The sequence below is a fragment of the Microtus pennsylvanicus genome, chromosome 5, assembly GCF_037038515.1.
Source record: "Microtus pennsylvanicus isolate mMicPen1 chromosome 5, mMicPen1.hap1, whole genome shotgun sequence".
NCBI lineage: Eukaryota > Metazoa > Chordata > Mammalia > Rodentia > Cricetidae > Microtus > Microtus pennsylvanicus.
The window spans coordinates 92,307,731-92,437,026 of record NC_134583.1 but is presented as its reverse complement, the minus strand read 5'-3'; the positions used below and the strand labels follow the sequence as shown (position 1 = coordinate 92,437,026).

At 53.3% G+C, this 129,296-nt stretch overlaps 5 protein-coding genes across 10 annotated transcripts; 3 read left to right on the top strand and 2 right to left on the bottom strand.

The window, feature by feature from the left end:
• Positions 1-6,702: 6,702 nt before the first annotated feature.
• Dagla (diacylglycerol lipase alpha) lies at positions 6,703-64,905 on the top strand. Its single transcript, XM_075973474.1, has 20 exons — positions 6,703-6,859; positions 40,346-40,483; positions 41,057-41,268; positions 42,480-42,581; positions 42,963-43,101; positions 46,164-46,251; positions 48,041-48,175; positions 48,677-48,754; positions 50,420-50,544; positions 53,528-53,681; positions 54,123-54,206; positions 54,299-54,376; positions 54,762-54,842; positions 55,534-55,676; positions 56,019-56,087; positions 56,397-56,469; positions 57,515-57,714; positions 58,611-58,740; positions 59,228-59,415; positions 61,589-64,905. Exons 2-20 carry the CDS (start codon positions 40,389-40,391, stop codon positions 62,544-62,546), a joined length of 3,132 nt encoding a protein of 1,043 aa, XP_075829589.1. The 5' UTR covers positions 6,703-6,859; positions 40,346-40,388; the 3' UTR covers positions 62,547-64,905.
• A 3,568-nt stretch (positions 64,906-68,473) lies between these two features.
• Positions 68,474-100,460, top strand: Myrf (myelin regulatory factor). Of its 4 annotated transcripts, none has more exons than XM_075973471.1 (27): positions 68,474-68,642; positions 80,449-80,536; positions 80,642-80,905; positions 84,338-84,399; positions 85,195-85,474; positions 86,081-86,331; positions 86,413-86,536; positions 88,165-88,360; positions 89,564-89,640; positions 89,783-89,893; positions 90,273-90,363; positions 90,718-90,918; positions 91,081-91,192; positions 91,642-91,751; positions 92,373-92,533; positions 92,615-92,687; positions 92,941-93,029; positions 93,314-93,382; positions 93,747-93,827; positions 94,015-94,100; positions 94,190-94,363; positions 94,558-94,809; positions 96,234-96,321; positions 96,529-96,603; positions 96,936-97,041; positions 98,061-98,135; positions 98,272-100,460. In XM_075973471.1, exons 1-27 carry the CDS (start codon positions 68,597-68,599, stop codon positions 98,350-98,352), a joined length of 3,423 nt encoding a protein of 1,140 aa, XP_075829586.1. In that variant the 5' UTR covers positions 68,474-68,596; the 3' UTR covers positions 98,353-100,460. The 4 variants fall into 4 exon arrangements, with proteins under 4 accessions (XP_075829586.1, XP_075829585.1, XP_075829587.1 ...); XM_075973470.1 differs by having other exon boundaries at positions 94,012-94,100; XM_075973472.1 differs by lacking the exon at positions 93,747-93,827 and having other exon boundaries at positions 94,012-94,100.
• A 578-nt stretch (positions 100,461-101,038) lies between these two features.
• Tmem258 (transmembrane protein 258) lies at positions 101,039-105,303 on the bottom strand. Its single transcript, XM_075973469.1, is given in 5 exon segments — positions 101,039-101,144; positions 101,548-101,684; positions 102,493-102,602; positions 105,167-105,193; positions 105,195-105,303. Coding segments are annotated over 4 exon segments (345 nt in total). The 5' UTR covers positions 105,276-105,303; the 3' UTR covers positions 101,039-101,144; positions 101,548-101,557.
• A 78-nt stretch (positions 105,304-105,381) lies between these two features.
• On the top strand, positions 105,382-110,924 carry Fen1 (flap structure-specific endonuclease 1). Of its 3 annotated transcripts, none has more exons than XM_075973466.1 (2): positions 105,382-105,619; positions 108,967-110,924. In XM_075973466.1, exon 2 carries the CDS (start codon positions 108,986-108,988, stop codon positions 110,126-110,128), a length of 1,143 nt encoding a protein of 380 aa, XP_075829581.1. In that variant the 5' UTR covers positions 105,382-105,619; positions 108,967-108,985; the 3' UTR covers positions 110,129-110,924. The 3 variants fall into 3 exon arrangements, with proteins under 3 accessions (XP_075829581.1, XP_075829583.1, XP_075829582.1); XM_075973468.1 differs by having other exon boundaries at positions 105,519-105,730; XM_075973467.1 differs by having other exon boundaries at positions 105,519-105,738.
• Positions 110,925-113,322: 2,398 nt separating this feature from the next.
• Positions 113,323-125,679, bottom strand: Fads1 (fatty acid desaturase 1). The gene is made up of 12 exons (XM_075973463.1): positions 125,230-125,679; positions 123,418-123,528; positions 122,750-122,947; positions 122,048-122,149; positions 121,654-121,782; positions 118,910-118,970; positions 117,235-117,311; positions 116,365-116,462; positions 116,090-116,186; positions 115,793-115,872; positions 115,586-115,711; positions 113,323-115,354 (listed from the first exon to the last, which is right to left on the bottom strand). The coding sequence occupies exons 1-12, from the start codon at positions 125,437-125,439 to the stop codon at positions 115,303-115,305; spliced, it is 1,341 nt and encodes a 446-aa protein (XP_075829578.1). The 5' UTR covers positions 125,440-125,679; the 3' UTR covers positions 113,323-115,302.
• Between the last annotated feature and the right edge of the window lie 3,617 nt (positions 125,680-129,296).

Here is a 129,296-nt window from a genome sequence, read left to right as displayed (position 1 = left end):
CAGATTCAGATTGCAGAGGACACAAGGAGCTGGAAATGTTCTGAGTCTTCATAGATAGTGGGTAAGTAGTTGTGGTAGCAGGTGAGCTGAGGTAGTAGGTAAGTAGTTGTGGTAATTGGAGCACGAGACAGAAATCTCAAGGTCCAAATCAGGAGCAGAAGGAGAGAGAGCACGAGCAAGGAACTCAGGACCGCAAGGGGTGCACCCACATACTGAGACAATGGGGATGTTCTATTGGGAACTCACCAAGGCCAGCTGGCCTGGGTCTGAAAAAGCATGGGATAAAACCGGACTCACTGAACATAGCAGACAATGAGGACTACTGAGAACTCAAGAACAAGGGCAATGGGTTTTTGATCCTACTGTATGTACTGGCTTTGGGGGAGCCTAGGCAGTTTGGATGCTCACCTTACTAGACCTGGATGGAGGTGGGTGGTCCTTGGACTTCCCACAGGGCAGGGAACCCTGATTGCTCTTCGGGCTGACGAGGGAGGGGGACTTGATTGGGGGAAGGGGAGGGAAATGGGAGGCGGTGGCGGGGAGGAGGCAGAAATCTTTAATAAACAAATAAATAAATAAAAATAAAATACAATTGAAAAAAAATAATTGGTACAAAATCACCAAAAAAAAAGTAGTTGTGGTAGCAGGTGAGCTGAGGTAGTAGGTAAGTAGTTGTGGTAGTAGGTAAGTAGTTGTGGTAGCAGGAGAGCTGGGGTCGTAGGTAAGTAGTTGTGGTAGTAGGTAAGTAGTTGTGGTAGCAGGAGAGCTGGGGTCATAGGTAAGTTGTTGTGGTAGTAGGTAAGTAGTTGTGGTAGCAGGAGAGCTGAGGTAGTAGGTAAGTAGTTGTGGTAGTAGATAAGTAGTTGTGGTAGCAGGAGAGCTGGGGTCGTAGGTAAGTAGTTGTGGTAGTAGGTAAGTAGTTGTGGTAGCAGGAGAGCTGAGGTAGTAGGTAAGTAGTTGTGGTAGTAGGTAAGTAGTTGTGGTAGCAGGAGAGCTGGGGTCGTAGGTAAGTAGTTGTGGTAGTAGGTAAGTAGTTGTGGTAGTAGGTAAGTAGTTGTGGTAGCAGGAGAGCTGGGGTCGTAGGTAAGTACATACACAGACATTTGTCAAGGTACAGATTTTACTGGGTTTGAGTCATATCCAAGAAAAAAAATGGAGTTTATATTTTAAGAGCAATGGGAAGCCACAGCTGGGGTTTAAGCAGTGACTTGACATAATTTGTTGTTCATTTATAAAAGGTCACTCAGCTAGGTGAAAAATGGATGAGAGGTGAGGGAACCACCGCAGTTTCTCTAAGACAGTCAAAGGCACCGTGTTAGGCGATACTGCTAAAAATGGGCAGAAATGGATTTTTCAAGGATATTTAGAAGGGGACCAGAGAGATGGCTTGGTGGGCAAGGGTGTTTGCTGCCAAACCTGATGACTTGAGTTCGATTTTTGCAGCTCATGTAGTGGAGTGTTAGAACCAATGAGCACAAGGTGTCTTCTGATCGGCACATATTCACTGCAGGGTGTGAGCACGACCGTGTGCACACGCGCTCACGCACACGCACGCACACACACATATGAAAAAGGAAACACATTTGGAAGGAAACATTGAGAAGGTACTTCAGATGTAAATAGATGGACAGATGATAAAGGTGGGAATTAATAAATGGAAGGAAGACGAGATGGAAGGATAGATTCTGAGTGGATAGATACATAGAGGGCGAGTGGATGGGTAAATGGGTAGGTCTGTGGAAGGAAGAAATGACAGACAGATGAGTGTGTGTATGGGTTTGTGGATGGGTGAATGGGTGGGTGGGTGGGTGGGTGGGGTGAAGTGACACATTGGGTGGATGGCAGATGAATAGATGTGTTGGTGGCGGGATGATGAGTGGGTGAACAGGTAGATGGAAGAACTCCCTTAAGCAGACAGGCTTTCTACTCTGGCTTTTGGTGTCCAGAGGGTAGAGATGAATCATCCTATCTGTGAGCACACTGACTTTCCCCTGAGACATCTGTGTTTACACTCTCGTCATTCCCCAGTGCCCCAAAGAGAAAAACTAGTTACTACAATGCCCACCAAGGAGCAGACACTTACAAATAGGCTGTCTTAATGAGATGAGAGGCTCTCCCCGTCCTCTGGGCATTTGGGGGAAGGTTCTGGTGATGCCCATGTGAACAGGGTGAAGCTAGAGTGGAGAAACTTCCTAGGCCTTCCCTCGGGAGGCATGAGGTTGCGTGGTCCCTTCTATCATTCCCAACAGCAAACCACCACCAGGAGGGCCTCTTCCATCGCCCCCCTTGCTGAGACACTCTCATAAGCCATTGAACTGTTACTAGTAAACTAAGTTAGTTTAGGTCAAAGATTTGGGCTTGTGGCTCCTTCTTGGTGGGAGAGAAGAGCTCACCCCTTACATAAGCCCACAGTACATTTCGATGATGGCTGACCTTCTAGCCCTTTCAGATGCCAGCTAAGTCATGTGGCCCGGGCACCACCATTTCCAGTCAGTTAGTCCCTGTGATTTATCCCTGTTACTTCATAACAGTAGGGCAAGGGAAGACAGAGAGGGCAAAGGTTGGGTAGTGCAGGGACAGTGGCTGTTTGCAGAGGCAGGAAGGTCTGAAATCCTAACTGGAAATGACTAAGATGATCCAGAGGCGGTGCTGGCTCCAGGTGCCCCTACCACATGCATTTCCCAGACTTTGTGACTGGCTAATCTTTCTCCCTGTGGGAGTCTGACAGCTCAGCCTCCAGAGCTTTCTCTCCTCTCCCCAGGCTGGCTGAGTTTGTGCTATTTGGATAAACAACATTCCTCTCTTGGGATGCCAGCAACAGACTTATTTACCTGGTGGCAACCAACCAATTCTTTCCCACCTACCCCCATCTGAGATGCCAGGATGCAGGGCAGGAGCTGGCACCTTGTAATACTCACGGATGGAAGACCTGGTCCCTGAGGGTGGTCAGAGTTCTCACACCAGCTACAGGGATCCAGGGCTGGGTACCACAAAGTCACAGTGCCCAGACCTGTGATTTCAACCAGTAATTCAGTATCTTACATTCAAGTAAAGATGTAGCTGTGCTATTTCCCTCTATGCCCCAGTCATGATCAGACACTTTATACCTTTAAACCCTGTGTGTTTTCAATTCTCCCAACCCTCTGCAGGAGTCAGGAGTGTCTTAGCGGCGCCTTCTCCCTTAGGCTGTGTGTGTGTGTGTGTGTGTGTGTGTAGTGGGTGAGATTACTTACTCAATCCAGGCCTCCAAGAGGCAATACACTCAGAAAACAAAAGCAAAAACACAGGGGTAGTGTCCAGCTCAGGAATTTTGCAGTCACAGACTGAACCATCCCCATCTACGGCTGCTGTGAGAGTCTGGGACAGGGTACAGTTGTACCAGCTGTTGGAGACAAATTATACTATGAAGCTCATCCGTGAGTCACATTCCAGCACAGGGGAAATGTGCAAAAGTTATACGCCGTCTTTGGGGGGTGCCAAAAAAATCATCTTGGTTTTGTCTTGCAAGATGTTCAGCTTGCAGAATGTGGGGCAGACGGAGGGAGGGGATGGGGAGGACACAAAGGGGAGCAGATCTGTCTCCAGCCGACTTCGCCTGTCACACACCCTCCATCGCTTCTAATAACAACACCCAGCATTTAATCAGCCCCTTTGTGGAAACAGGCGATGTCACACTCATTAATTAGTTAATCCACACAGCCCCCTGGGAGGAGGAGCCATGTTATTATCTCCACTGGGACCCAGAGGGAAACTGAGGCCAGAGTGAGGATTTGGCACAGAGCTCAGGGAGCTCAGCTAGGTGGCTGGACCAGGACCAGTCTATAACTTGTCATTGGTTCTGGGGCCCTCATTTTGTCTTCCTCCGTTTGTCCATTCACAACCCTGCTGATTGTCTCCAGTGACACCTGCCTGAACTAGGCCAGAAGATACTCTGAGGAAAAGACAAGCGTGGTATTAAAGCCACACCAGAACAAGCCCCAGAGTGTGTGTTCAGAGTTATCCACCTTGCATGACTTCTCTTGGTCAAGGATCCCAGAAGTAGGGATAGAAGGACTGGGGAGATGGCGCATTTGCCAAGTGCTTGTTTAGCAAGCATGTAGGCCCGAGTTTAGATTCCCTAGGACTCACCTAAAAAGCTGGAGATGAGCCAGGGGTGGTGGTGTACGCCTTTACTCTTAACACTCAGGAAGTAGAGGCAGGAGGATCTCTGTGAGTTCAATGCCGGCTTGCTCTACATTGAGTTCCTGGACACTCAGCTTACACACACACACACACACACACACACACACACACACACACCACCCCACATACACATATACAGCACACACACGCACGCAGGCACACATGCATGCACATGCACACGGGAACCCCAGAGACCCTGTGGAGGACCACTGAAAGCCTTGAAAGGATAAAGACTTAGGTCAGCCTGTCAGCCAAATGAGACATGGACAGGAGACAAGGAAGGGGTAAGGAGTCAGAGGAAGGAAGTCATAAATTCCTTCCAGGAGTTCAAAACCAGTTGCAAAAATAATGCCTGCAGCCTTTACCTGTGTTCCCTTGTTTCTGACTCACATTGCTGAATCCTAAATAATTAACCAATACGTTTTGTCTGTTTTGGAGCTGGTGATTGCACCCAGGACCTCATGCATGCTAAGCACAGAACCTTCCCAGACCCTGTCTTTTCAAAGGGGATGATCACAATCCAAAGCATCCCCTTCCCTTTCCCTTTCCTCTTTCCCCCAGTTGCGCAATGACAGTTTCTCAAACTTTTACTTTTATACACAGATCCCCTGAGCATTTTGTAATCAGGCTAAGATCTTGGGTTAGAGGGTCAGAATTTCTAGTAAGGTTCCCTATGGAGCGTCCATGTCACCTACCCAGCTGAAAGAGTTCGAAGGCTATGTCACTGGAGATGACTGTACCTTTCAGTCCTCCTGTGGGACGCCCTACCTGGGAGTCTGTGAAGCAGCCACTCAGTGAACAGGACATCACCTTGAGGATCCCCTGTATTAGCCTCCCACATTCTAGACTGTCAGAACCGGTTTGGCGAGAGTCGCATGAATGGGAAGGATGATGTGTGTGTGTGAGTGTGTGCAATGAACTCTTGTATGTGCTGGCAGCTAAGGGGTGGACTGTAGTAAAACTCTTGGGAAGGCCACACAGCCATGCTTTCTCCATTGGGAACTTCTGTGAGTAAGGAGGAGGGCCGGTATTGCAGAGGACTTTCTGCCTGGCCATAGGTGATCCACTGCGGTCCACAGGACCAGTAGAATTCTTTCTTCCAGGGGTCCGGAACTTTGAAGCAAGAGGTATTATCTCTGGCTGTCTGTGATTTGTTTTTTGTTTGCTTCTTTTTTTTTTTTTTTGTTCATAGGCTTTTGGTTTTGGTTTTGGTTGTTTTTCAAGACAGGGTTTCTCAGTAGCTATGGAGCCAGTCCTGGAACTCTCTCTGTAGACCAGGCTGGCCTTGAACTCACAAACTCACAGAGATCCAGCTGCCTCAGCCTCCTGAATGCTGGGATTAAAAGCCTATGCCACCACCACCAGACTGACAGAGTAATTTGAATGAATCATGACAATCTAGAAATAGGTCCTTGACCTGCAACCAAGGTCTCCCCCAAATCCTTGTATTTCCTGAATTCCTTGAGGTGTTTGTTCCCATTTCCCATTTTCTTTACCTAAATCAGAGCTTGCCTTTGAAATAGCCATAAATAATTCTGAATCACCTGGTGAGGGGCGGAACCCCTACAACAAAGGGAAGTCTGTCCTGATCGCAGGGTTTCACTTTCAGCCAGATGTCCACTCAATTGCCCCGATTTCACCGGATGACGACTGGGCCCAGGAAACATTTTAGAGACTTTTCTGTGTTAGTCCCCTTTCACCTCTCATGACTTTCTGCTGGACCTTTGGGACCTGGTTGACTGCATCATCATGACCTCTAGATCCACTCATACCCTTGACCCTCTGAACAGGTGTAGCTCTCAACTTAGGCCCCACATGCAACGTTGATTCTCTTATGTGCCTTCTGCAGCGACCCGAGATCCTTAAGGGCAGGCCGGCACCCACCCACTCCTCAGACTCAACCGAGCACACCAGTATAGCTGTGCCCCTGCTAAAAAGCAGCTTTCAGGAAGGCGTGTTGAGCGACTTGCAGCGTGAATGAATGGGCGTGTGTGAAGGAGAACAGGAGGGGCGATATTCTTCATTTACCAGAAAATCAAAATTGATCTAACTCCCCTTTGGCTGTCAGGCACGATGCTGGGCGTTGAGGAGGGTGGGGGTAGAAGGGAGGACATAGATAAAGATGTGTATCCCAACTCTTCAAGACGCTGCTAGGTCCCTTGAAGGAGGTGGAACCAGTCTCTCTCCTTTCCTACCCCCAAACGAACCAGTTCTCCGGTGATCCTACTTGCTATTTTTCCTCTCCCACGCTAAACCCTGTCACGCGGGGCCCGAAGGAGGGGAAACCCAAGCAGCCCCCGTACCCCTGTACAGTGCCTGCGGTCCAACCCCTCTCGTCTGCCCACGGAGCCTCCGTGGAGGCCTCAGTCCCGCGCCCACCGCCCCCACGCACGGGGAGCAGGGCTCCCGCAAAGGCTCCGCCAGCTCCGGCCTGAGCGCCGCTCCCCTCCCTGGCACTAGGGGGCGCTGCCACCCCACGACCGTCGCCATGGTCACCGCTGGCGGCGGAGTGGGGTTTACGTAAAGGACGCAGCGTCCCCCGGGGGGCGGAGGCGGCCTTCGCGCCGGCGCCGGCGCCCTGCGGAAGCAGCGTTAGTGAATAGGGGCCTTGGGGAGCCCAGGATGGAGGTGGCGGTCGCAGCGGCCGCGGCGGGCCGAGCCCTGCGGCGGGCGGGAGGTAAGGGTGCCCTGGCCAAGCCCCGGGCACGGGCGCGGTGTGAACGGCGGGGCGGGCTGGGCAATGTCCACTGCGCGTGGTGGCCCGTCCGACGGGTCCGCGGGCGGAGGTGCGGCTGCCACGCGCGCCTATAGCAGGTGTGAGGTCCGCGGAGCCCGGGCCACCGGCATGAGAATGATGACACGCGTGGCACGGGCATGGGCAACATGGATCCAGCACGGGCAGCGTGATTTTTCCCGGCAAGGGTGTCAGAAGACTCACCCCCGCCTTGGTGTGGCGGTGGCCGCCCAGGTGTGAGGAGGGTGCACCCTCTGTATTGGAGAGTGATGCACGCAGCTGGTGCGGGGTGGGTGGCTAGCTAGTGCTGGGCCATGGTGCTGAGGTGGGCATGGGTGTGTGGAAGTGCTGCCATTGCCTGGATGTTGGGATGGTTCTGGCCTTGGGCTTGACATGGTTTGGAGTGATGATCCTGGGGGCTTGAAGAATCAGTGTCCTGGGCATGACCAGTGGTTCTGGCCCAGCTGTGAGAAATGGCTTTGGCTTAGCACAGTGCCCTAGAATGACTAGCACTGTGAGGGGAGACTTGGTGGCCCTCATAGAGAGGAGGGTAAACACCCGTCTTGATAGAGAGATCGGGAGGGGCAATGCCTCTGTTATGGGGCTCAGTTTTAACGCCTGTTGGGTATGCTGGCCTTGGGGGCAGAAGACTGGAAGAAGATTGGTGTTCTTTGTAATGGACAAGAATGAGAGACACCATGAGCTTAGTCTACCATTAGATTCTTGATTGCGGCCCTAGGTCAAGCTCTGCCTGGTTATGAACCTGTACCGGGATCAGGAATCCTCCCCACTTTGTGGAAGATGGGAGGACTAGGTCGTTCTCACTGGTGGTCCTTGCTTCTGACCGGATGCGAATCAGCAAGGTGCAGAGAAGTGGCTCGTGTCTGCAGGTCATGCAGCCATGCGGCTCACCATCTATCTAGCTTTCATTCCTGGACCCTTTCTTTTCACTGAGTTGATGGGGCTGCTACTGGGTTTCTGGGAGTTGTCTCTTTGGGTTTCAGAGGACCTTTTGAGGGCTGCGGGGAAGATGATTCTGTGGGCACTGGGAGTGTTTTGGGTTTGCATCTGTCCTTACCAATCTTCTGAGAAGCTTGAAGAGAGCTTCCTCCCTCTCTCTTCCTCCCTCCCTCCCTCTCTGCCTGCCTCTCAGTGCCACATGCCTACTTCACAGAGTTTGCAGCCCCCCCCCCTCCGCCACCTCCCAGAGAAGTCTTGGGATGTTGGAGAAGACTTCAGGATGTTATGGGTTTCTTGGGGAGAAGGCATGGGGCAGAAGCAAAGAGCTGAGCTTTTCATGGGGAGGGTGTTTCTTTGCCAGTAGGGGTGCTTGGAGAAGCCTCCCTCACCTGCAGAAACTGAGCTGAGTTCCCTAAAGTTGGAGTATGGTTCATTGTATTTACAGCCAGATAACTCGAATTCCAGTCTTGGCTGGGTGACCTTGGGCAGCTGTTGTTACCTCTGAGTATCACTTCACACTGTGGTCCCAGTGGTCCCAGTGCATGAGATGTTGCACAGGGAGGCTTCCATAAGCAGTGAAAGGCTGTACAAAGGTCAGGGGTTCTCATCAGGCAAAGAGATCAGGGCAAGAGACCAGGGCGGTCAGAAATGGATGGAGTGTGGTTGGTGAGGAAGGGAGCTGAAGGACGAGGACTTGTCCTAGGGAATTCGAGGCCCAGAGTAGACAAGCTCCTGGTGGGGGGATGTGGGGTCTGTTGACACCATGAGTCAGCTGCTGAGCTGGAACCAGGCCCCAGGTCTCCTGAGGACGGTTCTGGTTCTGGACATGGCCATGGCAATTTCAGAGTTCTGCTGAAGTGGCCCAAACGGGAGGAAGACACACCTCTTTATCTGGGAAGGTCTGGGAGGTGCCTGTGGCTGACAGATCTAGGGTACCTGTGTGGGAGGGAGACTCGGAAAGTGTGTTTTCTCTTGAGAATTTCCCTTGTTTCTGAGAATGGGAGTGGGGAGCATTATGTCAGCATTCTGGAAGCCATGGCCTAAAGAAAATGAACTAGGTCAGGGTGCTAAGTGGGCTCAGGGCAGGTGGTCCTGTGGGGGAGGTTGAAGCTGTATGGCTGGGGGATGAGGGACAGTGAATGATGGAGGAGGAAAAGAGTCTGTGAGCTTCCTTAAGGGGTACTCCAAGGCTGGATAAAGATGGTAAGAAGTCCCAAGGTATCTATCCTGATATGATCCACTTCTGACTGAACACCCTTTCCAGGTGGGGAAGGTGAGGGAGGCTGTAAATTGCTTTGTTTTTGGCAGTTTTCTATCCCTCTGAGTGTCTGCCGTGGCCAACAATTCATTGCAAAAACTTGCTCCCTGAGGCGCAGCTTTGCCTCCTGTCCAGGCTGCAGGGCTGAACCACAGGTAAAAGGTGTGGTGAGCTGACTTTTCCACGTTGGGGGATTCACTCTGTCCCGATGGCTGCCACATAGACATAGCCTGATGTGGCGAGTGTTTTCCTGGCAGTTCCCAGGTTGGCGTGAGGGGCGTCCCAGGCCATCCACATGCTCTCTGCAGTGCCTTTCTACCTCCCAGGAGGAAGTGCTTGGCACTTCACCTCCTGCCTGGAAAGCGCCCTGTAGAACAGATCCATTAAGGAAGAAGCCTTCAGCCTCTCTGCTGTGAATATTCAACCCTTAGGTCCCCTCAGCTCACCCTCCACACCTCCGCCCGTGTGTTCTGATTTGTGGCTCAGCCTTATGGTCTGGTGCTCCAGAGCCCTTTCCAGCCACCCCTTGCCATCTGCTTGGGATCCTGGGACTCTGCACAGTGGAGCTGGGCCGCAGGTGGGGTAGATCAGAAGATGCTGAGAGGAGGAGTTGGCCTCTGTTCCCCCAAAGCAGAGCTGAGTTCTCTGTGTGTCCCTAGGGTTTGAAAAAAGTAGGGAGGTTAGCCAGGTAACCAGCTTGGTCATTGTGCAGAGAAGCTAGCTTTGGACCGATTCAGCAGAGGCAGGAGTCTGGTAACAGAAGCAGATGTTGAGGGCAGGCTAACCTCTGGAACTGAAGTTTTTAGCTCTAGCCTTCAGTTTACCCCCATTTTCTCTGTCCGTGTTTCTGTAAAAGTTGCTTTACTCAGCTCCTGGCGTCCTTCCTTCCTTGGCTGCCCAACTGCTTGGCCTGAGGGGTGCCAGGGAATCCAGCCTTACTGACCAGAGGTTATTGACCAGAGGAAGGATCCCCGAGTGAGCCCTCTGTAGCTGAAGGTGTGGCCTGCTTCTGGAAGACACTCTGCCCCTCGTCCTCTCCCTCTTTCCAGGACAGAGTAGGGCACTTCTGCATTCATCACCTGTTGGGTCAGCACTCCATCCGAGTTCAGTTTCTCACCAGAATAGCTTAACATTACACTCCAGCAGACTGGGCAACTAGCGCTTGGGGAAGTATCAATGAGTGTGTGGTCAGGGGAAGATAAATCTTTCTGAACCGCGGAGTCTAGGACATCTGAGGATGTGGTTACCAGCGGGCAGGTCTGAAAAATGTTTATCTTGATACTCTTTTTCCTTACTGATACCTCTTTGAGCTGGGTTGAATGGGGACATGTCTGGGTGTGCATGGCTTTCCTGGACAGGGAGCTGACTTTTGGTGGGGTCCACTTTGCTGCTTAGGAACCTAGGAGAGATAATGTAGTGGGCACCAATGCAGCTGAGGGTGAAGGTGTGGTTTCCATGAGGTGTTTAGCAGATTGTGGTTGAGGAAAGCCGGGCAGGACTGTTTCCACCACAGGGCTGCTCAGAGAGTACACATGTGTGGAGCCACGTGTGTCTGTGGGAAGTGAGGGCTGAGGGGGTGTGAGCGGCTGGGGCGTGGGAATTGTGGGCTCTGGTGTCTGGCTGGCCTGGTGTCAGTGGGTGTGTGGAATGGGGTTTTGCAGAAGGAGGGAGCAGTGAAACCCGACGGACAGGATGGGGGGGTGGTCTTCATGCTTCCTGTGATGGTGTCTGCTGAGGAGCCTTTCTGCTTCCCCAGTATTCTTTAGAAAGAGCCTGGCTCTCAAAGTCATATGCACATGACCTGGAGTTTGGGAGGTGATTCACACCTGCCTCCCACCTCTTCCTCCAGCACCTGGAAGTCCAATGGGGGCAGTCCAGATAGTATCATAGCCTGAGGATACTCTGACTTTAGATGCTGAGGGCAGATCTAGATTTCTGTACTGGTACTTCTCCATACCTCAGTTTCCTTATCTGTAAGATAGGGACAGCGAACCTCTCACTAAGTAGAACTGTAAGAATTTTACCCTTTAGTGTCGGTGGAGCAGTCAGAATCTATTCCACCAAAAAGTATGACATCCTGATCTGAATAGATTAGAAGGAGACTAGAGGGAGAGCTGGTTCTGATACTTGATAAGGAGACGGCAGGGCCAGTCCTACCCTGGAAGAGTCTCTTAGTACATCACCTCTAGAGATGCCTCTGTTGGATACAGTGGTAGTTACTTCTGGAAAACCAGCTGTGGGTTAGGGTCAAAGAGGGGCATGAAGACAAGTTGGGCACTCTAGAGAAGAAGGTGTAGATTCTGCCCCCAAGGGGTTCAAATTTCCAGAAGTGGTGCTTCAGGAGGTTAAATGAGGGGAAGTAATTTGAATGTTGTGATTAAAGGAGATTTGTATGGTCTTGGCTCTTAACCCAGGCCCTTAGGACCAGTGGGAGGATAAACCACAATAGTGGATGTGGCTGGGAAGGCCAGCACAGTGCACAAGTAAGAAGCAACTAAAAGCAGCGGAAGCTATGATTGGAAAGGTCGGGAAGAGCTGGGTCCCCAGGACCACGAGGTTAGGGGCAGAGGTTGGATTTCCATCTATGTAAAACATGGCCATCACTGAAATGTCCTGAGTAAGGATCTAGGCCTGTGGCCACCACCCTGGAAGAGGCATCTGGAATAGGCACCTGGGCTACTGATGAACAGGAATATGGAAGTTTCAGAGCGGAAACCTGGAGCAAGGTCGTGACTTCCCCGAGAAGCTCAGTGTGAAGAGACGAAGCAGATGTGAAGCTATATGGAAGATGGAGGAGACAGAGGCCACAAACTTTGTGGGTTTGGTCTCCAGAAGATGGGCATGAAGAAGGGACAGGAGAACCTGCACAGGGCTTGGAGTCTCTTTCCCTTGTGACTTTGAGATATTGGGTCCCAGCAGGGTGACACCAGGCCTGAGTGTCATCTAAAGGCTCTCAAGGATCCCCATGAGGTTGTTGATACTGGCTTCAAGGTTGTCCTTGTCTCTGAGGCCCATGGAGAGCTTCGGTTATTCCTAATACTTAACTTCTAGGCATTTTTTTAAAAATAATTTTCTCACCAAATTACCCCTTGAAATTTCGCCTGCCTGAGTTCAGCCCAGGAGGTTACTATTCTGGGAAGTTTCATCAAAACCCTTTCAGCGTTGGAGAGTTCTCCGAGCTGGGGGCTGGGTGGGAAGAGAACAGGGCTTGTCTGCACTTGTGTTGGGGGGAGGCTGTTTCTGAGAAGTATCCCCTCACCTGGAGGTCTTCCCAGCCAAGGAGCTGCTATGTCTCTTTGGGGCCTGGAGAAGCCGAGATAAGAGTCCCGTGTTAATTCGTCCCCAGTAGGCTCTTGTCGTGGTCTCTCATGGAACCATTTAATTAATTTATGATTGATGTTCCTGGACTCACTTGTGATTAATTCATTATTGATGGTCCTTCATTATGTACTATATACCCTGTACCTCCCTGTCGTGGCTGCCCTGATGGACAGGCCATGTCAGGGATGGGCTCTGTGGACTGCATTTTTTCCCCTCTGGGGACAGGACCCTCCACTTGCCGTTTTCCAATCTTTGTATATTTGAGATCCTAGAGGATTCTAGTGTGTGTGTGCAGGGGGCTTTGCTGTGCCACAAAATAACAGTAAGGACTTGAGTGTGGTGATCCATAGCTGCAATCTCAGCATTTAGGAGGCAGAGGCAGGAGGATCATTGCAAGTTTGAGATGAGCAGGTCTACATGGCAAGATTTAAGGTAGCTGGGGTTACGTGGATAGACCCTACTTCAAAGCAACAGCATCAATGGTAACAATAATATTAACCTTCATCTTGTGAATGCCAGCTTGAGAAAGAGAGGATCTTGTTTGTTGCTTGAAAGGTACCCCTTTCACTCCTCCATCCCTGTAAGGCTCCATCTTACTAAAGGCTTGAAGAGGTTGAGTGACCAGCTCAGGGATACACTGACAACCAGATCAGGAACCAGGGTTTGAACAGGTTGAGTTATTGTCATGTCTCTTCCAGGCTCTACACAAGCCTCTTCCTACAGGAAGCCTTTCTTCATGCTCTTTTGAACTGTACTCTATCTAGACAGCCCTAAGAGTGCATCTGGCTCCTCTTGGTCACCCTTGCTTTTTGAAGAGTGAGGAACTAGTGATATAACATTTGCTGAGCAGAGATGCCAGCACCAGGCTAAGCATTCCCTGTTCCCTAGTTCATTTCGTCCTCAGCAACCCAGGGGCAGGTGACATGAACCCTTTTTATGGATGATGTTTAGAAACTTGCTAAAGTTTCAGCTGCTGGATTTAAGGGTATTTAAGTCTCTTTGGGACTCCTCCAAATAGCACACACCTATGTCCTATCTGACCTGTACACCCCCACCCCGCGCTGCTGGGAGGACCGGGAGTGCCCTTTTCCATAGGATAGGTACTTTTGGAGACATGAAGTGTGCTGAGCTGGGCCTGCATTCTGTCCCTCTCTGCTGGGGATCTATGCATGAGTTGCTTGTCAGTTCCGAGCTTCAGGCCAGCAGAAAGAATATTTGTCCTGGATGTCCTATGTTTAAAGGTAAAGCTGGGTGGGAAGGGCCTTTGGGAAGACAATGTGCGAAACAAAGGTTAGGATTGCCTGTGAGGTCCCCAGCATGCATACCAATAGTGCTTAAGGCTGGACACCCAAACTCAAGCTGAAGCGTGTATACCCACCTCCAAGCTACCCAGACAGGCTTTGAGAGAATCTTGCCAGCTGCCGGAAACTTCAGAACCCTGTGGTGCCAGGAAAGGGGCAGGAAGTCCTGAGCGAGTCATTAGCCCTGGCCTAGGTTTAGTGGTTTCCTGAGAAGTACCTGGGCCCTGGTTGTGTGACGTGAGAGGACTCTCCAGAATTCTGGGCCCTGTTTTCCCCTCGGTTTCCATGTGCATCCTAACTAGGTCAATTCAGGCTGGGTTTAGTAAGGAAGAGAGATAGTTTGCTAAGCCGCCACCTAGATCTTTTCCACCCCATCCCCTAAAACATGCAGAAGCCTGGGAAAGAGGTGAGCCTTGCATCCCGGAAGCAGGACACCGCCGGACTCTGCATGGCAGGGTTCCCAGGGCGTCAGCTAGGAATCCTCGGCTTTCTCATCAGCTCAGCGCCTGGCAGGGGCTCTCTCAGGAAGGCCTCAGGGCTCTGCACGGTTCCGCACTGATCCTCCCAGGGCCCCAGAGTGGAGGACAGGCAGAGGACTGACTTGTGGGTGGGGGCGAGGCAGGCCTGGCCCAGCTCGCTGGAAATCTGCAGCCGCGCAGCCCGCCGTTCCCAAGTTTCCGCCTTCTGCACGCTGGGATTACATCAGGCTCCCCTGGCACGCCCTGCAGCCCTACCCCCGCTCTCATAGCTTCTTCTACTGTCCTGGGACAGCTGCCCTGCTGCAGTTTCTCTGCAGGCTACAGAGTGGCTGGGCAGCCTTGGACTGGTAGCTGAGGGGACAATTCCAGCCTTTTCAGCCTCAGCTGCAGGGACCTGGACCCCTCAGTACCCTGTCTGCTTCATCTTCTTCAGAGACTTCCAGTCACTAAGAGTATGCCACCCCTGAGTACCTCGGACTGTCTGCCTCTGGTTCATCCTCTCGGCTTTTAAATAATGTAGCCTTCAGACATGGGCTCCACTTTACAACAGAGCTTCACTGTAACACACCAGTACTTGGGCAGGTCACGTGACATTTTGGTTTCCTCTGCAACATAGGGGTAGGGGGAATCTACCGGAAGGTGGCATATTGGTATTGAATGACACCGTGTAGGAATTCCTGCCCGGGGCCTAGGATGACAGGTGCCCAGTGCTGGTTAGGTGTTTTCAGTAACTTTCGTGATCTTTCTCTATTGTTCTAGTAGCCAAGGCCAGTGCCAAGACCCTCTTTTTCCCAGTGCTGTGCCTCCTCTGAAGCTAGATGACCCAAACCCTTCCTCAGTGCAAGCCACGCCTCTTGGGTATCCCTCCCTGCCAGCATCTGGACCTCTTCTCCAAATTGGCACTGTTTTGCCGGTCCCCCTCTGGCGTCTCACTCTGTTCACATCCCAGCCTGCTCTGAGGCTGGCCTTCCCAACCCCCAGCTCCTTTTGGTTCCTCTCCTATTTTGGTTTGCTTCCCTCTGGCACCCCTTCCATCCGGCTCTTGCCTTTGTCTAACAATCCTCTCCTGAGGCCTTTGGGGAAGCCAGTTTCTCTCGGCTCCTGTAAGCAAGGCTATGTGGCCCTCCCGCCACCTTGGGGCTGGGTGATGATGGATGATGGACTTGCAAGCCAGACTGGGCTCCACAGCATAGCTATAGCCTGGCTGTGACAGCCTCTACAGTGGCTGGAGACACCACAGCCTGCCCCTTGAGGTCCCAGGCAGAAGACCCTCTTGGTTAGAAAGATGTGAAGAGAAGGTCAGGAGAGCCAGATAGACCTGGGAACACCAGCCATGGAGTTTCTTCCCTGTTGCTGAGCCAAGGAATTCTTCTCAAGGGTCCTTTCCGTCTTGATCAGACTGTTGATAAAAAGGTCGTCATCGAGCTGAGCCCCTAGCCCCTACTGTGTGGTGGACTACTGTGTGGAGCTAGGAGGCATATGAGGAAACCAGATTCTTCCTGGTTCCTTTAGTGGCTGACACATGACATTATAGCTTTAATAGCAGCTACAGAACATGCTCCCTGATGTGTCCTTCTAGAACCAGTTCAAAGGACTCCAAGCTCAGGGTCACATTTAATTCAGAGTATTAGCAGCTTCTGTGGTCTGGACCCTTATCCATCCCCTTTGCACTCAAGGTTGTCGCATGGCGCCTAGGAGGAGCTCTGGGTGTTCCACAGCCGAGGCGAGGGTCCAGGAAACCTGTTGGGAGCCACAGCTCTGCTGCTCCTGTCTGTCTGGCCCCTGCTTTCAGGGCGTTGATCTCCCCCTGGGGACGTTGTCAACCAGGGGCTAGCTGTCCCCCTTTTGTATCCCCCATTGCTGAGAAGACCTATCTCCGTCACTCTCAGGAAGCCCTAGGTCTGTTCCCCATGTGGAGGCTGAGTTGTCATCTGTAGCTGCCTTGTTGCTGAGCATTCCAGCCCTGTCCTCCTCAGACCCCACACTTCCCTGGCCCTGGCAACGCCTTTCAGGCTCACACAGGATGGTCCCTCTCACCCCGCATGCCCCCTGCCAGTGCTGTTGAGCTGTTCCAGATTGTTCTCCCTGCTGCCTGCCTGCTATACTATGCAGTTTAATAAACAGGCTAATGGAGGCTCTGGGCACCTCAGGAGCCGCCTTCTCTGCTTCTTGGCCCCTTTAGAGAGCCTGCCCCCTCCCTTCCCCAGGTGAACCCCATTCAGCAGACTTCTGGGAGCGGTAACTAAGCTGGGCGCCCAGCCCACCACCTGCTCAGTACTTTATAAAAGTTTAACCTTAATGGTGTAATGAACTCCCATCATAAAGCAGCTGGAGCAGTGCATCCTGGGATGTATAAATTATAGGAGCCCTCTGAAGTTGTAATTGGAAATGGCAGCAACTGGAATGTTGAAAGAAGCCGGCCTCGCTGGGCTGAGCCCAGCTATTCTCTACTTCCTTTCAAAAGGCACACAGAACTGGGTCTGACTGCGAAGAAAGAATGTCCTTAGACCAAACTGAGCTCCTGGTTCCTCTGCCCCAGATCCTACTTCCTGTCCCCAGCTGTGTCTGCAGAGACTGAAAGCTTTGGAGGCAGGACATCCACCCTGGCTCCGAGCTGTAGACTGCAGGCACAGTGGGCTAGGAGGAAACAGGGCTCCAGACAGACAGCGGGGGTCAGCTCCAGCTCCGCTGTCCCTGTCCACTGTCCGGGGAAGGCTGCAGAGCCATTGATTTGACTTCCCCTCTGCTGCTGTGACCCTGGTTTATAGCTGGGCCGCAGCAGTGGGAGAAGTGGGACTGGAGCTCGCTGGGGAGTAGCGAGTGCTCTGATGTGGGGTTCCTCCTGCAGCTTCTGGGTCCTTAACCAAGTCATTTAGCCGTAGCTGAAGTTCCTGCCTGAAGAATGGGCATGATTGAACCTCTGAGAACACTAGGAGGGGAACACGGGATACACTCTCTGGTTGCTTGTCCAGGACTGGGTATGGTGCTGTTGGGACACTCACATGTCATGCGGCGAGCTTGCTGATGTAGGCTCTGGCTCAGGCCAGATGGATCCAGATTTGTATTTCTAATAAGCTGAGTTTCTAACTTGCGGTGGGCTGTGGCTGCTCCATGGACAGTGGTATGGGCGGTAAAGGCACAGTCTGTGACCCTTAGGGAGGGTGATGATCAGTCTCGACCCTGCCTGGTATTCTCACAAGTACTTGCATTGGTACTTCTCAGTGCTCCTGACTGTAGCCCCACCGTGGAACAAGCAAGAGAGTAGACTTTTACTTGGCACCCCCACCTGACATCTCTGAGATGGAACCCAGAATCTAGCAGGGCCCAACAATGGATGTTTAGTTTCTGCCTGCTTAGATGGCAGCCCTGTTAGGGCCCATTCTCTAAATCAGGGCTCCTCTAAACACAGTCATGAGCCCCACCTTCAACTCACTGATTCAGAATTGCTGGGTGGGGAAGTGGGAGGGGCTGGGGATTTGCATTTATCAGTCAGCTCTGCTATTCCCCTCTGCACATCTCTGGGAGACACCCACTACCCAAGAGCTGGGTGAGGGGCAGAACCCTGGCTCCTCAAGCTCAAGAGAGCAGGAAAACTTCACCTGTCAAAAAGACACGATCTGGCCCTGTCCTGCCGTCAAAGCCTGGAGCCCAGAGGTATATTCCCTAGGCTTGCTTCAGAGGTTTCCTCGCAGCAAGAAGAGGGGAACTGAAGGACTGGGTGAATAGGCTCCAGAAATCCTGCTGTGTGGAGGAGAGGGGGTGAAGAACCATTTGCTGAGCAGAGTTCACTTTCTCTAGTTCCCTGAAGAGGAGTGGCAGATGCAGAGGCCCCGTGCATTGCTTCTTTAAAATACTGGACAAAGACGTCTCAGGGAAGGAGGAGTTTATTCTGACTCATTGTTCTAGTCCGTTATGTCAGGGAAGTCGTGGCCGCAAAAGCCTGAGGCAGCTGGTACATGGTATCCAAAGTCAGGAAGCAGAGAGAGACTGATGCTGGTGTTCCACTTACTGTCTCCTTAGTCTGTGCCGCCAGCCCATGGAACAGCGCCACCCCCAGTTAGAGCGGCCTTCCCACCCCACCTCAGGTACCGAGTCTCCAAACTCTCTCGCAAGCACGCCCAGAGGTTTGCCTCCTGGATGACTCTAGATTCTGCCAGCAGAAACCATCACACACTATATTTGGACAGAGAAAACAAAGGACTAGATGGCTGTTCATAGTTAATTTTCCTAGTGGGATTGGGGGCGACTTCTGGCTCTTTTATTGTTAGTGGTGGTGGTTTCTGTTTTTCCATAGTGAACATGATTTCATAGTAAGGAGGAAAATGTGACATAAACATGTTTGGTCCGGGGTCTCTGGGACACAGAAGACTCACCCAGCATAAGACAAGGGGCCTCCTTCACTAGTGGAAGATTCGTATGCCAGGAATGTGGCGCTCTGGCCGAGGTAACCTTATCCAGCCCTCACCTTCTCCAGGTCCTAGCGCTCCCTGTCCATCACACGAATCTATTTCTTGCTTCTCTGTTTCTGTTTCCTCTGGCGATGGTAGAGACGCCTGTCTGCTATACAGGAGGAAAGTGTGAGGAGAGACAATCAAAAGCCCCCTCACACAGTACAGTTCATTTTCCATCAGGACGTGCCATCTGGGCTCCCAAACATAAACCCCAGAATCTAGGCTCATAGAGCATTCGAAGGTTGAAAGATGAGACTTGAGTGGCATTTCTGACGGGGCAGAACCCACAGCTATGTGTCCCTGGGCTTCAGGCCCCTCTCTGTAGATTGTGAGGATGGAGAGGCCTGAACTGTGCCTGACACGCATAGCTCTCTGCTCTGCTCTGTGGTGAATTGCGGTGAACTGCTTGTCTTCCCATTCCTACTCCACTGTCTGGTCTTCTGAGTAGTTTAGGTTGCCAGAGAAGACCTTTCCTGATTGTTCCAGCTGCCAAGTTTGTATGGTCCCCTAGAGAGACAAGGACTTGATCAGGGCTGTCTGTCTCTGGTATATAGGCCTCCATGCCTGTGGCCATAGGGATATGGTGAGTGGTGGGAGACCTTGTAGACCCACTGAGAGACCCAGGGTACCTGAGTGATCCTGGCCCTGAGGTTGGCCTTCTGGATCTCGTGGGTGGGGTCTGCCCTGCCTTCTTTCTTTAGTTCCTGGTCTGAGCTGCCTTATAAGTGCTCCAGTGGTCGGCTGTGTTTCTAAGACCTCACTTCCAGCAGCCCCATAACCCTGAGACTCAGTGCTTTGAGCTACTATTTTCCATCCAGTGGCTCAGTTCATGGTGTGTGTGTGTGTGAGTGTGTGTGTGGCGCGCAGGCAAGGGATAGGAGAAAGCCATTCATGACATTTGAGTAACTCAGGAGATTTATATGGCCACATGTCTTCAGTCTTCTTTCAACGCAGTGGATGGTTTCTGGAGCTCTCCCACCACCCACTTCCCTGCCCCAGAAGTACAAGAGGCCCAACTTTAGGAAGAACCAAGAAAGGGGAAGCCCAGCAGGAGCTGAAGATCAAGCCCAGCTAGCAAGGGCTGGAGAAGCCTAAATAGGAGCTTACCCAGCTACCTATCACAGCCCACGGACAGGATCTCTAATACCTGCCCAGGCAACAGCCAGCATGCACGTGATCTCAAGAAGCTGGAGGAGCAGCCTCTGGGCCTCTGTGTCTTCTCCAGTGTGCACTGGAGCCCAGAAGAGCTGCTTTAGCATGTGACTCAGAAGGTTGTGGGGAACTAACGGAGGTGCTCAGCTCTGGGGCCTCCTGGCTGCGGTGGCGGAGAGTGGGCCCCATGCAAGGTGTATCTCCCGTTTGGTCCTGGGGTGGAATGAGGGGAGGAAGTATGAGCCAGACAGACATCTTCCCTCTTGGATGCCTCTTCTGCATCCTGACTGAGCACTGACCCCATTCGGAGGTCTCTTGCTTTGTAACTAACTCAGTGGCCTACCTTGGCTTTCTTTGTCACTCTGATCAGAGAACTCCTGGAGGTTGGACTGTGGCATCTTCTGAGGACCTGCAGAGTGTGGCCAATGCCTCCTGGTTTGGGAGGGAGCTCCCCGGCCATATGTTCCAATGCTCTCCTGCCCTGGGCCTTGAGCCACTCAAGGCTGTGGGTGGAACATGCTGAGAACATCGTCCCTACCCCACTTCTCTTACCTAGGCAGAGGTAGTGGTCCCTCCCTATGAGAGTGCCAGACCAGAAAAGGGTAGAGGTGGGGGGAAGGGGCGTCCTGAGGCTGGATGTTACAGCTGCAAAAGGCAGCAATCTCTATAGCACTGTCAAGCAAGCCGCGGGAGGTAGCCAGTGACCTCCAGCACCAACTGGTCTAGTGGGTTTATAGGCCTGGCCATCTTTCTGTTTCTTTCTAAGCAGGACTTCTTTCTGGCTCTGCCTGGTTCTCTCCTGGCCTTGTTTTCTGCTTGGCCTCTGTCTCATCTCCTGGAAAGGGGATGGGGTGGCCCTCTGGTCTAAACCTTAGTCCTCCCTCTATCCTGATGTGACAGTGAGGAGGCCCCTGAAGAACGAGGTAGTGTGCCCATCCTATCATCTTCTGGAGCCATACAGGTGCCAAAACCTGCAAAGCAGGGTCCTCAGAGGCCAGGGTACCAGCACTGAGGAGCCACCAAGGACTCGACTCTACTAATGTGCCAAGCCTGAGGGGCTAGAGGCTCTAGGAGGGCAGCCATATGCCCTACCTTTTGGGGCAGTGTGCAGTGTGATGACTTTCTCCTGCCCCTCCTGCCTGTCTCTCTCTCAGGGAGCAGGAATGGGGTGAGGGAGCCCGGGTGTTCCTCTCACCCTGTGTGGGAGGGGCTGGATACCCCACTCATAGGTGTCAGTGGAGCCTCTCCAGGGGTGGGTGCTGATGCTGGGACTCCCCTGGCTGACTCACCCAGGCCTGGCTGTGCCTCCGCTGAGACAGGAGTTGTGAAGGTGTCTGGGTGGTGACAGCAACTCACACTTAGTCCCAGGATGGGGTGAGGGGAATAGAGTCAGTACAACATTCCAGAGCTGCCAAAGAGCCCATCACCCCTGCTTCCCATCATGAAACAAATTAGGCTCAGGTCTTGAGCATTGCTGCTCCTGAAAATTCCTAGGCCAAAGGCCTTCCTAGCCCTGGCCCTGAGAAGAGACCAGGGAATAGGGAAGCCATTGATTCAGGGCCCTTTCCAGACACAGACAGGGCTGCCAGGCTGAGGACTGTGAGAGACAGGAAGTGGGGTCAGCCCAGTGACCTAGCTGTGGCCACGGACCCCTGGGAGAAAGGAGAACACTGTTGTCTTCCCCTACCCCCGCCAGAACCCCACAGGTCCTGTGTTTGGTTCTCAGACACCCAGAGTTCATCCTCAGGCCTCCCTCAGCAGGCAGTAGGACAGAGGTGTCGTAATCACAGTGTGGGGAGGGGCGGGGGAGGACTGAGCAGACAGCACTGGAGTGCATGGCTTGCTAGCAGGCCTGTGGGGGCGGTGGCAGCAGTGCTGCGTGGGGTGAGCTGGGGGGTGGGTTGGGGGAATGTGCAGTTCTGGGTGACTAGCCCCAGAATCCCTGTCTTCCTGTTACCAATGGGGGAGGGTGCTGCCCCCTGACTCCCTAACATAGCTGTGGAGATGGCTGCCTCTAGGAGTGAGAGTTGGGACCCTGGCATGCTTCAGTCATGGCACCCATCCATCCAGGCGTGTGAAAAGGTAGTGTTGTTGGTCAGGTGCCAGAGCCAACACCTCTGACAAGCAGGTATCTGAACGTCCATCGCACATCTGGGCCAAAGGTTGCTGATTCCTTGAGGACAGGCACAGTGGTGAGGCGTCCCAGGCAGGATTGAGGCTGGCAAGCCCAGGGTTGATCAGCTTTAAGCCTAACCTGGTACTCAGCTTGGCCCACAACTGGGGAAGGGAGCACCGAGGCTAAGCCAGCTGTGACCTAAGCAGACCACATACTTGGGTAACATGAAGGAGCATCAGGTCCCAGCTGGGACGGTTCTCCCCAGTGAGTGAGCAGTGTCAAGCTGCTTGCATGGAGGCAGGGTAGCCCTCTGTGGTAAGTTAGGCAGCACTGAGGACAGGAAGGTGAGGCCAGTTCTGTACCAGGGTGGGGCAAGGCTGTAGGAACCTGGGGCGCAGGCAGGGGTCTGGATTTGCTTCTTTCCTGCTGCTGAGCGGATGCGGCCTGTGACAGGTCTTCAGTGGCCCAGGAGGCTCCTTTCTGTCAAGGTGTTTTGTTTATTGCTTCCCGGGCTTTAAAGAATAGTCAAAGGGCAGGGTGGTGGCGGTGCACACCTTTAATCCCAGCAATCCTTAGGCAGAGGCAGGCAGATCTCTGTGAGTTCGAAGCCAGCCTGTTCTAAAAAAGTCAAGGACCCCAGAACTTTGTTTGGGTAGGTCCTAGTTAGCCAAGTTCCACTACAGGGAGGAGCAGGGACTGGTCACAATTTTTGGACCCTTTGTGTCCTTCTCCTATGGGAGTGACTGGAAGAGAGTCAGACAAGCACCTGTGCTTTCAGTTAGCATCAGCTGATACTGTGATCCTTATTGCCCTTACGTTTAAGTTACCATTGTCATAGTGTAGAATTGACTCCCCAAAGCCCATAGCATCCTGGCCCCCATATGCCCAAGAATCAGAAGGTCAGGCAGGTGTGGCTACAGAGTTTGGATGGGTAGGACTGGCCCTAGCTAGCACCCCTCGGTGGCTTCTCAGGTCTTGGCTGAGCTGCCTGCTCCCATCTGCAGAGGGCCACCCCACCCTCCCAAGTTGGCTGGGAGACCTCAGAGCTAGGAGCGCATGTTCTCCAAACATCTTGCTCACAGCAGATGGCAGCCACAACTGCCTTTCTCCCTGCAGTTCCGGTGCACCTCCCTTGCTCACCCCCTGTTAACTTTGGTTTCTGCTTTTGGAGATGGGGAGGCAGCTTTCGCGTCCCCAGAGCTGCCTGTGATGGTGGGTGAGGCTCGATGCATGCAAGGTGGGCACTGAAGGAGCAGAAGCCTCAAACTCCCCAGCTCAGGAACACAGTTGCGTCCTGGTTCCTGCTAGCCGACTTTGAATCTTCTTGGCCAAGTGTGCTGGCAGCATGATCTGAGAGGAGCAAGGAGCTGAGCTGGGGCCTTGCTTGACATTTCTTGAGCAGCTGCTAGGCACCAGGCTCTGTACTAGATGCCAAGGACATGGAGATGCAGGGTGTGGAGCCCTGTCCTGTAGCAGCCCCCAGCCTTCAGGAAGTGCAGGGTGGAGGAGCATCCATTGTTCCACCTAAGGGATTGGTGGGTCCCAACAGTGTCTTCGAGGGGATGGTGAGGTTGAATCTGGGAAACCTGAAGAACTCTGTAGACAGGAAGATTGGAGAAAGCATTGTGAGCTGAAAATAGAAGACTTGAAGAACCCTGCCTGCAGCACACCCAGCTGAGGCACATGGAGCAAAAGAAGACCTTGTTGCCTCTACTGAACCATTAGAATATGGCCTGCTTTCTGTTTGCATGTAGGTTGGGGTCAGCCTCAAGTCAAAGCTCCAAAAGGGAGTGGCAGGAATTTCTCTCTGTTCTAGGGGTTCTGCCCAGGGTTTGAGGCCAGCAAGAGCAGCCTCTGACACTGGAGTAGATATGGCCTATCCTTTCCTCCTGCCCAGCCCTACAGCCACAGGTCAGTGGTCGGGTGTTGGCACTGTCTGCCCATGGGGTCCAAGAACAGCTGGGTGAGCATGCTAGACCCCTGCAGCACTACCCCTCATTCTGAACCTGCTCCCAGTCCACCCACTCTCACAGGCAGCTCTAGGCTGAGCATCAACATAGTGAGTGACTTGTGTGTGCTGAACCCTTTGTCTGTTATTGGAGTTGTTAGGGTCAAAGCCTGAGCTCTGGCAGACCCAACAAGCCAGATTGACCATCTGTTCCCTGTTGGCCAGTTAGAGACAAGTAGTAGTGAAAAGGAGAGCTCAACACAGCCATATGGAGGGGAAGAAGAGAGAAGGGTCCAGTGTCTCCTCCACGTGTGTCTCCAGGGTCTTGTGGGGAGGAATAGGTTTAAATAGAAGGCAAGAGCATGCCTAACTAAACAGTTCTGATCAGGGTGTGGCCATGCTGGTCATTGGCTCTGCTTCTGCAAGATGGTCAGAATTGTGTGAAATCTCTTCCCAGGAAGCAAGTTTCTTCTCTGGCTGACACCAGGCTTCCGCCTTTCTCTTCCCCCAGCACAAGATTCCTAGGGGCATTTTTTTTTAATTCTTTGGGGACTATTGTTTCTATAGCCTGATAGCCAAAGGGTGGGGCACATTATCTCTCCTGCCAGCCACATGCCAAGGACTCATCCAATTAACTTGGAAGGTTCTGAGTGGTGGACATCACTGGCCCCAAGGCCCTATAACTTGTTCAGAATCCTTCAGCAGACTCCCAAGCCCAGGTGAGCCAGCATGTCTCCCGTGGAGTCACTTACCCTGTCCCCTAGACAAAGCTTGAGGGGGATGTGTGGCGGCCTAGGTGGGTGGCAAGCAGCTGTCATAGCCTAGTTTGGAGGCCCCAGGCCCTGCCCATTCTTCCTGTTGCTGCCTCCCCACCTTCATAGTCAGGCCCTCTGGGGGAGTGCACAGCAGGGAGGCAACTAATCTGCTCTTCAAGACTCTCCAAACACCACAGGCCAAGTGTTGGGGCACTAGTGGCCTCTACAGGCAGGGCCAGCAGAACACAGTCCTCAAGGCAGAGCGGAGGTTTTGCTGTTTGCTTTTTCCTGCCCCGCCTTTTGCTTTGCCTCTTGCACCTGTCTGACTGTTTGCCCAAGGATTTGCCCTTCTGGAAGATGGGCGGGACCAAGCAGGTGAGGCAGGCAGGTGGCAATGCCCCTTGGCACCCAACTTTTCTGCAGATCCTGTGCTGCGTATGAACACATACCTTCCTGTGCTCCCTGACACTCTCCCAGCCAGTGCGTGGCCTCGCCCGCGCAGAGCATGTGACTTTGCCCAGGCCTGGCATGCCTGGCATGCCTGGACAGCAGTAGCGGCAGCAGCAACAGCTGGATTGTCAGCTAGGAGCAGGAGAGGCCCCCAGAGCCCTGTGCTGGGGCACTGACCCCTGGACGCGGGGGTGAGGGGCAGTATCAATGGGACTTTTGTGTGCCTGGGACAGAGAAACACATGGCCAGAGCCAGGAGCCCTGTGCAGACACATCTGCTCCTTTTTGTCCTGGAATGGCCAGTCTGCAGGCCTGTACCCTTCCTCCTAGCAGGAGAGCTTGTCTTGGCTCAAGCCATCTTATCCCTGACCTTCCCTTCACCCCTTTTAGTTGAATCTACTTCAGCAGCTTGAACTTGAATTTCTTCCGTGTTGTTTTGCCCCCTTAAGGTCTACCCTTCCAGCATCCTCCCTGGCCTGATGGAGCTTATCCACTCTGGCTCCTTGAGACTGTGAACTGGACCCTCTGTGTCAAAGGGAACAGGTTAAGTAAATAGTAACTAGATCCAAGGATGAGGAACCCCCTTTCTTCCTTAGCTGGCAGCCCAGGATGGGGCTTACATTAGCTGGGCAAGTAGCCAGGTGCCTCACTTCCTGTAGTTTTGCCTATGGCCAGCCTTACCGAGTGGTTTCCGTCCTGTAAGATGGGAACTCTAAGCACCGTCTTTGAGTTTCCATTCTGCTTTGCAGTCACCTTTAACAAAATCAATGCTATGACCTGATATTACTAGATAACCTCTGTATTACTAGATACCTGCCCATATGAGCCATGAGGACCAGCAGGCAGTCGCCAAGAGACTGTTACCTCCCGAGAGTGGAGAGCTCTGTAAACCGAGGGAGGCTGGGAGAGCACATTCGCTCAGACTTGATAACAGCCTTTCCAGGTGGGCACAGCAGCAGTAGGTTGCCTGGTCACATTCAGACTGGCCTGGGAGAGTTCACCACATGCTAAGGGTGAGAAGGCAGCCTGCCACAACAGCGATAACCTTTGGCTCCTAGCTGTGGGGATCCCAGGTGCCCAGGATTAAGCAGGATGGATGAGAAAGAGAGAGCTATTTCTCTGATTCCAGGATGGGCATGGGGATGGGGGAGTTGTGTCAGCATGCTGGTAACAAGCACAGTTGGCTAGCCTTGGGAGGGGGGACACTACAGAGACGCTCTGGGGAATTTCTTCCTATGCCTTGTCCTCCAGGGTGGAAGGAATGCCTTGGTGCCAGGTGCCTTCCATCACTCCTCACCATGAGCAGCCCTGTGGTCTGTGCCTCTTGGCATTCTCATCTACAGGTGAGGAAATGTCTGAATCGCTCTTTCACCAGCATCCCGCAGCTATTATTCCTCTTCTCCAGGCATGGGCCTCCAGGAGGCTGCACCTTGCCCATATCTGTTCAGTGACCAGGCCCAGTTGTAACTCACGCTGACTGACCCCAAGTCCCATGCGTGTGTTTCCCACTCTGCCCCTGCAGTCAAAGAAGCACTAATAAAATAAACACATTAATACATAATTAATCCTACTTCTGTCCCTCCGGCCTTTTCTCTCTGAGCACTTCCCAGACGTGATCTCATGCATCCTGTCAAAGCCCCAGAAGAACTATGAGGAGGCTCTGTGCAGATGATGGGGAAAGGCTGGCACCTACAAACCACAGGGCCTCAAACCAGCTGTTACCCAACATTAGCTCCAGCACCAACCTATTGACCTCTCTCAGCTCTTAGCCTCCAAGGAAGAGGTTATTAGGGTGAAAACTCCTCCAAACCCTTCCTCTGGTCTCTTTGGGATTGTGCTGGGGTAAGCTGGAGGAAGAGAAGCTAAGGTGTACCCTATCACTCCATGTCAGGGTGTGTCTTGTGTGCATTCACAGGAATAATGGGGTGTGGCCCTTGTAACACTTCCTTGTAGCAAGCTGGCAGAGGGCAAGTGAGAGTCCCAGGGAAGGAGGTAGAATGGGTAAGCATCCTGAGAGCAGGCTCGACGCTCGGGCTCTTCCTTCTTTTCCCAGTGGCCAAGGATACAGTGACTGCTTCTGTCTTCATCATATGAAGAGGAGCCCAGGCTGAGAGCCTTGCCTGGATCACACGGACTCATAGGTGTTAGGTTTGAATAGGCTTGTTCTGTCAGACTTCAAAAATGGAGGCCCTGTAGAGTTAGTAATTCCATTTACAATACCCAAGGCATGGCAGGGTCCTTGAGAAAGGCAGCAGCAGGCTTGAGCTCCCTCTCTCCCAGGGTCTTTGTTCTTGAAGCTAAGGCTGAAGACGGTGGAAACTGAGGGTGCCAGGGAAGAAGAGAACCCAGAGACAGTCTTCCCCAGGTCCTGTCCTTTGCTTACAGGCAGGATACCATTGCATCCTTGTCAGGCCTGCCATTGGAAGAGGGCTTGATTGTCTTTGTCCTGAGGTCACAGGCCTCAGGACTCTTCTCTGAGTTCCTCCTTCCTTCTCTCCTAGATACCTAACATAGGTGGCACAAGTCGCACTGCCCAGGAAGATCTCAGGCTCAGATATGGGAGATGAGGGGGTGCCAGACTTATCACTGTTGGGGAGCCCCTCAGGCAACAGAACCTCACCACAAGCAGACCACTCAACCTTCCTTTCCTGCCACAAGCTTCTCCCATAGGATGAAGATACCGTATTATTCCTGCCCTGCCCAAAGCACACTTGCTGAGTGCCAGTATGAGCTCCTGTATAGTTCCTGCTGCAGAGCCAGTTGGGCTTGGGCTTTGGTGTCCTGGCAAAGAAAGAGCTCAAGCCTGGCCATCAGAGCCCTGGGCTCAGCTCTACACTGGCTCCTGTACATCATCTCTCTGTGCTCTCAGAAATGGTTCTTCCTTCAGGCAGCAGAGCCTTGGTGAGCCCCTTCCATCTGCCAGGCCATTTTCTGGGTGCAGGGAGAACAAGAGAGGCCTTTTCCCCTTGGGAGCCACACCCCGGTAGGAGAGCCACATGGAAAACTAGGGACACACAGTGCTGAGAGGGAAATGCAACAGACCTGTGTGATGGGAAGGACTATCTGAGACAGGGCAGGCAGGCCCAAGGGGAGGGCCCCTGAGCTAGGAACGGAATGACACAAGAGAGGCGGGCATTCAGGGATGGGGTTGGGGAATAAGTGAAGACATAAGGGCAGGGTTGGAAGGACAGAGTAAAGGCTTGTGTTTAGGAAAGAAATGAGACAGCATGAGAGGAGGTGCATGTAGGCAGAGACAGGACCAGCAGCCCTACATGAGGGAGAGCGCTTTCTAGTGTGATGGACATTGTGAAATGAGTAGGAATAGGAGGAATATAGCGGAATAAAAGATGTATAGTTGAATGCTTAAGTTAGTTGATGGATGATGTATTAGCTAGGTGGGTGGATGGATAGATTCTTGAGTGAATGGATGGATGGGTGGATGAATGGATGGATGAATGGATGGATGGGTGGGTGGATGGATGGATGTTTGAGTGAATGGATAGATGGATGGATGAATGCATGGATGGATGGATGGATGGATGGGTGGGTGGATGTTTGAGTGGATGGATGGTGGATAGATGCTTGATTGAATGGATGGGTGGATGGATGGATGGTAGATGCTTGAGTGAATGGATGGATGGATGGATGGTAGATGCTTGAGTGAATGGATAGATGGATGGATGGATGGATGGATTGATGGATGGATGGATGCTTGAGTGAATGGTTGGATGGGTGGATGGATGGATGGTTGAGTGAATGGCTGGATGGGCGGATGGATGGATAGATGCTTGCATGAATGGGTGGATGGATGGATAGATGCTTGAGTGAATGGTTGGATGGGTGGGTAGATGGATGGGTGGGTGGGAGGATGGATGGATGGGTGGATGGATGGGTGGGTGGGTGGATGGGTGGATGGATGCTTGAGTGAATGGTTGGATGGGTGGATGGATAGATGCTTGAGTGAATGGGTGGATGGATGGATAGATGCTTGAGTGAATGGCTGGATGGGTCGGTGGATGGATGGGTAGGTGGGTGGATGGGTGGATGGATGCTTGAGTGTATGTATATATGCATGGATGAGTTAATGCATGGGTGAATGGGTAGATGCATGTATGTTTTAGTGGATGGATAATTGGGTGGATTGATTGGTGGATGGTTGACTTCAGATAGATCTGCTCTCCGTTCCCCTCCTTGTGTGGAGTTTACATTAGCTGAGTCTTTTTCCTGAGTTGAGCTTCCCTGCTTGGTTATTATCTTGGTCAGGGCTGGGTGGCAAAAGTAAGGAATTGACCAGTCAGGGGAAATGTCTCGAACTCTGGGCATACTTTGGGAATGGAACCTCATGACCACACCTGAGTGGCACCTGCCATGAGCATGTTCTGGCATACTTGTACAGAAATTCACCTGAATCAGGACTGGGCCGAACCAGAACTTTAGAAATATAGTGCTTTTGTGTGGGGCTAGGTAGCTGCAGCCTGCAATTTAAAGGCACCCCTGCAGGACCTGCTGTCCATTGCCCAGCCTGGTGCCTGCCTATCCCTGTTTTGTGCACTGACTCTGAACCTGGAACATACATGTTCTTTTGCCTCACATCTGCCTCAGCCGAAGTCCCACAAGGCCCTGCCATGCTGTCCCACCAGTCTGCCCCTTCAGCCTCCTTTCTGTCCCTGCCCTGCTGGCCTGGTCTTGGCCCCACCCTGTTTCCTGACATGCAGCCTGTGTAGAGGTGTGTGCTCTGTGCTTGTCCCTTCCTGCCCTCTCCTGTGGTCTCTCTGTCTTGCTTGACCCAGTTTCACCTCCATGTTCTCTGGGCAGCCACACTCAGATCTGTGTGACCTCCCTGTCTCCTGGCCATATGTGAATATTAGCTTGGGTCCCCTTTTTCTTTCCTGACTGTAGGTGCCATGGGAAGCTGGCCTCACTTCATTCCATCTCAGCCTTTCTTTCTTGCCACATAGGTCCTTGGCGTGTGGTGGGCACTCTGATTGTCCAGTGGATAGAGGATGGCTATAACAAAGAATCGTTTGGCCAGATCACATCTGTGTTCGTACTGCCCTGGGCCTTCCTAGTCAGCTGTTCCTTGTCTTCTCTTGAAGCCTGCCCTGTCCCAAGCTAGGAAACTTGGAACCAAACCCTACCCTGTGAGAATTGGTGTCATTACTCTTCCATGCCCAGGGACCACCTTCTTTTCTGGGCTTCTAAGAGTGAAGGTCTCCCTCAGAGGCAGGCTGCCAGGTAGGAGGAAGAAGCCTGTCTTAACAATGGCTAAACACTCCAAAGGTCCCTTACAGAGTGGAGGGTGTCCCAAAGAGGCTCTCAGGATAATGACATGTCTGAATCCAGTTTGAACCAAAACCCCAGAGAGAGACTGTGTGATCGAGAAGGTCAAGAAGATGGCTTAGGGTCCAGTGACTTTGGAGCTTTCCACTCTGAGTGGGGCTCGAGAGAGCCCAAGGCCAGGGTGGGGCAGTGGTACAAGCGGCAGCAGATCTCAAGTGTCTCGTGTTCTTGGTACTGTCTCTTTGGTATCGCTTGGCCTGGTATCCTTAGTATCTAGCCTGTGAAGAGGGTCGGAGTCAAAGTACTGTTCTCTGGGGTTTGGGGTTTCTCATGGCTGGCTGAGGCATTGCTCAGGTCTTGCCCCTGCTTCAGGTAGGGAGCTGACTCTCCAGCTGCAAGGATGTTCTGGTCAGACAGGCTTCATCCGAAATGAGCAGGGAGGGGGCCCCAGGAGGCCTCCCAGCCCACGATTCTAGGTCATCGCCTGCAGCATCCAGAGAATGGAGAGGTATTTATAGCCGCCAGCGGCCACTGAGGGTGGAGAAGCCAGCACGAGCTATGACGCAGGCCCGACCCCCCCCCACTGCCATCCCCCACTCCAGAGCCTTCCTGGGATGTGCAGGAAAGGACTGTGCCTGCTGAGGAAGCAGGCTTTATCACATTGCCGCCCTGAGTCCTGGAGGAGATGAGGTACTAGTCTCGGCCTGACAGGAGCCTTAGCCTCTCTGGTCTCACCACAACCTTGTCTGGTCTGAAGACACCAGATTGGCATTCCATTAGCACCCTCCTGCCCTGCCAGTCCTTCCCGCACATTGCCACCTGCTCGGTCCTTTAAAGGTTTGCTCCCTCAAGATCGGGTCCACTGACCTCTCTCAGCCAGTAAGGGCCAGCACAGGGGTCTGCCTCATCCCTCCACAGTGGGCAGTGGCCCCAGGTTGACTGAAGCAGGGCCTGCCAAACCCCGCTACTGCCCTGCTCTGATCTTGCCAAGTGTCAGCAGAGGGCCCAGCTCCACCTTCTGATGCACCAAGGGAGTTGAACCACAGAAGTGACAGTGTGGCAGGGCTGGGCACCTGGCTATCAAGGGCAAGGCTCTGGGAAGGAAGGTAATACCAGAGAGGTTGGGTCCTGCCTCTGTCCAGCCTACTCCTAACAAAGTGGGCCGTGGGTTCTATCCAGGTCCCACATAGGCAGCTTCGACTTGGAAGCATGCTCCCTACTGCCCAGTGCCTCTTATTTTCAGCCTCCTGGTTGCTCAGAGTGCTGGGTCCTATCCCCAGACCAGGACAGAAACAGGCCGAAGCCAAAGTTTTCTCCCTAGAAACTTGCATGTAATAGAGAATGTGAAATTGACACATCAGAAATCTGCAGAAAGTGGGCCACAGGCTGACCCACCACCAGGGCTGGAGCTTGGGGACAGACACCCAAACATCTCCAGACCCTCCACAGCAGAAGCACGTGAAGCAAGGGGGACAGGAGAGGACAAAGTCTCTGGCCAGGTGCAATTGGTAGGAACCATGGACAGGAGAAGGACCTGAAAGAACACAGGAAAGAGTTGGGCTATAGAGGAGGGTCTTGGTGATCGTGGCAGGATGCAGGGTCTGGACTGTTGGTAGACAGCATTAGAACCAGTGCCTGAGAGCTTTAATTTTATTGAAAGGCCATTTAGGAGTCATGATCACTTTAAACAAACGAAAAATGTTATTGGTGTGTATGTGATGTGGGAGGGCAAGCATGCACTCCATAGCATTGCCATGGAGTCTGAGGACAGCCTGGTGAAGTTGGTTCTGCCTGTGAGTTCCAGCAAGCTCAGGTTATCAGGTTTGTGTGGCAAGTGCCTTTACCTGCTGAGCATCTCACTGGCTCCATGGTAGGCTTGCGAGGAAGAGGATGGTTCCTAAAGTGGTGTGTGTGTGTGTGTGTGTGTGTGTGTGTGTTTGTGTGTAGTTCAAGTACCCTGTCAGTGTCAGAGCCTGCTCACTCTCTCTCTACTTTCTTAATTTATTTATTTATTTTACATCCCGTCCGCAACCTCCCCTCCCTCCTCTCCTCCTACTCCTTTCTCCCACCTCCCCCAGAGCCTGCTCTCAACATTCTACAACTTAGAATTGGCTTTGTCTCGCCACCCCCAGCCCACGAGGGAAGCCGCTGTCATCAGTGTCAGCCGTTTGCTGATGGGGAAATGGTTGTTGACTCATCGTAGGAAGTGGCTGGCCCCTGCATTGCACTCTGAAGTCTTCGCTCAGTGGATGGCTGAGAAACAGAGTCCCTAGGATCAGTGCCAGGCCCAGCCTGTGCTCCACCCAACAGTAGGGGCCTCCCAGGCACTACCCCTTCTCGGAAGCCTGTGTAGCTTGTGATGAGTCCAACTCTGTCCTACTGAGAGGTAGGAGGGAAGAGGGAGAGAGAGGATGAAGGAAGCTGTGGCCTGAGGGCAAGAGTTTCCTCCCGGAGACCCTTCTTCCCTGCTAGCTCCAGCAAGGGGAGAGTCGTGTGCTATGGTCTTATGAGTCCAGGCAGGAGTAACAACCCCAAGGCTCTCCCTAAATGCCAGAATTGACCAGAGGGCTCCTCCATCTCATGGTTTTCAGACATTTTGGAGCACTTAGTTCAAAGCTTGGGGTGCATAGGGCAGCTGAAGCCTGCTCTAAGTGACATTGACTGCCAGGCTCCAGAAACCTGCCGGCCATGGTCACCTCCCTTCATCGGGTTCCCTCAGTTGGTACAGGAAGGAGAGACAATCAGATGAGCGAGTGGGCCATAGCTTGTGCTGACGATGGTCCCATATTCCACAGTTGGGGGGTAGGGGTGGGTGTTGGCTCTTCAAGTCACCAGAGCTCTGTAGAGCAGCTCCCTGGGGAAGGAGCTCTGCTTGCTGTCATTCGATCCGGCTGGCTTTGAAGATGACTGGGGAGTGGCTGAAACCCCAGAGCCTGAGCCTCTGGCCTGTGCCCTAGATGGCTATATTACCCAGGAGGTGGTAGCCTTCTGAGGTACACACAGCTCATCTGGAGGCCTTCTCTCACCTTTGAACAGCATGCAGCCAAGCAGACCAGATCCAAGGACTGGCCTACTGCCTGAGGAGGTGGGGCTGAACGTGGCTCAGGGTAGGCTGGGCCCAGGGGGTGGGGGTCCCCAGAGGGGAGGTGTCATGCTTGGTGTGCCCACTTAACACCTCATTAACGACCTCATTAGGGATCCCTTAAGGATGTAGAAGTGCTAATTCCTCTCTGAGGTGTCACCGGCACCAGAGACTGACAGTTTCCTCTGGAGGAAGTTCTGAGGAGCAGGGAATGGGGTACAGCTGAGATCTGGTGAACCTCCCTGCAGGGGGCCATCTGGGAAGCCAAGCGTGTGGCCCCAGCGAAAGGAAACTTTGTGGGAGGAGCAGTGTGGTGGGAGGAACACTGGGCTGGGCTGGGAGATGAGGGGATCTCTGTCCCCAGGGCATGTTGAGTTTGGGTGGGAAGAGGTCTGCAGTACGCCTGAAACTTGGTTGCACAGACAGACAGGCATATAGCTTTCTTACAGGGTTGTGGATTTGGAGTGTTTTACAGCCTTGTGGCCTTGGACGAGAGCTCAATAGTCCAAGCTGTCTGTAATAGAAAGATGGCATTCCCACCTCACTGACTTGTGAATTCAAGGAGTCATTACCTTGGTGGTTTTCTCAAAGATGCCATCAAGCTTACCTGAGATCGCTCAAACAGGATTGGGACAGGTCTGCCTGCCCCTGAGAATAGAGGGCAGCAGGCTTGGTGCAGAGGTAAAGGTGCCTGTGCACACTGGGGAAAACAGGTGAATGACCCAGCTCTGTGGTGTCCTCACCTGCCCGTCACAGCCCCTCCGAGAAGTGGGGACTGCATTGTCTCATTTTGTACACAAGGAAACTGAGGCTCAGAGAAGTGTTGAATACAAACCAATAGAAGTTACAGAGCCAAGATCCAGCACCACATCAGCCCTGATGCAGATGTGATGCGAGGAGGCAGAGGGAAGGTGGTACTGCTCTTGGAGCAGCCTCCGGGTCTGTGTGCTTGAAGGGGGAGTGGTCAGGAGATCCAGTGAGTGAGCTGCCTGCCAGCCTGCCTACTGCCACCTGCCTGCTCCAGCCCAGCAGCTCCCAGGGGAAGAATGCCACCTGAGGCCAGCGTGGCTTGCCTGTTTATGTCCCTGCAGGCCACCTCTGCCCAGAGAACTAGAACGAGCTTGAGAGGCCTGTGGGGAGGAGAAGAAATGATCTCTGAGAACAAACTCAGAAACAAAGCCTGGCTTGCTCAGACCTAGAAGGATCTTCCACCTTCAGGAAACCCTACTGCCCAGGACAGACTGTGGGAAGTCAGGTCCAGGCTGCCAAGGAGAGGGTCCTGCCACTCTTTCTGGCCCTCCCTCCCTCATTCCTTAGCAGCCAGCAGCCCTCCCAGAACAGCCAGCAGGAAGCAAAAGGCCCCAATTGATTCCTGGGGAGTTGGCTGGTGTCAGTGGCAGGGCCTGGTGGCAGATGGCAAATTCTTTTCATTGAAGAGTGGAAAATAATTAGCGTGAGAACTGGAAGTGGAGCCTGGTGATAAATGGAGTCTGGTGAGGGTTGGTGGGGAGGGGCCAGCAGGGCCAAGCAGAGGCTCTAGAGCCTTGTGCCTGACTCCAGTGTTTACTGAACTGAGTGACCTTGGTCAGGTTATGTTAACCTCTCTGAGCCTCAGTTTCCTTATCTATAAAATGGGGAGAAAATGGCAGTTCGTAGTGTTTGGAGTATTAAAAAGGGATTCTGTGGCTGCTTGCTACCATATCTAGCAACAGCAAACACTACATAATTCAAAATAAACATGCGACTGAGTAATTGTTGGGAGTATGTCGTGTTCAGAGCAGGTGGGTTGGTTCAACCTCACCCCCCATTCCTGTAAGTCCATGCTTGACCCCTAGGTGGCGCTTTTATAGGAAATGGTCTCTGGTCACCAGCCCATTGATGCTTTACCAGCAGAACAACAGCACTGACTTCACAGCCTGACTTTGACCCTTGCCGTGTTACTAACTTCGTGGCACCTCAGTTTCCCCATCTGTGAGATGGAAACAGGCAGACTAACCTGGAGGAGTGTAGTGAGGAGCCCTATAATGGTGAGGGGCGGAGGAAGTGAAACTTTGCCCTTCAAGGCCATGGGGTGGGGGTGAGTATGTGGCAAGTGTCTGTTAGTCTTAGACCCTGACTTTCCTCTCCTGGCCCAGCTGCCACAGGCATACTGTCTATGCCCCATGGGGCCAGGCATTTGAGGACCCCTCTGCTGTTGAAATTCTGCCCCGGCCCTGGGCAGACTTAGTTCTGCCTTCTGCTCCAGCACAGCTGATGTGTGAAAAGCAACAGCTTTCCGGCCCCTAACTTGGGTTGCACACGCCCGGGCACAGGCTGGTGGCGCACGCGGCCCTCAGCCCACGCGACTTTCTGTCACCTCCTCTGCCACCATATCCCTTCCTGTGCTTTCAAAGGCCAGCCCCTTGGCCACCCTTCCCAGATAGGCTGCAGGCCTGGAAAGGAGAAAGACAGGGCAGACTCCTCAGGGATTCTGGAGTGGTGGCCCTGGTGTGTATGTGCCTGCGATGCCAGGCTGACAGACAACACAGGCTGCCGGGGTCCTCGCCATGGGATCTTCAGGACAAGGCTTTCAGTGTGTCTGTCCTTTGGTCCCTGGCAGCTCTAGGTTGTCAGTAGACCTGAGGGTTCTGCAATGCCCACCTCAGGCCCACCCATGGCAGCCCTGTAGGGTTGACACCTACCCATTGTCACTGCAGCCCATTTTACCAAGGCAGGAACTACCTAGCACTGTTCAGATGGTTGCAGGGAGCGCCACCGAGCTATCTGGGGGTCACTGGCTGGCAAGCAGAGTGGGTATAAGCTGAGAAGGGGCTGCTGTTTACTTCCTGACCAGGACATAGCTGTTCCTGGCAGCCTCGGCAATATGGTGGTGGTTTGGGGTGATGCCACCAGGCCTTGTATGGATATTGAAGCCCTAACCCCCAAGACTTTCATTTGAGCCCAGGCAATAACAGCAGTAAATTAAAAAAGTTAACTGCAGGGCCTGTCTGGGTCAGGCTAGGTTTGAGGGGGCTACAGCCCCCATAAAGGAATGGTCACTGAGGCCTCTGCAGAAAGTAGCAAACTTGGGGCATATGGGGGACACGTCAGGAAGGGAATGTGGGACTGTGAGGGGTTGGAGAGTCTCCCTAACTAGAAGGTTCCTGCCCCCCAAGGGCAAACTGTGTGCACCTGAACCCTTTTGTCCTAGAAGCAGAGAAAGTCCCCAGGTTTGATCTGTAATACCACATAAAACCAGGGGTGGGGTACATTACCTGTAATTCCAGCACCCTGGAGGCAGAGGCAGGAGAATCAGAAATTCAAATACAGGGTCTAAATACAGGTTTTGAGACCAGCTTGAGATACAGAGACCCAATAATAATAATAATAATAATAATAATAATAATAATAAATCAACGGAGAAGACAACATGTGCATTTAAGAAAGTAGTTTGCATTTTTAGAAAGAGGAACTTGCAGAATGTTCAATATTTAACCCAGAGGCCTAAATCATCACCTGGAAAATTGGGTCATGGTAAGGGAGAGGGCAGAGGAAGAGGCCCCTTAGGGCTACAACTTAAGTCATTCCATGCACACGAAGGGTTCTCTTGACTTCCCTTCACACCTTCCTGGGTCCTGTACCCCTTCACACCCACCTGGGTCCTGTACCCCTTCACACCCACCTGGGTCCTGGTACCCCTGCGCCCCACCTGGGTCCTGATACCCCTTCACACCCACCTGGGTCCTGGTACCCCTTTGCCCCGCCTGAGTTCTGGTACTCCTTCACACCCGCCTGGGTCCTGGTACATCTTCACACCCGCCTGGGTCCTGGTACATCTTCACACCTGCCTGGGTCCTGGTACCCCCTTCACACCTGCCAAGGCAGGGGCAACAGAACTCCTGCTGGAGAGGGTGTGGCCTGCCTTGGAAGTCCTCAGGACCTGGGAGGCAGAGTCTTGACCCCACCACAGTTTAGTCATTAGAGGCCACTTGGGGTGGAGAGGGGGAGACTGAGGAGGTACTCTGTAGCTGCCCCAGGCCAGGAAGTGGCCAGGCCCTCCCCCTCCTAAGACATTTCCTCCAGATGAAATCACAGCCCAGCAGGGAACAGGCCCCCATTGTGATGGGCTGGGGTCTCCAGAGAAAGGACTCCTTTCAGGCCCATAAAAATAGAAGCCTTAGGATTTATGAATCTCTACAGGGATGCCCCCTGCTTCCCCCATCCTGTGACCTGGTGGTGACCAGCTGAAGATTCTACTGCCTGGCCTGGGAGGGCAGCTGGGCTGCCAGGGGTTCACACGCACTCCCTTGGCCCCTCCATGCCCACTGATGTGCTCTGGTATTTGTCCAGCGTTGTGAAGGTTCTGCAGACCTTCTCTCTTGGGATCCTGCCTGGAACTTTAAGAAGGAAGCATAATCGGCATTTCACAGATGAGGAAATTGAGGCACAATTTTACACAGTTGGGTGGTAGATGCTGGGCTTATAGCTCCTGGACCTCGACTCCCACCTACTGAATCTAGGACCTTGTTAGGTTAGCTGCCTGGGGCAGAAGCTGGAGGGGATCTTGGAGGGGTAAAGACCCCCAAGCTAGTAACAGGACATGTGTGGGGCCAGCCCCTCAAAACTCTACCATGTGGTAGAAAAGCATGGTCACCTCCTCGCCCCCAGAGCAGAGGCTGCTCTTGCCCTATTATTCCTATCACTGATGGTCCTGCAGTCATGGCTGTAAGATCTGGGGCCAGCCTTGGCTCACTTCTCTAATCTGGGAGCTAGAGAGAACACTGCAGGGCAGGGAAGGCCAATTCAGCGATGTTAAATACCTGGTTAACTACAGTGGCAGCCTTTCTAGACTCCTTGAGGAAGGTGGGAGAAAGGAGGTACCCAGTGTGACTGAGAAAGGGTCATATTCTGCTTGAGGAGATACACTGGGTTGTTGCCAGGGGCAGGACAGATAGCAGTCTGCAGGGGCAGGGCCCTCCCTGACCAACCTCTGTAGGCAAGCATGGCACTGCCTCTCCCCTGGCCTGATGAGGGTACAATGCAGGGCCTCAGAAGGTGGTGACTTGGTACCAGCCGCACCTCACTAGGTTCATTGAAAGTGTGGGGGGGAGGGGTGTCCCACCTTCAGCTTCCCACTCTGTGAGCCACCTGCAGACAGGGAGGGAACAGGTACACCAGCTGTTGGCAGCTCTTATGTCCCAGCCTTGCTACCACCCATGATGCCTCAGCTCCCTCCCATCCCATTCCTCCAAGCTCTAAGCCCTGTCCTGGACTACTTGTCCCAGATTTCGCTCCAGTCCTGGTTCCCTGTCCACAGTGGACCTCCCCATACCTGAGCCACCCAGCGGCAGCTGCATCTTCTTCCCTCCCCATCCTTCTCCTGCTTCCCACAATCGGCTTAACTCCTCCTTGAGAATGGGATGATGTCACTTCCTGAGGGGGGAGTAGGCACGACCCCAGCAGGCTAGCCCAGCCTACTGCTCAGGCAGCAGCCAGCTCTGCTTCTGGGCTCCCTCCTGGGAGCTTGCAGTGGCTGCTCCTGGAAGATAAGCCCAGCATGGAGCCTGGCCCAATGTGACATGCTGCCCAGCCACCTGGCCCCATGTCCCCTTGTTCACTGTCAGGGCTGGGCTGTAGTCACTGTTCTCAGAAGGCTTGCCTGGTCCCTTCCCTGGTGAGTCCGATCTCTGTATACATACGTTTTCCTTGGAGCTGTCATTAGGAAAAGGAGGACCTGCTGCCCGCCCTGGACCAGGTGCCATGTAAGCTTCTGCTGGCTTTGCGGGGTAGCTGCCCTCTAGCAGTGTGCCCAGCCCTCTAGGGCAGGAGTTCCTCTCCGCATAGGGCAGCCACTACCCTGGAGCAAGCCTGGGTCTCTGCTCAGACCAGCGTTCCACGTTTTTCTCCCAGTTTCAAAGGAGGCCCCCAGCTCCTGGCCACCACTCCGGGGCTCACTGGTGACTGGTTTGTATCCAGCTACTTGAGAGAAATAGGCACCAAGCAGTGAGAGCATTCAGGCTAGCAGTGAGTGTGTTAGAATGGCTGCTATCCTCCCAGTGAGGGGCAGATGTCCACAGTCTAAACCCTGGCTTCCACAACAGCCCCTCCTGCCCAGAACCATGGCAGTGTGACAGTGTCTCAGAGTTTTGTCAGAGGGGTGCAAAACAAAGTGAAACCAAGTCAAACCACACTCAGCAGCTCAGTGGGCTCCAGCAAACAAGAAGCCAAAGACCTCACTGTGCAAAGGCTTACCAAGATCTACTGTATGCTGGGCATCGTCACCCTTGGTGTTTGTTAGTCCCAGCCGCCACCACTCGCATACTCCTCTCGTGCCTTCAGCATTCCTCCCGCTCTACGGGGCTCTGTGCTAAGGGTCACTTGTTCTTGATTTTGGAAGCTTTGGCCCAGAACTGTGAGTACTGGTCAGAGTTTCTTGTGGAAAGACAGCGAGGGCTCCAGGGACTGAGTCTTCCATCGATCCCATGTAGGGGGAAAGAGAGAATGAATTTAGGGTCTTTTTGTCGCTTTTTTGAGATGGAGACTGACCTCAAAATCATGTTTCTCCTGCCTTAATCTCCCAAGTGCTGGGATTTTAGGCAGGCCAAACAGGATCTAGGTCTTCAGTGGAACTGAGTAGTTACTATGGGAATGATGTTAGGCAGTGGCAATTTGGTGGTGGGCAGGAGTGACCTCAGGGGTCACTGCTGAGATTGGTGTCCTATTGCTAAGGCTTTTATTGTTATGAGGCTTGAGAGGGCAGGGGGCAGCTTCTTTATCTCTGGTGCCTGGAGGCCCATGAGGCATGGATGGGGATTGGTGCCAACACCCAAGATGCCTGTGCTGCTGACTACACCTGGTAGGAGCCCAAACAGCTCCAGGGTTCTCTTCTTGCTTTCAGGAGGTGAGCACCAGGCCCACTGAACCTCCCAGAGCTGCCAGCCATGCCCGGGATCGTGGTGTTCCGGAGGCGCTGGTCTGTGGGCAGCGATGACCTCGTCCTGCCAGCCATCTTCCTCTTCCTCCTGCATACCACCTGGTGAGTCTCAGAGCTGAGGCCACAGTCCTGGGTTTGAGGAGAAAAGTATGGAGGGAAGCTTTCTGACTACCTGTTCCTCCATGCCAGGCCCAAACCTGACTGCCCTGCTCCCAGGCACTCATCTAGGTTTGCCCACAGGAGTCAGGACACCTCCAGGCCAGCAATCCTCCTGACTTTGGCAGTGGGCATAGTAGCTGCCACCACCTCCCCATGATGACAACAGGGCACCTTAGAGGCACCCAAAGCTAGGTGGACAATGCTTTTTTTTCCTTTCTTTTTCTTTTTTTTTTTTTAATTTTTTGAGGGAGGATTTCTCTGTAGCTTTTGGAGTCTGTCCTAGAACTAGCTCTGTAGACCAGGCTGGCCTCGAATTCACAGGGATCCACCTGTCTCAGTCTCCTGAGTGCTGGGATTAAAGGCATGTACCACTACTATCCAGCCTAGGTGGATGATGTTATTGTTGGGTAGATACCTGCCTCCCTTTCCTCCTTCTGAGCTACACTGGCTCTGCCAGCCGTGGGCAGCACAAGGCACAGAGGTAGCCCTCCCTTGCTCACCCGTGCCCTTCTCCAGGTTTGTGATCCTGTCCGTGGTGCTCTTCGGCCTGGTCTATAACCCACACGAGGCCTGCTCCCTAAACCTGGTAGACCACGGCCGCGGCTACCTGGGCATCCTTCTGAGCTGCATGATCGCCGAGATGGCCATCATCTGGCTGAGCATGCGTGGCGGCATCCTCTACACGGAACCCCGGGACTCCATGCAGTACGTGCTCTACGTGCGCCTGGGTAAGGGACCCCTTGCTGGGGGCTGGGGAAGTCCTAGAGCCCCACACCCTTCTGCACTTCCTCTGGTTTTGATTGCTAACACAAACTAAGACCCAAACCTTGGGGAGCATGAGGTGCCTTACTGGACTGACTGACATTCTAGACCCAAGGGCCCAGTCCATCCGCATGGCTGTTTTGTGAATCTTTTCATTGGGGAACATACCCCACTTATTTTTGTGTCGTTTCTTCTGCTTTGGTAGCATGGCAATAGAGCTGAGAAACAGCTTTTCTGAATAGATGATCATGGAGTCTAAAATGTTTGCCCTCTTGGCCCTTCATAGACAAACTTAGCTGACCCCTATTTGAAACTGTGAGATTGCCTGAAAAGTGCACTGGTAATTCTTCTGAAATAGATGGGGAAAATCCTGAGGCCGGACAAGCCAGCTCCCCTGAGAACCAGCCTGTATCTCTTTTGGACCATGTCCCAGCAGCCTCTGGGGTATTCCTAGGGGGCATTTCTCTCAAATGTCTCTACAACTCATGGAGATGAAAATGTCAGCTTTGTTTTGTAGATGAGGAAACTGCAACCCAAGAAGACTCATGAGCTCTTTCAAGGTCTCACAACTCAGTCAGGATGCAAGCGTCAGAGCTGGGATTTGAACCCATGCTTCTCTCTGGCTCCATAGTCTAGGCTCTTAGTTACTATATGTTGCTGGCCCTGCCAGGCTGTCATAGTTCCCTCCCACTCCCACTGGGCTCTGGACTTAGAACACTGAGCACATGGGGCACCATGGGCTGTCTCCTGGGACTCCTCTCTCCTCCCCCTACCCCACCAAACCAAGTTCCTAAGTCTGCCAAGAAGCAATAGTTTTTGTGAGTTCCAGCCTTCAGTGTTCTGTGGTGAAGTTATTGGCACTCTCAAATATGGATGAGGAAATGGAGGCTCCGAGAGATTAGGTAGCTTGCCTAAAATGAGTCTGATTCCGGAACCCATGCATAAAATCATAAAAGCCCCAGAAGCTGGGAGCACTTCTCCCTTGTTCACCTGTCCAGTGACAGTCTCGGGGAGGCCCTGAGAACTTGGGAGCATACTGCCAGGGACCAGGCTAGGGCTCTGTGTACCCCTTCTGTAAGATGGCTGGAGGCCTGGCAGCAGGAGCCAGGCTTAGGCTCGCGTGTCCTTCCCTAGTGGCGGACAGTGGCCCTTAGTCAGAACCTGCCTCTTCTTGCAGCCATTTTGGTGATCGAGTTCATCTACGCTATCGTGGGCATCGTCTGGCTCACACAGTATTACACCTCCTGCAATGACCTCACTGCTAAGAATGTCACCCTCGGTATGCACCCCATCTGCCCCATCAGCTGAAGCCAGCCCTAGGGGTGGTAATAGGACCCAGCTTGCAGAGGATGGGGCCCAGGCACCACTATAGAGAGACACCCAAGCATGGATGCGTCCTCACCCTGGGTTCTGTCATCTCACGTGGGGCCCTCGCCAGGATGAGCAGCAGCCGACACAGAACTGTCCAGGCAGCATTAGGGCTTTTTCAACACCTTCTCAGAAGCCCACAGAGCTGCCTATGGGCCTTGGAGATCAAAGACTCCTGAGTGTCCTTTTAGGTCTTAGAAGCAGCCGGGGACACAGAGGCTACAGTGTCCCTTTGTTCAGAGCTCATGTCCCAGGAAGCTGAACCGACACCTCTCATTGCTGCTGCCCACAGGAATGGTTGTCTGCAACTGGGTGGTCATCCTCAGCGTCTGCATCACTGTCCTCTGTGTCTTTGACCCCACGGGCCGCACTTTCGTCAAGCTGAGAGCTACCAAGAGAAGGCAGCGAAATCTACGGACTTACAACCTTCGGTCAGTTGACTGGGTAGGCGGGTGGTGCCCTAGTGAGCTTTGTAGACTGGTGGGCAGAGGAGGGTCCTGTTGCCTCCCACATCACAGGTCAGCATCATGTGAGCCATGTGAGCCAAGGCTCTTTGTGAAAGCCTCGCCCTCTCACTGCCTCAACTCCTTTGTTGAAAAAGTAAGAATAGGGTGAGCGTGGTGGCACGTACCTTTAGTCCTAGCACTCAGAACTAATGAGGCAGAGGCATTTGGGATCAGTTCAAGGCCATCCTAGTCTACATAGTGAGTTCGAGGCCAGCCAGAGCTATACAGTGAGATCCTATTTTTGAAAAAAAAGGTAAAAATAACAGTTCTCGGCTCAGGACTGGCTCAGGATGTCACTGTGAGATGCCAGCGGTTAACACTATGGCTGAGTTAATGGGAAGTTGCTGTCGACAGCAGCGGCAGGACTCGTAGTCTCTACTATGCTAACAGCAGAAGACACAGCATTGTTCAGAGCGAGTTACAACCCGTGTCCTCCCTCTAATGGGAGTGGAGAAACCAAGGTACAAAGGTTATGTGATTGCTTGTTGATGCGGTGTGACCGCGAACTAGCTCTCAGCCTAATCCAGAGCCTTTGCTTAGTAATGATGTTCCCTCTAGGTCTCAGAGGTTGTGAGAAGTTAAACAAGAAAGGCTTCCTGGAGGAGATTTCACCAGGCATTTTAAAGAAGTGGCATGGCAGAGACTGAGAGAGGGTGTTCATCATGGCCATAGTGACTTCTTTATGGAGAGCAAGGGGTGCTCCCAGGATGAGTCACAGTACAGTACAGTACAGTACAGTAGCCCCCGTAAACAGGCATCTCCAGTAAGGTTAGCCCTTCATGGCTAATCCAGCTAGTTCTTTTGCGATCCCAGAGCAGCTGTAAGACCCCTGCGATAGATGAGGATCTGAGTCATTGCCCCAAGCCACAAGGGAGCAGGCTGCCAAGACCCCTGCCCAGCAGGCCTGCCCCCCAACTCCCACTCATGCCTCAGACCTTCCACGTCAGCCTGTCAGCTTGTCACTGCCTCCAGCACCACACCCATGCCTGGTCTGGCCACCTCCCAGCCTGAAATGTCAGGCCTTGGAGCCAGGACTCGAGAACCCATTTTTCCCTCCCAGTGTAGCTGGCCACCGCCCCCTGTCCCACTTTGCCTGCCCTGAGCACAAGCTGCACCCGACCTGTTTCTGGGCTCCTGGGCCCTGGAGAAAACTCTCTTCCCTTCCTTACTCTGGGTGATTGGCTTTGGGGCTCCAGGCAGTAGGAGCCTGTACTGCAAGGCCTGGTGCTTGCTGTCATTTTAATTAGGAAGCTCCCTGTGGTTTCCAGGCCCTGTCAGAGCCGTAGCTCACAGGCCTGTGACCTGCTGTGGTTTCTCCAGGTCTCCTGCAAGGCTGGAGAGCTCAGTCTGGCTGTGGGGCTTTGTCAAACTGACCGCCTGCCTGAGTGTCCTCCACTGGCTCTAAAACTAACAGCGTTTCTAACAGGGACATTTTTCAAGCTATCAACTCCCAAGGGCAGGGACATGCACACCCCATCTGCCGCACGGTTAAGTTATTTCGGTTTCTGAAAACCAGGGGTGTGTCTAAGTTTTTGGTCCTTTCTCTTTCCAGTGAAATCTGGTGGGGCCTGGGGGAGTGTGTTAGTCCCGCTGTTTCCCAGGAGGCTTGACCTTGGGTTTTTGTAGAAGGAATGTCTCCCCCTTTCACATAATGAGTCTCCCAACAGAGGCCTGTTGGGGTCTGTGAACTTTCTGTCCAGACTTGGTATGTGGTCTTCCCAAGCGTGGTCTGCAGACTGCACTTGGCCAAACCTGTCTGCTTCTCACACATTCCTGCGATCATCTGCCCCCTGGTGTTCATGAGAGGTAATCCAGTGGAGGGAGCACTTCTACCCAGCCAGAGGCTGGAGAAGAAATTTCACATCCTATATTTGAAAGCCCGGTTGAATCAGAAAGCAAAACGTATGTGATGCCCTGAGAACCCAGTGTGGCCAGCTTCATGCTGTCTTTGTCAAAGGTGGTGGGGTATGGGTTTGGGATGCAAGGCAGCGTCATTCCTAGGGACTGCAGGTCCCCCAGACAGCTGGTCTCTTACATCACTCCTAGCCCCTCCTGCTGCCTTCCTTTTGGTCAGCTGCCTATGTAGTCAGGGTTAAAGGGATGGGGAGAAGTTCTTGGCTGCAGAGCTGAGCCAAGAAGCTCATCGAGAGCCAGTCCTTCATTCCTGGTGACTGTAAAGTACCCTGAATGCATCTGAGTGCCACCTTGCCTCCCTACCCCACCCCCACCATCCTGTGACAGGCTTTTAAGGGGGCAGCACATTACTCAAACCCAGCCAGCCTTTTCTGGCCTAGTTTGGAAGGTTTGGAGATCAACATGGTTGATGTCACTGATTTCCTGGGTGCCCAGCACAATGGTATTTTTATAGGGAAGTAGCCTGTTGTTCTGCCTCTGCTCACTGACTTCTGAGTGCCCTAGCTCCCCACCTGAGCTGAAGAGGGAGAAGAAAATGGATGGGGCGACCATGCAGGCAGTGCGTGTGCCCTACCCAGACAGCAGTTGTGCGGAACTGGGAAATGCCAGGGCCTCGTCCAAGCCCCAGCTCTCCTCTAAGTACTCAGTACATGAGTTTCTGAAGTCCTCTGCTGGGAAAGGCAGAGGACAGCAAGGCCACACTGCCTGGCACCCCTACTGCCCTTCAGTTGAGCCTTTAGTTACCTGGCTGCAGGGTAGCCCCTACTTTGGATTCCCAGCTCTCAAGTCCCCAGGTCACGCCCGTGGGTCAGTCTACTAAAAGTCAGGGACTACGCCAGCCCACAACAACTCACCAGGGTGACCAGCAAGAGTCTCCAGGGAATACCCTGGCTGGCTGATATCTAGGTCGCTGGCCACCCAGCTATAGCTAGCCTGCTGCCTACCCCCACCCAGGCCCTCTGGGGAGCTCTTTGGTGTGTCCTGGGAACAGAGCGTCCTATTTCCGTAACATCTGGCCTAGCTCCTCTGGTCCAGTCCCCTGACTTCAACATGTTAACTGTCTACCTTCACAGGCACCGGTTAGAGGAGGGTCAGGCCACCAGCTGGTCCCGCCGTCTTAAAGTGTTCCTCTGTTGCACCCGGACAAAGGATTCCCAGTCAGTAAGTACCCAAGTCCCTGGGGTTGCTTGCCTTTCCCTGCCATGCAGGTGCCTTTCACTCCTCTGGTATTGTTAGGTGAGTGGCTGGTCGGAGGCGGGGCTTTGGTTGTGAGCAGAGTGGCAGCTTGCTCATTGGACAGTGGTTCTGTCACTCATAGACTGCTCCGCACTGTAAAGCAGCCATTCCCTGTTTTGTTGGAAACAGAAAGGCATGAAGACTGACTTGGTGCCCCCTTGGGAGCCCCTTGCAGCACAGTTTGATTTAGGAGAAGAGCAGCACCTGGCCAGCAGTGGGTGGGTCTGGGGGTCTGTTGAGTGCTTAGCCTGGGGTGGGGTGGCACACAGTCAGCCTTCATCTCTGAAGCTCTGAGGAGCAAGCCCAGCAGAAGGGAGGAGGACCAGGAGGTTAGAGGTCATCCAGCCCCACCCCTCATTTTGTAGATTAGAGAGCTGAGACCCAGAGAGATGGAATGGTTTGTTCAGTATCCCACAGCCGGTTGGTAGCAGAGCTAGAAGAGACCACTCCTTCCTGGCATGGGCAGCGAAGTGCCCACCTCAGATGTCCCCAGGAAGCCTGGCATGGCCCCTTCTAACAACGCCACCCCCCCCCCCAGGGACCTTAGAGTAACCTAGTGGAAGAAAGCCCCAGCGTTCCCTGGCAGGAGGTGAGTCCCTCGTGGGGCATCTAGGGATGCCTGTGAGATCCTAGATCCTGGCTGCGGGTGTGCCATGCCGAAGGCAGAGTGGAGCCCTGGCAGTGGAAACTAGGCTTGCCTGGGCTGTGAAGGGCATGGTCCTCTCCTGCACACATCACTTCAGGGCCATTGTGAGAAGCTGGTGTAAAGGTCGCATGTCCCCAGAGCATGGTCCTGTTAGATAGAGACAGCCCAGGGGCAGAGCCCATCAGAGTGATTTTCATCAGCTTTTATGTTGTTGCTAAAGAACTAGACTTAAATGTCAGTCTTTGAAAAAAAAAGTAGCATTTACATAAATGCCTGTATGTCCAAATCTGGCACCTTAGGCTGGGCAGCTGGGACTGAATAGTATCAGGCTCTGTGTGGCCCCTTAGAGGTTTGAGCTTGCAGCCCTTGGCTTGCCAGGCACACAAGGGTAAGACCCAATGAGACAGATTCAGTTGCCGTGAGTTTGTTTCCACTCCACTCTCTCCTGACAGGTTCCAGGCAGCAAAAGGCAGGGGAGACCCAGGACCCACACCTGGCAGGACTTGCCTCTGTCCTTTGCCTCCTGCCCAAGGCCCAGGGCCAGCTCGAAGCCAGAGAGGTCACCGACTATGAAATTGTACTTCTCCTCAAGCACATTCCAGGGCCCACTGAGCTGAGGCTCCTGGGGAGCAGGGGGAGCTTGAGACCTGGGAGGCAGCTCTTAGCAGGACTTCCTGGGTCACAGCAGGTGGGACAGGGGCAGCCAGTGCTTTGTGTGGCTTCTCTGCTGGAGAAGGGTTGCCTGGGCCTTGATTCTGAGTATCTAGAGAAAGAAAAGAGGTAAGGGCTCAGGTTGGCACTTGTGACCAAAGGGTAGCATGAACTGTAGGACCTCAGTGGAGAGAAGAGGTTTGGATGGAGGAGGAAGGATCAACAGCTAAGATGGTAATGGCCCAGAACCCAGAACAGGGTCCCCAGGTTCCAGCGGCACAGAGCCATTGCGTGAGGGCCAAGTTGACCAGTATAATGGAGGTTCCTGGTGACCCTGCCCCAGGGATTCACTCATGCCCTCTCCTCTCTCCTGCTGCCTTGCCACCGCCTCCTGCCTTCCTGGGCCTTGCTTGACAGGATGCCTACTCAGAAATTGCCTACCTCTTTGCTGAATTTTTCCGTGACCTCGACATCGTGCCCTCCGACATCATTGCTGGCCTGGTGCTGCTTAGACAGCGGCAGCGAGCCAAACGCAATGCGGTGCTGGATGAGGTGAGTGCCTCTAGCTACCTGTGGGCCCTGTTGCTGATCCCGTGGCCTCCTCTCCCCCAGGCGCCCTCCACTGTCCTAGCTGAAACCTTGAGACAGCCTTTCTACTGACTCCCGATAGGGTGGCGTGTTCTCTGGACCACATGCGGCTGCTTCTGAGGCCAGCCTCCAAGGACATGCTAGTCACAGGGGTTAGATGACCAATGTCAGCTCAAGTGCTTCAGCCTTCTGTCTGAAGTTTGCCCTGCCTTCCTGTCCTCACCAGCCACACTAGTGCTGGTCTCTATACATCTCACACAAAATCCTTTCCCTCTGGAGTGGCTCCGGACCGTCCCCTGGGAGTTGAAGGTCTGGGGAGGATGGGGAAACTAGAAATACAGGGAGGTATGATTTGGAAAACTGCAAGCCTCACACTCCCTCAGACCTCTGAAGCAGGCTGAAACTGAACCCCCTCCTCATCTTCGTGTCTGGACCACTGTTCATCTTACCACGCCTGTTTTCCAGGCAAACAATGACATCTTGGCTTTTCTGTCTGGGATGCCAGTGACCCGAAACACCAAGTACCTCGACCTCAAGAACTCGGTGAGTTGGAAATCTCTTCCTCTCCCCGTGCTTCTTCCTACCACCTCCCCACAACTCCATAGTATGAGCCAACCCCACCACTCTTGCACAACTGTCCAGGGAATTTCTTCTCAGATCAGGCCCTCAAGAGCCCCCACATTGTGCTGTGCCTATAAGTAGGACCATGAATCTGCTAACCGAGCTCCAAAACGTTTGACCCTGTCTTTTAGAGAGTGCTTCACAGTATGAGCTGTGACATTATTGCTGCTGCCGCCCTCATGATAGGCAGGGTGTCATCGTCACTTTCAAGCCTTTTTAGCAGTAGAAACTTTCCTCAAGCACCTTAAGTAGAAAGCCCCTGTGTTACAGGGAAAGTGGGTCCCACCGTCTGACGGCCCAGGCCAGCATGGTTGAGGGTGGAAGCACGGCCGGTGGCAGGAGCAGTCAGCCTGGCCCAGGGAAAGCAAACTGATGTAGGTGCATCCCTGTTCCATGGCTGCTCTCTGTGACCTGGAGCAAGTCAGTCGTCCTCAAAGCCTTACGACAGGCACACCTCACACCCAGAGCTGGAGTAGGAGGAAGTGGCCCATCCTAAATCCAGTCCAGCAAGGTGCTAGAAACTCGGGGGCCAATCAAGACAGGCCTGGAGAAGTTTCGGCCCTTGGGCCCTTTCCTTTAGAAAAGCCCCAGGCATCTTGCCTCCCTAAATCTGACATCATTTCATTTCACCAGCCACATACATACATAGGTGGTTTCCCTACTCAGATGCCTGCCAATCACTATGGCCTTGCCTGGCTGGCTCTTACCACCCCCGGGGGGGAGGTGCAGAGTCTGCACCTGCCACCTGGCAGAGGCTGCCAGTGCCCCGCCCTCCCTGTCCTATCACCCAGGGTAATTGCCTCTGCAGCTACTGGCTCCTTCCTGAGTTCCTGAAGAGCAGGCAGAGGGGTGCTGATTGAGGCCTACCTGGTTCACATCACAAGATGACTAATCACCCTCCTTAAGTTTTACAAGGTGACTAATTCTCTCTAAGTGCCACAGTCCTGGTGCCCAGGGGCTGGGGACTGACTGACAGGCTTTCCTGGGTCACTGCCACCCTGCCTCTGGACAGTTTGGAACACTGATACCGACCACAGCACCAAGAGACTCCTGGGTTTCACGGTGGCGCCTTTCTCTAGCGAGATCCCAATCTCAGGGAGACAGCTTCCCCCAACCTCAGGACCCTGGGACTCCATGAGTCAGACTGGAGAGCCAGGGACATTTGGTGACATGTTTCCATGTCCAGCATGGCTTGTCTTGTTGCCCATAGCAAGACACAGCTGCAGGCCCCAGGGCTTTGCAGGGTTAAGTTCCCCAGGGCCTGATTGCTGAGGCGGGGCAACTGCCACTCACATCCCACACTCCCTTCCTTCTTGGGTAAACAAGCCAGTGTGCCGAGTGATTTTCTGTCTCCAAATCATGAATTCTAAGACTCTTGTGATACGATAGGTCTCATGAGTATTCTGGCCTGGGTACAGGGAGATAATTGGGCAAGTGCAATCAGTGTCTGAAGGGGCTACCCCTCCCCCACCAACAGCTGTCCCCTGCTGGAGCAGGGTAGGCAGGCTCCCACTTCAGGGACTAGTGGTGGCTGAGGTAGCAGGCAAGAGGGGCAGAGGTTACCGCCCTCTGCATCCTGTCTTTCAGCACGAGATGCTACGCTACAAAGAAGTCTGCTACTACATGCTCTTCGCCCTGGCTGCCTATGGCTGGCCCATGTACCTGATGCGCAAGCCGACCTGCGGCCTCTGCCAGCTGGCTCGGTCCTGCTCGTGAGTACACTGTCAGTCCCCAGACACACTAGATTGGGTGGAGGGAAGGGATACAGTGGTGTGCTGGTACCCACTTCCCCTAGGGCTTCGAGACTGCTATCCACTCCCACCTCCTCTGGCCCTAAGCAGCTTCTCTCCCGTACGGTCACTGGGCCTTTCTCCTTCTTCCTTCCCGGACTAGAATTACACGGTTCTGGATTCGAATGCAGGCTTTCAGTTGCAGCCCTGGGCAAGTCAGTGCACATCTGTGACCCTTACTTTCTGCATCTGTGAGGTGGGGTGTGATAACATCCATTTTTAAGATGGGATACTGCTGTGTCTACACTGCTGGTTTTTCTTTCTTCTTTGGGCCTTCCTCTGCCCCCCGCAGCCATTCCCTCTGACCACATCTCCCTTCTCTTGGCTCCCCTCCTGTGCTCTGCCTTTCAAGAAGAAAGAACTTTCTTGGGAATTAGGCCCACACCATGGAGGCTCTAGAAACGCACCAAGAAGCTTTACCAGGCTCTGAGCTGAGAAAGATCCAGCCCCCAAATCTGACCTGAATTGGCTCTGCCCTCAACCCCACCCAGGGCCAGGGCCCTGTGCTTCTAAGTGGGCCAGAGAAGGGCTTTGGAAGGACCCTGTCCTTCTGTGGTGTCTCCACCCCCAGCCCATGACAGGCAGAAGCGGGACAGTTCCCCTGGCTTCTGTTCCAGAAAAGCTGACCTGATAGACCAGTACCCCTGTCCTCCATGCCTTGTCCTGGGGGATGACAGCATCCTCACCTACTTGAGAAAAGCTGGTGGCTCTTGGGACCTTGTTCTTACCACCCCCAGCAGCTGATCAGAGAAGTCCAGGTCACAGCATGCTCCTCCCATCTCTGCCAAATGTACATGCCTGTCATTTTCCCCTGCATCCCTGGAGATGAACACGGGCCAGGGCCCCCAAGGCCTCCCACCAAGCAGGTGGACCTGCTCCACTTGTCGGGAGCCCGTTTCTCTGGTTCTAGCAGGCGTCTAGCAGGCGCTATCAGCCCAGAGGACAGTTCAGAATTACGAGCCCCTGGTAGTGGGGCTCTTAATGCTCATAGAACAGTGAGAGTATATAAGCAACTGTGTGAAATGGCAGAGGACGGATTCCTCAGCCTCAGTGGAACACAGTCAGGTCCCCTCCTGGGAGAATGAGCTGAGGGTAAAGTGGAGAGGAAGGCCGAAGCACAGGGATGCTGGGAGAGAGAAGGCTGTGCACCGGTCTTAGGGTCAACTGTCTGCCTGCTGTTATCACTTCCGCTAGCTCTCAGGCCCTGTCGAGGTTGTCTGCCCCGGCAGGTGAGACATCACCACTTTGTCAGGGCCTATTGTGTGTGGGTGGAGCAGGACAAGGGACATAAACCAAGGGACAGGCTGGGTCTAGTAGCTTTGGGAAGTAGCAGTCAGTGAGGGCTCTGCCAGGAAGGAAGTTGAGGCTTAGCTGGACTTTGGCTGCAGAATCAGGAAGTTACACACCAGGAAGGATTTGAACCTAAGTTCTGACTCTCCTCTACCTCATTAAAGCCTCCTGCTCAGCTGAGGAAAGAGGGGAGCTTCCTGAAGTCTTGAAGGTAGGAGCTCAGACCCTGGGCCAAGCCTGCCACCACTTGGCCCGGTGGTAGGGTGACTTCTCCAGGCTCAACTCTGGGATGTGTATCCTGTGGATCGGGCAGTCCCACTCCCAAGCTCAGGCATTTCCGGGTCTTGGCTTGGCGCTGGGGTTTCTCGATGAGGCTCCTCCCTGTTGGGAAGTCGCAGTTCTACAGGCTGCTCTGAGAAGACAAACACCTCACACTGAATGTCAATTCGACACAGCTGGCAGTCCTGTCACGCTCGGTCCAGCTCATGGCACCCAATCTGTTGGGTGCTGGCTCCCCCTGGTGGCCCGAGAGGCAAATGCATTTCTCCCCACCCCATCCCTAACTGAGTGACCGGTTCAGCCCTGGCTTATCTACCCCTGGAGCCTCCTGTGTGCACTAGGCTTGGTGCTAGGGGAAACATCTGTGACTAGCACAGAGCAGCCCTTCCCTGTGTAGCTCCTACCAAGACAGGACAGGACATACCAGGAATGGGGGACACCTGAGCAGCTCACAGCGTGTGGGTACATTGGAAGGACTGACTGCTGGACTGGGGTCATGTCAGGACTCGCCCTGTTAGAGAGGTAGCTGGGGCCGACCTCACTGCAGGGTCACGTTGGGATGGACACTAAAGGGTATAGGGGGATAAGGTGCACAGAATCCGGTGCGGGAGCTGAGGGAGAAGGAAAGGCAAGAGTGGTATAGATGAGAGAGGAGTCAGGGAGTCAGTTAGACAAGGCCAGATGGCGTAGAGCCCAGAAAAGACTCAGTCCTTTATGCTGAAGGTGGGCGTGTGTTCCTATGGGGTCCTAGGAGGAAATGTGGTAGTGGCTTGATGTGTCTTCATCGGGTCCCTGTGCTCCGGGGTTGATAGTGCAGGGGCAAGAGTGGACAAGGGAGAGGAAGTTAGTCTCATGGAAAAGGACAGGAGGTGGGTTTGTGAAGACAAAGTGGACTGGTGTGGCATGACTGAGAGCAGCTGCTATGGCCAGGGAGTAGGGCGAGGACCTGGAGGGCTGACAGTACGGTTTAGGGGAGACGCCATGTAGGAGTCCAGTACGGTGCCTTTGGAGGTCTGCAGTGGGTCTCCTGGGGTCCAGGGTGGGCTGATGGCGAGCGCGTGAAGCAGGCTGCTAGAGGGGAGGGCAAGCTCAGTCTGGGAAGAAAGGGATGAGATCTCCAGCCAAATGGGAAGGGAGGGAATCATGAGTCAGGTGTTGCCTGGAAACTGTCATGAACTGGTCCAGGGTTTGACCACAAAGAGGTCACCAGGGCTTAGCAGGAGTGAGTCAGGAGACATAAAGAGGGTGAAGCTGAAGCCCTTCCAGAGAGGGTGGAAGGGAGAAAACCAGCCCATTGGTGCTGACTAGCCCTGAGCTCTCGGCCACCCCATCCCAGGTGCTGTCTTTGCCCTGCACGACCCCGATTCGCCCCTGGTGTCACCATTGAGGAAGACAACTGCTGTGGTTGCAATGCGATTGCCATCCGCCGTCACTTCCTGGATGAGAACATGACCGCAGTGGACATCGTCTACACCTCCTGTCACGATGCGGTGAGGGGCCAGGCTGGGGACCCGGGCCACCAAAGCAATCCCTTCGGCCAGTGAAGCCAGCTATAGATTCCAGATCATCTCCAATATGTAGTCCAGAGACGGCCTCCTCCATTTTGGTCGCCTAGACCCACACTGCCTCAATCTAGGTGGGAGAATGAAATGTCAGTCCCATTCAGTATTAGGGCCTCCAGCCTCAGCCTTAAGGAAATGGAAGACACCCAAGATACTGGGGAGAGGCAGTGAGCCATTTGGAATGAGCCCAGGGCTGCCTGAGGCAGAGTAGAATGGGAGGGGCCAGGGACCAAAGAAGCCTCAGCGACCTCCAGGGGCCCTGGATTTGGCAGGGGTTCAGCACCCTGTGGCCAGTGGGGAGTTTCATTGACACGCCCTAAGTCTGGCCTCATTCTGGGGTCGCTTAGGCTCATGAGACGGTACTCCTAGGTCTATGAAACTCCCTTCTACGTAGCTGTGGACCATGACAAGAAGAAAGTGGTGATCAGTATCCGGGGAACCCTGTCCCCCAAGGTAGGCTACCATGACTCCCGCATAGGCACAAATACTATGGCCCTTGCCTGTCCTCCTCAGCCACCCTTAAGTGACTTTCTTCTTTCCCCAAGGATGCCCTGACCGACCTGACTGGAGATGCTGAGCGACTCCCTGTGGAGGGACATCGAGGCACCTGGTTGGGTCACAAGGTATCAGCCTCCACATCCTGAGGTGCCCTCACCTTTGCTCCCAACCCCAGACAACACTCAGGCGCCTGTGTTTGGCAGGCTCTTTCCTCCCAGAGAGCAGACAGGAGGCTGTGGTCTCATCGGCCTGCCCAGCCTGAGGCCCGGGTGTTCAGGGGCTGTCCATTGAAGCTCCAGGGCAGGCAGTGGGGAGATGTCACACCTGTTTCTGCCAGACTCTCTCTGAACCTCCATTTTCTCACTTGGAAAATGCAATTCAAAATGGGACCACAGAAGGACCCACAGGCTCCAGAGCCTGTTTTCTGAGGGCGGCTGGAAGGGGGCACTGCATGAGGTCCTGCTGGCTCCTGAGGCTGCCGATCAGCCCTGCTCTGTTCCTCTCTTCCAGGGCATGGTGCTCTCAGCTGAGTACATCAAGAAGAAGCTGGAGCAGGAGATGGTCCTGTCCCAGGCCTTTGGGCGAGACCTGGTGAGGAGTTTTCCATGCCATCCCGTCCTGGAGAGGAGGGGTGAATGATGCCACCCCTCACCAAACACTAGCTCCTGTCCGTCTCTCCCACATGTCCAGCTCCACCCGGCTCCACCCCACCTCCCAGGCTCCCTCTTCTCAAAGTGTCCTTGCTTAGCACCCTGTACCGCGGTTCCCAGATGTGTGCTCTGCTAGCCTCAGAGTCAGGAACACTTGTTGCAGCAAATTTTACAGAACCCGGTGACAAAAACAGCCACCGAGCAGGGAGAAGGCTGCACCTCATCTGGGTGGCAGCCTGGGTAGCTCCTGAGGATGCTGCCAGCACCCATTCCCAGGTCTCACAGACTCTAGGCTCTTGGTCAGGGGGGAGGGATGAGGTAATGAAACAATTATAACTAATCCCCAGAGTGGTCAAAGAACAAGTGCAATGCCTAGGAGGGAGGGAGCTGTTGCTGATAAATCAGGGAGGGCTTCCTCGAGGAGGCAATTTCTGAGCAAGGCTCTAGAGGATGAGTAGGAGTGTGTGAAAAGTCTCACTAGGCCTTTGCCCTGTGAGGATCCAGCTTGGCTCTACCTCAGCCCTAGCATCCATGCAGGACAGCATGATCCCAGGACTCTGAGAAGAGCCCTCATCCTCCCAGTGTCCGCTGGGAAACTGAGGCAGGGCTCTCAGGCATCTCTTGGTCCCCAGGGCCGTGGAACCAAACACTATGGCCTAATTGTGGTAGGCCACTCCTTGGGCGCTGGCACAGCTGCCATCCTCTCCTTCCTCCTGCGCCCTCAGTACCCGACCCTCAAGTGCTTCGCCTACTCCCCGCCAGGAGGCCTGCTGAGGTAAGAAGCTTGAGGCCATAGAGCTAACTGGAGCAGCTAGGACACTTGATCCAAGGGTTCACTTGGGCTGGCCAGGACTGAGAGCTGGTGGCTGGACTGGGCAGCACGGCTTCTGAACACTGGAGACCTGGGAATGGCACCGGACAGGTCTCGGGTGGTAGGATGAGGGTTTATAACCTGCCAAGTGGACTCCCCTCCCCCAAAGGCCTGTGGTAAAACACAGGGAGGAAGGGCAGAGGTTAAAGCCCAGCCTGGCACTATAAGCTCCCTGGAAAGCCTTGCCCCCAGGTGCAGAGTGGAGCTGCTCTGGATCTGAGCCCTTTTCCTTGACTTATCCTGCAGCGAGGATGCTATGGAGTACTCCAAAGAGTTTGTTACTGCTGTGGTTCTGGGCAAAGACCTTGTTCCCAGGTAAGTCCCTCTCCCTTGCTGTGTTCCCCTAGCAAGGCCTCACCCTGCTCTACAGCACTCACATCTCCTTCAGGCCCCCTCCCTCACCCTCCTCCTAAGGACTCTAGTGTCCCTTCCCACCCTTGGTGGCCCTGTGGTGAAAGACAGTGTAGGTCCCGCACTCTCCTGAGTGGCCTCTCTGACCTGGCTTGTCTCTACATCATGACCCAGCTGGACTTGTCTTCTGGAGGCCAGGTGCCCCCACCACCCCCTCTCCTGCCCCTCTCCAGCCCTTGATTGGGCCAGGCTGATGCTCGTTTTTTTCCACAGGATTGGCCTTTCCCAGCTGGAGGGTTTCCGCCGACAGCTTCTGGACGTCCTTCAGCGAAGCACCAAGCCCAAAGTGAGCCCCCACTAGCTCCCTGACCACTGGGAAGTCCTGGCTGTCCCTCTTGTTGCTCCCCACTGATCCCAGAGACAAAGCGCAAGAGGTCACAGCTGTGTGTGGACACTTGAGGCAATCAGACCCTCAGTGTCCAAGCTCCGCCCATCCAATCGCTGCCATTGGTGAGGAGGCAGGTCCAGTGTGGAAGGGACTTTGCTCATATAGTAAGCTGTCATGGCATCAGAACTGGAAGTGCTCCTGCACAGAGCTCCCTGACATGAGAAGGGCAGTCCCCGAAGGACACTGGGCAGGCAGAGGAAGGCCTGTTGAGGTTGCCCAGGCTCAGGAAAGGCTGTTGCTCCATGTGGAGGGTTTGAACCCAACCCCATTCACTATTCTGCTGGGGCTGGGAGAGAGCCAGCTGATTCTAGCACATCCCAGGTCATGGACCATCCTGGGGTAGGAGGCCCTCCTCGATCAGAGGGTGCTCTATGAGATAGCTGCTCACCCCTACTTGCTCACCCTCTTTCTGCTGCCTGTCTGCAGCCTCCCTAGCCTTGGTGCCCATGACCCTCCTGCAATCGGGATCCTGAGTCAGGTGCTAGACCATGGGTCAGCATAGGCTTATGTGTCTGTCTCCCTAAAGGAGCCTAGTCCTTGTAAGCAATGTCTGCTCTTCACAGAGCCAGGCACAGGCATTCCTCAGATCTAGGACCTGATCTAGCAGGCCTTGCTGGCTCAGACTGAAGCCTGTCCCACAGTACCTTAACCAGTGACCCAGAGCAGATCCCTCCCTTACCAGGTGTGTTCCCTACCCACCAGATGAGGGTTTGGCTAGTCTTCCAGGCCCTTGCCAGCCCTGAAATGCAACAATTCTATGCTACCACCGTACACCTCAGCCAATGCCTCTTAAGGTGGGCACAGAACATTAAATGTTCCGGCTACTGCCTCCATCACCAGCCCTCTCCTCTCATCTGTTGAGCCTCTCCTTGAAAGCACTCTTGATCCTACCCACCTAGCCAGAGTTCCTCAGCTCTCTCTCCCTCTCCCTGGTCCTATACAGTGGCGGATCATTGTGGGGGCCACGAAATGTATCCCCAAGTCGGAGCTGCCTGAGGATCAAGTAGAGGTGACCACTCTGGCCAGCACACGACTCTGGACCCACCCCAGTGATTTGACCATCGCCCTTTCAGCTAGCACCCCACTCTACCCACCTGGCCGCATCATCCACGTGGTCCATAACCACCCTGCAGAGCAGTGCTGGTAGGTGCTAATGGAGATCTGGGCCACTCCTGTAGGTGAGGGTCCAGGGCAGGGGCTGCTGAGGACTGGACCGGCCACTGGTCACTTAACCACTCACAACTGACTCAGAGATAGAGACAATAGTCCAGAATCCCTACAGAGGGGTTCCTCTGGCTGCTAGCCATGGAAAGGGAGCCAAAAACCCAGCCCACATTCATATCCAACAGGGCCTTATGATTCTGTGTCTCTCTGAAGGAGCCAAGCCCTTGGAAACAGTGTCTACTCCTCACAGGGCCAGGGCTAAGCCCAGGCATTTATCAGATCTAGAAGCAGGTGTCAGGGACCTGACCCAAAGGTGGCAGTCCAGCTGGGCCAAACTGAGGCCTGTCCCACCTCTGCCTTGCACCCCTGCCAGGCCTTGACTGGTGTCTTCCAAGGCAGCTCTTCCTAAGCCTGATGTATTTAGGAGTGGATGACCTATGGCAACCACCAGGCTCTGAGCCAGCTCATCCCTCAGTGTCCCTACATTAGTGACAAACACATGTGGGCAAGACTGTGGCCAAGGCATATGCAAGAACAGTGTACCAGTAGGTAGGCTCTCCTGCCACACTCTCAGAGCCCTGGGCCCTGAGCTCTCTTAACACAGACTGACCCCCAACCCCCGACAAAAAGCTGGAGAGCTGAGCCCTACCCAGGGGTAGCAGATGGAGTCTAGACCAAAAGCAAACTGGAGGCTTTGTAGGGACTGCAACTGAGGCTCCAGGTCAGCCTTTTTAGGCTACGGGCAAAGTAGCCTGGAAGGGAACACTGACCTGCAGCCCAGGGTAGACAGGGGCCTCCAAATCCAGCCTAGTCCCTAAGAAAGTGCCCAGAGCAGAGCCTCAGACCCTTTTCTTCCCGACCTGTGTCCCTCTCAGCTGCTGTGAGCAGGAGGAGCCCACATACTTCGCCATCTGGGGTGACAACAAAGCCTTTAACGAGGTGATCATCTCACCAGCCATGCTGCATGAGCACCTGCCCTATGTGGTCATGGAGGGGCTTAACAAGGTGAGTGCAGGCAGAGCCCATGGCTGTCCTAGCGGCTAGGTCCCCATATCCCTCCTGAAAGACGGGGTCCTGAGACAGGCCAGCCACAGTCCCCAGCAGGGCCCTGACAGAAAGACCTGCAACCTTTCCACTCTACACTCGTGGCTCTTTCCACATACCACGTGGCCCATGGTAGGGAAGAGAGAATTCAGAAGATTCCTAGGGGTCTATCCCAGAGAAAGGCGGAAGTAGAGGCCCTGAAGGCAAGTTGGCCGTTACCACATATGTAGCTAAGTGGGACAGCATTTACCTTCATGGGCCACTGAAGGACTAGAAAGAGAAGTGTACTCCAGCTTGGCTGTTCTAGGGACAAGCATCCCATGGCTAGTCCCAGGCCATCCATAAAGAAAGGGGCTCCACTGAACCATCAGGCTATTTGCTCTGGGAAGCCACAGCACTGGGCTGGCCACCCCTCTACCATCAGCCCCACCCCCCATCCTTTCCTCAGGTGCTGGAGAATTACAACAAGGGAAAGACAGCACTGCTTTCTGCTGCTAAGGTCATGGTGAGCCCCACTGAGGTAGACCTCACTCCTGAGCTAATCTTCCAACAGCAGCCGCTGCCCACGGGGCCACCTCTGCCCACCGGCCTGGCCCTGGAGCTGCCTGCTGCAGACCATCGCAACAGCAGTGTCAAGTAAGTCTCCCATCCCCACTCCACCCCCAGGGAGTGTGGGTCCAGAATCTGCATAGCTGTGTACATGAACATCCATGCATTCTGTGTGCCTGTTGGCCTGTGCATATCCCCAAAGCCGTGTCCATATGCTCAATGTGGGAGTTAAACACTGCTCAGAATCTTGCTCTCTCTTCTGTAGCTGTCTCTCACCTTGCCATCAATGTCTGGGGAGGGAGGCATGGTTCCAGGAAGTATGAGAGGTTTCAAGGCACACACAGACCATATACACCAGACCTAAACACCAATTTGCCCATTCCTAATTATATCTGTGTACTTACATAGGCATGCATATACACTGGGGCTTATGACAAGTGTTCCTCATAAGAAATACTCCACACAGGACACATACCAAGGCAGGCAGAACACACATGGTTATGGGCACACTTGGACAAGTAGACATGTAAAAGTATGGCTGTATTGTGCCACACCCATAGCACACAGGTATGTATGATCCAGCTGCACACAGGCACCAAGGCATACACATGCTCTCACAGATGTGCACACACATCATGGCGGGTTCTAGAGTGGCGCCCCTTCTAGGGGAAGGTTGTCCTGCCTTTCTGGGACCCTAACTCCCAGGCCTTGCATCCTTTCTTATAAATCTGGCTGCTGAGAAGTAAGATGTCACTGCTTCCTGGTCTTTGGTAGGGACACACCTCAGACATCCTTCCTTGTGTGTTTCTTGTGGTGGTTACATGTCTCCATGAAGAACTCAGTCTGTCCTTGGCCACTATACGGGAGACAACCACCCATTTCCCAACTCCTCCTTCCTTCCCAACGGAGCAAGGTGGCTGCAGAGTTTGCTGCCCCTCTCCAGCATAGGAGGTGTGGGGGAACCCCAGGGTGAGGAAGGGATAGAAGAGGCACTGGAAGTGCTGGTCTGAAAGTTGGGGGGCAGAATCCCTCTCCCCTTCCTCCCTGCTCTCTGTCCTTCCCTCTGTGTCTCCCATTTACTGTAGCCTCATGAGTGAGCCAGAGCAGCCAATCTCTTCATGTCCTAATGGGTGTTAGTACCATCATGGGTATGGATGCATAGAACCCAGACTCCTCAAGAAATCTTAATGCTGTTGGTGGGTCTTAGGCCTTTTGGGGATCCCACTCCTGTCTACCTAGCATCAGCCTTTTGTTTTCTATCTTAGCTTCTTATGAATTGGGTTTATCTCATTTTATTTTAGATTTATTTTTATTATTTATCTGTGTGTATGTAAGCATATGTACACATATGTGTGGGTGCCCATGGAGACCAGAAGAGGGCGCTGAATTCCCTGGAGCAAGAGTTACTGGGGGTTGTGAGTAGCCTGCTATGGGTGGTAGGATCCGAAGCCATGTCTCACGACTGGGCAGAAGCATTTGTAACCTCTGAGGCATATCTCCAGTCCTATGAATTGGCTTTTTTTTTTTAATTAATTAATTTTGGTTTTTCAAGACAGGGTTTCTCTGTGTAACTTTGAAACCTGTCCTGGAACTTGCTCTGTACCCCAGGCTGGCCTTGAACTCACAGAGATCTGCCTGTCTCTGCTTCCTGAGCTCTGGGATTAAAGGTGTGCGCCACCACCACCTGACTTTAATTTATTTTTTTATGTGTGTGGGCATTTTGCCTGTAGGTATGCCTGTGTACCATGTCTGGTGCCCTTGTAGGTCAGAAGAGGGTGTTGGATCTCCTGGAACTGGAGTTACAGATGGTTGTAAGCCACCATGTGGGTTTTGGGAATCAAATTCAAGTCCTCTGGAAGAACAGCCAGTGCTTTTTTTTTTTTAGATTTATTTATTTGTTTATTAAGTATACAGTGTTCCGCCTGCATGAATGCCTGCAGGCCAGAAGAGGACACCAGATCTCATTACAGATGGGTATGAGCCACCATGTAGTTGCTGAGAATTGAACTCAGAACCTCTGGAAGAACAACCTCTTAATCTCTGAGCCATCTCTCCAGCCCCAGCCAGTGCTATTTACAGCACTGAGCCATCTCTCCAGACACTATGAGTTGGTTTTCAAAAGTCAGGATTCCCTGCCTCCAAACCTTTCAACAAGGACTGAATTAATTCTGTCCTTGCCCCCCCACCACTTCCTTCTAGCCTGGGAAGTAGGGGTCTCCTCAGTCCTTCTGAGTCTCGTCCTTATGCTCTTCCCCTGCAGAAGCAAGTCTCAGTCTGAGATGAGCCTGGAGGGCTTCTCTGAGGGGCGGCTGCTGTCCCCAGTGGCTGCCGCATCAGCAGCCCGCCAAGACCCTGTAGAGCTGTTACTGCTGACCACCCAGGAGCGGCTGGCGGCAGAGCTACAGTCCCGGCGGGCACCGCTGGCCACCATGGAGAGCCTCTCAGACACTGAATCGCTGTACAGCTTCGACTCACGCCGTTCCTCGGGCTTCCGCAGCATCCGAGGTTCACCCAGCCTCCACGCGGTACTGGAGCGTGATGAGGGCCACCTCTTTTACATCGATCCAGCCATTCCAGAGGAGAACCCATCCCTCAGCTCGCGCACAGAGCTTCTGGCAGCCGACAGCCTGTCCAAGCACTCACAGGATACCCAACCCCTGGAGGCAGCTCTGGGCAGCGGGGGTGTCACTCCTGAGCGACCCCCAAGTGCAACCAATGAAGAAGAGGAGGCAGCAGGCGGCGAGGGTGGTGGGGTGGCCCCCCGAGGAGATCTGGCACTGCACAATGGGCGCCTGGGGGACTCACCCAGCCCTCAGGTGCTAGAATTTGCTGAGTTCATCGACAGCCTCTTCAACCTGGACAGCAAGAGCAGCTCCTTCCAGGACCTCTACTGCATGGTGATGCCTGAGAGCCCCACTAGTGACTACGTTGAGGGCCCCAAGTCCCCCAGCCAACAGGAAATCTTGCTTCGGGCCCAATTTGAGCCCAATCTGGTACCCAAGCCCCCAAGGCTCTTTGCAGGATCTGCTGACCCCTCCTCTGGCATCTCACTCTCGCCCTCTTTCCCACTCAGCTCCTCCGGGGAGCTCATGGACCTGACACCCACGGGCCTCAGCAGCCAGGAGTGTCTGGCCACAGACAAGATCCGGACTTCCACCCCCACAGGCCACGGGGCCAGCCCTACCAAGCAAGATGATTTGGTCATCTCAGCACGCTAGCACCTGGCAGTGGCTGCTAGCTCCTCCCCAACCAGAACTCAAGGCTCTGTGGGTACCTAATGGCCACTTGGGGCCCAGTAGCTTTGAGGAGAGGCTCCCAGAGGCCAAGTGGCCTCAGGCCCTGGAGCGTTGCTGCTGAGCAGGGGGTCCACATCCCTACCTCAGCCTAGGACCCTCAGAACCAAGATGTCTGGGAAAAACCGGGGTGGGTTTGGTACAGGGAGGAGACTTGAGGTTGGATGGTCAATCCTCAGCCCTCAGCCTGACTCCCCTGTGTGGGCAGCCTGGTATCTCTGTTCTGGGAATGGGACTAGGCAAGCTAGCTTCCTGTCACTGCCCTTCAGCTCATCTCACAGAGCCGAGGCAGAAAGCAGCCCCCTCTCCACACACTCTCATAGGTCGTTCACGTTGGCACCTGCCCTGGTCACTATCCCCCAGATCTGGTGCCTGCTGGCCAGCCCCCTGGGGTGATCCCCTCCAAGGTGGCCCACAGTGCTGTGTATGTTTACAGAATCTGCTGGGCTTTGCTCAGGTTGTTTCCTGGGCTTGCAAGCCCCACCCCTAATCATGTGTTCATTGTCCCCTGAGGACCAGAGGGGCCTGGAGGTGAGTGGGGTCAGGGCCACCCCTTCTCTGCCTGGTGGCCCTTATCTTCATGGGTCCTGGCCACTGGGTCTGCCTGCCTACCTGCCACTCCCTGGCTTCCTGGCTCACCTTCTCCCTCCCTCACCCCCAGGACTCTGGCCAATCAAAGGGTGGTGGACACTCCTGTGACATCATCCCTGGCTGCAGAGTCAGGGCCCTGGGAAGAACGAAGGCATCCAAAGCCCCATCTCCTGGGTATCCTGCCTGACCCCTTTATGTTACCCCACCATGCCTAGGCAGCTCCGGGCTCTGGGGTCTGAAACCAAACATGCCTCTGCCCACTTGCTCTCCTGGCTACTTAGCTCCTTTCTGGGTCTGGGCTCCACCTCCCATTATGTTCTGCCCATAAGAAGAGGGGCCAAGAGTAGGGTATCTTGAATCCTGGCTGGAAACCCCTGCCCACTGTTGAGGGGAGGGGCCAGTTACTGGGGCTGTCCCAGGGTAGCCTGAGGCCTTCGTGGTTTCCCTAGGGTTTGGAGAAGCAGTCCAGGAGGTAGGAACCTAGCCTTTTCCCCATGCTGGGGTGGGGAGGTTGTGCATGCTAGTGTCAGGCGTGTGTGTGCATGTGCATGGATGTGCACCACTCCTGAGGAAAGGGGCTGCAGAGGGCTGCCCGCCTTCCCCATCTTGCCTGCCTCCTGATGCTCCTAACCTGCCAAGAATATAGCCTGTGAAGTGAAGCCTTGGGACAAGCCAGTTACAGGGGTGTGCAGGCAAGCAACTGCCCACTCGAGCCCTCGTCTCCTTGGAAACATAGTCCCTACCACTCTAGCCCCACTCACAGCCTCTCTGGGCTACCTAGGCTCCCCTGACCACCTCATGGTCACTGGTATCTGGGCCCCAGCCCCAACTCTAATCCCCACAGCTGGGGTGGCCTGGATAGCTATCTACCCTAACAGATGAAGACAGAGACCTGGGAGCTGGGCCTCCCCTTGCTCTGTGACCCCCCCACCTCACCAGACTCTTGGCCACTCTGCCCCCTGCCAAGGCAGTGCCTCAGCCTAGCACAGAAGTAAAATAAAAATCAGTGGTTATTAGAATTCAAACGTTAGACAGAATTTTAAATCAGAGAAACAACCCAACAAGCACCCAGCCAGCAGCAAGGAGAGTTGTGGATCTGGCCTTTTAACTCTTCCTCTGCCAGGGTAGGTGTGGGGGGCTCCTCTAGGGTGTGCCCCTGTGCCTAGGACTGAGCCATCAGGGACATACCCCCCACCCCCAAGGCTGCAGCCATACTGTGTTACAGGCTTGGGGCTGGGGCAGGCTTGGACTCAGCCCTAGACACCCAGGGCCAGCCCACCCCTTCCCTGTCCTCTCCCTGCCTGACCCCAGAAGGGTGGGCGTGCTGCACGTTCCTATCACTCCATGCCACATCTGGGGGGGTCTGAGCCACCCCCTTCATCCCAGTTCAGATTGACCCCCACACTGCCCCCAGACCCACAGCACAAGCTCTCCCAGCCATGCGCTGGCCTGTCCTCCCAGGGATCTGGGGGACTTGCATATGCAAATAGTAGCGAGCAGGCAGGCCCTCACAACCCTCTGCACTCCGTGTGCCATTCTCCCGTGACTTTTTTGTACTTAATGTATGAAAGATCCACACTAATATTGCTGTAAAAAGGAGAGACATTAATATAGCTTATTCTATAAATATATCTGTATATAAAGTTTTCTGTATATTGTATAGAGCTGTGTATAAACTGGATGTAGAAGCACACCTCTGCCTCCTGTGATCGTCTTTTCACCAGGTGGGAATGGAGGCAGTGTGGGGACATGCTGCCAAGATCACAGCTACCAGGGAATGAGGACCTCTGAGACCATTCCCTAGAGGAGACAGAAAGCCGGAGTGGAAAACCTGAGGATTCTTGGGACCAAGCCTTTTGTGCCCCCAAAGACAGAAGGCATGTAGGAAGGTGCAAGAACAGCCCAGCGGGTTAGAACTGTAGGGCTCGAGGTTGATACAGTTCCCATGGTTTTGTTAAAATTATGTGCTAAGCCAGCAAGATGGCTCAGTAGGTAGGTCAAGGCACTTGTCCCTAAGCTGGACCACCTGAGTTTGCTTCCCAGGAATCATGGTAAGAAATGCCTGCCACCAAACTGTCCTCTGATCTCCACAGGCGTGCACACCTCCCCCCAAATAAATGCACAAACATAATAGAAACTTAAAAATAATATACAGATACAGTTTGCTGCGCTAGGGAGAGCCCTGTATTTTTCCCTGGCTTCCTGCCATGTCAGTGCCCAGGCCCAGGACAGCACTGAGTTACATCAAGCAGGTGGAAGTCCCCTTGAATCCTGAGCTCTTGAGACCAGTCACTTGTTGAGTCCTGCCTAAGCAAGCTATACTGGGGGAAGGGTTAGTATCTGTCACATAATACACTTGAAGCATGTTGTCCCTTTTCCCTCCCAGAGAGCACTGAGACTCAGGAGTAGGTGAACTGCCCCAGATGTAGAACCAGCAATTGGAATCCCAGGCTGGTTCCACCAGGCCTGCCCACCCCTTGCCTTTCACCCCGTGCTGTGAGCTATAGCAGGAATGGCAATCCCAGAGAGGTAGCACTGAAGTGTTGAAGCCACTAGAAGCTTTGCTGAGAGCTTCTCTGGGGGAGTGTAAACACCTGGGAAGCCACAGGGACACAGCCTAACCTGGATCCAGAGCACTGAGGCTGGGGAATAGCAGGAGGAGCGCAGGGTAAACAGGCAGTGCTGATCATCCTGCCAGCCTCAAGCCGTGAAACTTCCACACAGCAGAGGGCGCTGTTTCTCCAACTGGTCTCAGTGTGGCCTGCAGAGCTTGGTGTAGCCACCCTTGGCCCAGCCAAGCTTCGACTCCACCTCCTTCCCACTCAGACTGCCTCCCAAGTCCAGTATGACCCTACTTGATGGATCTAGACAACAGCAGAAACAGCCTGCTCTGGGTCACACTCGAGGTAGAGACAGAAGTAGGACCAAATCCAGAGGCTTGTCCTAGCCTAGGACCCTCCTCTCATAGTGGTTTCCCCTCTTACTATACTGCAAATGATACTGAGCCTGATGGGGCAGAAGCAGAGCAAATGGCCAGAGAGGTACTGTGGCTTGCTCAGGGTCACACAGCAGATGGCAGCCATCTCTACAGATGACAAAATCTGGTACAAAAGTCTCCCTAGGCTCTTACTAGCCCCAGCATCACCCAGCTTTGGGGTAGGCCCTCCTGCGCTTGGACTTCAACTTCATCACGGTGTCTAAGCCTCCGCCTTCACTCCAGCCCAGACGTGGGAGGCCCTGGGGTGTGGCTGCACTTTTGCTCCGTGGCCCTCGTGGAATAGGGAGGTGGCAGGGTCCCGCTCCCATGAAATTAAAAGGGGCCTTCTTCCTGCCTGGTCTAACCTCAGGTCTACCCTGGATTTGAGAGCATTCATTGTCTTGATTATGTCACAGTGGGTCACCCCATCCTCAGCCCTTAAGGACCTGACAAGATCAGTACTGAAGTCACCAGCCCACCCTGAGACAGACATTTAGACATAGAATTTATGGGTAGAGTACGCAGGAATGATCTTCGGGTAGTTGGCGTTTCAAAGGGGTGTTATTTCTCTAGTTGTCCCAGGCAACTCAGGAAATAAATTCATCTTTCAGAGTTGCAAGGCATGACGGGGTGTTCACTTTGTCTACAAGCAGGCCTGACCCTGATTGGAGGAGGGACCAGAGTGCAGAATAACAATTGTCTTAGGGGAGTCTGCAGAGGAGACAAACCTCTGGGTACATGAGTTGGAAAAGAATGGGCCGCTCAGTGTGGCCCCCTCCCCCCTCGGTGGGGGCCGCGGCTGGGAAGAGGGAGCTGTGGTCAGTGCCCACAGCTGGGCCTCCAGCAAAATCCCACTCTATATACCTAAGAGAGGCGGCTCTGAGGACCGCCCCCAGAGGGACAAAACCTCATTGTGAAGCACCCGCCGGCCTGGGCACCCCCTCCCCCACGCCCTCCTCGGAGGGCCCCCACAAGCCTGCTGACTGGGCCACATCTGGAGCTCAGGCTCTGGCTGCCCTTCCCCCATGCTGCCACTGAGAAAGAGGGAGGCAGGAGGGAATTAGAGGAGCTCATGGGGTCACTACCTGCAGAACTGGGCTAGCTTCCCACCTTAGTCCAGCGGCCAATGCCAGGAGGAGTCAAGAGTTCTAGGCTGACTACGTTAGTATCTTGATTAGATAGCAAGTTCTCCCACCCTTCTGGGCTGTTTGTGTGTGTGTGTGTGTGTGTGTGTGTGTGTGTGTGGTATGTGTGTTGAGACAGGGCCTCACTTTGTAGCCCCCACTGACTTTGCACTTGCGATCCTCCTGCCTCCCCTCAACCAGGGGAAACCACTGTTTTGTTTTGTTTGTTTGTTTTGTTTTTTTATCAAAAGTGTGGTGTGATCTGGTTTCTACTTTATGAAGAATGGTTTAGGGGGGACAATCGTGCAGGAGAGATGCTGTGGAGAGGAGCAAGAAGGGGGTGAGAGGGAAAACAGGAGGAGTGGCTTCACCCTACACGATTTCAGGCTAAGCTTTCAAGTCTCTCTTCACTAGGGCAGTGGTCCCCTGTCCACTACCACCATGATCCCACATGACTAACTAAGCTCAAACTAAAAGAAAATCCAGCTGAAAAGTCTAAATGACCAGGACCACATTTCAGGTATTCAGCTGCCACTGTGGCTCATGACAACACCTAGAGTATTTCCATCCATCTAGAGAGCTCTATGTAGAAGCATTTCTTTAGACGGGGCCCTTATGAAAATTATAATTCCTTCCAGCTGGGTGTAGTGATGAAGGCCTTTAGTCCCTACACTCGGGAGGTACAAGAAGGCGAATCGTAGTGAGCGCCATAACAGCCAGAACTACATAGTGAGACCTGTCTCGGGGGGGGGGGGTAGTTTCTCTGTGGTAAAGACGTGCCCCAATTAAAGGAGACAACACACCTGTAGAGTGCTCTGTGCTGGCCTCGAACATTACAAACATTCCTTTGGTGCGTGCATGTTGCTTTCACTGGGATGAGGTGGGTAGCAAAAAGAATAGGAGCCATCTCTGAGATCTGTTTCTGAAAAACTTCAGACTCGTAACCTGGAACCTTACCCATTCAAGGAGAGCGTGAAAAGCGACCGATGCCACAACTTCAATGCGAGGGTTACCCGTCGAGCGCCCCCTGCAAGCGGCGGGGCGTCCTGCTACCCGAGACTGCGGCTCAGGTCTACCGCCAGAGGGCGCGGCGGGCGGCGGGCGGGGCGCGGGGCAGGCGGAGTCCGGGCTAGGGCTGCGGGTAGCGAGCGTGAGGCGAGCCTGGTGGGACTGTAGCGGGAGCCCAGCCGGGACTGTCGCGCGCGCCGCGCCGGCAATGCCGCGCCCCCGGGCCACGCTGTAGCGGGGCTGCGGCCGGAGCGCACACGCCGGGCAGGCGGGCCATGGAGGTGGTGGACGAGACCGAAGCGCTGCAGCGCTTCTTCGAAGGTGAGAGACCGTGGGGATGGCTGGGCGACCAACCTCCAACAGTGGGATATGCCAGCCAATCTCCCAGAGGACAGGACTCCCATGGGGTTCCCACCATGCAAGGACCCCCAGAAGGCCTCCTTTGGGTAGGGACTCTACTCCAGACTGGCAACAGAGAGGTAAATGGCTTCGAGATTGGTAGTCTCCAGGAGGTATCTGCCCATGCTCCCTAGACTTGGGCTTCCCTTCTGCCTTCAACACTCAGCTTCTTTAGGGGTGGGCTACCTTCCGTGCTAAGTCCTCCTTGGAGACTTGAAGTCCTGTAGTCCCACTAAATGGTGACACTCCAATCCTCAGCACACTTCTCCAGCTTGGAGATCCTGTATCCACTTCCCTGCTACTCCATCCATGCCAGGCTCCAGCTCCATCTATTGTGGACTTACCGTAGCCCTTAAGACTGGGACCCCGGAGCCTAGCCTACCCCCTGGAAGCTGGGACCTCCTGACTGTGCTTCCTGGAGGCTGAGACACCCTTGGAGATTGGGATGCCCTTTGGGACTGTCACATGTCTTGGGCAATGCTGCTTCCTCCCCTAAGACTGAATTTCTCTTTTAAGCAGCCACTGCTTCCCTCTCTGTAGTGTGCTTACCTAGTATGGAACTCCCTTGAAGCTGGCATCTCTGCCACCAGCTACCTCTGCACCCATCCCACCAGCCCCATGAGGCTCCTCAGGGCTGGATCCCTCACACCTGACACAGGAGTAATGTTTCCCTGCACCAGGAGTGACCTGGTCCCCCTCACCTTGACCTGAAAAGACCCTTCTCCAGGGAATCCATGCACGCCCCACTAAATTTTTCCTCACTCCTGCATTGATTTTAGAGTCTGTTCCTTGTCTAAATACCGCCTGGGCTTTTTCTGGGCAGCTCCTGACCCTCTTCCAGGACTGCCCCTCCCCCCTGAGAGCTGGGTTCAGGAGGGAAGGGACTGGTGTGGGAGGGGGAGGGGAGGTGCAGGCTGACGTCTCCCAGCCTGCTGGGTTTCTCAGACCCTCGCTGGAGGGTGAAACCAGGCACTTGAGCCCCTTCTGTATCTATGCCCGCTCTGTTGGGAGCCTAGTTCCTGCCGTACCCTCTTGCTAGCCCCTAAGCTAACAGCTTGCTCCTAAGTACAGGAAGAACCTTCCTGGAGCAGAACCTGTTGCCCTGGACATTCCAGACTAGAACTCAGTTGCGGGATAGAAATCAAGACCCAAGTTTAAAGCTCAGTGCCTAGTTCTCGAGAGATTTCCCCAGGGTTAGAGACCTTTCCCTGTCTCTCTTTCTGTGACTTGGAGAACCACAGAATGGACGTTTGTCCACTCCTCCTTGCTGAGCAGCCCAGGAGAGGACAGCCCCACGTCTCAGCCACCTTCACTCCAGGGTTCTGATCACCCAGGCAGAACGAGTCCTAAGAGGTCCCAAAATGTTGGGTTTGGACTAGATTCAGTCATCAATAGCTGAGGCAGCTGGGCCACTTGAGGGTTCCAGGCAGCACCCCTCAATCCCGGGAGCTCTCTTCCCTACGCTGTGCCTAGGTTAGGAGTGCTCAGGGACCCTAGCAGAGGGGAGAAGTCAGCAGTCCTTGTGGGGCACAGGTACTGACTGGGGGTGTCTTGTGCCTGTTCGGTGCTCTCATGACCTATGAGCGGGGACCCCTTGGTTCCTGAAGGTATCCCCAAACTTCCTTCCCCACCCTACCCCCACCTAGCTCTGGGCACAGGGGCGGGCCTAATTGGCCTGGGCTCTACACTTCTGAGCCAAACTTTCCCTCCTGGCCTGGGGAGGGGGGTGGGAGGCTGACGCCACAGCTTAGCCATGCGGCCGCCTGGCAGGGAGGCTGTGCTGCTCCCTCCAGAGAGATAAGAGGAGACTCAAGAATGTCTGTGGGGAGCAGGCGGGGTGTGGGGCCTGCTCAGGAGGGCCAGGCTTCAGAAGTCTCCCAGAGCCTGGGAATAGGTGGGTGGGCACCTGGTTCAAGTCCTCTAGGGCTATCTGAGAGGGGAAGGTCTTGGCAGGGGACCCATTGGGTGGTGAGATGGAGGTTCTCAAGGGCCTGGGGGAGCAAGCACAGAACTTTGGTGTGCTCATAAGTGTGAGTGAAGCCCATCCAGGACATGTAAAGTCTCATTTTATAGATGCTGATATGTCATTCTTGATGCTGGTGTATGCCCTCACACTCAAATGGGGACCCTTGAGACCTCGTCCAGATTCCCACATGGCCTCAGTCATTTCCTCTGGATAGTGGGCAGAGATTTCTATGGTTTGGGTTCTGGGCTGAGAGACAGAACATCTCTTGCTTGAAGGGGCAATCTTGAAGAGTCCTCCTCCTCCTAGGACTCCCACTAGCTCAGCACACAGGGGCATGTCCTGCCCTGTTCTGGGCCGGTAGTAAGACTGGGGGCTAAGGCGCTTTGGGCCTTTGGTGGGAGGCTGGGATAGAGCGTCCCCCTCGAGGCTGGTACAGCTGGGTCCCCGTGACTGCCCAGTTAATCCCCTAGAGATAGGCACCAGCAGTTCAGAGTGGAGGGCACAAGGCTTGTAAAGAGTGGACCCTCCGGGCAGGATGCATTGGCTCCCAGCAGGTAACTGGGTACAGGGATGGTGTGTTTCTCTTCATCTGGTTGGTGGGGGCCCTGACCTCTTAGAGTCCAGGGATGGAGGAGGACCATGTTCAGAGGACTTGATAAAGACCTCAAAGGACTAATTCATAATGGGCCACTGAGAGCTGTGTGACCCTAGGCAGAGCCTTTCACCTCGCTGGGATCTTTTTCCTCACCTGGAACATAGGGGTCAGTGGCAGAGGTCTCCATGGTGCCCTCAGCTCTGATGAACTCTCTGTCCCAGTCCTGGGAGGGAGGGACACTTTAGAGTATGAACGGGAGATTCTGGGTAGAGGCAGTGCTAGTGGTGATGCTAGGGGCTCCTGTTGTATTTGATGTCCCGCAAAGCATGGCGGGGGGGGGGGTGGATAATGAAGGGAATTGGGTCTCTAGCAGGTTTTGATCAGACCACTGAGAGTTTGGAGGCTGGTATTGGCCTTTGGAGCCTCCAGGGCTGGAGGAGGAAGCCCGAGTCTCACCTTCCCTGAGCCAGAGGGTGAGCCTAAACGGATATTGTCCTCTCTGGCTTGCTTTCCTGCTAGGATAAGTTAGTCGAACCAGAGTAGAAGCTTCTAATGGGATCACTTTTAGACACCCAACAAACCCAAACTCATGGTGTCTGATGGGATGAAGACGGTCGACTACAGAGTGCTTGGTGGGAGGAGGGAGGCGCAGAATTAACCCATTTCCCAGGGGTCAGAACTGAGGCTCTGTGACACAAGGTTAGCTGGGTAGTCTAGGCTGAGTTTAGTCCCCAGCTTTCTCTGTCATCAAGGCCTCGTGGGAAGGGCAACCAGTTGGGGACAACATCCTTGCATCCCCTCCAGAGGGCAGGAGTCAGGTGGAGGCTACCTGGAAACTCAGGAGGGAGGCCACAACTCAACATCTGCTAGTTGGGCTGTGAGATGGGGGTGACTGTATGGCCTGTGTCACCTCTCTGTCACTGGTGATGCACCCAGGAGCGGGTGGGTAGGGAGACACCAGATGCAAGATCTCCTTAATCCCTCAGATTCTCCTTCCTGGGGAGGAGACACAAGGCCTCCTGGGCCCACCTGGAATCCTCCCCCAGCCCCACTGGGGGGGGGGACTTATGTCCCAGCCCCTGTCTGTAGTGAACTGATGTCTGGCCCCACCCTTCAGGCCCTGAGCCAGGTAGGAGGGAAGAGAGAATAGATGGGGGTCTGACTCATCCCTCTGTCCCCACACCTATCACAGATCCACACAACACAGGGCGGGCAGGAAATGCTCCCTGCCAGTGGACGCCATGATCGATCAGTCCATCTGTTTGCAACAGGAACCTTGGGTGGGGATGTGTCATGGAAAGCCGCTCTCTGGGAGTGGCTGGGGTTATATCTGGGGGTCGGGAGAGATGGATACCAACCCCTTGGTCCTGAACCCTTCCTCAGTGTAGGACCTTGACCTTGAGGTCTTAGGCAGAGCCAAGAGGGCTATCTTGGGACAGACCACTCTGGGTAGAGTGGCATCTCCCTGAGAGACTTGCTCAGGCAACTCCCAAAGGGTTACCGCTCTGGGGGGGGGGGGCCCTGGCAGCAGAGGCTACTGGGTAACCACCAAGCTAGGCTGCTGATTGGCTGTTGCCCTTGGACTTTGCCCTGCCTGATAAGGACAAAGCAGAAATCATTAACTGGATTATTAACTGGGGTGACCCCGCCCTAAGTAGGCAGCCTGCCTTCCCTTCCTCCTCCTCACAGCCTAGGCGTCAGGCACTCCTCTGAGCCTCAGTTTCTCTCAGTTGGGATGGCTCCTCTCCCAACTCCAGATCTTCAGCCTTTACCACTGGGTGTGGATGGCTGGGAGAGTTGATGAACGGATTTTGTGTGCTCACTAGTGGGCACTGGGGACTGCAGCTAGCCCTGTAGTCCTCATGGCTCTCCTCTTGGGTTTGTCTCTACAGCTGGCTGGGCTCTATTGTCTCAGCTGTCAAAAGGCAGCAGTTAATGGTCGCCTCCCAGAGCTTCTGTGGGGTTGCATAAGATAGTGCATAGGAAGGGCCTAGGGACAGTGGCCGGGCTTTATACCAGCCCTACTTAACTACATCCCGTGGCTCACACAGCCCCTTTGCTTGGCCTGGGGTAGATGTCATGTGCCCACCCTCATGATTGTTGATCCACCAGTGTAGTAATTGATGCCTCAGACTTGGGCTCAGGTTTTACAGATGGTGCTATGTGCTTTGGGAGAGGCCATCACCCTCTCTGAGAACCTTACTCCAAGATGAGGGCAGTCATCATCTATTGGGTGTATTCCGTGTGCAGGCAATGGTGCTGTGATCGGCCTGCCTTTGCCTTGTCTGGCGTCGGGTCTTGGTCCTGCCACACCAGGGAAGTCTGTCTCCTCCTTAACCTCAGAGATGTGGAGCCTGTTCTGTGATACAGAAAGGAACTTGATCGTTGCCTGTGGGGCATCTGGGCTAGAGAACTCTGCAGCTGTTCCTCCTGCTGTCCTTGACGCGGGGGAGATCGTTTGTAAGGCCGCTTTCCCAAGAGTGACGAGCTGAAGGTGATGTCCCTTGCTCATGCAGGGTAGCCACAAAAACAGGAATGGGATTCTGGACCACAGTTGGAGCTCTCCTAGGGTAGATGGGAAGCGGATCTCATTGCATAGTGAGGGCCTTGACCTGCTGGTTGCCGTGATAAATGATGTACATCCAGCCTTCCTGGACCATACAGCCTTCACTCACATGGTCAAGGCTTCAGAGTGTGATCAGGGAGACCCAAAGAGTGCTGAGGTCAGAGGGGGAGTGAGAAAAGTGTGGGGTGAGGGGGAGCAGAAGAGGAAAGCACCTGGGTGGGCCACCGTTGGCTCCAGAGCCCCTACTGGCCCTGCCCTTATCCCTGCTATCCTGCCTTCCCTTTACCTCTAGGCAGGGTTTGTGGCCTCTAAACCACCCACTGAGTGAGGCTGGTTTAGAGGCAAGGTGTTGCCTTTCTGGGGGACTTGGGCCAGTGGCACGATTTGCTCAGCCCTATCTGACTGCAGCTGCAGCTGGTGGAAGGGTCTGACTTTGGACCGTGGGGAGAGACTAGGAGGAAAGAAAACGGGAGAAGCTTGTGTTGGGGGACCCTGGCCCAGGAATATGAAACCGTGTCTTGGGAGGCGTGGCAGCGGGGCCTGCTGTAGACCAGTCTTATTTGTGTGCTCATTGTGCTTGAAACACACCTTGGAAGGATGCTGAGATGTAAACTTGGGCCAACAAGCTTGTACTTCACAGACTTTGTCACTACTGCCTTGTACCCTTGCAACTACAAAGAAAGGCACTGGGGATGCAGCTCGGCTGGTGGAACGCTTACCTGGCATGCCCAGAGCACAAACCGTCCCGTTAGATCCTTAAGTCTAAGCCACAGTTGCCTGTGTTCCCTCCCAGTTTCATACCAGAAAGAGAAGAGTCCCCACCCTCACCCTCCCAGCTTGCCTTCAGAGGCTCTGCTCTTCCAGGGGATCCAGAATCTCAGCTACCCTTGGGCTACAGCTACATCTTCCGCTAGTCCCCACACAGCCATCACCTTATGCCCAGGATAACACAGTCTGAACTCGGCACCAAGATGCTCCTGAAGCCAGCCAATCTGTAACCAGCTCTTAGGAAACCCATACTGACTGTTCCCAGAAACTTGCACTTCACTTTGGCAGCACAAGGCTCTAACTCTAGGGGCAAAGAGAGCCCCACCCACTGCCTTTGACTCTTTTTCACAGGAACCAGGGTGGACCTGCCACACAGCCCGTGGGAGGATCCTGCAGCATGGAGAGCTTGGCTCTCCATCAAGTCCTCCTGTTGATCTATGTTAACACAGCAGCATGACCCCTAGGGGTGCACTCCAAGAGATCTGCAGCGTACACCTGCATGTTCTACATGGGGCCCCTTCATTTGTTCAGGAAGGTTTCTTCAGGTCCCCCTGTGTGTCAAGCAGAGTGCTAGGCTTCAGAGATAAAAGAGACTTATACCCCCTGCCATACGCATTTGACGTTCTAAGGTTCAAGGTCAATTGACAAATTAATTCAGCCCCCCCCCCATATGGTCTCTTGTAGCTCAGGCTGGTCTTGAACTTGGTATGTATCTGGGCATGACCTTGAACTTACGATTCTCTTGCCTCTACTTCTGAGTGTTAGGTTTACAGGCATGTTCCACCACAGCCAGTTATTTGGTGCTGAGGATTAAACGTCACCTCAAGCACTGCAAGCAGGCCACGATGCCTCTCCCAGGTCTCTGGTGAGGAGGTGGGGGGCGCATGGGCAGCTGTGACTTAGGCTTAAGGATTTGCTGGGTCTAGAGCAGCACTGCTGTCAGGTGTGACCACTGGATTCCAAGGGAGTGAAAATCGGGTGCATCCGTACAATGAGCTGCGTGCACAACCAAGTATCCAAGCTGCAGGCATGTGATCGAGAAGAGTTGTCATCTCAACTGGGAGCTTGAACGGGGCCAGCAAGCAGTTCTGGGTATTAACAGAGACAGAAAGTCCAGGTCCGACGATTGTTGACAACTCACTGGGCCTTGCCTCCGTGTGGACTGATTGGAGCTTGTAGCTCAGTCCACACTGGGAGATGGGCCATGGCCCCGGGGGTCCTCTGTGGCTGGGTGCCTGCAGAGGGACTGCCTGGGTAGGCTGGGGGGGAAGACACAGAAGGCATCCCTACTGGGGCGCTGGAGAAGTAGTGTAGTACTGGTCACATACCTGGATTCGGGGCAGACATGGGCCCTCAGAAACCCAAAGGTACAGGAAAGCTGCACTACATGGGCAGAGGCAGGAGGGCAGGAGCGGAGTAGGGACACTTGAAAGTAAGGAAAAGAGCGGCCATGCTGACTGAGGGATAGCTTCCTGGGGTGCCTGACCACGCATGCGCACTTGGTGGAGAAGGGTGTCGAGGCTCAGAGAGGTCAGGAAGTCATTCTGCAATTAAACTGAGGCCCACGTTAGTAGTGAGGCCTCCCAGAGGACCACAAGGACGCCAAGGAAGGAAGCATCTGACCCAAGTCACTGCTGGAATCAGGATGCCCTTAGATTCCAACACCTGAGGTTGACACTCAGGGATTCGAGCCCTGATGCCCTGGCTACCCTGAGTTCAGATCAGCCCACCCTGCCAGTGGCCACGTGGCTGACGGGATTTCCGCCATGTTTGAGGCATGAATTGACAAGTGCTCCATTGACGGGGCAGGGGAGGGGGTAGGCAGGGCACAAGACTCCCACTGTGCTGCGTCCCCACCCTCCCCACCCCCCAGGACAATGGCCAAGACTCAGCCAGCAGCCACAGCTGGTGGGGGGGAGGCTTGAGAAGGGGGACAGGGAGGGTCCAGGGTGGAGGGACCACCTGGGTCCCTGCCTGTTCGCCTCCTGCACCTGGCTTGGGTGTTCTCATCCCTTGTGCCCAGATGAGTCATCTTAGAAGGAGGAGGAGAAAGGGGGACAGGCTGTTTTCCCACAGCCGGGATCCTGGTCTGCCTGGGGAAGAATGGCATCTGGGTCTGGCTCTTGTTTCAAGCAGGTAATAAAGGGCCTAATTAGGGTGGAGCTCCTGGGGTACAGCTCTGCGGGATAATGTGGGACATGGAGAGGCCCTGTCTAACCCTTGCCTCTTGGTCTTACAGGGCTTGCCCAAGGTCTCCAGGCCCAGCCAGGCCACCTCTAGTCTCTGGTTCACCATCATTCTGTGGCTATTAATCTTGCCTGCTGTATACAGGGATTCTTACATTGCAGAGACACACAGGAGCCGTAGTCCAGTTCCTGCCCTGGTCTCTTCCTCTGTACAACAGAGGACAGCGGCCTCATGGGAGAGATGTTCCTTGGAATGTGGAAGTCAGATTGTGGGGCGCTCACTCACCTTCTCCAGGGAGGCGTGAGGCAGCTGGGTGAGCAGGTAGACAACCTGACTTGAAAGGAGAAGAGGGGCAAAAGGAAGAGTCATGGAGGCCACGTGGGTTGGGATTTTGGATAATAAAAACCTGCAAAAGAATGGGAATTAGCTTTCTCTGGTAGAGGCAACCGCATATGCAAAGGCCCTGTGGGAGGTGTGTCTGTCCCTGACAGGAAGGAAGCAAGAACTGGGCTTCAGAGAATGGCAGAGAGGAGGAAGCTGAGGTACGAGCAGAAGGCAGACAGTGCCAGGCTTTGGACAGCCGAGGGGCTCTGGTTTTATAATTTGCTTGGCACATTTGCTGGAGGGTTTGAGGAGGGAAAGGACATATACTGACAGGTGACATTGGGGTACCACTTTCTGGATGGCCTGTGGCAGGGCAGGGCTCACTTTCCAGGTGGTCTGGAGAACTGGGGAAGGGGTGAGGAAGGGCGGCATGCTGTCTTGAGTTTCCAGCCCTGCAGGCATTCCTCACCGGGATCCAGTGTTTCATGGTTCTCTTGGCAGTAGGGTAGTACTCCTAGAGTGTACCTTGAGGACTGTGTCCTCTCCTGGGCCCCTAGGGGGCCCTGTTCCAGCCTCAAGAGCCCCAGGCTCCACAGGCCTCCTTAACAATAGAGATCTGTGGACTAGGCTGGGACCCTTGCACAGTATCTGGGCAGTATAGGGAGAAGACAGGCTTGTAGGGAGCAGGAAGTGGGGAGGTCCCGCATGCTTCAGGAAGCCTCAGCTTCTCCCCCTCCAGAGCCCGAGACCCACCTCACTCTGCCATCAGCCTCCTCCTCCCACCTCGGTCCTCCCGGACCCTGGCACGAGAGGGTCCCTCCTCCCCTAGCCACATCTGGTTCTTGTTAGGGTCTCCCAGGATGCCTGGGCCTGAGGCCCCCATCTCTCGGGGGAGGTGGACAGGAGGATTAGGGGCGATTAGGAGTGCTCCTGGCCAGGGGAGGAGGGGCCCAGGAGGAGGGGCTAGAATGGTTATAAACAGCAGCCCATGACCGAATCAGCCCATCACTCACCCAAGGTGCCAAGTTCAGTCTCAAAAACCTGCAGTATCAGCAGCTGGGGCAGAGTGGGGGTGGGGCCTTAGGTTCTCTTCCCTGCTTCAGAAACCCTTCCGGAATGCTGTGGGGCAGGGACCAGGCTGGGAGAAGATGCAGAAACACCAGCTATACCTTTCTCCCTGGGGTCAGATGGACTCATCTTGCTGTGTGGCTTTGGGGGTGAGGAGGGATCTTTATGAACACTGGAGACAGAGGTAGTGACACCAGATTCGTGGAAGTGACCACGGGGTAAACTGCAATGTTTTAAATACTTTAAATAGTGCCTGACCAGAGAGCATGAGCTTCCATTATTGTCATCACATAGTATGAATTCAGGACTGGTAGTCTCCACCATGAGCTGCCATCACCAGCAATGTCGCTTTCCTCCTTGTTATGAGGGGTTGGTAGGATTTAGCCACACGTTGCCCGTAAAGTTGGCAGAATATCTCATATAAATTCGGCAATGGGGGTATACAGTAGGCACTCAACTATTGGGAGCTGTGGCTGCCAGAAATGAGGGGGGTGAAGTTGGAACATGGGCAGACAGACAGGCCATGTACATACAGCCCCATAGGTCATGGCTGGCACTAGCCATGCATGGTGGGTGGGTGCCCTCTGTTCTCGGCTGGGGTGAGCCTGGGTGGGGGTCAATCAGAGGCCCTGGTTTGTCACAGGCAGCGTGTGACTCCTAGGAAGGCTTAGCAGCTCATGCTCATTAATTCATTAATCACCTAAGCGGGGCTCTGCATTCTTCAAATGCCAGCAGGGGACAGGGAGGGGCCTGGGATGGGGGCTCAGAGACCCCAGGGTTCTGGGGTTTGGGAGGTGAAGACAGCTGCCCCCCATTTGCAGGGCTTCCGCCGTGTGCAGTGCACTTCAGGTTCTGTGTGTTTACAACTTTACAGCCAGCACAGTCGCTCCAAGAAACAGCGATATTCATTCCCCATCTTCCTAGGAAGGATACTAAGGCCTCAAGAGGGTATGGCCTCCTTGAGGGCACATAGCAGGCTGAATTAGATGCGGTTTGTCCTGATCAACCTGAGCCCTGTTCCCAGGACTCTACTGAGGAAGGACTCAAGGTGCCAACCCAGGACTTGAGGCTCTAGATCAGTGATTCTTAACCTACCTAACGCTCCGACCCTTTAATGCGGTTTCTCATGTTGTGGTGGCCCCACCCATAAAATTATTTCATTGCTACTTCATAACTGTAGTCTTGTTACTGTTATGGATCGTAATATAAATATCTCATCGGCAGGATAGCTGATATGTGGCCTCTGTGAAAGTTATTCGACACCCTCGGGGGTTGCGACCCACAGGTTGAGAACCATTGCTCCAGAGGGTCGTTCCTGCCTCGGTGGAGCCGGCCAGCCAAATCTTCAGTGTGGGTGGGGTGTCCTCTATTATCGGGGTTGACGCATCTCTCACGTCAGCCCCCTTATCACTCCTCCCTTTGGCTGCCCCCCCTCCTCGCCCCACAAGGTGACCCTGTGAGAGGAAAGGCCATCGCCACCCCCTCTCTTTCCTTGCCATGCCCAGGAGCCCTGGGCTGTATTTCTTTGTCCTTCCCTTTCATGGGCCTGAGGCCAGGGGAGGACAGCAGGCAGGCAAGGAGGTGGAGGGTAGCGGAGCAGAGCTCTGGCCACTGACCCTCCCTGGGTGAGGCCAGGACAGACTGCCCCTCTCATCCTCTGTCTCCTCTGGGGAGTCGGGTCTGAGCTCCCAACTCAATGGGCAATGGGCCTCACCACCAGAGATGGGCCATGCTGGCATTACCGATCTTGGTTTTCAGCTTTCCCTGAAGCTGGAGCCTGGGGCTCAGTGGTTCCTTGAGTTCCTGGATGTGTGTTTTGCCCTGCCAGACCTCATGCCTCCAAGTGCTCAAGGCTGGGTCTCCTGGAAGGACAGGGCAGGAAAGTCATTCTGGGTCTGAGCCACTGGCGTGGTAGGGCCTTGCTTGTTCCTCAGAGCATTCTGTAAGATAGAGGGACAGATGAGAGGGAAGGAGATGATCCTGTAACATAGCCAGAAAAAGGATGTGGAAGGACAGGAGCGGCTTCTCTGTCCCCAACCCCATACATTAGGCTGCTGACCTCCTGGGAAATGGGGTATCCTTGAGGGTGTGGGCAGGCATTATTTTTAGAGGGGCATTGGGTGGACAGTGAAGGACCATGCGCAGAGGGGAGATAGGTCATATGTTTCAGAGAGCCTAGCCTGAGGAGGGCTGGTGGGACCTAGGCCGGGGTCTTCGGGGAGCTATCTCAAACCCAGCTGCCCCTGCTTTGCAGGCCATGACATCAGTGGTGCCCTGGAGCCCTCCAATATAGACACCAGTATCCTGGAGGAGTACATTGGCAAGGAGGACGCCTCTGATCTGTGAGTCACCTTAGCTGAGACTTCTGGGCAGTTCCCTGCGGGAGGGGATGGAACTTCCCCTCAGGCCTGGGGACCTGGGGGCTGAGCCTCCTCCCTTCCCCACAGCTGCTTCCCTGACATCTCTGCACCAGCCAGCACAGCCTCCTTCCCCCACGGGCCACCAGCCATTCCCGGCTCCAGCGGGCTCCACCATCTGAGCCCCCCTGGGAGTGGACCATCCCCTGGGCGCCATGGCCCCCTCCCACCCCCGACCTACGGCACCCCACTCAACTGCAACAACAACAACGGCATGGGCACCGCCCCCAAGCCCTTCCTGGGGGGCTCTGGGCCTCCCATCAAGGCAGAGCCCAAGGCTCCCTATGCCCCAGGGTGAGTGGGGCCAGGGAGTGGGTGGGGACAGAGTACAGGGGCACAGTTTGCCACTGTCCAGCAGATGTTGGCCTGTGGACTCACAGTGGGTAGGGTTAAATGACAGACTCCCTATGGGTAGGTTCCAAAAGGGGTGATAGGAGACTTGGGTGCTTTTTTCTGAGACCATGAACAGGCGCGAGGGTTCTGAGAACAGTGAGGAGGGTAGTGCTAGAAACATCTCAAAGCAAAGTTGGGACAGAAGCAGAAAGTCCCAGGACCCCAATCAACATCCAGGAACCCAAGCACACATACGCTCCCCCACAGGGCACCCAAGCACAGTGCCAGGCCCCACCCATGACGCCTTTAGCTGACATTTTCTGTGTCCCGAGAGTTGCCAGTGCCTCAGGTTGGCCTCTTACCTTGTGGAGCCAAGGGCAGTTACATCCTGAGGGGGCCTTTGCTCTGCCAGCCTCCCCCATCTCTCTCCAATCTACTGTACTGATGTCCTGACTCAGGACTGACCTTGTGCCTGGTTTGACCACCTGCAGTCATAGCCCAGCCAGCCTCCAGACCCTGTGGTTCTCAGCCTTCCTAATGCTGACCCTTTAATACAGTTCCTCATGTTGTGGAGACCCTCAACCGTATAATTCTTCTCATTGCTACTTCATAACTGTGATTTTGTTACTGCTATGATTTATAATGTAAATATCTGATACACAGAAAATCTGATGTGTGACCCCTGTCAAAGGGTCATTTGACCCCCTCAGGGGTCACAACCCAAAGGCTGAGAACCACTGATCCTGAGCATGCTCAAAGGGAAATGTCCACCAGGCTCTCCACGAGACCTCAGTGAAGCAGGACAGAGGTCTTGTCTTTAAGTAGAAGGCTACAGGGGGCATAGATGATGCAGTGCCCGGCCGCCTGGCACCAGCCCTGTTCTTCCATTTGTCAGCTTCTGGGTTTGGTGACCCATGACCTCTGCCAGCGGTTAGGTTTCCTCACCTTTAATCTGAGCCCCACATTCATGGTGAAAACTAAGGGGAGGAAAGCAGAGTGGAAACATTGGGTAGATACATTTGACACATTGTCAATAGGGACTCCTGAGGACTGGCTTAGGGTGACCATAGTGGCAACCAGGCACACAGCGCCAGGGCAGGGACAAAGCTTGGTTGCTTGAGGGTGTCTCTAAGCCTAAGCTGCCTGAGGGTGGAGGGGAAAGAGCTAAGCTTTAGCAGGCACAAGTGAGCTTCTTGGTCTTCCCCTGAACCAGCTGTAGGTGGCCCCTGAAGAGTTTCTTTAGAGGCATGTGGGCATCCTGGTGTAGGCTTTGTTCTAAGCACTAAACAAGACAGATGCGTGCCCCATAATAGGGGGTGAGCGAGGTACTGAGGGTGCTGCTCAGTGTTGGGGTACTTTCTAGTATGTGCAAGACCCTAGCTTCCCTCTCCAGCACTATAAAAATAAAATAATACACTACAAAAGAGGAAATAATAATTGAGACTGCAAAAGAATGCAGGTTAGGCCAGGCGGTGGTGGCGCTCGCTTTTAATCCCAGCACTTGGGAGGCAAAGGCAGGCGGATCTCTGTGAGTTCAAGGCCAGCCTGGTCTACAAGAGTTAGTTCCAGGACAGGCTCCAAAGCTACAGAGAAACCCTGTCTCAAAGAAACAAAACAAGACAAAACAAAAAAGAATGCAAGTCATGGGAGCCAGAACATTCAATGGATGGGAGACTGGGTGTGAAAGATAGTGGAGGAGCCGAAGATCACTGTCAGGAGGTAGAGGGGGGCAGGAGGAAGATCACTATCAGGAGAGACAGGTGGAAGATCACTGTCAGAAGGTACAGGGGACAGGGGGAAGATCACTGTCAGGAGGGATGGGGGACCAGGGGGAAGATAATTGTCAGGAGGGATGGGGGACCAGAGGGAAGATCTCTGTCAGGAGGGATGGGGGACCAGGGGGAAGATCACTGTCAGGAGGGACAGGGGGAACAGGGGGAAGATCACTGTTAGGAGGGACAGGGGGCAGGGGGAAGATCACTGTCAGGAGGGCCAGGGGCCAGGGGGAAGATCACTGTCAGGGGGCAGGAGGAAGATCACTGTTAGGAGGGACGGGGGGGGGGGACAGGGGAAGATCACTGTCGGGGGGCAGGAGGAAGATCACTGTTACGGGGGGGCAGGGGGAAGATCACTGTTAGGAGGGACGGGGGCAGGGGGAAGATCACTGTCAGGAGGTTCGGGGACTGATGGACTTGGAGTGGGACAGAGCTGGATTAGCACAGACTGAGGCCATAGTGAGGGGTGTGGGGCCCTGCCCTGTCTGCTTTTCCATATTTCCCACAGGAAGTCTTGTTTTGGGGTTCACATTTTTTATTTGAGGTTCTTGGTTTTGAACTCAGGAGCTCTTCAAGCATGCTAGGCAAGTGCTCAACCAGTGAGCTACATCCTGGACACCCCTTTTTTCACTTTTTGAGACAGGATCTCACTAAGTTGTCTAAGTTGGCCTTAAACTCATTCTGTAGCCCTGGCAGGTCTTGACTTTGTGATCCTCCGTCTTGAGCCTCCTCAGTAACTTGGGGTACATGTCTGCATCAGATTCAGGATCTTTATTCTTGAGCTGATTTCAGAGATGTAATGAGGCCTCCACAAGCTTGGGGGCAGGGAAGAAGTGGGCATGGTTTGTCCAGGGATGTGGTAAAACTCTACAGCCAGAACAGGAATGTGTTCACAAAGATGCTGAAGCCTTTCTGATGGTCCCTGGGCATCATGGAAGGGAGTCTGTCCAGATGTGGGAATGAGAGTTGACTAAAAAAATGTCAGATCCCTGGGCAGCCACAGTCTCTCTCTCTGAGTGAGTACATGGTTTGTACAGGACATGTTGACCTCTGGGTTTGAGTTTGTTCTTTTGCCTGAACCACTGATAAAATAAAACTTGCAGTGAGAAAAAAAAAAAGCCTAGGCCCAGAAAAGCTGGCTCCCTGCCCAGTTCACACCCCAGTTCACACCTGCCTCTGGCAACTCCTGGGTAACCCACTGAACCACCTCAGATCCAGCCCCCAGGTCCTAGGATTTCCAGGAAGCTGGAGGCTTCAGTGGGTACCGAAGGAAAGCGGAGTCCTGGCCCCTCACTCTGAGGAGCGGGGGTCCTTCAATCCCTGTGCCACCATCAGAGACCTGGCCACTGACCCACAAATAACCTTTATTATGTCTGGAGATCCAGGGCAGAATACAGAAGTCCTTCACCCGCAATATAGCCCTGGATCCTTCCAGAGCTCTAGGATAGACAGAGATACCCTGAGGCATCTGTGAGGAGATCTCAATGGCCTCAGTCTCTGGCGAAGTTGGGGGGGGGGGCTTTGCAACCCTGGCCACAGAGGAGCTGCCTGGCTTGAGGGTTGGGTTTGGGGGTTCAGCTGCTGGCCCAACAGTCTCCCTCCTCCGGCCCCCCTGCAGCACTCTGCCAGACTCGCCCCCAGACTCAGGCTCTGAGGCCTACTCCCCTCAGCAGGTGAATGGTGAGTCCAGCGGGCAGCGCCAACCTCCCCCTCTGGGTTTGGGCAAATGGTTGGTGCAGCCTTATCAGGGTGAGAGGGAGGAGGGAGGGAGGGGGCCAGCGGCTGCCCAACGGGTCAGATTATCGCTGGTCAAATACTCCTCGGCGCTGGCTATTGTTCCCCCATGGGCGGGTGGGAAGCCTGGTCCTGCCTCAGAGCAAGTGTCCCTGCTGGCGATGCCACCGTCTGGCCCCCTGCGCCATCATGGACGCGCCCTTTGGCGGTAAGTGGACGGCTGAGGAAGGCTGTTGCTGGGCCCACCTTTCCAGGGTGCTGAGGGCACAGTGGCCCCCATGTGGCCAAGAGTAGAATGATCATGGGCAGACTGAAGAGGGGTCAAGAGTTCTGTTTATCCTACCAAAACATCCCTGGAATGCTTCCTGAGGAACAAAGGGAGCTGCAGCCCCCTCAGGCTGGGGGACTGGCCCCTGGAACTGGGAGTGGGGCTGCTGGAGGGAGGAGGCTGGGTGGGGGACTGGGCTGGGGGTCATCAGGAGACTCTCTCTTCAGGCTTCAAAGAAGTTAGAGCCTGGGCTCTCCTGAGGGGCTTGGCCTGGACAGCCTAGGGGAGAGAGATGGTTAGGATGGGGACCCACCCTTGCCCAGTCTGACTTCCCTGCTCTAGCTCTCTAGCTGGCTTTCCAGTCTCCCCACCCAGCCTCTGGCATGGCTCAGGAGGGCACGGAAGCAAGAGACCGTGCCTAGGGAGAATGGGTGAGGTGGGTTTCTGACTCCTGTCCCCCATCTCTTCCCCAGACCCCCATCTACTGCACACCATAACCCCGGAGACTCTGTGCCACGTGGGAGTTCCTTCCCGACTGGAGCACCCGCCCCCACCTCCAGCCCACTTGCCAGGCCCACCACCACCCCCGCCACCCCCACCTCACTACCCTGTCATTCAACGGGACCTCTACATGAAGGCTGAGCCCCCTGTACCCCCCTATGCTGCCATGGGGCCGGGTCTGGTGCCCCCTGAACTCCACCACCCCCAGCAGACCCAGGTGCTACACCAGCTGCTGCAGCAGCACGGAGCTGAGTAAGGCTTGGGTAGAGCCTCCACGGCAGGAAGGTGTGGTGGGAGTCAGGGCATCAAGAGTAGGCTAGGCAGGGTGGCCCTGGGGAAACACAGACGCCCTACAGGACTGATGCTTGGAGGGCCTACAGCCATAGCTGATTGGTGACAGCTACACCATTCACAGATGGGTAAACTGAGGCTCTAAGAAAAGAACATAGTCTCCCGCAGGCCATGGACTAGGAAAAGGCAGAGCCAAGACTTGGAACTGAAACTGAATTCTTAATCCAGACCCCAGTGCCTTTCTGCCTACTTACTGAAACCCTCAGGGTTCTGAGAATGGCCATGTGTGTAGGATGCTCTGTGTGGCGCAGATGTGCTGCGGAGGCTCAGACCCCTGCCCTCCTAGATTCCACAGGGGTAGGGCTAAGACTGTAGCAAAGGCAGAGAATGGGAACACCGAGTGACAGGCGAGTACTGAGAAGGCACCTGAGGGCTTCCTGTAGGAAGTATCTTCCTGGCTGGGTATTGCCTGCTGAAATGGTGCCCAGAGCAGAGGGGTGGGCACTGCACAGGAGAAGGCTCAGGGAGAGAGAGCCAACCCCCATGCCAGTCACCTCTGCTCCCCAGGCTCCCTCCACACCCCTCCAAGAAGAGGAAGCACTCTGAATCACCCCCCAACACCCTCAATGGCCAGATGCTGAACGGAATGATCAAGCAGGAACCTGGGACTGTGACAGCCCTGCCCCCACACCCCGCCAGAGCTCCATCCCCTCCATGGCCTCCCCAGGGCCCCCTCTCACCTGGCACCGGCTCCTTGCCCCTCAGCATTGCCCGAGTCCAGACTCCACCTTGGCACCCACCAGGTGCACCCTCCCCAGGTAGGTGACTGACAGGCAGGCCATTGATGTTGGGGAGTGGGAGCCCTGGGCTTAGGTCTAACCTGGTATCCCTCCCTCCAGGCCTCCTGCAGGACAGTGATAGCCTCAGTGGCTCCTACCTGGACCCCAACTACCAATCCATCAAGTGGCAGCCGCATCAGCAGAACAAGTGGGCGACCCTGTATGACGCCAACTACAAGGAGCTGTGAGTGACCTGTGCCACCTAGCCACCTTGTCTTGGTGGCTTAGCACCCCACTGAGGTCCTAAATCAGGACCTGGGAGTGCTCTGGGTATAAAAGAATCACTTGTGATGGACGGAAGAGCCAACAAACTCAGGGAAGAATTAGGTCCAGTCCTGGTCTCTCCCAAGGTAGTAGTATTTACCAGGGAGGGGCCTTGGGAGCCAAGTCGGGAAGAAGTGGGCGGGCACACGTCTTCTGGCCCCTCCTCTAGGTTCTCTTCCTACATTCCACGAAGGTAGCCTTAAACTTAGCATAACCGTGGCCCTTACTGTAGCCCCCTTCCTGTGGAGGGAGGAGGAGTAAGGGGGACTAGGGGTGTGGCTGCCCAGGGTGGTCCTGTTCTTTCCTCAACACCACGAGGATCTAGCTTATCAGGCCCCAGGACAAGAGCCCAGTGGGGACCACCCTCCTTCCTCCCCTAAAAGGCCAATGGGTACGTCAGAGGGTGATGCCCCCTCGGTGTCCTACGGACTTAGCCAAGCAGGAGCCAGATGACTGGGGCCCTTTTGTCAGAATGGTGGCTGAGACGGGCTTCCTGGAGTGGGTGCCCTGAGCTGGGCAGGGTGGGATGCCCAGTTGTGATGGCTGCTGAAGTGAGCTAGGTGGCATTCATGGAGTCCGGTCCCTATGGCCTGGAGAGAAATCCCTCTATTCTATTCACACTTCCATACCCCTTGGGCACCTTGCTACCTCCACGTCTAGGCCCCAAGGCCAGAGAGCTAGCCGCAGAGGTCCCCAGTGTGGCCTAGGTACTTTCTAAGGTAGTCGCTTAGGCCAGACAGATGGATGAACCCTGTAAGGGAAGAAAAGATGAGACCAGGCCTTCCCTTGGAACTCGCTCATGAGTGGGGAGGCATTCTCCTTGTCCAGCTTCCTGTAGGTGTCCAGCAGGGTACCTCTAATGCGTGGTAACTCCGGGAAGGGTGAGTCAAGTCCTAAGTCAACAAGTGTTCTCGTTACTGCCCCTGGAGGTGCCCTAAAGGCTCCAGACACTGTTCCGGCGACAGATGGCAAGCTTCAGTTGTTTCTGAGGGGGAGTTCAGGAACCAGAAGTACTCCCTCTTTCTGGGGCAGTTGTGGGAGTCAGAATGAGGGCACTGGGGGCCTTGAGCGAGGGGGTGGGCCAGGGTGGGGCAGGGTGGGCCCAAGGCAGAGCTGGCTCCTGGTTCCACCGTTTCCATGGCAACCAGCTGTCAGGCACGGTGAGACTCTGCAGATGCAGCCCCTCTCATCCCATCTCCCACAAGGGAGGGGGCTTCAGGCAACGTGTGAGAAATGGTAAAGTGTGCTGAAGGGTGGCCAAGGCCTTCCTCTAGAGTCCCCTCACTTCCGGTGGGCCTTGGCTTGCTTCCTTCATCCCAGCATGGGACAGTGGGTGGCCCCAGGCATGTAACACAAACCTGTGCGGCTTCTCTTGGGGGCTTAGTCTCCAGGCTAGAATGGGACTGACCTCTTGGTGGTTTGAAGGATCTTGGAGGATATAGACTAAGTAATGGCATTGGATTATGGGCCTGTAGGAGGAAGTAATACTCCATATTTAGCTTGGGGAACTACTGATGAGTCTCCATCCCTTCCCCCTCTCACCTCTAGGCCTATGCTCACCTATCGTGTGGACGCTGACAAGGGCTTTAACTTTTCGGTGGGTGATGATGCCTTTGTGTGCCAGAAGAAGAACCACTTCCAGGTGACCGTGTACATCGGCATGCTGGGCGAGCCCAAGTATGTGAAGACACCGGAAGGCCTCAAGCCGCTGGACTGCTTCTATCTGAAGTTGCACGGAGTGAAGGCAGGTTTGGGGTTCGCCTAGGAAGGGAGAACAGGAGGGCCAGGAAGCTCCAAGATGCAAGCGACGAGGAAACACCCCACGGCTATATCCCACCGCTGCCCCACCCCTCCACCTCCTAGTGCCAGCCACCTAGATGTGGGGCTGCACGAACTTCACCATCTCCCTTATGCCTTGCTTCCTTCCCCACTCCACACCCCAAGTCTTTATCTCCAAGCCAAGACCCATCTTCTGGCCCTCTCACTGGTGCCTCAGTTCTCAGAACCAAACCAAACTCACTTGTCCCTGCCCCGTGCTCTACCTCAGGATCCTGGATCCTCAAGCTATATATCCTAGGGACGCTCTTACCCTTAGCTTGTCATACACGGTTCTGGGGTAGCCCTTGCCTCCTCCCTTTGCCCCCTCCTCGACCTGAGTCACCCCCATCCCATATCTGAATACCCAATCAGCGTCTACTCTGCTGTCAATCCCCATGACATGTGATTGCCGTACATCCTTCTTTCCCAAGACTTCAGTGTCTTCCCACTGTCTTCTAAGCTGCGCCCACAGGGCTGTAGAAATCCACCCCTGTGTGTGCTGTGTCCTACATTTGCCGTCCTAGAACCCCATCCCAGGTCTCTTTCCCATTGCTTTTGGCAGATTCCATTCTGATGCCCCTCAGGGAAACCTGCCCTGAGGCCCTTTGTGACTGAGGGGTTCTATAGCATAGCCATTGGAGCCATGAGCTCCCTGGGGACAGGACAAGGTGGGCCTGGCTGGTTGGCATGGCTCAGCCACTGTTTCTGAAGAGATGAGAGGCTGTGGGTATGTGAGAGTGGCTGGGGTGTGCTCTGTGTGTGGGGGGCGGGGGCTGGCTGCAGGGGAGAAGAGTGTGCAGGTATGGATCATAAGGCTAACTGGAAAACACGTGGGCATACATGGAGACGTTCGGGAGTCGGATGGCACACGGTGATGGGTTGCCATCCTGGAGGTGACCGTTCATCACCATCCAGAAGTAGGGGAAGTAATGAACTGTGAGCCGACGTGAAAGCTATGTCGATCATTGAAATGGCTTGGGAGTGTGGGGTGTGGATGTGGAGGCCCCCGAGTTTATGAGAAAGTGAGGTGAAGGCAGGATTCTGCCCCCGGCCAGAGTGAGGAGGTGAAGGAGGAAAAGACCAGGTGGCGAACCTTGTCCTGAGGTGCCCTGGTCCCATTGCTCTCCAGCTGGAGGCCCTGAACCAGTCTATCAACATTGAGCAGTCTCAGTCAGACAGAAGCAAGAGGCCCTTCAACCCTGTCACGTGAGTATCCAGCCCTGTGTGGGTGGAGCCTGGAAGGGCCCAACTTAGAACTGGCTAGAGAGACAGGCAGGTGCTTTGCCTGTGGTTGCGCGTTTGCCAGACTCTTTTTCTTTCCCCTGAGCTCTCTGCCCATCCTCTGCAGGGTCAATCTTCCCCCTGAGCAGGTCACAAAGGTGACCGTGGGGCGGCTCCATTTCAGTGAGACCACTGCCAACAACATGAGAAAGAAGGGCAAGCCCAACCCTGACCAGAGGTGAGCAAGCCAACCTGGCCACCGGAGCCCCTCCCTTCCGAGGAGCAGGGTCAAAAAGGGGCCTCCATGGAGCATGCCAGGCGCAGGTCCACAATGGCCTGTTTCCCAGAGGAGGAACTTGAGGTTAAAAATATTTGGCAGATTTATGACTCCGGCTCACAAGACTGGCTTTTGAGTTCAGAAACAGTTCTGGGGCTCCTAGTTGTGGGCCCAGAGAGGAATTTTGCCCCCTTAGTGAAGGCTCATGTTTCTCCACTGTGGGAGAGGTGCGGGGTGGTGGGGGAGGATGACGGAGTGGAGCTGTGTATCCAGGCATCTGGCCCAGGGAGGATGGTTAGGGGCATTGCTGAGTGTTACTGAGTCCCCCGGTGTATCCCAGGTATTTTATGCTGGTGGTGGCCCTCCAGGCACATGCGCAGAACCAGAACTACACACTGGCAGCCCAGATCTCAGAGCGCATCATTGTGCGGGTGAGAGTCATCTCCCCCAGGGCTGGAAGAAATAGCATCAGGAAAATACTATGGGATGGGATGGGGTTGGGTTGACATGCAGCTCTTGTTGGGCACTGGCTGTGTGATCTTGGGCTTTGTCGCCCTATCTAGGCCTCGGGGCCTTCTTCACTGTAAAGCGTGAAGGTGGATCACACCTAGTAGTCTCTTGGGTCCCACAAGTGACAATGTTGTCACAATGAACTGGGTGGTTGATTGGACATGGGGGGGCGGCAAAGAGACTTGACTAGGAAGAGTGTTCCTGGGGGTTCCCATTTTCTCAGGGCCCTGAAATTCCCCTAACTCCAAGACTGATCCAGACCCAACTTGCCATAGGCCTCTAATCCAGGCCAGTTTGAGAGTGACAGTGACGTTCTGTGGCAACGGGCACAGCTGCCAGACACCGTCTTCCACCATGGCCGCGTCGGCATCAACACAGATCGGCCCGATGAGGCGCTGGTTGTGCATGGCAATGTCAAGGTCATGGGATCTCTTATGCACCCTTCCGACTTGCGGGCCAAGGAGCACGTGCAGGAGGTAGGGACAAGTTCAAAGGTGAGGGACAGTGCTGTGGGTGATGAGAAGGACCAGTGGGGAGGACCAGGATGCCAGGGTAGGGGGGGGGTAGCTGACCTGAGGCCTGCTCTGGATGGCAGCAGGAGGGGAGGAGGGTTCAGGGTCGGCTCTGTCCCCTGGCAGGTGGACACCACTGAGCAGCTGAAGAGGATCTCGCGCATGCGGCTTGTGCACTACAGATACAAGCCCGAGTTCGCTGCCAGTGCGGGCATCGAGGCCACTGCACCAGAGACAGGTAGAGACGTACCTGTGTCCCCAAGCTCTGGTCAGTCTGTCCTGTCTCTCGGAACCAGTTCCCAGGAACCCCTGCACTGACCTTTGGTCTTCCGCACTCTGAAATCTTGACCCCTCTGCTACTGGAATATCATGCCTCCCGGGTCTTTGGATCCCTGCCCTTGGACTCATCCTCCTAGGAGTCACCACCTGGCCTGAGATCTTTGTCACACAGCACTCAGAGATTCTGCATCCTCTGAGAACCCCACCTCCTTCCCCTAAAATGCCACTAGGATCCTACCTAATCCACAAATCCCACATATTGAGCCTGGGAACTTCTAGGCTGTGAACAGTTGACTGATGGAGCCCCTGCTCCAGGGCTCCTCGAAACTGAATCTCAGATACTTCTCCAGAAAGCTATGAGCAGCTACGGGCGGGACCCCCAGCCACACACCCTTGGCTTGTCCCCAGGTGTCATCGCACAGGAAGTGAAGGAGATCTTGCCTGAGGCTGTGAAGGACACAGGAGATGTAGTCTTTGCCAATGGGAAAACCATAGAGAACTTCCTGGTGGTGAACAAGGTCAGTTATGGGGACTGGAGGGAGAACTGGGACAGAGGGGCTGGCCAGAAGCGGGCACTGACTGGCAGAGGGAGGAAGGAAGAGTTTTCCTCCTAGTACTTTCAGAGTCCCTGCCCACCACTCAGGAAGGGTGTGCAGGATGGAGGGGCAAGTTAACCACGGGAGGCTGTCTGACAGAGGGCAAGGTGAATCCCACTGAGGTTTCACTCCCCTGACTCCCAACAATTAAAAAGAGGGTCACACAATGTGTCACCTCCTGACTTGAGACTCAGATGTGTGGTTTATTATGAAAGTAACACTTGCACTTAGTGACATGAACCTTGTGTACATGTTCTTAGAGAAAGACACACGGCACATTTTACCTACCTGAGGGAGTAGGTCCAAGGGTTGGAGCTCTGATTTGAGAGAGGCGAGGTTGTTTAGCCTAGCCTAGACAGGGGCAGCGGACATGCTGCGTGAACCAGGGCTTGGATGGGGCAGAGGCCTCCTCCAGGCAGGGATATTTCTAGGGCCTCTGTGGGCTGTGAAGAGCGGGGATTCTGTTCCTGCCCCCATCCAGCCCGCAGCTTGGGGACTTCTTGGGCCAATGGTGCCCTCAATGCTGTTGTTGCCCCGGAGCAGGAGCGAATCTTCATGGAGAATGTGGGGGCTGTGAAGGAGCTATGCAAGCTGACAGACAACCTGGAGACTCGCATTGATGAGCTGGAGCGCTGGAGCCACAAGCTGGCCAAACTGCGGCGCCTTGACAGCCTCAAGTCAACCGGCAGCTCCGGCGCTTTCAGGTGGGGGTGCTGGGTGGGGCTGCGGCAGGCAGGAGAGACCTCTTTCTGGAAAACATCCTGACCATTGTCCTCTTACTGCAGCCATGCAGGGAGCCAGTTTAGCCGGGCAGGCAGTGTCCCCCACAAGAAGAGGCCCCCTAAGGTGGCCAGTAAGGTGAGGCTGTACAGGGTTGGGAGGCTCAAAGGGCCAGGACTTTCCCATCTCCATGGCCTCTCCTTTCCAGCTTACACCACTCCAGCCTCATCAACTCCACTTCTAACCCCTCTGCTCTTGACCTTGTAGTCCTTCCAGCCCTTTTCTGCTTCCTCTCCCTCTGGCCATGAAGAATGGGGTTGGGGAGACTGGGCAAGGAAGTAAGTTCCTAAGTCCACCCTCTTCTGCTGTGTTCTTTCCTCTTGGTCCCCAGTCATCACCAGTGGTCCCAGACCAGGCCTGCATCAGCCAGCGCTTCCTGCAGGGAACTATCATTGCTCTGGTGGTGGTCATGGCCTTCAGGTGACTTGTCCCTTAGGGACTGGGGAGGCTGGCTTAGAGAGCAGAGCTACCTACCTAGTGGGTCGGATGTGCCCGGGTCCAGGCCCTGGAGTTGAGGAGGACCATGGACTGGGAGTAAAGCAACTGAGGTCAGGGAAGGTGGGCTGCCTAGCCTGTCTCCTCCTCCAGGGTCTAGGAAGGCCTGTGTGCAGACATCACCTGGGAAGACCACAGAGTGTGCCATAGAGAGACAGTGTTGGGTGGTGGCTTGCGTTCAGACAGTGACCCTTTTCTGTGGCTCCCAGCGTGGTGTCTATGTCCACACTGTATGTGCTGAGCCTGCGCTCCGAAGAGGACCTGGTGGATTCTGATGGGTATGTCCCTAGGGATCGGGCTTCTGCTAATGGAGAGTGACCTGGGTCAGAGGCAGCTCCCTCTAATGGGGTTTAACCTTAGGCTTAGCCTGCCAGAGCCTGTTAGGGTGGGAGGGGAGGTCTCCTGTACAGTGGGTGCTTTCTACTGTCCCCGTCAGGCCTAGTCAGTATTCCTTCAGGAAGGCCACCTTGTGTCTTCTGGAAGACACTTGTAGGAAGAGGGAGTGCTGGGAGGGAAGGCCAGAGCAGGACCTTGGGCTCTGTCTGTCACTGTCACGCCCCAGCTCCTGGGGCTACCTCTGACTGTGTCTTTTCTCTCTCCTCCCGTGTCCATCTCCCTCTTGGTCTCTCTGTTGTTTCTTAGCTCTCTTGCCGTGTCCACTTCCTGTCTCCTGGCCCTGCTCCGGCCCCAGCATCCTGGGGGGAGTGAGGCCATGTGCCCATGGTATGTGTCAGACCGAGCACCCCTCCCTCCTCTGCTCCTGCTACCCTACCCTTCTTCCTGCTTCTGCTTCATATATTCCCTCTCCACCACCTCCTGCCCATCCCTGCTTCTCTGGGACTCCCAGCCCCTCAACCCCACCTCAAGGCTCTCCCAGGGCCTCTGAGCTCACCCCACTCTTCCTTAGCAGGTCCAGCCAGAGCCTCGGGACCACACAGCTCCGACAGTCCTCTGTGACCACTGGAATGCCAGGCACACAGCCCTCTTTGCTGCTGGGTGTGTGTCTGGGGGATGGGGTGGGTCAGGTGGCTGTGTGTGGGGCTTCAGTGTCCTCCTCCAGCTCATACAGCTTCTGGTTTCCTCAGTTACCAGTTCAGCCTCAGGTCCAGCTCTCCGTACTTTGGACCTGTGCTCCAGCCAGCCCTGCCCCATCGTCTGCTGCTCCATTCCCACCTCCAATCCTGCTACAGATCCTAGTGTTGACCCCACTGCTACCCCTGCTCCAAGCCCCAGGCCCAGCCCCAGGCCCAGCCACTCAGGTATGGATGTTTTAGGGGCCGGACCAAGGTTGACAGGGCTGTTTGGTATTATTTGCATCCAGAGGGAAGGTGGGAGGGATAAGGTTGGGCAGTAACCCCCATGGGAACCAGAAAACACAAGAGGGTTCACAGAAGCTCAGGACAGGAGGCAGCTGGTTCCCTTTTTCTCAGCTTATCCTTGCTTCTGTCTATAGGCCCCAGCCAGATGGCCCCGCTGCCAGCCACCAACATCAGAGCCAAATCCTGGGGCATTTCAGCTAATGGCATCAGCTACTCCAAGCACCCCAAGAGCCTGGAACCTCTAGCCAGTCCTGTGGTCCCCTTTCCTGGGGGGCAGAGCAAGACCAAGAACAGTCCCAGCCTCAGTCTCCACAGTCGCGCCCGCAGAGGGGCCCCCCAACTCAGCACAAGCCCTGCCCAACTCGCTCAGACCCAGGACCAGCTAGGTACTTGCTGCTTTCAACACTTCATAGCCGGCTGAGCCACAAGGCTGCCTGGGCACAGGAACTGTCAGTCAGTCAGCAGACATTAGTGATGGGGCCAGAAGCTCATGTAGGTCGTATCATTTAATCCTCACAACTTGGATGGGGAGAGAACTAGTAGGCAAAGCCCTTGCTTTGACAGCATAAAGACCAGGGTTTGATCCCTAGAGTGTACAGGTGTGATGGCACATACCTGTAATCCCAGTGATGGCAAGATGAAGGCAGAGACAGGCAGATCCCTGGACCTCACTGGACAGCTAGCCTAGCTAATGAGAGACCTTAGGAGGAAGGCACTGTTGCCATGGTTCAGAGGAGGAACTGGAGACTTAGGTGAAGGGACGTATATCTCCCATCCAGCTAAAATCTGGCTCCACTGTGCCGAATTCCAGATTATGTTTATTTTGTCTCTGTGCCAGGGTGAAGAGGGTGAGGTACTAGGACCTCAACCTCAAATCTTCGGTTTTAACCAAGACAGAACTCCTTTTTGCACCCAAGTGTTCTTTCAGGCTGACTTGTGTGTTTTCTGGGCTCCTGCTAACCTTAACAGGGGTCTCTACACTGAGATATGGGCTTTGTGGCTTAGCAAACAGAAACCTAGACATTGTGGTCTGTGCAGAGACAGATGTTCAAAGTGCTAGGGGCAACCCCAAGGGTGGGAAGCTCACCTCAGCTTCGTGGGTGCTTGAGACACACATGACTCTGCCGGATGACCCAGGAGGGCAGCAACCAGAGAAGGCTTCCCTAGAGGAGGTGACACTGAGCCATCTTTGAAAGACATCTGGGGTTTGCCTAAAAGGAAAGCCATTTTGTCTGTATCAGGTGGCATCATGGTATTGTGGGTGCTGCTGGAGACCTTGGGTTTATACCTTAAAGAACTGAAAATGTACCAGGTCAAGCAAAGGTTCAGAGGTCAGTGACCATAGCTTCTGTCTGGGGTAAAGGACAAGGCAATAGTCAAATGAACGCACAGCCTCAGCTCCCCACTGCACATTAATGGGTTTGCTCAGTGAGGGTGACATGCTACCTGGCCCCCCCATTGTGTGGACTACTCTTCTGCCCTTCCATGGCTGGTTTCTGGCTGCCAGGGTGACCACCGCTGAGCCCAGGGCTGGGAAGAGTATGGAGCAGAGGCCTGAGAATGGGTTCCTGTACATGGCTGGTCGGGGAGAAAGACCGCTACCGGCTTCTGGGTATCTTAGCTCTGTGAAGGCTCATGGGAACTAGCTGGTTCTAGGGCAGCTGGGAAAAGGGTGTGGTATAAGCCTGCTGTGAGGATCTGGAAAGAATTCCGGCTCACACTGGGGTGTGAGTGAAAGTCCCGGTGTGCTGCCACTTGCATCCTCCCTCATCCCCTCCTCACCATGGCCCAATGGCCTCTCTTCTGACAGACCCAGTGCCATCCCTGACCTCCATCCAGCTGCTGGAGAATTCCATGCCTATCACTTCCCAGTACTGTGTGCCAGAGGATGCCTGCAGGTAGGCTGGGCTCCCTCCTGTCACCCCAAAGGGAGCCCCTGGGGGGCCATGAGTCCAATCAGTTCGGATGCTCAGATCTTGGCCCTTCAGGGAGGAACTTTTCCCACAAGTTCTGGCAGCCCCCTTCTAGGTTTCGAGGGCTTCAGTACGGAAGGAGAGGGAGACTGGCAAAGTGGCCTGGCTGAGGTACCGTCTTTGTCCCTTTAGGCTTGGAAACTTCACCTACCATATCCCTGTCAGCAGCAGCACCCCGCTACACCTCAGCCTGACCCTACAGATGAAGTGAGTGCTGGTGTTGGGGAGGGAGGGAGCCACTAGAGCCTCAGAAAAGTCAAAGCTGAGTGTTCACTACATTTCTCATGGCGGGGGCGGGGGCGGGTGTGTGTGTGCCCGGCTGCTTGGGGAAGGGCTGCAAAGGGGCACTGCTGCTGGGGTTACGTGGCTGTAAGACCTTGCCTCTCTGGGAATACATGGGATGGTGGGAGAGGTTTCCTCCATCCCAAGCTGTGGACTACTCTGCGTGGTTCTCAGGCTCTGTGAAGATACGGCTTGTCTTGGGTGGGCCTGGGCTACTCAGATGGGAACCCCATTCCACTAACCCACTTATTCCCTAGTTCCTCCGTCCCTGTGTCTGTGGTATTGTGCAGTCTGACATCAAAGGAGGAGCCCTGTGAGGAGGGGGGCTTTTTGCAGAGTCTCCACCCCCACCAGGACACCCAGGTAGGGGAAGGTGGGAAGCTGGGGGCTGGCCAGGTCGCAGACCTTCCTCTTCCTTGGATAGTGATCACCAAATGATGGGAAGCAGAGGGCAAGGGTGTGTCTCCGGGAACAGCTGCAGCTGGGATCCTGTGTCTGCAGGAGGGGTGTGCGTGTCAGTCTTCATTCCTCCGTTCTCTGTTGGGGATCTCCATCTCCTAGGACAGTGGCCTTGGGAGGAGAGTGTTTCTAGGGACTGATCTGGGATGAGCATATAGTGCCCACTGCAGGCAGAGCTGAGTTCCCCACCTCACTCCCAGGGAGGCAAGTATGCAGTCTGCAGCCCCATGCTCAGGGCAGGGCAATGACTGACTGAGGTTAGACGAGCTCTGGGCTCAAGGGGGAAGGCTGCCTTGAGGTCCTGCTGCAGCCCAGCTCATGGCGAGTTTTGCTCACTTGTGTTTATTCAACAAGTATTTATTAAGGCCCCTCTCATCTCCTCCCCTGTGCTTCTATGAACCCGCTCTCCAGGGAGGGAGAAAGGACATGCATTTTAATGTATTTATACCGTGAGCTGAGGAGGGAATAGATGAGGATCCCAAGGGAGGAGATCCCTGGCCTTACAGAGAAGGACACTTAAGGGTAGAGGGACAGCCAGTGAGTCACTTTTAGCAGTGGGGCTCTGGCCTAAACTCACCCAACAGCGGCCAAGTCAAAGCCTTAGGTAAGACAGGTAATTTGTTCGTGGCTGCTTCCCATCCCCTCCCTGCGCCATATTGTGAGATAATCACAAAGCCTGGGGCTGAACCCAGCTCTGTCACGTGTGCATCTCAAAGGAGGCAAGGGACTGCTTCCTGTCTGTGAGCTGCAGGTGTGGGCAGGGTTAATGAGAGACTCGCAGAAGCATAGAGCACCAGGAGCTAAAAGATGGGAGCTGCAAGGCAGGCTGGGAGGGTGGCTGTCCCTGGGTTGTGATGGCCGTGGTGGGAGGAAAGCTGGTTAGGACAAGGCTGCCCTGCCCTTTCTCTCCCTTCTCTCTCTAGGGCACCTCTCATCGGTGGCCAGTAACCATCCTGTCCTTCCGTGAATTCACATACCACTTCCGTGTGGCACCACTGGTGAGCACATAGGCCCACCTGCCCACAGAGGCAGAGGGTGTGTCTATGCAGTATGGGGCTTGGGAGAAGAATAAGGGCTTTACAAAGTATGGTAGGGCTTGGCAACCACCTCACCCATCACTCCCCTTCCACACAGGGTCAGGCCAACTGCAGCTCAGAGGCCGTCAGCCAGCCAGCCACAGACTATTACTTCCACTTCTACCGCCGGTGTGACTGAGCTGCCTCCTGGGGCAGCGCCACAGCTGGGATTGGGTCCCCGGGCCCTCAACACTGGATGCAAAGGTGTTACACTGGAGCCTGCTGCAGGCCAGCTCTCTGCTCTTTACTGCCTCCCTTTGGCTGAGGAGACTGGAAATCTTCACACTGGAGCTGCTGGGCAAGCTGGTTACCCTCACACAGTATAGAGGGGGCTAGAGTGACCAGCATCCTGGGCTTTCCTTCTGGCCACCTCTTCTTGGCAGCACAGGACCAATTTACGGCTGTCTAGATATGGTTGCTGGAGGGCTCAGTGCGGGGCCCTGTAGACAAGGGGAAGCTATGGCCCTGACTTGTCCACTCCAACTCTCCTTGCCTTCCCTTCTGAGCTGTGGTGGAGAGAAGACCCATGGGGGTTGGACCCAGACCTGTAACACCTAGCTGGACCCCATGAGTTCATAGAGAGTCGAGAACTCTCACTATGCTGTTCCCAGGAGGGACAGCTCGGTAGTACTTTCTGGGGCTTGACTGTTACACTAGACCTGGATTTCTAAGCTTTAATGTGGTTGGTTCAGGAGAGTGAGCTTAGCTCCTAAGAATTCCTGAGACAGTTGGGGCCAGCCCTGGATGGCTGGAGAAGCTGACTTTGTGCCTTAAGTCTACTGGTGTTTGATGGAGTCACCCTCACAGACCTGAACCAGTGGGGCCAATAGGCCAGGTAAGCCTTGGACCCCTGAACCTGGAGTATCCTGGAAGGGAAGGTGCCCTGTGAGCTCCCAAGATCTGTGTTCCTGGGAGCTTCCCAAGCTCATGATGGAGTTGGTGACAAGATTATTCTCTGAGCAGAGGAGCAGGAATCCCTGCAAGCAGTAGGCCAGTTTCCACTGGAAAGTGGATGCAGATAACTTTATTAATGATGTCATTACTAAATGCACTTAAACCAGGACAGCATGGATAGGAAGGCGCTGGAAAGCTGAGTGGGTTTCAGCGTGGAAGGACCCTGGTCCCCCCAGATCAAAGTTCCTCCAGGCATACATCTATGCTTGGTGGGCCCCATCTCTGCCTCTTCCACCCCAGGAGACGAGTGGTGGGTTTGGGCTGAGATTTTACTCAAGTGACACTGCAGCATTTCTTAGCAGCACCCACAGCATCCTGGAAGGAGCGCTGCAATCATTAGTTGTCATGGGCTCAGCAGTGGGAAAGGGAACTGCTCAGACCTTGAGGACACCAGACCTTGCCTTTTCCAATCTCCCATTCTCAGCTCTAAACGGGTGGCCTATTGATAGCGAAGTGGAGTCTGAGAAGTCCTGCTATGGATCTCAAAGCACTTTTCCTCAGGACAGGGAAACAGCAGGGATACCTTGCCCCCTAGCTTTCTACCCAACTTGGCTCCATTCCTTTATTCTGCCATAGGAATCATGGCCTATGCCTTAAACCACTCTGTTCTGCCCTCCTGCAGGGTAGTCCTTCCTGCAGTGCCTTAAGACTTGCTCAGCCCCACTGCTTTAGTAGCATGCTGGAGCTCCCTCACGAGGGGCAAGTATTCTTGGACTGTGGCCCCTCAGTCCTTAACTGGAAAGTGACCCTCCACTACTCCCTGGAGTCCATCTGGACACAGCCAAGCTACGCCCACTGGCAGCTGCCTGTTTGCATGCCTGGGGAGGGGTCCTCAATGTGAGTTGGGCCAAACTTGGGCTCCAAGCTGCTTGAGGGGGTCAACTTCAGACCAAAGTCGCCTTAAGCCCCAAGTATGAAAGGGCTTAGGGGAAGGTGAAAGGGCCACAGGTTGGAAGCTGACAGCCTGGCATGCCCTCCCTTCCTCTCCCTTCTGGTGTGTTCCTATAGCCACTGGGCTAACCTCTCCCTTGCTTTAAGCTGTACATAGGGCCCCCAGCACAGACCCCTGCCCATGATGTACCCCTTAGTGGCCTGTGTGTTCATAGAGCGTCTCCCTTCCTGTTAACTCCCCATCTTCTCCTTGAGCTCTGACTCCTATTTATCATGTACTCACTCTGACTCTGAGGAAGGCAGAGGGAAGCCACTGGGCCTACTTGCTTCCTGTCCCCAAACTATCCTTTTCTTCTCAAGTAAATATACATATATAAATAAATGTATAAATACTGCTTTGTATCTGAACTTGCCTCCTGGTGTCTTCTTGGGATTCTTCTGGTGGAAGGGAAGCCATCTGAGGCCAGGCTGGCTAGAATCCAGTTTCTGAGGCGCCTAGAATATCCTGGTTCCCACACCAGAGGACCAGAAAGTCACTCCGTATCTTTATGCCCCTCATTCTTGGATTTGAGGGTGGGGTTGGCCACATACACCTCCAGCAAACCTTCTTCATGAACCTGCCCCTCCCACCTAGAAAGAATCCACCTAAGGGAAGGAAACAGGTTGAGCCTACACAACCACAGCGCAAAGTGGGGCTGAGTTCAGAGAAGACTGGCCCAGGGCAAAACTGATTGCTGCTGGGCCCTGCAGAAGTCCGTCCAAGTCCACAGAAACAGGTCTGGGTCCTTCCTGCTCACAGGCGAGCCTCACAGCAATGACAAGATGACACTGTCCTTGCCCCGGGGGAGACAATGCAAACCTCAGCAACAGGTACTGGTGAAAGACAGAGAAGTGTGGAAAAACAGTCAAGGATACTTCAGGAGATTCCCGTACCTCCACACCCCACTCCCCCATCCCCATGGAATGGACATGAGGCCGGCTAGTCACACATCTGCCTTTATTGTAAACAGCAGTTGGGACACTTGTAGCAATGGTAAAAAATTAATTTACAAAAGCAGGGACTTGGTGAAGCTGCCTGGTGGGTACCTGGAAGAGGAAAGCAGAATGCAGAATTAAGAATGAGACCAATGACCTTCTACCCTGCCCCCCCCCCCCCCCCCCCCGGTAGCCCTGTGTTCCTTGAGCAAGGGCTATGCAAGGGGTCACCTGTTTGGTGCTCATCTCTTACTTCCCAGATCCTTCCTAAGTCATTAGTATAACTTGAAAGAACACAGATGTAAAAACACAGGGAGCCCTCACCCGCATGCCTACCAAGTGCAGCCCAAGCTGGAGTGAGGCCTTGAGTAATATGGAGAACTCAGAACTGACACACCAGATCACACAGAGGACTGGGGAGAGTGTGATGTAGCCCAGTGTTTCAGTCTCCATGAATCAGGAAAGAGAGGACCCACTGATATGGCTGGAGGAGGCTTCTTCAGGAAGCTCTTACCCTTGGGGACTCATACGTAGATGCCAACCCAGAGCAGGAGGAAGAGGACTCCAAAGCCCATGAAGAGTGACGCCACCAAGGAGATGAGGAGCTCTTTGTAAATGTCACGAGTGTACTTGGTGGAGGTGACCTCGTAACTAGGAGGACTGTTAAGGAGAAGCCAAGAGAGCTGGTGCACACCTTTAATCTTAGCACTTGGGAGGCAGAGGCAGACAGATATCTGTGAGTTTGAGACCAGTTGTCTACAGAACTAGTTCCAGCACAGTCAGGGCTACACAAAGAAACTCTATCTTGAAAAACAAACAAACAAACAAACAAAGAAAAACAAACAAACAAAAAAAAAGGCAAAAAGGAGAAGCAAAGACGGACTACAGCGCAGGCACTGTCTAGGACCACTCAACATGGGGAAAACAGGCTAAGGGCTTCCTGGAGGCAAGCAGAGGGGACCAAGAGATGACACAGGCCCTGATGCTCCATACCATACCTCTAACACCCACAAGGGAAAGAAGACCACAGTAGTTAGGCCAATCACCTCTAATCACATCTCACAGTACAGCTAATACTGACGCCACTTTCTGACACTTGAGCACACCCCTGCCTAAGACCTTTCTGCTGGGTGGAGAGGTGCAATCCCAGCACTCTCCAGAGGCAGAGGCAGTGAACCTCTGTGAGTTTCAGGTCAGTCATGTATGCACAGTGAGACCCTGTCTCAAAACAACCCCCCCTAAATATCAACAAACCTCCTTTCGAAACTTAGTTCAGTCTCAAGAGCAAACAGCTAACTTGAGGTTGGAAAGCGAGGCCAAGGCCTGCCTTTCCCTACACTCACCTTGTCCCAACCCCACCTCAAAGGGAAATGTAGCAGGGTGCAGGTACCCAGTGTGGTTTCTCTCTCAGTTCTTAGGCCACTAACTCTAGCTCCCTGGCTGCTCAGTAAAAGGATACACGAAGAACCAGGCGGTGAAGAACATGCCGATGGCCAGAAGTACCACAGTCAGGTGTGGGAAGACGGCTGGGTTGACAGGGCTGGTGTACCTACTCATGGCCTCGAGCTCCTAAGGAAGAAAGGAGATCAATTTTAGTTTCAATCTGGGCAGACCCTGGAGCAGCCATGCAATGCGGAAGACTGTTAGAGGCACACCTCAGCCTCGGAAATGCAGAACTCCTTCAAGTAATTCACTATGGGAATGGAAATTACAATAATTTTGTGTGTGTGTATGCTTGTGTCTATACACATATATATGGATATATGTGTGTGCATTTAAAAATTTTATATTACATTTACCTACTCTGCATGTGTGTGGTGCAGGTTATCATCGAGCACATGGGAGGTCAGAGGACAACGTCAAAAGTTGGTTTTCTCCTTCTACTACGTGGATCCCAGGGACTGACCTCAAGTCACCAGGCTTGACAGCAGGTGTATTAACCTGCTGAACCATTTTGCAGATCAGCCTCCCTATTCACTTTCTTTTCAAATTTGTGGAGGTCAAAGGACAACTTTCTGAGAGTCATTTCTGTTTTCTGGGTACTGTGACATGCACTCCAGGTGAGTTGGCCCTCAGGCTTCTGAGCAGGTTTCCTGCTTCCATTTTCCACCTTGCTATATGAGTCCTGGAATTACCACACCTGGCTTTAAAACTAATGTGGATTCTAGGATCCACACTTAGGTTGTTAGACTTGTATACCAAACCCTCTTACCCACTGAGCCATCTCTCCAGCCTTACAATTACAAGTAGGGACATGGCAGACTTTGTGGTAGAGCATTTGCATTTGCATAGTGTGTATCAAGTCTTCGGTTTGAGCCCCAGGACTGAGAAAAAAACAAACAAACAAAATAACAAAAAAGCAGAGGCTACAGCTTTTCTTTCGGCGAGATAAGAAGAGCAGCTGAGGGGCTGGAGAGATGGCTCAGTGGTTAAGAGCACTGGCTACTCTTCCAGAGAATCATGGTTCAATTCCCAGTTACCACATGACAGCTCACCACTGTCCACAACTCCAAGAGCCAACATCCTCACAGAGACAAAATGCTGATGCACATAAAATGAAAATAAGAAAACAGAAGTAGAAGAAGAAGAAGAAGAAGAAGAAGAAGAAGAAGAAGAAGAAGAAGAAGAAGAAGAAGAAGAAGAAGAAGAAGAAGAAATGCAACTGAGCTAGGGGCTCAGGCATACAAAGGGATAGAGACTCTTAGGACTTTCTAGACAGTGATCACTAAGACAATCATGGATCTGTCTGAGAAAAAACACATAAAGAAAACGCATGCTGGGTTGGAGAGATGGCTCAGAGGTTAAGAGCACTGGCTGCTCTTTCAGAGGGCCTGAGTTCAATTCCCAGCAACCACACAGTTGCTTACAACCACCTGTAATGAGATCTGGTGCCCTCTTCTGGTGTGCTGGCATACATGCAGACAGAACACTGTATACATAATACATATGCATAAGTTAAAAGAAATACATACATAAACTTAAAAGAAAAAAAGAAAGAAAAAGCTTGCCCACAATTTCCATTGCTTTTGGACTTGTGTCCAGACTCTAAAGCACTAATCTGTGCAGGAAGCCAAAACCTAGACCACTACACAGATATCAAGCTCTAATTCAGGAGCACTTTTTCCACCACATTAGGAGGGAACCACAGGGATCTTCTGGCAGAAGATAACTGGTGATAATAGCTTTACTGAATCACTTAGGTTTGAGTTAAGTAGCTATACCAGTATTTGTTTCATAGGTCTGATGCGTAATTGGAGAAAGACTTATGATAAATGTTGACACATCTGGTTTACTGCCCCGCATAGAGTAACTGCTCAATAGGTATTTGTTTCCTTCCTAAGACTGCAGAGAAGCTCATGAGATAATGCCCGTGAAAGGGATATAAACGTAAAGTTCTGTACAAATGTTAACTTCCATTGTCACTTGCCAGCCAATGCTTCTAAAGTCCAGAACATAACAACTCCAGAGGAGTAAACTGAACCCATTGTTCTAAGAGACACAGGAATTCAATTCAGTAAACAATTATGTCCCCCGTACCCCCCTAAAAAAGTCAAAGACAATTGCTGCCATTTATGGAGCCTCCAATTGCAGGCCCAGTGTTTGACAACAGGAATACAAAGATGAATAGACATTATCCCAGAACTAAATGCATGTCAGATGGTGGTCACTAGGAGGCGTGGCAGATAAAAGAAAAGTCCATGAAACGTGGCAGGAGGTGTACAGAGACTGTGAGAGCTCCCAGAAGACAGACAAGTGCCTGTGAGGGTTTCAAGTGTTTCACCAGGTAATGACATACATCCAAGGGCCTTGCGAGATGAGTTCGACAAGGGCAACTTTCCAGATAGAGATAACTGATCAGAAGAAAGAGAAATAAAAGCGTGAAGGTATTCAAAGTGCACCCTACGCCCCTCAGCCTTATAATCAACAATATCATAAGCCCATTGTGATGGAACCCTCTGTCTGAGAAATCCATGGCAAGGGGCTTGCTGTCTCCGTCCCCAACTCAAACACGGCTCCAGCAGCGACCCACCCTCGGGTCACGGAATGCTAAGAACTCCGCGAAAGAACGCGATGTGGATCGGACACCCAGGGATCCTGGCCCACAGCCCTGTCAGCAGCTCCCACCATCTCACCATTTTGCCCCGCACACGATAAACCACCGGTCCACCACCGGAAGAACACGTCGGCAGAAGCAAGCGCGTTAAGCAAAAGGAAAAGGATGTGGTCCCTCGCGCGTAGCATTGTGGGACTTGTAGTCCTGCGGTTTCGGGTGTAGAGGTGACTGGGACTATGAGGACTTGGTTCGAGGGCCTGCGGTCGGACTATGGGAGAGGGTAGTGCAGGGTCTCTGTTTTAATCCATTTTTCCCGGAAATAAGGCCCACTATGAAAGCTGCTGTCGGAAGTGACGGAGCCAGTACTACATTTCCCAGAAGGTTGTTCGCGGCGGGCGGGTCACGTGATTGGAGCGCGGGCTTTGGAAGGCGAAACGACTTCGCCTCAACATCAGAAGAAGGGGTCGTGACTGTCCTGAGTACGGTGGGGTCGCCGGACCACCGCTAGCTGCAGAGGCCTCGTGCGGTCAAGGTAGGGTGAGGCCTCGCGGAAGCGGCTCTGAGAGCTGCGAGGACCGCGGGTGCAGCAGTAGGCGGCCCCGGCCTTGGACCAGTCGCGGTGTCCCCGAGTCTCTCTGCAGCGGTACGAAGGTGATAACCTTTCCCTATGAGGACCAAGGCTCTGTACCAAAAACACTAGAAACGACTTGTTCAGTAGTCCCCTTTCGTGCCTGCGTCTGCGGGGTACTGCGAGAGGAAGACGGCTACCAGGGTATTACTAGGTTTGGGGGAGAAATGGGATTCGAGAGAGGCGACGAGTTTGTTAGCTTGCAGTTCGGAGGGGAACTCTGAAGCAGAACTTCAGTCCACCGGAGAGACCACAGCCTGTTTCTCTGAGGGCCCTTGTGAAGAGTATAGAGCTCCGGGGAGGTTTTGTACCACTAAGGAAATGACATCAAGAAACCCTGCTTTTTCTTGTTGTTGTTTATAGACCAGGCTGGTTTCTTTTTTGTTATTTAATGTTCGTTGATGTTTTGCCTGCATGTGTGAGGGCGTCAGAAGCCCTGGAACTGGAGTTAAAGACAGGTATGAGCTGCCGCATGGGTGCTGGGAATTGAACCCGTCTCTGGTAGAGCAGCCAGTGTTCTTAACCATTGAGCCGTCTTTCCAGCCCCTGAGACACTTTCTTTTATTTCTGGCTGTGGGAGGTGTGGGAAAAGCCCTAAAGACATTTCTGGAGAAGGGAAGTCTGAAAGATTCATTTCATTTAAGGCTTTGCTATCTGGACAGAACAGGTTCCCCTCTGACACGATGGGGACCGTCTGGTACTCATTCTAGCAAAGCAGTAAGTGAGGCGTGAAGCAGCGAATTGAATGGGGGAACATCAGCACAGCATCTGGTGATGTGTGCTTCCATCCGGTGTGTCAGTTGACTGGTTCTGCAAGGCAGAAATGGTTCTTATTTTACAACTCAGACCACAGAATAAGTGATTTAATTGTGTTTCACAGAGTTGAAGATGTGGCACAGTGTAGAGAACTTGCTAGAACTAGCATGTGTGAGTTCCTAGGTCAGTCCACATTGTTTTGGTTTTGGTTTAAATTTAACTTTATTTTATGTATTTTATGTGCATTGGTGTGAAGGTGTCAGATCCCCTGGAAGTGGAGTTAGGGACAGTTGTGAGCTGCCATGTGGGTGCTGGGAATTGAACCCGGGTCTTCTGGAAGAGCAGCCAGTGCTCTTAACCACTGACCCATCTCTCCAGACCCTAGTTCCCATTGTTACACAAGCTCAACACACCAAATGGTTTCCCGGGTGGTGGCCCAATTCGAAGTTGGGCTTTGTTTTGTTTTTTTGAGACAGGTTTCTTTGTGTAGCTTTGGAGCCTGTCCTGGAACTTTCTTTGTAGAACAGGCTGACCTGGAACTCACAGAGATACGCCTCACTCCCAAGTGCTGGGATTAAAGGCATGCATCGCCACCACCCGACCCAAAGCTGGGCTTTTTATTTGATTTCTGGGGATTCAGTCTGGATTTTCATCCTTGCTAGGCAAAGCTGCTGTTCCAGTGAGCTACATTCCTCAGCCCTAAGGCTGAACTTTTGTTGCTTGTATTCATAGGGGAACCGCAATAATACAAGCCAGGAAGAAGTGAGAAAGGTTGGCAGGAGGAAGACACAGCTGAACAAAAGAGAGAGGCGGGGCTTTCAATTAGGCTTCCTTACTCTACAGGTGCTATGCCTGCTGAGATGTTTGCATCCAGGAGGGGGAGTATAAGTGTCACTTAGGTTTCAGGAAGACACCATGAAGTAAGGTTGGGAACAATTAGAAGAATTGGTAGGATTTTCCTATTGTATGGCAGTACTATCATTGGACAAGCATGATGGTGTTAGTAAATTACCTCTTAGAAAATTCTTTTATTATGCATTTAACATATTAAAATATGACTACTGATACATGCAGATTTCCCCTCCCTCCCAAGATAGGGTTTCTCTGTGTGTATTCCCAGCTGTCCTGGCTCTCACTTTGTAGACTAGGCTGGCCTCGAACTCACAGAGATCCACCTGACTTTGCCTCCCAAGTGCTGGAATTAAAGGTGTGCACCACCACCCAACACATAGCAGATATTTTTGCTTAAGTTGGATTCTCTTTCCCAACTTAAGTTTTTGTTTGTTTTTTGAGACGTGGTCTTACTGTAACCCTGGCTGGTCTGGGACTTGTTATATTGACTAGGCTGGCCTTGAACTCAAATTCTCTGCCTTCCAAATGCTGGGATTAAAGGTGTAAGTCACTAGTGCCGAATCTGAGTTTGAGGTCAATCTGGTCTATAGAGCATATTTCAGGACAGACAGAGAGCTGTTACACAGAGAAACCGTGTCTCAAAACAAGAAAAATCTTTACAAGCCAGGCATAGTCATACACATCTTTAATCCCAGCACTCAGGAGACAGAAGCAGGCAGATCTCTGAGTTCAATGCCAGCCTGGTCTACAGAGCTCATTTGAGGACATCTGAGGCTACATATAGAAACCCTGACACCGCCCCCCAACTCATGTGTTACCACTCATAACTGGCCCCCCTTTTCTTTTATTTAAAGTCCATTTAAAGAAAAATATTAGATGAAGGAAAATTCTATTTCAATTGGAAGGGGAAAAATTGTGAGGATAGTTTTGAAACCACTGCCCTAGGAGCAATCTGATGGAAATTTTGAACTACAGAATTGTAGTATTGGGCTCTGACTACAGCTTGCCAGCTCTTAATTCAGGACATGTTGGAGGAGTCATGAGGTTCATGGTTCAGACTTAGTGTTGGAAGAAAGTACAAACAGGAGGACTTCAAACTCCTCCAGCATCTTGCTAAAAACAAACTCTTAGGTGCTGAGGGAGATTCTGAAGGGAGGGCTAGAGCATGTGAGATGGCCACTTAGTCCTCATTCAGAAGTGTTGCATCAGTTAGACATCTGTATGGAAATAATAAATCAGACATAGCCAGTTTGCATAGCTGGTATTTACCTGCTCTTGAGGGCTCACTTCTGCCATTATGATCCTTGATGCTGATGAAAGTTGAAGTCATTCTTTGCATGACAGATTGTGCTGTTGTTATTTGGAGCCCTTAAGTTATCCAAGAACATCCATGGTCTCAGTTCCCGAAGCACCCAGATCAGCCCCTGATGCTTAGGAGGCCTGCTTGTTAATTGGGTGCTCTGTAGATCTTGAATGATGCATCTTGTTCACCCTTGCATCTTCTGCTCTGCTGGCTTGAATGAAGTCCTGTTGTGTTTCATGTTAAATTTGATTAAACGTGAATTTGGTGAATGCTGCCAGGTATAGTCTTTGTTCCTTTTGTCCTCCAAGATCCCCTTCTTATTTGTCTTTCTTTGTTTTAGCCATTGTTCCTGTGTTACCATGGGAATTCAAGGCCTTGCCAAACTGATTGCTGATGTGGCTCCCAGTGCCATCCGGGAGAATGACATCAAGAGCTACTTCGGTCGCAAGGTGGCCATTGATGCCTCTATGAGCATTTACCAGTTCCTGATTGCTGTTCGTCAGGGTGGGGATGTGCTGCAGAATGAGGAGGGGGAGACCACCAGCCACCTGATGGGCATGTTCTACCGTACCATCCGCATGATGGAGAATGGCATCAAGCCTGTATATGTCTTTGATGGCAAACCACCACAGCTGAAGTCAGGTGAGCTGGCCAAACGCAGTGAGAGGCGCGCCGAGGCCGAGAAGCAGCTGCAGCAGGCTCAGGAGGCTGGGGTAGAGGAGGAGGTGGAAAAGTTCACAAAGCGGCTGGTGAAGGTTACCAAGCAACACAATGATGAGTGCAAACACCTGCTGAGTCTCATGGGCATCCCATACCTTGATGCACCCAGTGAGGCAGAGGCCAGCTGCGCTGCCCTGGTGAAGGCTGGCAAAGTCTATGCTGCAGCCACCGAGGACATGGACTGCCTCACTTTTGGCAGCCCTGTACTAATGCGACATCTGACTGCCAGTGAGGCCAAGAAGCTGCCCATCCAGGAGTTCCACCTGAGCCGAGTCCTGCAGGAGCTGGGTCTGAACCAGGAGCAGTTTGTGGATCTCTGCATCCTGCTGGGAAGTGACTACTGTGAGAGCATCCGGGGCATCGGGCCGAAGCGGGCTGTGGACCTCATCCAGAAGCATAAGAGCATCGAGGAGATCGTGCGGCGGCTAGACCCCAACAAGTACCCCATTCCAGAGAACTGGCTCCACAAAGAAGCGCAGCAGCTCTTCCTGGAGCCTGAGGTGCTGGACCCAGAGTCTGTGGAGCTGAAGTGGAGCGAGCCGAATGAAGAAGAGTTGGTCAAATTCATGTGTGGTGAAAAGCAGTTTTCTGAGGAGCGAATTCGCAGTGGGGTCAAGCGGCTGAGTAAGAGCCGCCAGGGCAGCACCCAGGGCCGTCTCGATGATTTCTTCAAGGTGACTGGCTCTCTCTCCTCCGCCAAGCGCAAGGAGCCAGAACCCAAAGGACCCGCTAAGAAGAAAGCAAAGACTGGGGGAGCTGGGAAGTTTAAAAGGGGAAAATAAATGTGTTCTCCCCCTCCACTGTCCCCCGACCCCAGGATGTCTGCTTTATACCCTCAGCTAGAACACTCTTCTTTTGGAATGGAGTCTACTTCTTCCCAGAACTACCCTCCAGAGCCTTTCTTGATCTTGTGGCAGGAAGGCCACAGCTTCACTTTTCCTCATTTTTAACTCGGGAATAACATCAGACTCAACGTCAGACTCAAACCACTTCTCAGACAGGTTAGTGGACACTGCAGCCATTGTTTGGTGAAACTGAAGCAAAGCAGCACATTTTAAAGGAAGGAGGAGATAAAGGTGGTTTGGGGTGGGAGTGTGTGGAGGAGATAATAGCCCAGCTGGCCAGCTGGTGGATGGGAGGTGACTGTAGACCTCGACTGCTCTTTCCGATATCACTACCCTGAAAGACAGCCGTCAGCCCAGGCTTAGCTGATGGAAGGGGCAAGTGGAGAGGAGTCTCACTGACAGTGGTTTTGATGACTGACTGGCTGTCTTGTGGGCAGAAACTTTAACTTGGGGCTGGTGGGTCTACAGCAGTATTTCAGGGGGTAAAAAGGCAGTGTTTTAGCGTTTGGTTTGTAGTTTTGTTTAGTCCCATTCTCTCCAGTGCTGGGCATTGAACCCAGGGCAAGGCAAGCAAGCATACCTGACCTGTAGCCCCAAGAGACACTGTTCTGATGGCCTTTCTGAGGCAATCAATTGAATTGAAGCTTTGGGGAGAAGCAGCTGTTGTTCATGTGCTATTTCTAGTTTAAAAGATGTGAAGAGAAAAAAAAAATCAATAAAATTATAAAAGTGACCAGAATGTGGTGTCCTTTGAGGATGTTTGAAAACAGACTTGGAGCCGGGTGGTGGTGGCGCACGCCTTTAATCCCAGCACTCGGGAGGCAGAGGCAGGCGGATCTCTGTGAGTTCGAGACCAGCCTGGTCTACAAGAGCTAGTTCCAGGACAGGCTCCAAAACCACAGAGAAACCCTGTCTCGGAAAAAGCAAAAAAAAAAAAAAAAGCAAAAAAAAAAAAGAAAACAGACTTGGGATTGCCCTGGTAACAAGTGGTTTGTTTGAGAGTGACCACAAGGTGGTGCTATACCCCATGTAATGTGGCCTCAGCAGCTATGGTGGCACCAGCCTTTTGTACTTGAGAGCTTGCATAGCTTGAATGGATTTCACATGCTCCATCTACTCTCTGAAGTAAAGGAGTCTCTTTGAGCAGTCTTTGCCGTTTAGATCAGCTTTCTCATAATGTCCAGGCGTGAGCAGCTGTCGTTCAGAAACCTTGTTCCTATTACATTTCAGGTTCTTAGGATGAATGTTTGAAAGCTTTAGAGTGCGGGTGCCTTAGTGTTCTCTAGAGAAATAACGGAACGGATAGAATGAGTTATATGTATTGAAAGGGGTTCATTAGAGGGTCTTACAAGGCTATGGTCCAGGTAGTTTAACAATGGATGTCTGACAAAAAGGCCAAGAACTCAATAGTCCAGTCCACAGGGATGTTTCAGTTGGTCCTCAGTCTTCATGAAGACTACTAAAGAAATAGGTTCTTGGGCTGGAGAGATGGCTCAGCAGTTAAGAGCATTGCCTGCTCTTCCAAAGGTCTGGAGTTCAATTCCCGGCAACCACATGGTGGCTCACAACCATCTGTAATGAGGTCTGGTGCCCTCTTCTGGCCTGCAGGCATACACACAGAATATTGTATACATAATAAATAAAATTTTTTTTTTTTAAAAAAGAAACAGGTTCTAGCACTGGAGGAGGAATGCCTCAGGGAGAGGGTGGGCAGACAAGGAGCAAATGCTTCCTTCCGCGTCCTTTGTGTGGGCTGCCACTAGAAGGTGTGGCCCACATTTAGGGTAGGTCTTCCTATCTAAAATCCTAGCCCAGCTGCTTGGGTTTTTAGTTTATTTTAGATTGACAATCATGGTCCGCCATTGCAGCTGGTAAAACATAGTGGGGAGCTAGCCTTTAGTTCTGATCTTAACAATTCTGTAATAGCACACAGCTTTAAGTTGAAATTGTCCCGACAGATTGAGTAGAAGATAGATACTATTGGTTTTCAAGTCGTTTAATATTGTTATATGGTGGGGACAGGTGTGTGGGGGCACATGTGGAGGTCAAGACAGATTTCTGGGATCTTCCTCACTGCATCTTAGGAAGATTGAACCAAGTTGTCAGGGCTTTTTCACCTTCTGTGTCATTGCACAATGGTTTCAGTGTCTGCCCTAGTGCCCCCCCACCCCCCACTACAGCACACACACACACACACACACACACACACACACACACACAGGGTCTCGCTGTGTAGCCCTGGCTGGCCTGGAACTCAAGTAGACCAGGCAAGCTTTGAATTAATATTTTCTAGCTGAAGTCTTCGGTGAAGGTAAACACTGTAATATTGTATCCTGAAGGCATAGAGAACTGGCTTTGCCATAGTAAAGCTGCATTAATTTGATTCTAGACCTGCAGTGGCCGTGAGCTAAGGAACTGCCAAGACTGCATTCACTACACAGCACAATGGCTTTTAGGAGCTTGTACCCTGTGGCCCGCAAGCATTTTGAGTTCTGGCTTGCTTCTTTAGATTTGAACTGCTTAGCCTTTCCTCAGAGTGTGCTGCTCTGTGCTTAGACTTGTGAATGCTCTGATGTTTTCGCTGTTTAAGCACAGTGGAGCGTTTCAGAGGCATTGCTCCACAGTCTGAGGCAGCATTGGTGAAGAGATAGGCAAACAGGACTTACAGGAACAGGCTTCAGTGGAAAGTTGAAGGACCAGAGGGCGAGGACATCGAATGGTGACATCCGTGGGGTCTGACAGGAGTACCGCAGCGAGTGGCACAGCATCTCCACAAATGGGTACCACGGAGGGAACTGGCAGTGATCTGCGTTACAGCAGCAGCACCAGGGAATAGTGTGTATTGATATGTTTATGTACCTGTATGTTTGAATGTCAAAGGCCAGAGGTCGGTATCAAGTGTCCACCTTAGTCACTCCATCTTACTTTTAGCTAGCAAACTCCAAGGATACGGCTTCCCCTATGCTGGGTTGTAGACCTCCACATCTGGCTTTTACATGGGTTCTGGGGAATCTGTCCTTGTGACTGGACAGAAGTGCTTCACCAGCTGAGCCAGCTCTCCTGCTCTGCACCAGGGAACCTGGCGTGTACGTGCGGACAAGCAGTGTAATTTTAAATGAATAACAACATCCTTTGGTCCAAATTAATTTTTATTTTTTAGTTTAATCAGGATTTAGTAATGACATTGGCACACACATATGCTGACATTAGGCCCAAGTGAAGGAAATGCCTTCGGCCAGGAAGTAGAAAGATAAAGGTAATAAAGTTAAACGTGGATGCTGGAGTTAACAAAGTTACGGGGAAATGTTTTGCCACTATCTACATACGCAAAAGTGACATTCCCTCAACCCTATTTTCTTATCTCAGCAGTGGAGTTGAGGCACCTCACTTTACCACTGCAACATTGAGTTCTGTCACTCCATGTCCCTTGTGCCTGCCTATGCAAAGGCCACAGTGAAGGCTGAGGAAGGCCACAGTGGTTCAGGTGCTCTGAAGACCTGGTCTGGTACAACTGAGCTCAGCCTGGTAGCTAAAGGCTCAAAGCCAGTGGACTTGACAGGCTGGTAGTGTCACACCCTTGCCCCAGGTGGCCGGGAGCAGGGATGGGAAGGGACAGCACCTATTCTGGAGGGAGGGAGCCAATAAAGATTTTCCTATCCAGCCTGCTTCAGACAGGTTTTCCAGCAAGGCCAGCCCCTGGGAAAGATCTGAGCTTCTACAACCTCCCCTCCCTGGGCATTGTCATAGAAAACTTATGGAACCCTGCCTGTCACCCTACTGTGCCCCCACAGAAAACTTAAGGAATCCTGCTGGTCACCATACCATACCCCATCATCTTTAACACAAACACCCTCATCTTGACCATCTGCCATTTCTCCACAAACGTGCTTTTTGCTTTGCCTTCTGCTTGAGGTTCTCTAATTCCAGACAGATGGTTAATACTGTTGAACAGGCAATGAAATAATGCCCGTGGGTTTGGGGAATGGGAGCACGCATGTGGGTGTGCAGTTCAACTTCCCTGGGCACACTTCTATGTTCTCTGGGAGAGTGAGTTTAATTTTCATACCTTTTATAAAACCAGATTACAAAACCCTATTTCATTGTTAGACTGACAAGCTTTGTCAGAAGTTACCTAAATTCTTGGCTGGCCTCCAGAAGAATAAGACACTTGAACAAGCAGAGGAGCTGCCTTGCTGGAGCAGCGGCGGCATGCATGACCTCACTGGTACTAACTTTATGGTTTGTGACATGGGATCGTGCTACACAATGCTGGAACGTGACACGGGGAACATGGAGGGACATGTCTGCTTAGAGCGCTGACACTTTCGTGATGGAAACCTCGGCCTCTTGTACTGATGGCTGTTTTCTTGAACTCAGAATTATAGGCTGTGACATAAAAGGAAACGGCAGGTATGGGAGCCTAATTTGTCCAGGACGAGGGAAGCCCCTTCCTTGCTTGTATATTCCTTGGGAACTGGTTAAAAGAGGTGAATCAACAGATGTAACTCTGTCATCCATTTTGTCAAGAGCTAGGATCTCATGTTCTCTCTGAAACCTGGATGGAACAGGAAACCAGAATTACTCATGCCAGGATCCTCCAGGGCCAAATACCTCTCAAACCACAGCCCTGGCCTTTGCCCTGCCAACAGCTTCTCCCAGCAGTCAGAGGCAGACATGGTCACACACAGCTCTCAGCAGCAAGCTAAGCTGGGCAGGGAACTGTGCCAGGTTTCAGGATGCTATGCATGAATGCCCCCTTTCTAAATCTTGTTCAAAGGCCAAGAGACTAATGGAGAGGGTAGAGAGTCGGAGACATAGCCTAGTGAGATAAGAGGGGGATTCTAGGGTGAGGTTCCTGCTTCGTGCTGGGTTCCATTGGGCCACCATTTACCTCTGCCAAAGTACAAGAAACAACAGAACATCTTTATATCCCTACCTCAGCAGTTCTCCCCTCAAGTTTGGTACTCAGAAGGCAAAGGAGGCAGGTATGAACACAAACATCTACATCCCCTAACCCCTTGAACATTTGATTCATAATGGCATTGTTCCTCCAGCTCCGACTGCTTTGACTCCAGCTGTCCTCTTCTCTCCTGGATGGAGGGCTGCTGCTACTATTGGTGAAGATACGCCTCCAACCAGAGCTGCCCCGACTCCTTCAGTGAGCTGGAGGGACAACGGGCGGACAGGGAGGGAGGTGGGGGCTGAGTCATCCACCTGCAGACAGGTCCTCTTCCCCTCACGTGCCCCCCCACCCCGAAGAAGCTAGCCTGGTCATAGACCAATACCACCCTGCCGCTGCCATGGTGATGCCACTGCAGGTGACCAGGAACCGCCCCCCCTCCATGCCACACCACCCTCTGTTCCCTGCTGCTAATTCCCCAGGTTCATACTCACTGAACAATGTCAGCGAAGGCTGAGAGCAGGGGCTTGGACTTGTACTCGATGCCATGCTTGGTGCACAGGGATTGCACCAGAGGTGCAACTTTGTAGTAGTTGTGTCGTGGCATCGTGGGGAAGAGGCTTCAGGGACAGCAGGGTAGTTAGTGGCTTCTGCTCCTCTGCCCCTCCCCCACCCTCTGCTTCCCGGGTCTCCCCACTCACTGGTGTTCAATCTGGAAATTGAGGTGGCCACAGAACCAGTCATTGAAGGCTGACTGCTCAACATTACAGGTTGCCTGCACCTGGGAGAGAGTCAAGGGATGGTGGTTTCCATGTCACTGTGCCGTCTTCCCTAGGGAGGCTGTCTGAAACTGTCCCTACCTCTGGTCACCTCCTTCAGTGGGAGATAGCTCCAGCCAACAAGGCAATGCTGTCTGAGGAGTCTAGTTTTGGCTATCACTGCTCACCACCCACCCTTTTCAGAGGCATGTCCAGGTCCTCCAAGTGACTGTCCCTTACCTGGGTGGAGACCCAGTCCACATTCTGGTCATAATTGATGTGCATGGGGATATGGCTCATCTGTGACACCCACACAAACCAGATGCTCTCCAGGAACCTGTTGAATATGACACACAGCCACAAATAGTACAAGCAGAGCACTGAGTTCTTATTCCCCAGTAGCAACATCAGCCCGTGACTCTCCCAAGGCCCCACTCCCAAGACCCCAGCATGGCCCCCAGACCCATCAGCACCTGCACGCTCCCTGCCAACTGCTACATTCCATCAGACACTACCTGACAAGGAAGAAAAGCCCCAGGAGTCCTTTCAGCCCCACCAGGGGCGTGTAAGTGACGAAGAAGCGGACATAGAAGCTGAGCATCCAAGCCAAGTCCTGCAGGGCAAACAGGAGGGTGGCACTGTCCCAGTAGCTGCTGCTCCCTTCTCCCCCTCCCCATTTATCTGCTGTAGTCACCACCTCTCCTGGTGTGTGATGGCACTCAGTGATCCTAGTGGTCATCCAGTCCCCTGCCTGTCCCTTCACAGGGGCCCCCAGTCTCTCTGGGTACAGCACCTCCCCACGCTGTCTAAATGCTGCCAGATAGATGTCTCAAGACCCCACTGTCTGCCACTGTGCTGATGGAGTGGAAGCTCCAGGTCCTTTTCTGCAGTGAACCAAGCCCCATACTCTTCCCACGACACTGGGCCCTCTGCACTGTGTTCAGCAACCAAGTTCACACCTCGGGTCCCAGCTTGTCTGCTCAGAGCCTGTCTTCCCCACATCCTACGTCTGCGAGCCAGCCAGACCCCTTTGGGGATCCCAGAGCCCCTTCTGCCTGCATGTTTTCCCTTGGGTCTACTACTTTCAGCTCCATCCTACATTCCCTGAGAGCAGGGACCATCCCCCTTTGTTTTCCACACAGTTCCTGGAGTGCTGTGCAGCTAGGGAACCCCAGGAGACTGGCCTCGTGAAGCCTGACATGGGGAGGCAGGCCACACATGAGCCCAAGCCACTTAATCTCATCTAGAGAGGAGAATCTCCACCTGATTCTACTCCGCTCTTGGTTGGGCTTGGAGACAGTCTCTGTGCCCCACAGGGCACACCTTTTCCCGGACAGGGTACTGGAAAACCTGGCGTGTGGGGTTTGCGGGCCGGGGATACTCACTATCCATTTCTTCCGCTTAAAAACAAAATAGAAAATATACGACTGGAAGTAGAGAGGCACCAAGGCTGGGGGGCCAACTGGGGAGGAAAAGGAGACAGGGAGGAGGTGTGAGCAATTGGGGTGAGAGGACTGCATGGCAAGATGAACCACCTCCCCCTCAACCCCGGCATAGAATCACCTCCTGTCATCCCTCCTCACCGCCTTAGTGCTCCTCAATTAACTGCAAGCCATGGGCGTTGAGGGTGGGCACAAGCCTAGAGAAGGCCACCTGTGCAAGAGGATGCCAGGGAGGCTGATGGCTGGGAGCAATATCCCTTCCTCGTGGAGGAGGGCACGGGGAAGCTTAAGCCTCAAGCATGGCATGTACTCTACTGCGGTCCTCCGTGCCTGGACCACAGCCCTGCCCCTGCAGTCCTGTCATGTTCCAGCTGTTCCACCAAGCAGGTCAAAGGGCAGGGGAGGAACTCCGCTGACCCTTCACAGTCTGAGGCATACCTGATGCTCCTCCACCCACGGCATGGCAATCTCCATCCATAGCTTCTTCAGCTTGATATGCCAGACTCTAAACTTCCTTTCCCCCCTCCCTCCTCCCTTCCTGCTATGTGTCCAATGTGTGTGTGTGTGTGTGTGTGTGAGTGTGGGCCAGGGCACACATGTTGAGGTCGGAGGACACACACACACACACTGGGGCAGAGGTGGTGACTGCGTACATTGATCCTCCTTCCACTGTGAATTTCAGGTTATCAAGTTCAAGTTGCCAGGCTTTTATCAGCTAAGTGATCTCACTGATCTTCCATCTTCAATTTTTGAGAGAGGGTCTCTCACTAAATATGAAGTTATTCTGATTGACCCCTGGTTCCTAAAACTTGAAGTCTTAAAGGAGTTTTAAACCCAATTTTGGGCATTTTGCAGCAGGCTTTTAAAGCAGGGAATAAATGAGCAAAACTTCTGCTCAGTTGCAGTATTCCTTCTTAGGTGCTACCGCCCGGAAAGTCATCCTAAGTGGCTCCACCTTTGTGTGACAAGGTTTAAGACAAGGCCTAAAACCAAATCAGGAGACCCCTGCTGACTACTCAGTTTCTCCCTGGAAGCTAGGATGAGACTGGAGGACTAAGTTTGTCCCCCAACACAAATGACCAACCAAGCATTAGCCCATTGACTTTACTCAGTGGGCAAGGGCATCTCCTCGCAGGGGGTGAATATCAGCATGCTGAACCTTCTCCTATGATGGGGGAGAGTCTTTCTGTTTTGTGTTGATTTCATTGGTTAAATAAAGAGACTGCCTTGGCCCTTTAATAGGACATAAAATTAGGTAGGCGGAGTAAACAGAACAGAATGCTGGGAGAAAGAAGCTGAGTCAAGGAGTTGCCATGATTATCACTCCCGACACAGCCGTAGGTTAAGATCTTCCCTGGTAAGCCACCTCATGGGCTACACAGATTATTAGAAATGGGTTAGGTCAATATGTAAGAGCTAGCCAATAAGAGGCTGGAACTAATGGGCCAGGCAGAGTTTAAAAGAATACAGTTTCCGTGTAATTATTTCGGGTAAAGCTAGCCGTGCGGGCGGCCGGGTGCCGGGGACGCAGCCTGCTGCTCCTATTACAACACTCCTAGGCCCACCCTGGGGGAGCCTGCTTCTGCCCTGGGCCCCCCTCCCTGTGGCCGACACTCACTCAGGAAGAAGTACTTGTGCTGATGGTTGTATGGCATGTACTTCTTCTTTTGTTTCCCAAGCTGTGAAGGAACAAACACAAGTCAGCAGCTAGACATCCATGTCCCTCCCCACACTGAGCCCGCCCCATATGGAGCCCTCCCCACACTGAACCCCTCCCCACACTGAGACTCCAGCTTTCCCTGCTTAGACGCTAAGGCCTGCTTAGGAACCTTCAGCTAGCTGCTGCCATTGAGAGGCTCTGGCAGGCCCAGCGCCTAAAGCAAGTGGCCCTGGATAGTGACCTATGAGTGTACCGTGACAAAGAACACACAGGAGTGTACAGGATGCTAGTCTACAGGGTTCTTGGTGGCTATCTAAAGTCTCTGCCACATGGTTTCCAGGTTCAATCCCCTCCTGCTTCTAGTACTCTTTGGACTTCAGTATTTCTATGGAAAACTATTTTTGTCCCTGTATGGGTCTTTTCACCACGATCTTTTGGACTCCTTGTCTTTTTCTTAAATTTTATTTTAGTGTATGGGCATTTTGCCTGCCTGGGCACCACTTGCATGCAATGTCTGTGGCGGCCAGAAGCGGGCAGCAGACCACCTGGAAGTGGAATTTCAGATGGTGGTGAGCTCCAGATTGAGTCCTGGGACTCAAACTCAGGTCCTCTAGAAAAGCAGCCAGTACTCTTAACCACTGAGCTATCTCTTGACCCTCTCTTGGACTCTTACCTTCAACCTGAACTTCTCCTTCCCCCCGAAAGTTTATTAACATCTATATGTAGAAAGGCTACCTGGAACAATCTGGCAGTCTGAAGGTCTTGGCAAAGCTTTGCTCACTGGGTAGGTTATTTTTTTTTTAAGCCACAGACTAAACAGACTGGCTGGGAGCCACCAGGCCACTCAGTCAGTCCAGAGCCCCTCACATAGGTTCACATATGCCCTGCTGTCTCACTCCACGGTTCTGGCATTTCTTGCCCCAATTAGTTTTGGTGACCTCAACCCAGAGCACAGTCTGGCTTATCCTCTCACATATCCACAAACGAGTCATGAAAACTGTGCTCTTTTCAAGGCGCTCTGGCTAGATGAAGCAATCTTCCCGAAGTCATGGCATCATTCAGCAAGCCCTGGAGGTGTGGGGACAGCAGTCTCCCAGCCACCGTTTGATGTGCCGACAGCAGAGGGAATAGTATCAAGTTCTCGCCTACGCACATCTTGTAATCCGTGGATATGAAACTAGTGATACCTTTGTAAGCAGAGTTCAAGATAATTTACAGATTACAGACAGGAGAGCACGCCTGGTTTCCTTTGGGGCCTGGTACCTGAACAAAGAGAAGTACCAGGAGTGCAAAAATCCAAAGACAAGTGTCCAAAGCACAAGGCACAGCCAGGCTAGGTTACCCACGTCCTCAGAAAGCCCTGGTAAAGTCGAAGGTGTGTGTAATCTGCTCTGTAGCCCAGGCAGGCAGGCTCTGAACTCACTTGTAGATGGTCTGCTTGGTGTTTGGTGGTTTTGTCCAGGGGTGGGAAGTGAACTGCGGATGTAGTTACAGAGGCAAATGAGGCAGAGATGGGCCAGGAGTGGTGTGATGTGCTCCCCAGGGGACTATGCTGCATGCATGGTCACCAATGCAGTGATGCCAGGAGGTGCAGCCTGCTGGGAGTCAATGAAATCACACCATCCCCCCCCCCCCCCGGGAACCCTAGTGAGTTTCCCATCGAGAGTGAATTGTTTTAAAGACAGCGAGAAAATCTGCTTCTTATCTTCACCCAACTGCTTTCACAGCCACTCCCAGCCAAAGTCCCCCATCTGTCACAAGGCTCTTCCTTCCCAGAGGTCAAATTGATAGGGATGCTCCATCTTGAACTTTCAGTCTCCCAAAACAGTGAGCTCGATATAGGATATAAGATATTTGATACAGAAATTAGGATATAGTCTGGAGACAGTTACGCAAACCACGCAGTATTATTAACCAAGGAGATCCCATAGAAGGAAAGCACCCCTCTTGGTTGGTGGGGCAAATGGGAAATTGCCGTGGAAAGGAACCCTGTCCATGGCTGCTCCCTCAGTCAGTGATCAAGTGCCACTATGATCTGCCCCACTGTGCTTAGACTCTCAAGAGGTCTGAGGGCTACAGGGCAAAGTGTTCCCATGTACCTCCTTGTTCTCCAGGAGTGCTAGGAGGCAGAAGTCACTAAACCAGGGCATTACTATCTAGTTAAGCTGTCCCAAGAGACCAAACCAAGCCCACACTCATCCATTCCCCCCCCCTCTCGGTGGGGGCGGGGCAGGAGGCGAGGTGTGTGTATGTGCGCAGGTGTAGGGGGAGTGATGGCTCTCTACCTTGTTATTATTCGTGTTTCCTAATCAATCTTTGATATCCTTCTATTTTGGGCTCTCGTGGATTCACATAAGGTTGCCTACAGCAGGGTATATCCAATAAAAGCGACAGAAACACCAAGTGCAAGGGGGTGGCTTTCTAGAGAAGGGGTGTCAAGCAGCACCCTGATAAGGTGCCTAGTTATGTCCAAAGATGAGCAGGGCCTTGCAAAGAATGTCCTGTCACCCACTGAATCCTTTACAGAATGGGGTACCTTCGTGTAGTAACTGTTTGCTGACTGATTCTGTCCTGGACAGAAAGGGTTTACAGCCTCTTATCCTCCACAGCTTCCAGAAAGCAAGAGCTCCAGAATCCAGTCCCTGCTCCTACTTTCGCTGACAACACTTTCCCTAGGCCTGCAGAGCAGGCCACCAGCTCACCTCCACAGAAAGGACCTTCCCCAAGGCGAAGAAGAGGGGATGCATCTTGATATCTGGGTCTTTGCCGAAGCAGTTGGGCTTGGCGTGGTGCTGAAAGTGCATGTGGTTCCACCAGCTGGCAGGAGCCCCCTACAGAGAACCGCAGATGTGAGTGAGAACCCAGCAGAGGATCCTGGGTCAATTCTTAGCCCTCACATGGCAGCTCACAACTGTCTGTGACTCTAGTCCCAGGGATCTGATGCTCTCCTCATGTGTGACATACAGACATACATGCAAGCAGGGTACCCGTACACATATAACAAACAATTTTTAAAGAGAAAGAAAACCCAGGGTCACGGGCACTTCTCCCACCGTGAATTACTGGAGTTTGGGGGAGCCCCATCAGGTCACTGACCTTCAGGTGGCCAATCACGAAATGATGTAGCAGGTGGTTCCATGTAGAAGTGCTGAAGACTGAGAGGTGCCCTAAGTCATGCTGTAGCCAACCTGCCTGGGCCTGAAAGAGAAAGGTTAGCCCCCAGAACAGCCTGCACCTAGGGCCCCTTCACAAACCTCAGCGGCTCCTTCACAAACCTCAGCAGCCCCTTCAGCCTCTCCATACTGGATTGGCGCACAACCTCAAGGTATAAGCCATGGAACCTGGTCCCAATTCCCTCTTGTCAACTGGGTCACATGTAAGTGGAGGCAGACCACAGTCCCTTCTTCCCTCTGAAATGCCATGACTTAGGATAGACTAGCATCCAGAATACAGACTGCTAGTCCAAACCCTGGTGCTGGACCAGGATAGGTATGCTGGGTGATACCAGTGGTGGGAAAGGAGCCAAATGTTGGTTCTTAGCATACACGGAGTGTGGCGGAACCAGAACCTGAGATTTCAGAGAATAAACTTCCCAGGAAGAAGGGGACCTGGGAAGAGAAACTGGAGGGACTGTGAGCACACCAGAACCCGTGCGTGACTAAAGAGCAGATAAATGTCACACACAATAGAATGTGCGTTCTTTCCCTGGGCCAACTCTCCTGTGTATCTTCAGATCCGAGGCAGGATTCTTGCCCTGATGTTTTCCCTAGGAATCCCAGGAATGCCAAAGGCACTCACCTGAACTGTACTGAGCAGCACTGCACAGAGGAAGAAGGGCACCAAGGATGTCCCAAAGATCCAAAGAATGAGCCAGGCAGCCACATCCAGGAGTAGGATGTGGAGCAGGCTGAGCAGGAAGAAGAGTTGGTTGGCCTTCAGGAGGCCCATGCGTTCCACCGTGGCCCGCAGCTCCCTGAACTCATCAGTCAGCGCTTTCTGTGGGAGAGTGGAGCATTAATTCTTCCCAGCAGCACCCTAACCCTCACAGAGAACCTCTCTAGGAGGTGTCTGTGGGAAGTTCACAGTCTTTGACAAACCCTGATGGGGAAGGATGATCTGATAGAAGCAGCTACTATGAATTGTATCACGTCCAGCTGCTAAGCAGACTTAATTTGGGTCCCCATTATGTGATCTGTGGCTCTGGAGCTTAAACTCTCTGAGCCTCTATTTTCTCATGTATACATATGTGAAGATTATTATATTAGTTTACACTGGCACATGGTACTCAGTAAATAGGTCTGCTGTTGGTGATGGCAGCATTGGAAGAAACATAGGTTCCTACTCCAGTGGGCTTATCACCCTAAGGCTCTTTGAGATTCCCAAGAACCTGTGGTCTTATGCAGGCACCTGCCCCCCTCTCCCTCCACAACCAAGTCTCCAAACAGCAAACTGGGCCTCTCACTCACATTCTTGGTTGGTTCATGGCTGGGCTGCTCCGGAGCCAGTTCTCCGATCAGAAGAGAGTTCATATACTTTCTTACAAGGTCCTTGTTGATGTGGAACGCCATAAAAGGATCCTGCAAGGATGAGGAGAAGTCCATGAGGACCCTCCCAGCCCTCCAGGCTCCTAAGGGCCTTACACCAAAGGCCACCTCCCTCTGGCTACTGTACTGTCTGCTAGCCCCAGATCACCCAGCATGTAGGTTCCCACTGAAAGGGTGCTACACCAAAGAATGGGATGCCTCCCCTGGATGCCATGCGAAAGACCTGCCCAGACTGGCCTTCATGTCTACAGACACTTGGTGCAGGAGAGAAGCAGCCTGCAGGAATAAGTGGGGTTATGAGGCTTTTAGTCCTATAGTACTTTCAACAAGTCCTTTTCTTTCTTAGCTTCTCTATTACATAATAAACAGTGATGAAGAATGAGGAAGACTCCTTATGCCAGAGCTGGGAAGCTGTTTCTATTTCTTTCTCTTTGACCACTCACTGCTCCAGGGTTAATATGGGTTATACAAGGTGGGTGGGAGGACCTTAGGCCTCAGGGAAAGAAGCTGCAAGTGGAGGCGGAGCCGTGGGCAGTGGCACCACACATTGAGACCAATCCCTGTCTTTGCCTGGGCTCCCATATCACACTGAATGGGAAGCCTAGACAGAGCACATAGACTCCATAGCCTATGAGTCGGTGTAGGACTGCGCAGCCGCCTGGACTCTGTAGTGGTCACTACTCTATCCAGGCTCTATCTAGCCTGGTCTCTCAGGCTGTGTGGTGTTTTGTTTTATCAGACTGACCTCCACCTCTCAGCATCTAACTTCAAGGGCGACTTAATAGGAACCCTGTCACCCCGAAGCACGTTAGACTGGCATCGAAGGAATAAAGGGGAGACTGGGTTAAGGACTTGAAAGACAGATGGACCCCAAGGCAGGAATCCAACAGGTGGCAATCCCTGCCACAGAGCACTCTGCTCTAACTTTAGAGTCCCAAGGAGTAAGTCACTCCTAGTTCCACTCTCGGCTCTGAGGAAGAATATGGTCTATAAAAAGAACAAGCAGGGCCACCAGATAGAGGCTGGGGGTGGACACCTACTTGCCAGGCAGTAAGCTCCAAGGGAAAAGGGACACTATCCTGAAAGTGTCTCATCACCCGGGGGGGCGGGGGTGTCCTCTTGCCGGAAAAAGTTGAAGACCTCCCTAGCCTACTGCCACGTGACCTCGCACTAAAGATCCGAGGACAGTTCTGGGATTCCAACCAGATGCAGATCCCCCCCCCCCCCCACACACACACACTATAACACTTCTCCGGCTACGCACAGTGACTGATCCCCGCAGGCTTTCTTGGACGGGCGCAGGTTGGGACCCTACCCTCCGGGCTTCATAACGAATAGAGGATGCCAAACCACAGGGTTCTCAGTGTCATCCCTATTGCGAGGGGTCCTCCCGGGCTCCCTAGGTCAGACAAAGCTGAGTTCACCCTCCCAACCCTGAAGACAGGACGTGCCCCCCTCTCCCTGAACCGACTCCTCCTTCTGCCACCCTAGGCAGCACCGCGGTTCGGGGTGTCCAGCAAGCCCGCTCCCTTCTCGCCCAGCTCAGTAAACAACCCACGCCTGAGACTCCAGATGCCAAAGCACGGAAGCTCAGCCAGTCCTTTGTTTGAGTGTGCTCGTCGCGGGCCTCCATTCCCAGTCTGGTCTCTCCCGCGCTTGCATCCAAGGTCCGAAGGTTTCTCTTCCCGCCATTGTCTCCCCTGGGGTGCAGACGCGCCCAATGCCCGCGCTCACCGTGGCATCCTGACCCGCGTAGTGGTAGAGGACACGACGGCCCCCCGGGTGGCGGCGGATGAAGTCGCTGACGTTGTACACCTTCCGATCGATCACGAGCCACGGCTCCTTCTTTTCGGAGTGCTGAGCCACCTCCTCCCAAGTAAAATAGCGCGGTTGGTGTAGCTGGGGCGAGGCCGGGACCGGAGTCGGAACCGGGTCGGGAGCCATAGCCAGCCGGGCAAAGGCAGCCAAAGCCGGAGAGGCACGCGCTCGGGACCGCGGGACAGCGCACGCCGGCCTAGCGAGTTAGGGGAGCGTCAGGATGCCGAGAGCGCGCCCGGAGCCCGCTGTCTGCGCGCAGGCTTTTCGGTACCCCGGGCGCAGGGCAACGGCGCGCGCCCCCATTGGTTGAGCCGAATGGCGTGGGGGTACCAGCTCCGCCTCTCTCGGGCCAGCTAGGACTGACTCCCCTAGAGGGATTTCTCCGCCTTTTTGCGGCCGATCCGCGCCCCCTCGCGGATGCCAGAAAGTGATCACCAGGCGTTTCCACGTCTGACTCCGGTTTGGCTGAGCATTGTAGGAAACTGACAGGATAACGGTTCCTGTGGGTGCGCCACAGCTTCCTGCAGCTGAGGCAGAGGCCCCAAGTGTGCGTAGGAGAGCGTGGTGAGGGCATATGAAAAAGAAAATAGTTTGGAGACAGGTTCTTATGTAGCCCAGGTTGGCCTCAAACTCGCTACCTAGCTGAGAATGACCTTGAACTTTGGATCCTTCTGAGTTCTGAGTTTACAGGTACCCTGTTTTATGAAGCGCTGGAGATTAACCTGTACATTGTTTATGCTAAGGCAAACATTGTATCTATCTCCGGCCCCAAGGAAACACTTGACAAACTAAATACAGCGCTCTGAGCAACGAAAGAACAGCCTGACCCAGTAAGACGTTCAGAGACCCCTTCCTAGGAAGGTGGGTAGGTAGTATGTGTGGACAGAAGAGGGGATTGACATAAAGAAATAGCCTGGTTGACTATAGTTCCAAGTATTTGTCTTATGTGGATTTAGATGGGTTTGAGCACTCTGCAGCCGAGGCTACCAGAAGTCTTGTCAGCTATTATTGGCCAACACTTTTGACTTAAAGAATGGATTGTTTAGAAACCAGATGGGTCAGCGTGATAAAGGTCCTTGATACCAAACCTGACCTGAGTTTCATTCATTCCAGAGACTCTCCTGGTAGAAGGAGAAAAACAGTTCCCACAGGTGTCCTCTGACCTCCAAGCACTCTCACAGATCGATGAAGTGGAGGAAGGGGACTTAGGAAAGCAAGAAATGGAGAGGGAAGAAAGCTTTCTTGATGACAAAGTGTCTTGGGGAGAGCTGACTGAGACTGCTGCTTCAGGAGGCAAGTCCTTGATCATCTTAATCCAGTGGTATAAAGGGGATACTTCAGGAGTCTGGAGACCCCCACCCCGTGTGCAGTTTGGAGAGCGCCATCTCCTGTGTGTGTGTGTGTTCCCATGCTCATGCACAGGTATGCAAGTATGTGTGGAGGCCAGAAGACAACCTCAGGAATGCCATCTACCTCCTTTGAGATAAGATCTCGGACTGGCTTGAAGCTCACCAGTTTGGCTAGACATGCTTGGCCATTGATACCCAAGGAACCCTCCTACCTCTGCCTCCCCAGTGCTGAGATCCAAGCACTTTGCCAATGTGTCTACCGTTTTACATGGGTTCTTCAGATCACACTCAGGTCCTCACCTTTTTAAAGGGAAATTCAAGCGCTTTATCAAGTGAGCCATCTTCCCAGCCCTAAGGAATCCCTTGGAATAGAGAGATATGGACCCAAAATTTCAGGCTCTGAAGTTTTGCTGCATGGGGGTTCCTTCTGATAGAAGTCAGCCTTTCTCTGATGTTGTTTTCAAAAGGACCCTGGTTCTGGATTGTGCACGGTCCGGTTGCTATCAGTTGCTGGCTTGTACTTGGTAAAAATATGCTGTGGCGTTGACGTCATATGACCCATGTTGTAGTTTATAGCAATTTTGCTTATCAGGGTGATGGCTCTCTGCCCCTATTACATAAAGAGTTGTGTTTTCCTGTGGGACCGGAAGTGATTGCCGTCAGCAGGATAATCCGGTTGACTTGGTTAGCTTCGCCTGATGCCTGGTGTTCATGATACCATAGCCATTGGCAGCCTGCTCGGTGAAAGTGAGTCTTGCTCATTTGCTGTTACCAGTGTTACCAGTGTCACCAGGAATGCTCCATAAGGGAAATAGTATTTCCAACAACTTTTGAATAAAGAAGAAAAATAAGGGTTGGTGAGCTGGTTCTGTCAGTAACGGCACTCTGGGAGCTACATGGTGGAAGGAGAAGACCGACTCTTGTCGCTTATTTTCAGACCTCCACATGTGAATCTTGTCCTCCCCCAACTAAAATGTAATAATAATAATAAAAAGCTAGCTCCATGGCTCAGGAAGTAAAAGTGCTTGCTGCAAAACTAGGTGACCTGAATTGAATCCCTGGGACCCACATCATGGAAGGAGGGAAGTGACCTCCACAAGTTTGTCTTCTGACCCACACATGTAATTCATGACACACTTATGCATGTGCACATGCACACAAGCACAGACAGACAGACAGACACACTATGAGGAGGTGTGGCCTTATTGAAGTAGCCATGGTCTTGTTGGAGAAAGCGTGTCACTATGAAGGCAGCTTTTGTAGTCTCATATATGCTCAAGCCACACCCATTTAGTCAGTTTACTTCCTGTTGTCTGAAATTCAAGATGTCGTACACTTGGCCACTTCTCCAGCACCATATCTGCCTGCGCATCATCTTGTGGCACCGTGATGATAACAGACTGATCCTCTGAATTGTAAGCCACCCCAATTAAATGTTTTCCTTTATAAGCGTTGCCATGGTCATGGTGTCTCTTCATAACAATAGAAACCTTAACTAAGACACACACCACACACACATAAATGTAATTTAAATTTTTTAAATAAGAGATAAAAATTAAGAAAGGCCAGCCTTGGCTTCTTTGTATACTTGCATATAGTTTTAACATTCATTGTTTCTAGTAATTTTAGTTACATGTTGTTTTGCTGTTTTGTTCTGGGGCAGGGTCTCTGTAGGTAGCCCTGGCTGACCTGGAACTCACTATGATAAACGTCTCTACATTGTAATAGTCACTCTGCTTCGACCTTCCAAGCCCTGGAATTGTAGGCAGGCACCACAGTGCTTCACTAGTTTATTAACTGAAATTATCCAGTCTTGGTGGCCTTAATTTTCAGGAGAAATTGTGAGCTTCATATCACAGCAGCAGGAATGATTCATACCAGCAATGTGCAGGTTGGTGACTCTAGCAATCCCTGTGTCTAGAAGCATACACTTCCCTCAGCAGTTTGTCAACACAGCACCAAAGCTGCTCACTAACAGTTCTGTGTGTTGCTAGTCTGTAACGAGGAACTTTACAGGGGGCAGAACACCGTTCCTATCCTTGTAGGAGTCTTTGCTCTTGTGCCTAAGAGTAAGAGTTAAATTGTCTATACAGATATCCTTCAACCTCAGTTTTCCATTATTGATAATAGTACTAAACCATTCTGGCAAAAGAAGTATCAGTTTTATTAATTTTATGTGGGAATTTTATCTTGTAGCAACACTTAAAATTTTTAAATTGTATTCATTTATTTAGGGTGTTTTTTTGCCTGTATGTGCCTGTGCTCACATATGCGCATGCCTCAGACTATGTGTAGACATCAGAAGACAACTTGTAGGAGTCTGTTTCCTCCTTCTACCATGTGGGTCCCAGGGACTGAACTCAGGCTGCCAGGCTTGTAGCAAGTGCTTTTGCCTGCTGGGCTATCTCTTTGGCCCTTTGTCACATATTTTGAACAGTTAATACTTAGATTGCTATATTAGTTGCTTTTTCACTACTGTGATGAAATGCCCGAGAAGGTACCTCTTATGAGAGGACAGATTTAATTAGGGCTCGTGCTTTGGGGGAGGGGGCATAGTCAGAAGCCATGGCAGCAGGAGCAGATCGCAGCTTGCAGCTGTGGCATTGCAAGCTAGCTCACATTTAGGAAGCCAGG

Bases quoted from the DNA above. Each gene is read 5' to 3' on its own strand.
- Fads1 (XM_075973463.1), bottom strand. From the start codon at position 125,439: ATGGCTCCCGACCCGGTTCCGACTCCGGTCCCGGCCTCGCCCCAGCTA. The intron at 115,712-115,792 runs GTGAGTGGGGAG...CTGTCCCTGAAG, and splicing joins AATTTCCAGATTGAACACCA to CCTCTTCCCCACGATGCCAC. The intron at 115,355-115,585 runs GTGAGTATGAAC...TTGTCCCTCCAG, and splicing joins GCCTTCGCTGACATTGTTCA to CTCACTGAAGGAGTCGGGGC.
- Dagla (XM_075973474.1), top strand. From the start codon at position 40,389: ATGCCCGGGATCGTGGTGTTCCGGAGGCGCTGGTCTGTGGGCAGCGAT. The intron at 53,682-54,122 runs GTGAGGGGCCAG...CGGTACTCCTAG, and splicing joins ACACCTCCTGTCACGATGCG to GTCTATGAAACTCCCTTCTA. The intron at 54,843-55,533 runs GTGAGGAGTTTT...CTTGGTCCCCAG, and splicing joins AGGCCTTTGGGCGAGACCTG to GGCCGTGGAACCAAACACTA.
- Myrf (XM_075973470.1), top strand. From the start codon at position 68,597: ATGGAGGTGGTGGACGAGACCGAAGCGCTGCAGCGCTTCTTCGAAG. The intron at 91,752-92,372 runs GTCAGTTATGGG...GCCCCGGAGCAG, and splicing joins ACTTCCTGGTGGTGAACAAG to GAGCGAATCTTCATGGAGAA. The intron at 92,688-92,940 runs GTGAGGCTGTAC...CTTGGTCCCCAG, and splicing joins CCCCTAAGGTGGCCAGTAAG to TCATCACCAGTGGTCCCAGA.
- Fen1 (XM_075973466.1), top strand. From the start codon at position 108,986: ATGGGAATTCAAGGCCTTGCCAAACTGATTGCTGATGTGGCTCCCAGT.